The following is a 123,328-nucleotide window of genomic DNA, read 5'->3' as shown; positions in this document are numbered from 1 at the left end:
CGCTCTCAGTGACGCCGTGCTTCATAGCCTCCAAAGAAATTTGACCAACAGCCACCACTAGAGTTTTGAAAAGTAGGAAACGTGTGAAATTGTGAGCTCCCAGGTGCTAGTACAGGAATAATCTATAATGTCCATGAAAGCATCATTAGGAGACAGCGCAGGTTTGTCTTTCATTTCCATATAGTCGCAGGGCAGGCCTTTCAACTATTCCTCTGGCAGAGGGTAACACCCAGAACAGAGAATATTTCAGTTGTACTATATAAATTGTAAGTAATAAATAATAAATAAATTAATAGAATGATTAAAGAAATGGCTAATTAATTAATATCAATAAAATAATCAATTGTAAGTGTTTTCGGTCACCCAATCTTACCAATGGTGCCCGGACCTCTGCGAGCGATTTAAGTGCCTCGAAGTTGAGGGTAGCAGCGAGTCAAATGGTATGTCTGGTCTCTGATGCCACAGTCAATGGACTCGGTACTTGCCCAATCTTCCTTCAGTGGGGTGCTGCCCTCTCCCCCACCTAAGGTGTCATTACCAGAGTTTTGTCATCCACATCATTTGAGGTTTCTTTTTACTTGCTCACATCTTTTCACCTAAAATATTATTGGGGCTAATGTCTCATTGAACCATTGTTAACTCGAACGTGCCGCGACTTTTAACTGATAATTTCGCTTTATTTCTTCAAATCCTGACAATAGAGTGACAAGCTCATTAGAAGCATCAGTGGCAGCTGGCTCATCCATATTTACCCACCTCAACATTGTTTTAAATTTCCGCTGTAAACACCTAGCACATATACAATATATTTTAAATAGATACACAGGACAAATATTATATTTTTGAAGGATGAGGAGGTAGCCATTTAATAATTATTTCTAAAGGTATGGATAGCCTATGCCTAGAGAGTGAATATGTTGCTGTATGTTCACCTCGTTTCAAATTGCTTTGTGTGCTCTTTTAACTCTGAAAAAAAAACCTGCAGACTTCAGTGACCCCTCTGACAGAGTCCTTTATCAATAGCATGTGAAATCTACGTGAGTGATATGTGTTTCAGTATTGCTTCTCTTTCCAGTAAGCAATGCTAACAACTCGTGAAGAAAAAAAAAAGGAGAAACTCGTCCAATAAGTTACAACATTAGGGATAGAAGCATAACTTGCATGCTGGGGTCATAAATATATACAGGATGTCCCAATTAACTATGATGCACTCAGATTTTAATAAAGTGCAATTGCACTACTTGAAGAAAACCTTGTGCATATTATTTCCAGTACAGTAGAGTAGCTGCCAGTAATTTTTTTCATTGCTGGGGTTTATTTAGGTAACTAAATAATTATCCAACACGAGAGGTACTCTCCTGATTATAAAAGTGTCAGTGAGGAATTTGTAGGCACAGCCAAGGGAAGTCTAACTGCAATATATTTAGCGATATACTAATTGCATACTAATTGCACACTTATTTTCTCCAACTGATAAATAAACCCCACGAAATATGAAAAATACCATGTTACTGTGCTCCCACCTGCGCCATAAAGCAGCGCCCTCGAACAAGCTCCCTCTGAGTTAGCCAGAACGAAATAACGAACAACGCCAATAATGAACAGTTAGCCAGAACGAACAAGCTCCCTCGAACAAGCTCCCTCTCAAATGCAGGAATCACTGGCCTGCAATGCGTTCATTGTACAGATTCTGAAACGCATCGGTTTCTGCCTGCAATGGCACGTTAGCATGATTCCGCCAGAGGGCCAAATTTCCCGCAGATATTCTTTAGTTTGTTGCCATTGCCATGGCGCGGTACACTGCGTACAGCATTGCATGCGCGTTCATTTCACGAACTTTAGTTCCTCCTGTCCCACCTGGCCTCAGCAACATTCGGGAGAGCACGGCCCAGATAACGCAGTGCAACAAAACACGCAGATCAATGCAAACCTGCCCACACGGCGCCTTTGCCACGGTACGAAACCTACGAAGCAACACATGTGAGCGCACAGAACCATAACAAAGCCGCCATTGTGGCCCGAAAGGCGTGGCCGCTACAGCAAAGAAATAAAAAAACAGCAAGAAAAAGGAGAACCTACTACGTTATTTCCTCCACACTTTTCTCCTAGCACGCGGAGGGGGTAGGGCCTCTCCTCAGTTTCCTTCCTCCGTGGTTCGGAGAAGGCGTGCCTACTTTTTCGCACTCGCAAGGGAGGTGGGAGCGGGGAGATGTTGCGTGCTGGGGGAAGGGGGGGGGGGGGGGAGGAGGACAGAGTGCTGCAGGTCTTCACGTCTACTCCAGCCGTGGCTATGCATTGCACGGCTGAGCCCAGCCGCGTGTCCTATCTGGAGGTAGTTTGCGGTGCCCTATGTTCTCGAGCACCTAGTTCGCATTAAAGCGAGAGGCAGCACGAAAGGGAATTCGCTCGCCACTGTTCATTGCGCCAGCGTTCCGACAGCTAGTGTACGCAGTCAATGAGTAAGATGTCTTCATGTTTGCCTGTGCGTGTATGACACCATGTTTGTTAATTTAGTTTAAGCGAATGTTTACAGTAGTTTATAAAGCTGCTACACTTACTGTGTGTAGTTGTCCAATAATTTGCTATCGCAATCAGTGCTTTCCCTTTCAGACAAAACCGCAATTTTTGTGAGCACAAAAGATCCTGTGAGGAAGCGCAAGCATCAGTTTCTAAGTATTTCAACATTGTTGGCACTGTCTGTGTTCTGATACCCTTACTACATCGTGCATGCATGAATAGTCACAATTTCTACTCCGAGCCAACTTTCTTGTGGCCCTATGTGGATGTGTCTCTCTGCTCACTCAATAGAGTATGCAGTTGAAAGAGTAGCTGCACGCGAACGGATATCAGTATAAGTACAGTAAAACATTTGCTATAATGAAGTTGAAAGGCTGCCCAAGAACAATTTTTGGAAGTTGAAAGGGGAGCCACTCTTTTATACACAGTAGACTGGTCTCCAGGAAAGGCGGGTTTGTGCTGTTAGTTACCATTACCTGGGTATCCTGAAGATAAAGCATGCTAAGAGCCATCAAAAATAGTTTTCTGCCTCATCGTCATCAGTGAAGCGTCCGATGTTTCTTGTCAATGCTGATCCATCTTGGCGTGCCTTCTTAGCTACTGCTGCCCGATTCATGGCTGATCCCTCGTAGTGGGTTGAGCCATATCCTTAGGCACCAAACCGGCAGGACGCTGCAGTTAAGCCTCTAATTTCTTACAGTGCTTATCGCCGTAGGTAAGCGCATGCTTATGAACAATGAACAAACCTGCTAGGGGATAGTGGCAGGCCTTACACTGAGTCTGAGCCTCACAGCGCTTCGCCAGCACATTCGAAAAACCCTGGTAAGTCGAGTGATGGCCAAGAATATGTACCTCTTACCTCAGCTTCAGCATTTTATTATTTTCTGTCACGCAAGTGTGCCTTGTGGCATAATTTAAATGAAAATATAAAGACCCGTTTCCTGGATAAAATATAGAAGAGGCCGATACTAAGGAACATGTGTCGGGCCATTGGCAAAGGTCAAACGAACGGCTGGGGTGTTCGCCCAGGCTTCATAGACGGCGGGCATGGGACGTCTGAAGAGTCTGCAGTAGAGTCACTGTGCATGCCTTTAGTAGCATATACAGTAACTCTAGCCTGAAGGCCCGGACAGCTGTCGATCAAAAGTCTTCATCTCTGCCAGTGCAAAGGGCATGTGCTCAGAGACGTGCATGCTGTCACGCGAGACCTTGTGTTTTCTGAAGGTTTGGATCAGTTTAGATGCTGTGGTCGGCGGTAGCGCTATGTCACGTTTCTCCGCCGCCCTGGGTGGTGCTTTACAAGGCATGTTCGTTTGCTGCATATCCCTTCTCTATAAGCCATTTCGTCTTGCCGATTCACCACAGCATTGCTTACACACTCTTACTCTGCGCGAGATTGGCACGCGTTTAAAGTGAAAGAAAAAGCATGGGTCCACAGCCATTAATTGTCTTAGACATGCGGCAGTCATCATCGTCATCACTGACATGCCATCTACCAAACACTGTTATCAATGCTAGCAGCAAGTAGTGCTTTTGTGTCCATTTGATTTATGCAGTCTGCAGAAGCTATTCGCTTACTTTGACAATCATGTTCAGTAGTTTCTACGACAATTTTTTCCTGTATGACTTTGCTTTGTATCTATCAATAATTATGTGTGCGGACGTTCCCTTTTGAAGCTGTAGATACAGATACGTACTCCGCCGCTACATTACGGGTGGACGCACCGTGGCTTTCCCAATTAACTAATGTAGAGCCATAACCTCTAAATGAGTATGCGCAAGATTCCATATAATGGTCCATATGTTTCACGGGGCCACCCCAAGAGTTAAATCTATCCGAGCCAATGAGGGCCAAATGAACTATCCTTATATAGCGTTCCATACATTATTTTCTTGCACTCTAACATAGCTGTTGAAGATGAGGCTGTATGGAGTTATGTGAGTCACCCATTAGGCAACTAGTAGACATTCTGGCTGATACGCAGACGACACTATTTTCTGCATCACATTTTTTATTGTAGCCATGCACTGTACAAAGTCATAAAGAATTACCCCAGGACCCTATGCAAGGTTTCCGACCATAAGATTTTGTGAGAAGTCATTCAAGTAAAAACATCTGACATAAAACTCTAAAATGCCATGGGAGCTCTAAAAAAGATTACTTTCAGCAGTGATTCATTCAAAATATTGCCCTTCTATATCAGGCTGCTCTCCCATGGTGGACTGGTACCTGTGATGCCACAAAAGGGGAAAAAAAAACAAAAAACAAAGAAGATAGATATGTACATACAGAATTTCAGATTAACAAATACTCTAAAAAAGCTCCTGTACAAGTCCAATAAAATTATACAATTACAAGCTAGGTTCCATGTTCTTGATGACCCAAGGGTGCGTCATTACTTCTTCGATGGCAGGCCTCTGTTTTGGATCCTTTCGCAGTAGCTGGAAAAAAAGAAGAAAAACAAAAACAAAAAACGCTGAAGCAGGCTCAAGGGAAGAAGCAGTGTGCACTTGAAAGAAGGTGAAGTGAAGTGTGCTGCAAAAAAATTCACCGACGATTACGATACTCCCTAATGCGAAATATGAGCGCAGCTGTATACGTGCTTTCATTTCGCTATATATTTGCTGATGCAGACAGTCTGTCTCATGCAGCACGCTGTAAACGGAGCGATGTGTGGCACGACCGTCCCGCTAATCGTAAGATAGCGAGATGCGGCAAGTAGGCGACACATGGCCGTGATTCACAGCAGCTGTTGCAGACAGACCTCCGCTGATGCAGCGCTTCGTTTCCATACAGATAATGTGTGCTACTATGGCACTATCTTGTAGCCATTGTCACCGCAAGGCCTGTCTTGTGTGGCGCACTACGCTTTTATTCTCACGCTTTCAATGTACCCTCCTCCTCCGCTTTCCACCTCATGGTTCCGCTGCATCCTCCTCATCGCCCTCTCTTCGCTATCATTGTCTTTCATGTCCCGCTGCACTTTGCATTTGCTATCATCCTACACTGTGTTTGTTCACTCAGTTACAAAGGACAACACCAACGCACTCCGTAAGAATGGGTACCCGAGAGCTGCACTCTAAAACAAAAGACTTCTTTAAGGGTTCTGTATTACTAGACACCCTGAACACCCCTTCCGACATTCATAGTGGCGATGCCCAAGACACTCCTATTTAAAGGACCCCTCACCAGGTCTAGCCATTTTGAGCTGACAAGCACAGTGCATACAAGCAACAATAATGATGGTGTCTGCTAAATATTACATCGCTATGTGCCGCAGAAAAAGCTGAAGTTTCAAACCGAATGCCATTTGCCTTCCTCCTTGCGGGTGCCACACTCCCAGCCAGAGTCGACGCATATCGCACAATTGTGCCTATGTGCATGGCAGTGCTACGACGTTGCTCATAGTGGCGTGTGATTTAGGGAATTATTCAAGGCAACGTCTGTTATTTGTGTTATCTGTTGCTTCAATAGACAAATTAAGGTTTGGAGGAATAACAAGACACACAAACTTAATGTCTGCGTGTTTTTGTTTTACTTCGTATAGTAAGAGAGATGTACTTTCGTCTGCTTGTTCCCACGTCATTTAGTCGCGCGTGCAGGCAACAAAATTATGTCAGTTTCTACTGGGTCTCAGTGCACGATCATGCTCTGTGATCCGCTTGTGTCTAGCTCAGTGTTTGTGTAGAACCGACTTATACCGCTAGTCAGGTGTTCTCATGCACAGCTCGCACAATCGTGTGCTGTGTGAAACGAGACAAACGCAACAGCTCGCGCACGACACCGTCAACGAAAGTGCACCACACAGAAAAAAAAAAAAAAGAGGAAAAAAAATGGAAGGCATACGTCATAGGCCTCCTGTGACATATGCGTTATGCGATCCTCGAGCTCCAATATGGGAGAATGCAGAGAAATAATTTCGCTTGCAGAAGCTGGACTGGGCAAGTGGAGAGAGTGTTATGTTGGAGGTGATGCTTGCCTCCTGAAATCAATCTAGGCTATTAATGAACCAACTTGAAACATTCTTGAGGTAGATTGCTCCTTAGAGGGCACATAACTTCCAGGGTATAACTGACATTATTTACGTGGCTTGGTGAGGGGCCCTTCAAGGACCACTGACGCCAAATTTCAAACCCAAGGTATTTGTGATGTTTGATTCTCCGGCATGAATGTTAATATGGTTTTAAAGTTAATGCGAGCGGCTATTTCAAAACTGTAGCATCTTGGGCTCTCCAACGTTTCGCGAGCTCCATGAATATTGCAAACGACGTAGATCAGGATACTAGTGCAGAATACGATGGGACGCTGCTTCCTCATGTCCCTATCAGACTGGTTGTCTGGACGCCTCACAGTGATCGTCTGAACAAGGTGGCTCGCCTGGCTTACATGTTTGCCCTCCGAACATATCCGAACATTAATTATGCCTATAAAAATACTACTTATTTCGCGTGACGGATTTAAGAGAAACTTCAATGCAAACCACTAACATACTCTGCAGGGCTTGGAAACCCAAATTACCAAAAAAGTAAATGCGATAAGAATTAATGCTGCAGTACAGGTACCAGTCATGCTTTATTCAAACGAACCTTTACAGCACTCCGCTGCCCACTGCAGAGATTCCTGCCAGCCGGCTCAAACTTTAAAAGAATTCGGTAAGTTTCTACTGGACCTTGTTTGATCCGTGAACCAAGAGCTTTCGCATAAGTTGGGCAACGTCCAAAAGGAGGTCCTCTGCCGCGTCGCATGAACAGATGAAGTTCCGGATGCCGTCTATATGCCATAGCACCTCGGTGAATGTGGTAGACACAGGCGTGGTCGTTGTCCTTGTTTGATGTCGCAGCGGTGTTGGCACTAGGCAAAGTCCTCAAAGGCGTCATCCAGCGACACTTCGCCGCAGATCGCAACATTGTCGTCAGCCTCCACGTACTCAGCGAAGGTCGTGGCGAGGTTTAAACCCTCGAAATTGTCATCGGTGAAGCCTGCATCGGCCTCGAGCGGCATCGAGATTGTTGCGTCCCCAGCAGAGGAGGCAGCCTCTTGCTGAAAGCCACAGTGCTTGAATGAGTTAGCGATTGTGCTTCACGACACTGCATTCCACGAACTGGCAATGAAATGCATGGCATTGAGCACAGAGATCTTTTTTTCCCCGACTCGCTGCACTCGCGTTGCTCCACACAACTCAACACCTTCGCTGAACGCTGGTCGCTAGGATTACAACGAAGAACACTTGCGATAAACCTAGGCCTCTCTGCACTACCTTGTCGGCGATCTGCTGCTGGGAAACTGGAAGGAGAGAAACGCTTACCCAACACGACGAGAGGTGACGCCACCGAGAAGAGAGGGAGAAAATGATTGTGGAGAAGAAAAGGCGCTATTTCAGCACAGCGGGTGTCTGCTGGTGGGAAGGATAGGAACACTTCCCCAATGCGACTAGAGGCAACGCCACCGAAAAGAGAGGGAGAAAGCGATCATGGAGAAGAAACGTCGCGATTTCAGCACAGCGAGCATCGCGGGCTGCTGCTGGTGAGGAAGAAGAAAGCTGTACCAGAGCGAACCAATTGAGCGGTGTCAAGTGCTCCGCATGTGGAGAGACGGAGCGAGGAAAGAGACCCGCGGCACTTTTTATTCGTCCACCGTTCAGTCTCGCACTTCGCGAGGGTTGTCGTATAACGTGGGTCAGGCGCAAAATTGCGTCGAATAACTGGGGTCTTTAATGCATTGCTTCTATGGGGACTTCGCCGGGACTGTGCTAATCCATCATAAAACACGGGTCGTCGCAAAATCGGGGGACAAATAACCAGGGTTCCACTGTAATTTAATTTGTTTCCGAATGTGGGGCCTTGATAACAGTGGGTCAACTTCAATCGGAATGAATGGACACCAGGGAAAACAAGCCGAACTTGGTTGCTTCATGTTGAGGCAGCCTATGAACACGTTTTCATCTTCATCGCTGCTTGCAGCACTTTCAATTTCCGACCCGCTGCTTTGCAGGCGTCAAACTGAAAATGGTTCGCTACATCCACTATGGCAGTGATTCCGACTTGCAGAAAGTTGTAGACAACACTTTACGATGATGGTGACCATGATTCTGATGACAACGATGCTTGCAACTATACACCATCTCAAAAGTTGTTTGCACTGCTGCCCAAGATACAAGGCAATATCCTTGCTCAGCAAAATACAGTTCCAGGTGCAAGGACTGGAACTTGGGTTGTTATGGCGCAGCCAAAGTTCATGTTGTCTTTTAATTGTCTATGGCACTTTTAGGACGCAATGTAGTTCATACTTACCGATAAAGATTAACTAGGCTCGAGGAGGCACTATCAAAACCTACAATGCCATGACGAGCTGGTGCGGTAACTTCTAGGTGGTGCAGCCACTTGCTTTCAGTTTTTTTTATTTTTCTGGCTTACCAAGCCTCTTCTCACAGTAAGCGTGGCTTCTGTGGTACTGTAGCAGCCTATTTTATTAGAACTGAAAATACTGTTCTGTGTCCCTCACCAGGCTACTCACCAGGCCCCATAGCACTGGTTATAGTACACTGGAAGTTAGGTGCTGTGTAAAGAGCTTTTTAGCAAAATAATTTTTTAATTTTGTTCATTATTGCAGGAGATAAAAGAAATTGAACTGTGCTGTTACCATGCCTGCCAGGAGGCCAGTCGATGTCAACAGAGACACTTTCACCCTTTGCATCGTCTAGCATCAGCAAATGGCATCCCTTCCCTGCCCTCTTCTACACAGGTGCCGAGGGATTGGTCACATTCATTTGATGAGCTCGGCTCACTTTCTTTTTTCTTTTATTGTACAGTGCATTTCCAATGGCAGCATTGCACATTCCAAATTAGTTAATCATCCAAAGTCGCACACCATAAGCAATGACGTTGCGAGCAGTCCGTCTTGCATAGAGACACTTCGAGTTTCTAACTTGAAGCACGGCTTCTTTGACAGGAATAGGCGTGCAGCCTTCTGTTTGAAAAGTGACAGTTTTCACACCACGCAGCCATTTCATACTTTGCAGACACGAGTGCCACTGCGTGATCTATGCTAGAATAGCAGCTTAGGCTTGTTGGTTTTCCATCTTGATGTTAACAGTGCAAAACGTTGAAGGGACACAAGACGAGAAGATGACACCACAAGCGCTTTTGACAGCTCTTGTAGTGTCATCTTCTTGTCTCGTGTCCCTTCTAATTTTTCACGGTTAACACCGTAATCTATGTGCCACACTTGTTTGCTTGCAATGCCCAAATCTGGTGAGTGGCCCGTTTGTCACGTGCATTAATCTGCTTAGCGATGCCAATGTGTTGGCAAAACAAATACATAACTAATTAACATAAATTAAATTCTGGGGCTTTATGCGACAGAACCATGATCTCATTATGAGGCACACCATAGTGAGGGGATCTGAATTAATTTTGACCACAAGGTTCTTTAACATGCACCCAATGCAGAGAAGAGCACTGCACGGGCCAGATGTTACGGCCTGGGCGAGGCCTGCTTTATAAAGCCCGAGCCCAGCCTGGGCCCGTGTTACCAAGCCTGAGTCTGGTCCAGACCCAGGCGTTCGTTACTAAGCTTAGCTAGGGCCCCCATGTGCATGACCAGGCCAAGCGTGTAAGTAAAAAAATATATTTTTTTTTACTTACAGGTTTTTATTTACAGATGTCAGCCTCACCTTTTCGCAGTCTAATCAGCTGCAGTGTATTATCAGTAAAAGGCCGAAATCTGTTTCTCTCATGAAAGCATCAGTGATCTGGCCCATTGCCTGAGTTGTTACATTTCCACTGGTGTGCGTGCATTTACCTTGATCGTACGATTTGGTCCTATGAGGTCATTTAGCATGCCAGTATATACAGTCGATTCTCATTACAATGGACCCTGATAATCCGAAAAAAAAAGAAAAAAGAACCGTCCGTGTTATCTGAAGTCCGTAATATCCGAGACACTTCACTTCCGAAACTTTCGTCAAGCTAACAACTTTATTGCAGAGAGTGAGTGACGAACGTCCAAAGTAAAGAACAAAAAAAGCCGCAGCTTCGCCTGAAAGGCAAAGCATCGATTGCGATAGCAGATTAAGCAAGATAAGTGCGTCAGCAGCAGCGAGCGAATTGACATTCATGCATTCTCTTGCTTCAACATGAACGAAACATTGAAGGCACAGCACATATGAAGCTACTGGCACTGGGCACACTTTGTCTGCATAGCAGATCGCTTTCAAGATACGGCGCCCGTGCTGTTAACAGCAGCCTCCGGAGTAAAACCTCTCCCCCCCCCCCCCCCCCGCCTCGCGTTTGAAAGACGTCGCACTTTCGTCCCACTTTCCACCCTCACCCGCAAGATTGATCCACGATCGTCAGCGGACCCTTGCAAGTCAGTTGCCAGCCCGTGTCGACACGGCAAAAGTCCGTTGGAGCGTGGTCCACTAAAAGCGAACTTCTTTGCATTATTAAAATAGGTAGAACAAACTAAGGCTGAAATATGGTCCGTCATATCCGAAAGTATTGTACGCGGGTCCGTTGTAATGAGCGCAGACTGTGTATTATATACAAACAGATGAATTCAAGAGCATACGGTGTTAGATACGGGACCGTTTCCTGAGGCTACTTCGAGTTCCCCAGACCACATCGAATCGCACCACAGCTAATTAAGGAGCGCAGAAACACAGATACCACATTCCTGAGGCACGGCACGTGCAAACAAGTTGGCGGACCCCACGTCGTGTGCAGCCGGTGGAGCTATTCACTGCTTGAATCTTCCCGAAAGTGAAGCGAGAGCCTGGCACTGTGGCACTGGCGGGTAAAGTGGGTCCCGAAGCAAGACTGCTGTAATGCGGCGTGAAAACCTGGCGCCGTCGCCCCCCCCATCCGCCTATTGTGACGGCGCCTTGCAAGTCAGCAAGGCAAGACCGCAGGGAGAAGAAAGCCCTCAGACAAACACACGAGCAGCAACTCTCTTCGCCGGGTGTGACTCCATCGCACGGGCGCCTACCATTAGCCGAAAATGACGACACCCGAGCGGGCTCGCCGATTGGCCGAAAATGGTGTCACCTGAGCGGGCTCTCCCATTGGCCGAACGTGACAAGTCTTCAAGACACCAAATGGCTTAAAAGACGCAGACCGGGAGCAGCAAGAGAGCATACCTAGACGATTCCTTGATTCATCTCTTTCGAGCTTCTTGCCACGGGCCGCAGCGTCCGAGTTGCTGCCGGCCCGTAATGACTTTTAAGACTTAATTGACTCTCACTGTAAATAATGTAATTAAACCTCCTCCAGTTTCCATCCCGAAGTCCTCCTCAACTCCTACAACGGTTTAAAATAAATGCACAAGTAGAAAGAGACATCCCTTGCATTCGCACTAAAATGTAATAGTATCAATGAGAGTTGTAATAGTGCTTAGTGTGTAATAGTGTAATTATCTTTGCTTACATGGAAACAAGGTTCAATTTTATTGAAAAAAAGAAAAAAAATTAGAATATCATCTGTTGTTCTATTTTCCTTGCTAAGGTATGCTAAGAGCCACCTCTTTGCTCGTGTCACTTCAGCTTGGCACAGAATGCCTTGTACCATGCACTATGTGATACATAATGTTCGCGTGTGTGCTCGAAGGCATGACTTAGGCCCTTTAATGAGCGGGCCTGAGTCTGGCCTGGCTCTGTAGTTTCAAGCCTGTGCCCGGCCTGAGCCCGCTGAAAATTGCTTCGGAGGGCCCGGCCCAGGCTTTCAGCTTGACCCGGGCCCGTGCAGGGCTCTAATGCAGAGTACACAAGCATTTTTTGCATTCCACTCTAATCGAAATGCGGAATCAAACGCAAAGCTATCAACCATACAGCTAGGAGGAGAGCAAAATTTGTGTTAAATTGGGCTTTAATAAATGCATTGTAACTGGAGTGACATATATACGTATGTTGTATTACACACACACACTGTGCACGCACGCACGCACGCACACACACACACACACACACACACACACACAGTGACATATACATGTATTGTTTTTTCACTTTAGCGGTATACTCGGCTGGTATGTTATCGCAGTTTGTAGCTTTGTTTTGCATTGTCTCGTTACAAACACATTTAGTACATGGATCTACTGATTGTGGGGACCATTATGCTAGCAATAAAATAAAGAAAGGGGGGGAAAGGTATGTGGCATGAATGCTTACCCTTGAAATGAGATCCTTTGCATCGTCTGACACGTGAGCGGGGAAACGCAGGTCCACACGGCGGATTCGGTCATAGGTGGCTGAGGGAGTGCTTGCTTCGAAAGGAGGCCTCCCGACAAGGAATTCGTAGATCAAAATGCCCACTGCCCAGAGGTCCACCTTTTCATCGTAGACATTGTTCTCAATCATCTCGGGTGGCAGGTAGTCCATGGTGCCACACATGGTGGCGCGCCTGTGCAGTGAAGAATGTGCATTGCACTGTTCAGTTTAAAAGCTGGCTTGCCACAGTGACTCGGCGGCTATGGTGTTCTGCTGCTCAGCATGAGGTCACGGATTCTATTCTCTGCTACCGTACTCAGGTGGGTGCAGAATTATCTGCAACCTGACAATGGAAATTACTGCGTGCACTTCCTGCTAGCATGTTAGGACGGCAATTTCATCCGTTTCATGGCAGCGTGTGGCATCGGCACATGCATGCATTCCAAATGGCTGCAGTTGGTGCCAAGCTTAGTTTTACACCTTAGTTTACAGCACTGGCAGTGGCAAAAGAAGGCTACCGACATTTAAGGATGGCTTGCATATTAGAATATTGTGGTTGATAAACCACATTTCTGTGCATAGACTAAATGGGTCTTGTTTCAGCCGTCTTCCAAGACACAGAAACAGACTCTGGCACAACTAGCACAGCTAGAACACTATTGTAGAAGGCTTTTGAACAGGTTGTTTCCAGCAATTGCAAGTTCCCTAGAGTACCTTTGCCAGACAACTGGGAAGTTGCTGGTAAACAATTGGGCACATTATGCAAGTCAAGGTTAGGGCCCAAAGTGAAACGAAAAAACATACCTTGATGAGGGGGCATGGACAGACCAACCAAAGTCTGCAATCTTCAGCTTGCCATTGGCGCCAATAAGAATGTTTTCTGGTTTTATATCTCGGTGTATGACCTTCTTGCTGTGGCAGTACTTGAGGGCATCACAGACTTGGTAAATGTACTGTTCCAGAAAAAAACAAAACAAAGGAAGAAGAGAATCACTGCACAAAAGATTAGGGCTACAGAGAAGCTTAGTTACAGCACCGTGAGCTTAAACAACTCAAAGCATTAATCAGAAGCTTTACTTCAGGTCCAACTGTGATTTTCCTGTTCAAATACATGTGAGACATAGTTCAGCAGTTCTCTAAAGAGCATTTCTGAGCTGAATGAAGTTTTTATTTTATTTATTTGCAATACTGCCAGTCGCAGTGAGACCAAAGCAGGGGGGCACAGTTTTACAAAAAGAAACAAACAGGTCATGGTACAGTAAAAGAAAGAAAGAAAAGAGGAAAAGCTTCCTTAACTACTGTAGAAATCACCAATGACGATGTGAAATACAATACATTTGGTTGGTACAACAATATGGCCATAACAATATAACAATATAGTTGGTATAACAATATAATAGTGTAGTATTACTAGAATTTATATAAAAATAGCAAATAAATGACCCATGTAAGATTAGAGAAGTTATAAAGCTAACAAATAACCCCGCAGAAGCGGCCAGTTTGGGGGTTGAAATGCAGACATTCCACGCGCAGAAATAAGTATTACAGTTTATTATATGTGGATGTGTTAAGTGGCGTCTTCTCTGTTGGATGTGTCTAGTAGGTTGATAAATGATGAAAGTGACAAGAGGAAACTATGTCTGAGTGGAGGGGATTCCATTCTTTGATCGCACGTGGGAAAAGTGAAAACTTGAACGTGTCATTGCGAACACTGTACTGGTTTAGTGTAAATGAATGATTTTTTCGCGACAGACGTGATGTAGACAAAGTAATGTACTTAGCTCGGTCTATTCTATAATTTCCGTGCATTAGTTTGTAGATGAATTTTAAGCGGGCTTCTCTGGCCCTAACAGATAGTGTATTAAGACCTGCATTAGCTAGTAGGTTTGTTGGGGAGTCATAGGGCCTGTATTTGTTAAAAATGAACCTCACAGCTTTTCTTTGCACCTTCTCTAGTTTTGATATGTTAGTTGATGTGTGCGGGAACCAGACGATGTTAGCGTAGTGTTATATTATAGGGCGAACAAAAGTTGTATAGGCTAGTAGTCTGGTGTGCTTCGGCGCAAGGCGTAAACATCGTCTAGGAAAAAAAAGCTTGCGTAATGCGACTGAGCTAATATCAATATGCAAGTTCAATGAAAGGTCAGAAGAAAATGTCAAACCTAGGTATTTGTGGTTATTTTCTTTATTCAGGCAAGTGCCACCGAGGGCGTAAGTAAATTCCGAAGTTTTTTTTTTTGTTGTTGTTGTAAAGGACATGCATACAGATTTAGTGGTGTTAATTGACATTTGCCATTCTTTACACCAATTGGACACCAAATCGAAAGCTCTGTTTAATAATAAGTGGTCTGCGTAACTGACAATTTCTTTGTAAATAATACAATCATCTGCGAAGAGCTTAATGTCACATTCAATGTTAGCAGCAATGTTGTTACTAAAGGTCAAAAATAGCAATGGGCCCAGTACTGACCCTTGGGGAACACCGGAGGTGACAGCTACAAACCTGGAAGGGGTGCTATCTACAATAACGTACTGTGTTCGATGTGATAAGAAGTTCTTTATCTATGCAGTAATCTGACCATCCCCGATCGTAGCCTCTAGTTTTACATGGCTTACACAATCAAATGCTTTACTGAAGTCGAGGAGGATCATGTCTGTCTGGCTTCGGTTGTTTAAGTTGAGCGCAAGGTCATGCACCACTTCGGTTAGTTGTGTGACCGTTGAGAGGCCACTTCTAAAGCCGTGTTGTTGAGTTATTAATATATGTTCTTGCTCGAGAAATATAGTGACGTGTTTGAAGATAATATGTTCCAATATTTTACAAGATGTGCTGATAAGTGAGATTGGCCTGTAGTTAGAAGGTTCGTTGCTGTCGCCAGATTTATGTATAGGAAGCACCTTCGCTTTTTTCCAGTCATCTGGTAGCTGTGCGGACGCGAGTGATTTGCGGTTTATAATGGCAAGGTCTTGGCTACACCATTCTGCATACATTTTTAAAAACTTATTCAGGATATTATCTGGGCCGTTAGCTTTCTTGATGTCGAGATTAAGCAATAGATTAAGAACTCCGGCATTGGTAATGCTTAAGGGACACTAAAGCGAAACAATCAATCAGTTTAGACTAATGAAGAATTGTTTGAGAACCCTGCAGGCAGTCATATAAAAAAAAATAGTTTGATTATTAGATGAGAAAATGATGGTCCAAGTATCAGTATTTGAATTTCGGGCTGAAACCCCATCGCCGGTACGTCAGCGCGACGTCAGGGATTCCAAAGTATGTTTTCCCATTTGGGCCGTGTTGGCTGAGTAAAGGTTCCCGAAATTTGCCATGTTTAATATTTGTTTCCTTTAGAACACAAGATAGTCAATCGGTACCGCTATATATATTTAGTAGGCCCTAGAAAATGCCATCAAAATCCAAGACGTCACAGCCACCAGGTGCAGGAACTTAAGTAGGCGTCGCCACCCGTATTTCGTTCTTGCGCTTTTTCTGGCTTACCAAACGTCTTATCCTAGTAAGAGTGGTGTTTTTGGTGTTGTAGAAAAGTAATTTACTGACTCGGAAGAAATCATTTTTCACTTTAGTGTCCCTTTAATGAATAGATGGTTTTAGGTGGAGGGGGTAGGGAGGGAATTAAGCCATTATCTGAAGTGAAAACCGAAAAGAAAAAGTTATTGAATGTGTTTGCTTGAGCTGTTGTCTCTTCTACAGACCGTTCAGGTGACACGCCTGAACACGGGCGAAAGTATTTCCAAAATCTGTGTGGATTGTTGGTAATGAATTCGGGGAATGTTATGCTAAAATAGTGATGCTTTGCATTTTTTAACTTTCCTCTGAAGTCAGCTAGAGCGGAGGTCAGTTTGTCTTTCAGAGATTGATTCGGCCCTTTTCTTTTAATAGTATGTCCAAGTCTTTTTACTTTATGCTTCGCTTGAAAGACCTCATGCAATATCCATGGGTTTTTCTTTTGTGGTTTGCAACGTTTTATCGGGATGAAGTTTGTTGTGCAGTGTAGCACGATTGACTTAAATTGATGCCACGAATTGTTGACGTCACAACACATTTCTGAAGCTGCTTGGAGAAAAACATCAAACTCGTGTGCCAGGTGAGTGAGAATACGGTCATCAGCTGCTCTACGAAAATCAAGTACAGCACGCTCCAGGTTTAGCTTCTTTATGTTGCCTTCAAGCGAGAGCTTACATTTAGGTATGTCGTGGTCCGATATACCACCGACGATTGCCATCTCAATTGCGTGAAATGGGAAATGGTTACTTATGAGTATGAGATCAAGTATGCTATTCGTAGAGCCTTGTGAGCGAGTTGGTTGGTCGACTACTTGGTAAAGGTTGAAATTTAGTATTAGATCCGTAAGTGCTGAGGATGTGGCTGTAGTGTAGTGCATGGTACTCCAGTTCAGGTCTGGTAAATTGAAGTCCCCCATGAGGATCACTCTGCTGGTACGAACGTGGAACTGCATATACTCCTGCAAGGGAAGCACGCCCTCGGATCCACTAGTAGGGCTTCGATAGACGCAACCAGCATATATACCGGTGTCATTGTATGATATTTTACAAAATACAGCCTCCGCGTTGGAGACCTCAGGGAGTGGAACGAATGGAATATCATTCTTAAGGAGCGGGGTCATGCCGCCACCACGAGGCAGCCTATCCTTACGAATAACAGAGTAACCTTAACCTGGTGGAGATATCTCATGAATGAAGATATCTGGGGATAGCCAGGTTTCAGTGATGGCCACTATGTCGGGATTGTGTTCTTGTAACAGTCCTTCCAGGAGTTCCTCTTTGTTTACTATGCTTCTCGCATTTATATTAAGCACTGTTAGGGTCTCACGCCTGTTTGACTTCGGGTTGATGGACGATTTCTTTCTATGTTTTTTTTTTTTTTTTGTAGTGAAACCCTTTCATTTTTTTCGTGATCCCAAACAAATACGCGATCATTAATGTAGAGCTTGTCATATGATAAAGAGACTTTTTCGTGTTTTTTCCCGATTGGGTTTTGCGCTTTCCCAGAGTTTTTTTCTAGTCTCCTGCATTTTGAGGCTGAAATCCTCTCCGATAGACAAGTTGGAGCCTTTGAGCTTGTAGCCTTTTCGTAATATACAAGTCTTCTGTCTAGTGTCGAGAAGCCTGAATATTACTGGTCTGGTCTTATTTCTTGAGTAGAAGGATCGACATTTGGGCGAGTTGGTACTGGTTGAACATCTTGAAGGGGGCAGTGTAATAAGACGATGACAGAAGGCAGGAAACACACAGGACAGCGAGCGCAATAAGACGATGACAGAAGGCAGGAAACACACAGGACAGCGCTGTCCTGTGTGTTTCCTGCCTTCTGTCATCGTCTTATTGCGCTGCCCCCTTCAAGATGTTTATTTCTTGAGTATCTACCTGAACGGTGGATGCGCTCAATACCGACGGGTTCCAGACCAAGAGTGTTCTTAATTATGTTGTCGTTCACAGCCGCTTCTAGGCTTTCACTGCTTTCTCCCTCTGTTTCAGGGAGGCCATATACTAATAGATTTGCTCGTCTGCTCTGATTTTTTAGGTCTTCGGCTCTCCAAGCCTTCGCAACCGCACCTTCATATCTGTTATTTCACTTTCAAAGAATGACACCTTTCCTCGATTTCTGTTAACACGTCTAACTTTTGATCCATCTGAACGAGGCATCCTTCTTTAATATTTTTAATATCAGCGGCTATGTCCTTAAGCTGTTTGGCGATCTGGTTTATGTCAGGTCCCGGGTTAGATTCTACATCACTGCACAACAATAGCAGTTCTCTCAAATACAATGTGATGTCGATGCAAATCAATATACAACCGACTGAATCAACGGAAAGGCAAGACCGTGGGCACGGCAGCAATAGCAGAAATGGGTCGTTTGACCGAAAGCATAAACCAAGTTGATTGCATTGAAGAAAGGAGGCCAAATTCTAGAAACAGTAGAAAGCAGAACTTCGATTTAGGACCTCATTTTGTGCAAAAGTTGCAGAAAATCTAAGTTAAACAATCAAAGCACAAAGTTTACAAATCTGCAACTCTCCACTATAAAACAGATATTACAGTTCTGCAAACTGCACTTGTTAGAGCATCAGAAGTGAAAAAAATTGATATGAATTGTGATATGTGGCATAAGGGCCAAGTGTGACCAAAGTGCACAGGGCTAGGGTTAAAGGGACTGACAACCGATCTTTAAGCACCTAGTTTTCTTTTTAAGGTGCAACACAAAGCTCGCTCTCAGTAGTGTTTAGAAGTACACAGCGGTTACTTCTAAAAGCGCATGGATATTTTAAAAGAATTTTTCAATATGAGCAGCCTCTAAAGAAGAAAGTTTCTCTACCAGCAACACTGAGAAGCAAGAGTGATGCCGATAGCCTGCCTCGCAAATTGTGAAAGCCGCCCATCACTCAACTTTCAGAGGAATTAGTGCAACTGTGTTTAACCACCTACATTTTGACCTTTTCAACCACTTTTGAAAATGAAGAGCTGGTATAATAATTTTGCACTGTTGCAGAGACCTTACGTTTGTACCGTGTTTTCCCCCCCAAGTACACTCCTACATCATGGCTGGCTGGCCTCTGTAGTCATTCTGTCGATTTACTCAATACCCCATGTAGGGCCTTTGTAAGGCATCTTACAAAAAAAGGAAGAAGAAATAGATGAGCCAAGCCAACTCAGCGAAAATGACGCAGCACCACTTTTCTACTCACTACAAACAGAAGGCCTATCTGCGCATTGTAAATTAGAGAAAACTTACAACAGAAAAGAAGTGTGCTGCATTTGAACACTAATACACCACACACCACACGAACCATGTATACTAATAGAAGGTCACGTGATAGGCCTCTTATGCCTTTTCGTGTTTTTGCAATGTGCGGCACTAAAGGTCATTTTTCACGACTTTTAGTGAAGCATTAAAAATATAAGTCCACGTTTAATGAGAAAAAACATAACTCGTTTTAACCAATACGATGGGCAATCTTTCCATCAATGGTGTTATATCTTTCCACCAACAGTATTAATTGGATTCATGATCCGCGCATTTGTCTCTCTTTAATGAGTTGTCAATGGAGCCATGAATTAAGAGAGGTAGATGTGACATGGCTATAAAGAGGCCTTAAAACAGTCCTTGTACTTGTAAAGTGCATGAAATGTATATGTAATAAGATTATGGCAATGACTAATGAAGCGTACTATGAACAGGAAAGAGACATTGTGGAAGGATGATACAATATATTAAACTACATCAGTGGTAAAAATTTGCAAGAAGCACTAGTGCATTAAGAGAGCCCTCGAAACTCAAGGGGCTGGAGGCATGTGCCACACACACACACACACACACACACACACGCACGCACGCACACACGCACGCACACACGCACGATCGCCCAAACACTGCCTTTATTCTTAGTTTTCCTCTTTCTTCACTATTGCACCATACTGTCCTATTGTGTGGTTCGTCGCACACTTCACCCTCCCGCTGAGAGATTCGTAGGTACAAGGGTGGATGATACTGTCAATGTCCTCACATATGGACGATGTCACTCTGGCAGTCCAGTGACGTCCAGCAGTACTCAGGTGGCCGAGGCTGGCTGTTGTGCTCCGGACGACATCTAAATGCGCCGAAGCACATGAACACCGATCGTAGTACATATTGAGCTCTTGATACAACTGAGTCAGATTGAAGTGCCTTGCAGGAGAGGGAACTGTGGTTGCACTTGAAGCTAGTGTATGTGGAATGAAGAATGCATTGACTTCGGTTGATTGTTATCACTGGAGAGTTACCGTTGACATGAAGTTGGCTTGCTTATGGTGGTTGGACATGTGTGTTGTCTGAAACGAGTGCGCATTGTACGAGGTTTTTGATGTGGCATTTGTGCTGCTTTAGTCTGCCAGAAAAGTGCAGCTGTCCTATTCGTCGTTGCTTGCGCTCTTGTCGCATTTGTCATTTCGGGCAAGGTGTTGATTGGTGGCATTGAAAAAGTTCTTGCCGACGGTCATTTGTAGGAAAACAACATAATTGCCGAGTTCTTCGGTTCAGCCGATTTGTGTGTACATGTCTTCCTTTGTATTACATCTCTTTTGATGGCACTCTTTTTCGACATCGCCATCATCTGTGTCGGACTCGTCCTTGTATTAGCCGAACTTGTTCTTGGAGTTGCTGGGAAAATGCTTTCTGCTGTGGCTTGTCTGATGGCGAGGTCCATGTGCGAGGTTCTTCAGAAGCCACATGTAAGGCTGCTATCCATGTGCCATCGTGCCAAGAGGACACTTCTGTTAGTTGGCAGTGTGTGATATCTGGTGCCTTCGATTCCTCTGTAATGTCAGCAGTTTGTTGACATCTGGTGTGCGCGAAAGCACTCAAAATATTCAAAGCAGCTAGAACGCCATATGTCAGCTGTTCATCCACTGCTGATCGAGGTAAATGCTTTATGTTGCGAAGTGAACTTACGCAGTTGGTGGTTTGATTGTGGTGTCCCGGTGGAAAATAAGATCGCTTAATTTGACTTGTTCTATTCATTGCATCCATGCAACCTGAAATTCCAGGTGGTCGATTATTGAACGACAACGCAGTGGATGTGACTGCACCACATGCTTCTAGGGATACACCTGCCTCTAGAGAAGTTGGTTTCATTTGTGAACAAAATGATACTGTGAAGCAGGTGCTACGGAATCAGCTTCATAGAAGAGTTGCGCGACTTGAAACCGGGAGGTGGGTCCCATGTGCAAGACGCAGTGAACACATCCGTTTCATTGGCGCTCGCAAGAGTACAATAACGGGATGAAGATGCACATATTAGCGATTCCTGCAAGGAAGTAAAACCTGATGGAAAGTTTGGCCTTGAAGGAAAGCGACTTGGATATCGCTCAGAGAACGGAGCATTTACTTTTTCCATTGTGCCTGGTGAAATAATAGTAGGCGTGCAATTTTGTTTAGTCTTTTTGGGAGGATCACTACAAGAGATAGTTGTCAACGGTCTAGTAATACATGGCTTTGGTTGGCTCTGATGAAGATAACTACATGGAGACTGTGGATGAATGCAGCAACTCAGTTGATATGTTCCCAGCTGGCAGATAATAGAGGGATCTGCAACGTATACTTGAAATCAACTGATCATCTTTTCTTTGATTTTCTCCCACGATTTGTAGTTTTCAAAGATGTGTGTGAGGTAGAACCGAAATGCCTCACCGGTGACGTAGTCATTGAAACTGGCGACCATGTCCTGTTCTGACCATGATGCGGCAGATGCGTGGAGCTCGAAGAAGCGAAACCAGTCTTCCACAAGCCCATCGTCCGCTGATCCAGTGTACTTGGGTATGTCCTAGGCTTGCGGTAATGCGGTCATGATGCTGGTCGGCGTCGGAGCTATGCGCTCTGGGTTCACGTCATGGTGTTAAGTACTTGCCCGATGATGCGAGGCCGATGAGGTCGCTGCGAGGTCTTTATCCTGTAGACTTGTGTGACGCGAGCAGGAGGTTCCGGACGTAGAACAACATTGTCGCCTTAACACTGCCTTTATTCTTTGTCTTCCTCTTTCACCACTATTGCACCGTATCATCCTATTGTGCGGTTGATCACATTATATTATATATGTATATAAAAAACCTACTATCGCAGCGGCATCCTCTGGCAAGAGGATGTGATAGAAGTTTCTTGGGCTAATAATAACATGTAATACAACATGTTCAAGAAACCCAGAACTTCTTTGGTGTCAAAAAACAGTTGTCCACCAAGAATCATTACCAGATGGAGAGGGATATGCTGGCACTATGCTGTAGGAAAGTATTTCTCTCAGCATCTGCTTCCCGACACTCCAGAAAGATGTGGAGGATGGTCAGCCTCTCACCACATCTACCACATGTTGGAGGTTCATTACCAATCAGCCTAAAATTTTGCGTGTCATATGTGTGTCCTATCCGAACTTGACAGTATAAGACATCAGTTCGTTGTGCTTTTGTTGTGGAGGGCCAGAAACTTATCTCTGGCTTAATTATGTGAAGCTTATTCGCTCCAGTGTCCCACAAGCATTGCCAGTAGCCTTTTTTTTTTTCGTAGGAAAGGCTTCATATCTGTGGCCTGGAACAGCAGCGGTAGTATTAATAGCTTGCAATGCATTTGATGTGGCAATTTGGTCTGCTAGCATTAGCCTCGATGTCTCTATGGCCAGGCTCCCAGCATATTACAACATGTCGCCTAGATACACTGTGGACAGAATGCAATAGAGTTCACGAAGTACAGGATTTTTGTGTTTACATAGCGACATCAAGGCTTGTACGACATTTAGGGAGTCTTTAAATATAATTAATTTTGGCATTTTGATTTTCTTATGTTTCACAGCCTACAATAGTACATAGGCCTCAGCCCCAAAGATACTTGTTTCCGGGTTATACATTACGCTTTGCTTTTGTTTCTTCCAGGGTGGGAAGGACTGCGAACATGTGGCATGCTTGCAATCACAGTTCATGCAATGTTCTCGCACATTTCGGATGAATGTTCATTGACACAACATTTAGCACATTTCTGATGGCCTCAGCAGTTCTATGAACTATGGCCAAAACACTGGCATTTAAAGAATTGAAGAGGATTTGGGACATATGATCCGATCCCAATGTACTCTGCCTCAATTGCCTCAAGCAGCAAGCTTGAGTGAAAAGTGGGTGCTTTGGTTAAATCTCTTTGCAGTCGCCCCTCATTTTAATTTGCTTCACATTGATTACATCCTGGTCACCCCAACTCTCCAACACTTCAGTCTCAGTCAATTCCATTAAATCATCTTCCGAAACAAGATGGTGTTCACGGTTCCATCCTGTGTCACTGTCACATCCCTGAATAACACTAGATTACAGAGCCTGTCTTGTTGATTTTTATCGTGGAGTTCCAAAAGATCACCACTAACCATCTTATATGCTTTATGATCAAGGCCAATAGCTTCAGTCGGAAATATTGGAATGAGAAAAGGCAAGATTAATATTAGTCTTTTCTGGTTTCTCAGAGTGGATCACATGGAGAGGAAAGTTCAGTGTGCTGGCCAAAAAATTTTAATACTTGTTTGGTGCACCCCCTCACCTGGGGGCAGTCAGGAAGGGCGGGAAATGAACTAGGCAAAAATTGTTTTTGTGTTGGCAGTAATGCCATCCACCCATGATGGCACCCAACAAGGGTACACCACAGGACTTGCAAGAAAGACACCCTCTGGATGCCAACCATATGGTCGGTTTATCCACACAAGGTCAACTCTTGTGACCTGAAAACTTGGAATTAAGTGAATAGAGGACAGGAAAAGAGAAAGGTCAGGGAGAGGGACAGGACAGAGGGACTGCCAATTTCTCCCGGGTGTGTCGGTCTGGGGGTGCCGTCTATGTGAAGCCAAGGCCAAAACGGCGTGGTGCCTCTACCGAGGGGCCAACAGCCAGAATCAGCTCAACCACTAGGATCCCCTTGTCCCCCGGACAAGCTGCAAACCGCTGCATCCAAGACCTCATTAAAGTTAGTGCAGTGAATGCTAACAAAACAACTTCACCATTCTGATGTATTGAGATCAGAGCTCTTGAGGTAAAGCTTCCTTTTAAGCAAACAGCAATGCATAAAGAAGGGCGATGACAAAGTAGGCTTCCAGCTGACCAGTGCTAATAACAAGTCCTTTTCAAAATGGTAAGGTGTTTTTCCTGCAGTGGCCAATAACCACAGCTGCAAACATAATGTCAAGGTGCTGATTACACCTGTAGCTCATGTCTTTTTGTCCGAGTACAATTCAACTTAGCAGGACATGCATTGTATTCATGACTGCTCTGTTATGTGCTAGATACCTCAATATTTTATGCTGTATATATATATCCATCACAAGTACACTACAGAATATTTATGCTAGAAATTAAACTGCGCTACACCGAAGAATGTTTATAGACCTTTAGCAGAAAACGCCTTCAATTATATGCACACTCCAAACGAATTTTTGTCATCGTCAGGCTCTGCATATATTTAGGTACAGTATATACATGCTAAACGCTAGGCTATTGAATCACTAAATTTGGATATATCAGGTCTTGCATTCTTGACTAAATTATTCCTCAGAATTTTGATAATGGCAACCCATGAACAAATGCCATTCAACACAACATTCACAGCGCATGGCTTTCATCTTCTCAGACTATCAAATATTAAAAGTGCAAAACAATACCAATACTTAAACCCGAAAGCGATGTCATTTTACTGGCACAGTTCTTTACGGGCAGTGTAGTGGCACCTGTGCGATGTCACTGCAGGCCTTACATGGCGTGCTTGAGGTCACCGCCACTACTAACGCCCATGCGCTTCCCGCATGTCCCGTTGACCTTCTCGGTCACAACTGCAGTTTGTTTGCGAGCCTCACCGCCAGACGTGGGAAGTGTAGTCGCGGAAAGTAGGAGACACAACACATGCCCATCCGGTTTGAGCATCATTGTTTAGCATCCTCGTGCGGCTTTTGAGAATGCCTTGTGAAAACGGCGGTATTTTTACGACCACTTAGCTGGCTACGACCGATGAATGCTTTTGTGTGCGATCGCCATCAGGTCCCAATTATGGTGTTTCGAGCGTTCAAGCGAACCAGCCCACAGTCGCACGGGGGACCAAGTTTCCTTAGTACTGGGAGGGCAGCCCACCATCCGGCAGACATGCCGTCAATAAGCCGTGATTTTGTGGAAACATTCGCGCAGCTTGCGTGGCAGCCAGTTGCAGGAGAAAAGAGGAGGACATCAAGGCCAACTTGGAGCCTAACGTAGGGGAGAGGGAGATGACATGTGTCTTTAAGCAAAACTATCCCCTTGCGTGTTGTTAAGTGTGCCACCGTTTCCACCAATACAGTGTGCGTCATGAAGGTTGTTCTGCTATTGGTTTTAAAATTATGGGGTTTTACGTGCCAAAACCACTTTCTGATTATGAGGCACGCCGTAGTGGAGGAGGACCCCAGAAATTTGGACCACCTGGGGTTCTTTAACGTGCACCTAAATCGAAGTACACGGGTGTTTTCGCATTTTGCCCCCATCGAAATGCGGCCGCCGGGACCGGGATTCGATCCCGCGACCTCGTGCTCAGCAGCACAACACCATAGCCACTGAGCAACCACGGCGGGTCGTGTGTTATTGGTTGCAAAGGTGTGAACCCACATGTGCGATTGGCTGGTTTGCAACTCTTGTGCAACTGAGGGTTTCAAAAGTCATGTTTGGTTGTGTGGGAGAGAGCGGAGATTCGGGCTTGGACCCAGAGAGACACCTTGAAAGAGTCTCTTTATCGGACAATGGCTCTTCCTTCATGCTGCCATCATGCACTCTAATCATCGAGGGGCACCGACTTTGGACCTTAAAACACCTTCCCTCCTTAGCCAGCGTTGAAGCTAGCAGAGAATAAAGTGAAAGAAAATTAACTCTGATGCTAAAGATAAGCCAGAAATAAGTAAACAGAGTCCTAGGTTGCCCTTTCAATTTGATAGTGGTTTGTGCAATAATAGCATTAAGCAAGTGCTTTCAGCACTGGAATACATAGCAAGTGCAGTGATGTCCATGCAAGCCATCAATTATAGAGTTTGTGGTGGTAGTTAGTATTGAGAAATATATTGCAATGAGAGGACTTACGGTTGCAGACTGCTTGTCATCAAACATCTTCGCCTTTGTGAGCTCTTTGTAAAGTTCTCCTCTGGGAGCATACTCCAGGATAAGGTAAACCCTAGTGTCATCATGGAAGTAGCCATACAGTCTCAGGATGTGAGGATGCCTGTGCAAAGAGATGGTATCTTTCAGTCCTACTACATGTCAATTATACAGCAGATAACACTAGACTAAAACAAGAGCAACATGAAAGCCAAACCGTAAATGTGACTGGATCTCAATTTCTCTCTGAAGCTGGTGTTCGACATTGTTGCTCTGCAATTGGGACTTGAACATCACCTGCCAAAATGCAATAAGTTGAACAACCATCAGAAATACAGTTGCTGGAATTTTACAATGCAATCCTTCACTCTCTTCAGTAACCAGAGAAAGTTGTCTCATCACTTGTGCATACAGTGAAACAGTTCAGTTTAAAGTAGTGCAGGCTTTATTCATGACTCTGCAGGGTTAGGGGCTCGCTTTTCATGTGAAACTTTTTTACCTTTATGTATGATATCAAAAGGACAAAACTGAATTTCTACCGAAATGTTAGGAACAGTCATCAATGGCAAGTCTAAGGAGAACAATAAAAGGCTGTAAATTCTAATGGTAACATGTCGAAGCAAGAGTTAATTTCCATACAAGTAAAAAGGAAAGGTTTTTTATAGAGCTACCCAGTAACGACAAAAGCTTTGATGCAGAGAAAAAAAAAAAAAAAAAAATCACCGACAATTACGACGCTTCCCAATGTGGAATTTGAGGACAGCTTATACATGTCTTCATTCCGCGATATATTGAGGAAAGGAATTTGAGAGACATGTAGCAGAGCGGCCATAGCATGTGCATAGCATGTGCTGCGTGGTTTCTAGAAAGAACTACACAATTCGTGTCACACATACAATCAGATTACAAAACAATCGCAAATCGTGACGATCAAAACAAGCGCGAACGAAACAAAACCAAGGAAACCAAACAAGCGCGAGCGAGAGCTGATGCGAGCAGATGGTAGTACGAAACAAGCGGTGCAGCCGAGGCCAGATACGAGTGCGCATCGAGCGGTCATGCAGGTCTGCATTACACCAGTTTCCCGCGTACATGTCACTGAAGCGGCCAATCTCATTGGTCTCCGTCATTTGTAGTTCACTCTTTCATCTTTCGTTATGCTCATTTGTTCAGTTACGCCGATGACACAGGAACGGGCGCCTAAAAGCTGTGCTCCAAAGAAAACCTTACCCAATATATGGGTGGCAAAAAAAAATTTATATCTGGTTATTGGCTGCTACAACGTAATTTTACCGAATGAATTGTGAAAAGAAGTAAAAAAGAAAGGGCTTTATTTGCAACTATGTACATGAACAGTACTCTTGAGACTCCCACATGTGAAAGTGTTATGGCAAGACTTACTAGAACAGCTAAATGGATTTATTCTAACCTGCCACCAGTCAAGTGCGGGAACCAGCAGGGGGAAAAGGTCTCGAACTGCATACATTTACCTGATCGAACTGCATACATTTACCCGAGCCAATTCATACTGAAACAATTTTTTTTTCTATACTTTGCTAATACTGTGCACTGATAACCTCAGGTTCAAAAATTAGTGCGGTGGTTATCTACTTCTCCATGTCCGATTTTTGTTCCATTTAACTCGGTAGTATTACATTATATGCAATGCACAAATAAATACCCTCAAGGGTTAAATAAAGGGTGACACAGTCCTGCTGCATATTAATTGTTTCTCCGCATATAGTAGATGTTATGCACTGTTTAGCAAACTATTACTGTGCAGTATTACAAGATTAAACTGCACCTTACTGCAGGCACCTAGATGGTTTGATGCACACTTATTTTCCTTGTCTGCTCAAATTAAAAAAAAGAAAAGGCGATTCACGGGTGCTGTAAAAATCAGCTTCCGACTTATTGTTTTCGCAACTTGAATATCCCACTCCACTGCCTGGCATGGTTGCAGCGCGATGAGATAAGCATGGCGCGGTAAAGCCGCTACTTTTTCGTCGTAAAGGAAACGGTTGCGATAATGCTGCCTACCTTAAGGGCAATAACGAACTTGCTCTTCTTCTCACGAGCTAGGTACACATTTCCGAACTTTCCCTTGCCCAGCGGCCTTCCGATTTCGAAATCCTGGAGCCGCCACTCCATGCTCGTCCTGTAAAGAATGTCATTTAGTCTAGTCAAGAATATGTCAGTAAAGTCGCGCAATATATATCGCAATGGTCGCGGTTTAAGCGCATAAGTTACACTTTTCAAGAGTTTAAAGAACTTGCCTTTTCTTTTGTGAGGCATGATCTGTCCTTGCTTCCGTCTTCCCGTCAACAGCAGTTGAGTTTTGAGGCTGGAAGGGAATACGCCGTCGTGAGGAACCGTCCCAACCGCTCTTCCCGGATAGACGGGACGTCAACGATTAGTAGCAAAACATGGCACGCACGCAAGAAATATCACGTTGAAGTCGCAACAAATGTGCTTGATGGAGTGCTTGATTACCTGATTTTCTTTGTCACCCATATTCGGGCAAGAAACTGGAATGGTAAGAAGTAAATAAAAAAATGAGGACGATTCGCACGTACGCTGTGCCGTGTAATTGAGCGTGCAATGTCAGTAAGTGGGAAAAATCATACAAGTAGCCAAAAAACACGCTGGTATATTATGCGCCAGTAAAAGAATTGTCTCTTCCGAGTTACAGAGTAGCAAAAAACACGCTGGTATATTATGCGCTAGTAAAAGAACTCTTATCTTCCGAGTTACAGAACAGACTCACCACAGGCCGTTGTAAATAGCTCAGTAGGAGAACACAAGCTGGTGGGAGGCTTCAGGTGGAGTGATTACAGAAGATCAGCAATGACTGATAATGCCAGTGGTACAGTACTAACGGACACTAGCAGTGCATTGGCGCAAATCGCGCACTGCGATCACGAGCGTTGAGCACATTTAAATTCTTGCACGGAACATTCCATTGGACGGCTAGTTTGCGGAGCAGCACTCCCCCTGGAATACAAATAAAATGTTATTTTTGCGTTGCTCATAAACCTACAAAGATTTATGCACAAATGTTTGTGAATTTAATATGCCCTGTTAATTTTTTAAATAATTGTGATATGCTTTATAACAAAACAGTTAAGCCAGTTAGGCAGAGAGCAGTCGGAAGAGGTAAGCAGTCGTTCACAGACTAGCCAAGAAACAGCCACATATCAAAAATCATGGCGCTATGTGTGAGGTGGCATGTGCGTGTCTTAATACTCTGCCTTGTAAGTTTATACGTTTTATTGTTTCTATGATGCTGGAAACAGAAGGTGCTTTGCGCGCTTTTCTAACTGGTCAACGCGGCCTTTTTTTATGAAACTTGGTGAATGTGCCGTGGTGCTAATTGCCGGCAGCTCGCAAGCGGATGGATGCCGGTTATCAGCTTGTCAGCTGCGCAAAGTCTAATGTTTCTGGGGCTTGCTAATGTACCGCTGTCGTTAACTCAACACATTTTAGTGTTCAGATATGAAAATTACTGCTCTATTTGCAATATTGGCACCATTTCCGAGAAGTTTCGCCCTCTGCATTGTGGTATAAGTTTAACCATATAGGGTTGCTTTCGTCCTGCCACGTAAACTTGTATAGAAAATTCTCGACGCGATAAACATTGCATATCTTTTTTTTTATTATTATTTTGACGTTGCTATATCTAGCGGCTGTAACTCGAAAATAGAAGCGACTTTCTTTGACGCGGTGGTCAAACTGTGCAACCGTTTCTGTTTAGATACTAACCTGCTGTCTCCAAATTGAAACTAAGAAAGTAAGCGGACGAGACCTCATCGAGGACGTTGTCGACATAAAGCAGCACAAGAAGCTTCTTCGCACAAAAAAGAATGTTCTTATCCTGTACACGAAAAACGGTAAGTTCAAAGCGGATAGTCGCATTGCGTGAGAGCTTGCTGGAGTGTGGTGGCACATGTGACTGGCCTGTTTCCGAGGGAAATATTGGGTATCATCATATGGTGTTAATTTGTTGAAGCCGGGCTTAAAATGTGTTTTCGCTGAACGTAAAAGATAGTACAGGACCGGCACTTTTAAAGGCTGTATTTCGAAGTTGTTAAATTGATGGCAACAAGCAACTTTCAACAACATTAACAGGAGGCACTGTCATGGATAGTTTTGTGTCAACTTGGTTTACGAGTTCATTCGCTGCTTGCCAAAATAGTCTGGCGCAGTGGCTATGGCGTTCTGCTGCTGAGCGTGATGTCATTCGTTTGGTTCGCGGCGGCCGCATTTCGATGGGAGCGAAAACACCCGTGCACTTAAATTTAGGTGCACGTTAAAGAGCCCCAGGCGGCCCAGATTTCTGGAGTCCCCCACTACGGCGTGCCTCATAATCAGAAAGGGGTTTTGGCACGTAAAGCTCCATAATTTAATTTGATTCGCGGTCGCATTCTGGTAGGGGTAGAATACAAAAGCACTCGTGTAGAGGTTTATACCCCCCCCCCTTCTCTGAGGAGGATCCCGACACGCCCCCCCAGAAATTATTCCAGACCAACTCCCACTCTCCTCTTACACACAGTTGTGCCCTGCGGGGGATGCCACCCAGAAGTGGGGGGGATGCCACCCCAGTGACATACAGTTGTCACGCCTCATGCAACGATTCTTCACGCCTGTCAGCAGCCCAAATCGGCCTGTGTAAGCCGGAGTGGAGGTCCGTGCAAGGCTGCGCTTCTTCACACCTGTTAGCTGCACAAATTGTATAACCACACGGGAATCGGAGTCGGCGGATGTTCCCCATCTTCCCCTGTTTGTGCCAAGTGAGGTGCATGCGTTTCCAACCAGGCTCCCTTCGGAGGAAAAGGGCAACCGACCTCCTCACACCATCAGTGGCCCGACGCATTCGGTGTCCCGACGCCGGATTGGTAGAAACCATGAACAATGACGACACAGGCATAAAAAGTGTATCCAGACGGCTGTGACAGAGGAGGATGCTCGGGAAACACTGAGACTCTGACATGCTCGGACAACTATCGGAGCACACTACCATAGTGTGCTCCGATAGTTGGAGCTGTTTTGTAAATCTCAACCGTGTACCTTTTTGAATGTATTCCTTTTTCTGTATTCTCTTAAACGTCGCTCGGAATTCTTTCTCCCGGCACCTGGCACGGCACCATCGATGGAAACTTCATTCGCCGCACGGACTCCCGACTTCACAACAACACTCATCCTGGGAAAAAAAAAACTGTGCTGATCCCATGAACTGTGGTAATTGCTTTAAGAAATCCTTACTCTGTTTGCTACATGGCCCTAATTTTTGAGGCCCAAATTTGATGTTCCGTGCCTAGACCACAGTGCGCAGGCCACAGTGCTACACTTTGTCTTGCAGGGAGCGAAGAAACCTTGACGTCGTGGTAAGCGCGAGACAGCTGTGTGCGTTTTCATCTATGCAACTGCCACCGCTCGAAGTTCCGCACCGTACTATATATATATGTTCGGCCATACACAGCCTGTCGCTCTGGAGCTGCCTCTATTTGTCGCTATCAACACTAGATCTCTTGTGCCATGTTAGGAATGGCCGTACAGGGTGACAACGTGCCAGCTTTCAGCCTGCTGCACGTGTTCCAATCCGGCCGGACGGGGCGCACTTCGGAGAACTGCGAATGGCCGGCAGCCACATGGCGCGCGGTCAGCTCAGGAATGTGGTACTCGGCCGCGCCACCCGGGACAAAGCAGAGTTCTACGAAGTCCTCTGACGTCGGCTCCGGCCCTTTACACCTGTGTGTATGTGCGGCACGTGTATGTGAGTCATCATCCTCCTCCAACAGCCCTCACCCTCCTCCAAAAGGGCAGGTCATCTACGGTGACATCGAATGGTGACGTCGAACGATGACTGGACGAACATTTCCGCCCACTGGGACTCAAGTGGGGGACCAAGGGCTTATAAGCAGCGATTGCCGGCTGCTAGAGTGTGCTCGTTGTCGGGAGCCGAGTGCTCGTTGTCATGCTAGAAATGTACTAGTGAGCTGTGTGCTCGTAAGCTGTGTGCTGTATGCGTCGTCATGCGGGCTCCATTTGGGAGTCACGCTAGACTGCCAATGTATCTTGTTTTAAATGTAAATCCTGGAAATAAATCCTGCTTGCCTAGCCCTGTCGTCCCAAGGTCCTCCCTACAACTACGACCGCTCCAATCCCAATAACTGAATGGCAGCGGTGAGATCGGCCTACGGCTTCTAGATCGGCCTACGACTTGGAGAAAGTAACGGCAGCTGATGGACGTTGGCACATGGTGACCGACCGGTATCCTGATCAAGTTGGAGGCGACTTGGGATTGACCACCTCTTGCAACTGACTGGGTACGGCGGAGGAGGACTGGTGAGATGGTGCTGCTTCAGTGCGTAAGCATTTGGTTTTGGCTGTAAGATTTACCAGGCTTCAATTTCGCTGTGTTTGTTGATTTGATTCGCTGGGGATCTTTTACTTGTATTCTGATTTGCGTGGGTATCGCAACAAGTATTGTGTGACAGCAGAGCCAAAGCTTAAAGTAGCGACCATGGTCCTAATGTGTTTGACGAGAGCTGACCTGTTGTGGTTGTGTGAGGAGATGGAGGTAGACGTAGAGGAGGACTTGAAGGAGTCAGATTCGTAAAACCATTCTAGAAAGTAACAATGATTTGAAATTCATCGAACAAATGGGTAACCGAATTCTAAGCAAAAAACGGGAACAGGAAGCAATTAGGCATGAACAGGAAGAATTTAAGCAAGAACAGGAAAAAGCTAGGCAGGAACTAAAAGGAATTTCTCGGGAAGAAGGCCTAACAGAAGTAACGAGGCAGTACATTGATGCATTGAACGAAGAGATTCAAGGTTTAGAGAAGGCAATCGAACTAAGTCAACAGCGGCTGGAGAAATCTGTAGGCCGGACGCAGCGAAAGTGGCAGAAAGTAGACAGCAGATTTCAGTCGAAAGCCGAGAGAAGTAGCAGTACCTGCGAGACTAGCAGCACGTTCACAGGTGAACTCGAAGTGCTAGCAGCTAACGATGCCTTAGTGGCAACAGAGGCCGTTAAAGGCCAGAGTGAGAGCGACGAGGTGCTGTGCCAACAGATGACTGTAGAGACAGCTAGGCCAGCTGCGAACAAATTGGCACAGTTACCGCGCGTGTGAGTCGCATCTCATGGTAGCGAGGTCGTTAGCGAGGTCGTTAGCGAGGTACAGAATACTGCGGACTTGACAGATGCGAGCACCCATGTCGAGTCAGATCTGCGTGCCGAAGTGATATGCCAGCTGGACGGTGCAGTTGAGAGTAGTTCTCGGGATGGCGAGCTCCGTAGCTCACGAGAGAACAACTGCATTGTTCGGGGATCGGTGTGGCTCTCCGCCAGTCTAGGTAGCCTAGAGATGGATGATTTAATTAGGAATCATTCAGACTGTGCGCGTGAGACAGCGATCGAGACCGACGGGCTCTGTGTCGATGCACAGCGTGAGCTGGGCAATGCAGTAGAGGGCAGTTCGCAAGAGTGCGAGTTGCCTAACTTGAGTAAAGCCTGCAGCATTGTGCCAGAGTCGGTTGAGCTGTCCGCCAGTCGAGGCAAAGATAGAGTCGATTTAAATGATAATCACTCAGACTGTGCGGGTAAGAGACCGATCCGGGCAGATGAGATGTGTAACGGCCAGCACGAGGCGCCAGAAGGCGACATGCAAGAGAATGCAAAGAGAAAGCGCCCTAAAGATAGGAATGCGGTGACTAATGTAGCGCCGCCAAAGACGGCGAGAGACCCAAAAGGGCAGGGCGCGAGGAAAAGAAAGGTGCGGTCGTCACTGACGATGTTGACGCATCAAACACGTTCGAGCCACCGGTCAAAGGGGGACCGCGAAGCATGTTCTGCACAGACGCGGACAAAGGGCACAGGGCAGTTAAATTCCTCGTGGTTCCGTCGTTCTCTTCGAAGCTCAGCGTGCAGTACGAAGAAGCACAAGGTGGCAAGACGAGACCAGGTGGGGAGTAGCGACGCGGTCAATCGAGGTCATGATGAAAGCGGGGCGCCAGGACGCAAACTGGCAGGGGACTGTAATGTCTTGGGGGAGCTGATAGTGAGTCGGCCCTTTTGTTGTGCCGCGGTAGCCAGAATAGCTTTCAAACCGCGAACACCTCGAGTACGGCTCAAAAGTGAGTCAGTCAAAAACGTTTGGAACAAGAGGTAAACAGAGCTTCCGTAGAAGTAAAACATTCTGTTTTGTTTTATTTTTTGAGCATCGGAAAGTTTTCGCGATTTGAGACTAGGATTTCTTTCATTATGTAAAGGTATGAGCTTTGTTTGTGTCTTGTTTGAGAAGCTCGGAGATTTGAAAGACGCGTTTTTTGTAAACATGTAGTATCGCGAGGTGTTCATTAATAAGTATATAGGTTTTCTTTTTTGTGTGTGCGAGTAACCTGAGTGTCAAGGTTATCTGTGAGAGGCCTATGGTAACGCGCGTGTGTATTAGTTAACCTTCTATTCTTTTGTGTTTTTTTATTTTCTAAGGTTAACCGCGTAGGGTTTCAGTAAGTGCGTGATTTGCACTAAGAGCTCTCAGGTCCATTAGCGCGTGTCCTGTGCGGACAGAAGGAAGCAGAAGGTTTATGACTGGGTTGCTCGTGTGTGTTAAGGGCAGCCATATTCTGACTTCTCTAGTACGCGTGCATAGAGCTAGTTAGTAAAAGACACATTTGTTCAAAGGTTCCTCTGTGTTGCGTAAGTTACGCAAGTTTGGTTGTTTGTTTAAGGAACGTGTCCTGTGTGGATTAAAGGAACAAATGTAAGCGTCGCAAGTACGCGTTCGGAATAGGGACCACAAAGCTAGCGCGTTTGTGATGACGTACCTGTGGAGTTGGCCAGACGGTTCAGTGGCAGCAGTACATGAGATAAGTACGCCACTGTGATAGGGTAAGAACAGGCTGTTCGTGAAGTTAGGCTGCTTAAGTTATGGTCGGGTATTGGTAGTTGAGAGCCTTCGGTTCAGTTCTGCGTAAACCTTTACTCTTGTGCAGCGCAACGGTCAGGTTTGGTCGAACTCAAGAGGAACGTGAACGCTCGCTTTGGCGGCATGAAATTTTGGGGCAAAGTTTGGGATTTCCAGTTGAGTGACTTGCATGGAAATTGTGATAGGAAGCCTGGCAGGTTAACAGCTAATTCCGGGCGTTCGAACGCTGAGCGGTATTGTGTTGCCGAGTCAACTCTTCTGTGCCAGTTGTTGTAAGATGGTTGAAGGCATTCCAAGTACGCAGGGGTTGCAGAGAGCAAAGCCATCGTCTTGCTCGCCAGCCATTCTCTTCCTGCCCAGCGGTTGCCAGCACTGGCCAGGCGAGATTTTCCGGGCCATGGAGGAGCTGTTAGGAATGGCCGTACGGGGTGACGTGCCAGCTTTCAGCCCGCTGCACGTGTTCCAATCCGGCTGTACGGGGCGCACTTCGAAGAACTGCGAATGGCCGGCAGCCACGTGGCACACGGTCAGCTCAGGAATGTGGTACTCGGCCGCTCCACCCGGGACAAAGCAGAGTTCTACGAAGTCCTCTAACGTCGGCTCCGGCCCTTTTCACCTGTGTGTATGTGCGGCACGTGTATGTGAGTCATCATCCTCCTCCAACAGCCTTCGCCCTCCTCCAAAAGGGTGGGTCATCTACGGTGACGTCGAACGATGACTGGACGAACGTTTCCGTCCATTGGGACTCAAGGGGGGACCAAGGGCTTATAAGCAGCGATTGCCGGCTGCTAGAGTGGGCTCGTTGTCGGGAGTTGAGAGCTCGTTGTCATGCTAGAAATGTACTAGTGAGCTGTGTGCTCGTAAGCTGTGTGCTGTATGCGTCGTCTTGCGGGCTCCATTTGGGAGTCACGCTAGACTGCCAATGTATCTTGTTTTAAATGTAAATCCTGGAAATAAATCCTGCTCGCCTAGCCCTGTCGTCCCAAGGTCCTCCCTACAACTACGACCGCTCCAACTCCTATAGCCAATACCGGTTTCACTAGCACTCGCGAACTTCTTTGTTCTACATAGAAAAAAAATTTTTTGTGCAGTCAAATGAACTCCAAATGCAGTCCCTTATGTTCTTGCAATTTGCAAACATAGTGACAGAATGCCATAGGTGTTTAAATATGGTATTGAATTTATGATCCCGCGAAATGAGGCGCACATTTTGCCGTTCTATACAGCATCCGTTCGTGCCCGCCTGTCTTCACCTTTGTTGTACTAGTATTTTTTGCACATCAGCTCGATATGCTACAAGGACAAACTTCCTTGTAACATGTGGTTTGATTTGCTTGCTTGAAATGTTAGTGTACTTCTGCTAATTAGCAGCTTTTCCATCATCGTTAGTTTAAAATAGCGTTCAGCCTGAATTAATATGTAAAAGAGCGCTGGCCCCTTGAACCACTCCCCCCCCCACACACAGACGCACACCTTTTGCTCAAAAGCGATAAAACCAATAAGTTCGTATCCACACACCCCACGTTTTGGTAACACTCCCCCCCCCCCCCCCCCCCCTCTATATCGAAATTCTGAATAAACCCCTGCGCTCGTGCACCGTACTTTCGGTGCCTGTTAAAAAAAAAACCCTGTTGGCTAAAGTTAAGCAGGAGCACTTTATATGGCGTCGGCCCACTATGCAGCTTTGCGGTGTTAACCCATTGAAATGTTATGCAGTGCCCATTTTGCAAGACGGACTCGTATAAAGTTGGCCATTTTGTGGGCAAGCAAGTAATACGGTTCTCATCTAATGAAAGAGTCAATAATCTGAAGTGCTGGGTGTCCACGTAACAGACATTTTCATCTTGTCTGCTGTTGAAATTCGATTGGCTGGGCTAGGATACTTAGCAGAAGACAGGTGCCCCCAGCCAATGAGCACTTGAACACCAGACCGAATGTACATGTCCACAAGGTGGACACAAGAGCTGTCTATGCTCCCAATTAGAATGTGTGCCTAAGGGGACTGTGCAACACCTTTAAGTGTGGAATGTCTTCGATATTAAAAGAAAACTTACAGTGAATATTTTCAGCAAGAAGTCTTTTAATGCACCTTGGTAATGTTGTTGGTAACCAAATGTTGCTTTAAAAACTTTTTGGGCGCAAACAAACGGGGATGAAGAATAGAAGCAACACAAGGACGAGCGCTCGTTCTTGTGTTGCTTCTATTCTTCGTCCCTGTTTGTTTGCGCACAAAAAGTTTGAAGATGATTCTGTTCCAACTAGGCCGACTCGCAGTTATGCTTCAAATGTTGCTGCTGCCAAACCCTCAGTCTTCTCTTAATTTTCATTGTGTGAAATGTGTGCAAACTGTTCTCCCATGAGCACACAGTGATGCCCACCATTGTTCTAAGCTTTTGTATCACCATCAGCTCAAGATTGTGTGATGCAACCACTTTTCATGCCGCTAGATGTTAGAAGTGATTGTATCAATGCAGTGGTGTCATTCTCTGTCACCAGAGGCACTGCGTTGTTACCATTTCTAAAGAAATCTGGCCAATAAGCATTGTTCACTCCTGTGTAGGAGCATATAAAATTCCAGGTGTATTAAGAAGGTGAAGGAAAGTGCAGGCATCCTTTCAAGATAATTGTGGGCTCCTACCTGCATGTGCAGAGTAATATTTGGCTCAGACGTTAGTGAAAGTTTCATCTGATGACATGGAAAGCAGCACAGCATAGAAAGATGGGACTGGTAGTGATGATGGTGACAATTGCTTTTACAGCTAAGGAGGCAGCTGAGCCACTACGGATATCCAGTGATGTTGCGTTGCAACTCAAAGGCCAAGCTACTTTGGCACATGTTGATTGCGCAGGGTACGTTTTACGACCTTCTATACCTGGCCTTGCCATCACTTTTCGTCCTCTCACTGGGTATTTCTTTTTCTGCAGGGAGGGAAAGAAGCTTTGTAAGAAGCTTAAGATAGCACCAGAAACTGCAATTTTGAAACACTACAAGTAAGGCAACATTGTCCTTGTTTGGCGTTGTTGCACAGCCGCCTTTGATTATTGCTTAATGCCTCATTGTGTGTTAGATATGGTTCTCAGTTTTGTTGCAGAATTCGCCTTTCTACATTTTTATGATGTATGGCAGATCCTGAGTAGATCTGTAGCTCTGCTTAGTTTTTTTGCATGGTATTCACTTTTGGAACTTGCGAGTTGATTGCCCTAAAGGCCCAAGAGAGCATTACAAGGGGCAGGGACAAGTACTGTGTTATAAGTACACAATTTATAGCGCAATCAGTGTGTAACTTTTTACGTTTGTTTCCATGAAGTTGTGCACTTTTTTTACATAACAAAAAAGTGCTTACTTTGTTGTTTGATAAGGTATACTTTTGCATGGCCAGTAGCCACACTAACAAACATTTTATAAGTCACTTCAATGCCTTGTCTTTTGGATGTGGGACTTTCTTAATTAGTATTATGGGTGTTTCCTTCTCCTAAGCACTCCTTTTTTTGTTATCACAACCTCTTGTTGCCCTTTCTGTAACTTGATCTGTCTGTTCTCACTGATCTCAATTATCTGATTTTTCATGCTTGGATTTGTTTTCCAGAGATGGGGAGTTCCACAAGGACTATGACCGGAAGTTGGCAGTGACGGTAAGCTCAAGATAACCAAGCACTAGCAAAACACAAAAGGCTATTTGAAGACAACCCAGAACTTGGCCTCATAACAGCTGTTTAGTGTTATTTTCCTCTGAAGTGTTACACCGGCTGAACATTGGTTTATTGCCTGCGTGGTAAGTCATTAAAAGCAAAATGTGCACAAAAATGTTAAGCAAGAAAGATTAGCCAAGGGGCATTTGTAGCAAGTGTTAAACATAAACTATGCTTAGTGCGTTAACCATGCTGCTTGAATAGAAGGGTTACGTTAACTTCGTGGCGATCATGCTGGTAGACCACTAGCAAGGTGGAAAGGGCCATTCCACTTATTCCAGGCTTATCTCTAAAGATGCTATATATGCCACGAGTGGTGCCTCAGTATGATTCTAAAGTTGTAAGCATGCTCCCTTTCCATAACATAGTCCTGACCTCTGGCCAGAGCTAAAATTAAACATGACACTTGGGAGGCACTTGCAAAGGAATCTGAAGTGAACTAATACTAAACTCTTCAGTAGCCTTTCTGTGGCTGCTGTCTGCATTATGTAGCACAACTTTACAAGCCTGTCTTAAAGGGGTACTAAACCAGCCCTTGGACTTGGTAAAAAAGCAGTCTACAGATATCGGACGCTGCTGGGAACATCTCAGCCAAATTTCGCAGTCGCAGCTTGCAAGTGGAGCGCAGTTGCCTTTCTCTCAAATGCTCTTTTCAACAAAAGCCTGCTCCTCACTCTTTTCTGGACGCTTTATTTCATAATATAGTAGATTCTCATCTGCTGCTGCGATTAGTCAATAGCTGACATCAATCAAGAAGGGTGTTTGGATCAGTGCACTTCCGTTGCTGTGTATATTTTTTGGCGCAGTTTAATAAACAGGCTGAAGTGAGTGAAAGTGTGATTTTTAATTTCAATAAAAGTTATGTACTTCTAGAAGGAACCGACTATCGTCTGCTCATGCTCGGCCGTGGCCATCTGCATAGGAATTAAGCATTGGCCACCCTGCTTATTGGTGTCGTAGCCGTCAGGTCTTGCTAATTTCTACTAGTTTTGAACATTCGGCTAGCCTCAAACTACACGTAACCTAAGGTTAGACCATACACATGCTTGCAAGAGCACTGACTCGTCGCCGCTCCTGGTTAGACTTCTTGACAGACTTCGCTTCATATTTAGCTATTGATAGTGCTTCAAAACGGGCAAGTTGCATGTGGCTACTATCCCTCGTTCAAGCTGGTGCAGGAAATCCACACCATATAGCACAGCCAGGCAGGAGCATATAAGTGCGAGCGAGCACTCAAACCCTGTTAAGCACAAAGCAAACGCTGTGCATACGAACTGCAATTGCATGTAGCTGTGGTCTGCTTCATAGCGTAGATACCGCCGCTGGGATTTGCTGCAATGAGTCCGCTGGCTGAGCGCACTGCGACTAACTGAGGACAATCACGTTTGGCGTGTTGTAGGCACCAAATTTGATAATAGTAGTGTCTTCGTCAGCATCCAAAATCAAATTTGAACTGTGCGCTACGGTGATGTTCTGTAGGTGGATCATTGCGGGCATGCGCCTCTCCACTGTAGCCTTCGCAGTGCGAGGCAATGAAAAAGCACCGCGAAAGGGGCATTTGATGGCCACTAACTCTGCTTCTGCTGAATGCGTTGAAGTACTTTTTGTGGCAAAGTATTTAATAAATGGTCCAATTTAACTTCAAATGCATTTCTCGACTTCAATAAAACGTGGTTCAGGGCTCCTTTAAGTCTTAAAGAATCATTAATGTGATTGTTTGTTTCAGTCCATGTCTAACTTCCTAAAGGACCCCACAGGCGACATACCTTGGGAAGAGGAAGAAGACAGTGCCGACGTCTACCACATTGCTACAATTGAGGTAACCATACTATCCACTTTCAGTATTTCAAGCTTCATGTAACATTCGAAAGCCAAAATATTTTTACATTCCTCTGTGCTCTGTGTGCAGACATGTGCTAGTTGTTATTCAACCATACTTTTTCTCCAGGAACTGAAGAGGCTATTCCAGAAAGAAACTTCACCTGTTCTCATCATGTTCTATGCTCCTTGTATGTATTTCATATCTTTGTTCTCGGTGTTGGGCTTTTACATTGTTATTGAGACTGCGTGACAACGTTAGGGAACAGGTGCTGAGCTTTAAAACAGTGCTTTGTGGTGAGATTAAAGAAAAAAAAGAATTCCTAAATTCAGTTTGGTTGTCTGCCAGGGGTGCTGCACTGGGTTAAGTACCGCTGTGCAACGGTGAACACGCTTTATAATTCTGTTTTTGCTGTTCACAGCAGTACAGAAAATTCTCTGGTATAAGAGTTCTTGTAGCTTTTTGCTGCTGATCACTGCCTTAAGATATAAAATTGTGTTGGTGGTTACATTGTGAAGTTTTCCACTGGTTAGGGGCCTTAGGCAGCCTTTGTTTACTTTTCATTGTGTGTCTGAGGCGTCTTACATACCTCTACTTCTTTTTCACTTCACATGTGAATACTTCAATCACTTTGCTTGTTCCTTTTGTTTCCAAGGGTGTACATTCTGCAAGAGACTGAAACCAGACTATGCTAACGCTGCTACAGAGCTCAAGGGTCACTCGGTGAGCTGCCTGCACACCTCCTGTTTGTTTTATACTTCTGTGTGTAATGATGCTTTACATGCCATGTGACAGCTGTTCTGGTTGAGTGAAAAAAAAAAAAAGAAGAGTTGGGAGAGTTAAGTTTGGCATAATGTAAGTTAAGTGATGTGAAAGCATGCCAGACAACGCAGGCTAATGCTAATATTGGTCACAACAACTGGCAGAACTCATATCTAGTATGGGACCTGTGCTGTATGGGTTGAATATATGGCACCTATTTTGAGCATATGTTTCTAGACAGGCCACTACTTACTAGTGCTTCGTACTGCGCGTAGCATAACAAAGCAATGAGAAAGGACAGAGTTGACTAGTATTGATCAATACAACTTCCAACACTTGTCTAGAGTGTGATTTATGCACTCCAGGTTGCGTATATGCCACCTGCTCCGAGTACAGGCATGTGTACATATAGGCTGCCTCTTATCGGTGATTCGTGCTGTGAAGTGGCTTGCATGGAGGGTTGTCTATGTCCCCACCTTGGCATTGTGATGAATCAAGCGCTATTTTGTCTACCATGTCAACTGCCTTCAAAGTTCACCTAAACACTTGAGTAACAATGGCCTGTAAATTAGGCAGTGGACCCTGAGAACCAAGTTTTCTTGAACCATCGGCCCCCTATAGACAGGAAAAATGCTATCTGGAGTGTGCTGTTCTGGCTTTCTAGGCAAGTTCTAAGGGCCTTGATCTGCAATTTTTTAAAGTGATAGCTTTCTTTGGCTACTTCAGCCACAATCTCGCACAATAAACAGTGGCACATACTAAGTGGCCCAAGTTGTTTTCTAACTTGGGCCACTATGTACGTGTTCGCTACTGTCATTCTGAGAAAACATGGGCCAGTAGGTATGTGCCTGAAAAGACAGCTTAACGCTGTCTGGCCTGGTACATACAACTTAGTTCACTGGGTATGTGCCACTGGGTATTGCCAGAAACAGACAACTGTTGCACTACGTATGTGATATTGGTATGTACCCATTCTTGGCCAATCCTTGAGAATAGATGTGCTAAGGTGACACAAGGGACATGTAGCCTTAAAAATAATAGAGCAGGAGCTCTGAAACTGGGTTCTGTGAATGGAATCTTAGGGTTTCATGAGTGGTCAGAACAAGTTCAATCCCATTCACTTCCACAATTTATACTTGGGGAAGAAATATTGCGTTGCATTTTGGATTTAACAAAGTCCTTGCACACCACATCTACACTTCGGTAGTCTGCGAGCCGTGAAAGACCCACAGGGCAGTGGTGTGAAAGACTAATCTTGTGGGCTGACAGTGGTTGCCGGACTGAGTGCTTTCAATTCACGCTCACGAGCGAAGCTTGTAACGTGAGCGGGAATAAACTTGGAAGTTCCGCAAGCTGAGAGCCACTTCCGAATTAAGTAGCGGTATATTGAAAACCATACTGCAACATGGGTGACTTGTGACATTAATTTGCAAAAGATAAAATAACCTTTGTGTGTCCGACACTTCTCTTGAAGATGCCGTTTATGGCACGCAGTGCCTAGAGCGGTATCCATCTATTCAGCTACTGCTCAATTTGGTGCTCAGAGCCGTGTAGGAAATAAAATTGCTGGTCTATGTATTATCACAATTTCTCATCAATAGCAAGATTAACGATTACATGTCAAACTGTAATAATGGAGGCGACATGCAGGAGCAGTGTTGGTGCTGTACTTGATATAGGTGCTATGCTCCAGTGTCTGCCTACATAATTTTCTACTTCATTCCTGTCTGTAGGTACTGGCTGCTATGGACTTGAACAGGCCTGAAAACGCAGCTATTCGCCGACACTACAACATCACGGGTTTCCCAACGCTCCTGTATTTTGCGTAAGGTTTTCATTAGCCTACAACAGAATCTTCGAAGTGGTAGTTCTTTTATATGTTAATCTTCTTCACTTATGTGTGTTTTCAGGTCTGGAACATTAAAGCATCGCTATGAAGGTGAAAACAACAAGGATGCCATCGTCAAGTTTATGAAAAAGTAAGTTATGTGCATTCATTTGCTACGGGGCCCCTCGCCAGGCCCCATAGCAAATTTTGGTTATACGCTGGAAGTTGTTACATGTCCTCTAGGAAGCATTCTGCCAAAAGAATTTTTCAAATCGGCTAAATAATTACGGAGGTATAAATATTTTAGTGTTGTGAACCCATGATTTCAGGAAGCAAGCTCCACTGCCATACAAGACACTCTCCACTCGCCCTGTCTAGCCTTCACAAGCGAAATTCCTTCCCTGCGTTCTGCCATACCGGACCTCGAGGATCACATGACGCATACATAATGGGCCCCACCATTTTTTTTCTCCTAGCTTTTTTGCAGCGAAGCGCACTTCCCCTGATGGCGTCGCGTGCAAGCTGTTGTGATTGTCTTCTTTCGCGCAGCGCACGATTTTGCGCACCGTGCATGAGGACACTTGAGTAACGGTATAATTCAGTGCTACACGAATACTGAGGCAGACACAAGCAGATCACGGAACCTGATCCCGCCGCTGGAACATGTTAGAAAATAAGTTTTGGTGTCTGCAACTGCACGACGTGGGAACAAGCAGATGAAACGAAAGTACATCTGTCTTGCGGTGGTGCGAAGTAAAACAAAAACATGCAGACATTCGGTTTGTATGTTTTATTTCTGAAAGCTTTAAGTCGTCTGTTCAAGCAACATATTACATAAATAAAAAATGTTGCCCTGAATAATTTTCTAGGTCACGTGTCACCATGAGCGATGTCGCAGTGCGAACACATGTACGTAGGCACACTACCACATGTATGTCATCCTCCGGCTTGGAGCGTGGTGGCCGCAAGGAGAAAGGAAAATGTGTTCGATTTGAAATTTCAGATCTTTCCGCGGTGCATAGTGATGTAATACTTTGCAGACACAATCGTATTTGCACAACGTTTGCTCTGCACTTGTCAGCTCAACATGGCCAGGCCTGGTGGGGGCCCTTTAATCAGTGAGCCTCAAGAAGACTAGTTTGCAATATTGTTGCTGATATGTACTGAAAAAAATAAACTTTGCAGTGGGTAAGTAAACACTGCCTAGAAAAAATGAATTGCTAAATTTTTTGTGGAAATGCCCAGAATATACTAAGAATGAAACTGCCTTTCAGATATGTTTCCTATGCATGCCTGCTCTCTTGTAACTATTGATGTTATGAGAAGCATCTCCATGGGTTGCTCAATCCAGTTTCTATTACAGTGTGGTATTTTTTGCTTATTTGAAGTTATTTTCCGAGTTTTTGCATACAATAAACTATCTCACACACAGCAGAAGGTTGCCTTCTTAAATAAAACCTCCATATTTTTATGGCAATGTGCTTTCCATGGAACGCAAACCACCTGCTATTTCCAGCCACTTTTTAGTTTGCACGCTTCCTGGTAATGCCTGGTACAGTTTAATAATCTACTAATTGGATTTACGTGTGTGTTGATTACATTAATGTAATTTGTGGTCTAATGAACTATTTAGTTTTGTAAACAAATACTCCATGCTAAAGTAAGGTTCGTAGCAACCTTGCATTTAGGAAGGTTCTAATTTTTATTTGATTTGCTTTTAATGGCATTCATGGGTAACAGAAGACAGTAGCAAGACCTTGTCTAGTAAACTTCCATGTTAGCGTGGTTTTGCGTGTTCTCTCTGCAATTGTACAAGCTATGCAATGCCAAATTCCAAAACACAACTTCATTCCTGATTTCTTGTTGTCCAGCCCACAGCAGCAAAACAAGAAGCCCAAGGAGCAAGCTTGGTCAGATGAGCCAAGTGATGTTGTTCACTTGACTGAAGAGACATTTGAGCCAACGCTGCAAAAAAATCCTTCAGTTCTTGTCATGTTCTATGCACCCTGTGAGTAAATGAGCGTGCTTGGTGTTTCACATGATGTTGCCAAAGTTCGAGTGTTTACTGGAGGGCTGTGTTAGTATTTATTTATTAGGAATAAAATTTGTATCATATTCTATGTTAGCCCTAGAGTGCAGCCTCCTTACAGGCTGCTTTCCTTGAGTGTTTGGTTGGCTCAGAGCAGGTTTATTTTATCTACATTTAAATTTCTATGATGCTTTGCTCTGTGTAGATTTATTGCAGTTTAAGTAAAGACTCTGGCTGGCATGTGTTGAAAATAAGTTCTGAAACTTTGAAGGCATTGCAGTATTTGCATGACCAAGTTTATGATTGTGGGTAAAAGTTTTGAGTGAATGTGTCGCTATTTCCGCTTCTGGCAATGCTATGGGGGATTTTGTGGAGTTTATCAGTATGAAGCTGTGCATGCTCTACAGTAAAATATCATAGCAAATTACGTTTTGCGACAGCTGCTTAAGAGCTTAAAAGGACATCTGTATGATCTTTAGGGTGCGGCCACTGCAAGAAGATGAAGCCAGAATATGTATCTGCTGCTGCTACAATTAAAAGCGAAGGGGTGAGCATAGCTTTTCATTCATTCAAAGTGACTTGAAGTGTTATTTCAACTTAAAATAAATTGTTTTGCAAGGCATTATGCTAACATATTGATGGCATAGCCACTTTTTATGCTAGTAATGTGCACAAACTTGTGTCATTACACTGTCTTTATGCCATGTGCAGCTATCAAGCATCTGTATCATGTGCGTCGCTCCTTCTTTATTTGAATAACTATTTCGGCCCTATTTGACTAAATATGTTCTGAAAAAGTGAACCTTAAAATTAAATAAAAGAATAGCAGGCTTGTGACACCTTGAAGAATTGTGACCCTATTTCTGGGAAAGCTGTTTCTGTGACCACCCACCCCCAAAGCTTCTTGAACAACAAGCAATGGCTTAAGAACGCAACTAGTGAAAGTTGAATAATTTTCTGCAACTTGCCCAATTACTCCCCACTTGTAACTTTGCCCACACATCATGCTCATTATCCTCAACATCTCCTAAAATTTTTGCACACTAGGACTTTTGGTTCCTTGGTAGTGCACACAATTTCAAGATGTTGCATTTTCATTAGTGACACTTTCAACATTTGTTCACACTTTTGTGTGCTTTTAGTCAAAATAATCTTTGCTGTAATAATGCTCATATGTCGGCATTCCTTCAATGTAACTAAAGGAACTTTGTTGGATCTAATTTTCTTCTTTTTTATTTGCTAGGTGGCAGGTATCCTGGCTGCTGTTGATGCAACCAAAGAAAAATCACTCGGCTCCCAATTCAATGTTAGTGGCTACCCAACCGTCAAGTACTTTGAGTAAGACATATATTTGTTCCTCCAAACAGTGCTAGTCGCACCACTTGTCATATTGCACCATCACTGTCACTGCTTTACAGCTTGCAACTTTCTTGCAACTTCTCTTGTTGTCAGCCTTAAGTACTGGTGAAGTGTTGGCAGAATGATTTGTCAGCGGGAGTAAGTTGTACTGAGTGTTGCTCAAATAGGAGCACCAGGTGCACGCGAATCTTGCTGCAAAATTGCTGGCTGATCTCCACTCAAATTTTGCACACAGATACAATTTTACATGAAGTTTAGTTTAATACCATGTTTATGGGCATTACTTTCCATTTCTGTCAACGGTAAATACGCAGTGAGTCGCCTGCGGCAATGCCACTCAAAATTTTGTCTCTCTGCAATAGGATGGTGGCATCATCTTTTATGGCTGCAGGAACACATGCTCTTGCCTTAGCTATGACCATGCCATGGCAGATGGCGTCACCATTTCATTGCAGCGAAATAGAAAATTTTTTAGTGGCATTTCAGCAGATGACACGCACTTTCATTTTATTGTGGACGGGACTGGTAAGTAATGCCCATAAACTTGGTATTGAACTGAACTTCATGCAAACTAATACCTTTGTGTGAAATTTCAGCGGAGATCAGCCAGCAGTATTGCAGGAAGGGTCTTGTGTACACCTAGCGCTCCTATTTAGTATGCAACACTCACTATATATTTCCAAACTGGTGGTGCCTCTCCTTTGTCACATTCTTGTTTGCTGGGACTCTGTTCTCAGCAAGTGTGGCTTGTTTGTATGTTTTTTTATGCTTAACATGACATGAGCAATGACAATTTTTACCATGAGTCTACAGGGCTACATAAGAAAAGCACAAGAATGTTTGATGCAGTATGCAGGCATTATGTATAGTATTTCATTGTGTGACAACATTGTGCTAAAGCTTTCAAGAGCAACAGTGCTGCCTGGTATATGGTGCACTTCTATGCAAAGCTAATGTCAGGTGCTTGAATTTTTCATGGGTGCTGGCATTATTTAACTGGAACTGCATAATTTTGAGACAGTGACGTGTGGCGATTATTACAGCTTAAGGGGCCCTGAAACGATTTTGACAATTGTGTGCAAGTGGACTTATTTTGTAGGGTAGGTTCTCCTGATTATTAGGAGACATTAAGCACTCTGAGTAAAGGGTTTAATTTATTATAAGATTTTAAAAATGTGCATTGCTACCAATCGCAACAGCGCTGCTCCCCTGAGTTTTCAGCCACCCCTGCACGTGTTATGTAGCGTGCGTGAGTGATCTAATTGGCTACCGATGTAACACCCTCAGAAATGCTAAAACCATATCACTTTGAAACCTGCAGTTCTGAAAAAACAGGTGCTTTTTGCAGGAACCGTAGGTTCTGCATTTGTCAGAGCCAGGTCTTGTGTATAATTTGCCAAGTAGAATGGTAGCAGAAAAATGTCCTAACTTTCTGAGATCTGAGAAAAAAAGGGTTGTGTAGGCAGTTTTACATGGCCTTACAATGTATAAAAATGCCCTTCAGAAAGCCGCCATCTTGAGTTAGACTTTAGTGTAGCGGTACCATCTCTGCGTCCCACTGAGAAAGTGTGGGTTCAATTCCCAATGTCCATGTGCTATTTCTTTCCCAATATAATAAATTATAGAGTAGAGGAAACATTATAAATAGCCCATTTCACCACATTCCAAGTTGGCAGGTGCTCTAGTTTAGCTGTGGCAGTGCTTATTACCGCTGACAGCTACAAAGAAATCTTGGGAGCGTGATATAGAGACAGCCGTAAATTTATGTGTTGGATATTCACATCTTATCGGGCTATCATCAAACTGAAATAATACCACAAAGAGCTGCATTGTAGTTTGTACATTGCATATACACTTGCAGCAACACTGGAAATGCCCAATGGTGTCCACCTTTTTTTGCATCACCTCATTACTGCACTGTGCTGTTGCATTTAAATTTGCTGCACAAAGTTCGTTGTGAAAGTTCTCCATATAGCCCAGGCTTAATGAAAAAAACTACCTGAAAAAGGTGCAAGAACACACTCTCCTCAAGTAAAAAGTTGCGTCACCGCATGACATTATGGTCAAGGAGGCGCGACATAACGATGGCTGCACTGTTGAAAGGTTGAGAAGGAATACTGCGGCTTGAGAGGAGGGTAATGTTTAAACATTCGTACCTTCTTTTTTTATAATGCACTGACACAAAACTTGTGGGAAAGCATTCCTTGAGAGATACCCTCTTCTAGATGTGTGACAAAAACTGTTTCAGGGACCCTTTAAAGAAATGTGCTTATTGCCACTTTTTCACTGAATTTCACAAGAGTGCATATTTTGGTCCGCATCATTCTACAAAACATTGGACGTTGTTATTTACATGGTTGGTCTGTACATTTAAATTCCAACTGCAGGGAAATTTCACTTTGATTATAAATGAGTGATATGTTTAATGTACTATTGAAGCAATACAGTCGAACCCGGATATATCAAACCCGCATATTTAGAATTATTGGCTACATTGAACACGCAGATTATCCCCTTGAAAATACTATGTAAAAGTATAGGACAATTGCGTAGTATATCGAATTCCATTTTCGCCGGACATTCCATATATCGAACGCCGCACCGCGCCCCTGGAAGGTGCGCTTTTCCCAAAGACATTCATGTCCAATCCTCAGGGGAGAACATTTCCGCAGAGTCAGTCAGCAGGCTCTTCCTCTGCGCATGCGCGACCTTCGCCTAGCGACGGAGACGCAGAGCCTTTCCCCCGTTTTTGTGCCCCACCAGCGCAAGCTCTCTCGCTCCTCCTGTACCGCTGGCATGTGCATTGGGCGAGGTCATTGGAGCTCAGCGAAGAGAGTGCGCGGCATGGAGATGCGCGGAGACGTTTCCGAGCCACGCTTCCTGAGGAAAGGAAGAGAGAGAAAACCGGTTGTAAGTGAGGGGTCTGGCATGGTCGCTTGTGGGCCAGGGGAGACGAGAGAGCCAGAGGGGGCTCAAAAAACTAAGCATAGCGAATGATTGCGCCCACAGCACCTTCGACGGCATATTCTATTCCGCCGATCTTTATCCCCGCTCTCTTCTTTCTTCTCCCTTTGTCGTTCCTTCGCAGCCCCATTGACTGCCGGTCGGCTAGGCTTTGCACGGACCGCTCCATCTGCGCCTCGTGCGTTTTTCTTGTGTGTGCCTGTGTTTCAACGTGCCGTGTGTAGCGTGTATGACTGCGGTCATCTGGTGAGTTATGGCATCTGCAAACGTAAAGAAGAGGAAGAATCTGGACTTTGCAAGAAAGCTTGAGGTAATCCGTAATCCGGTGTGTCGAGAACTGAGAAAAGAAGTCCTCCATGGCAGACACATTCGGCATTCCGCGGAGTGCTTTAAGTGCGTTGTTAAAAAACAAGCAGGATATCAAGCTTAATGCAGGTGAGGAAAGTCGCTCGGGAGCATGTCGTGTTTGCCGTACTGCTTTTGGCAAAGTGGAGAAGGCACTCTATACGTGGTTTCTTGAAATTCGAGCGAAACATATTCCTGTGGATGGCCCGATGTTAATTGAAAAGGCCAAATGGTTTGCTATGGCTCTTGGCGAAGAAAACTTTTGCGGTGGCACTGGGTAGCAGCAACAGTTTAAAAATCGCAACGGCATTGTAGGAACAGCCATTTAAGGCGAAAGTGGGGCTGTCAGCAGCCAGGAGATGCAGCAGTGGGTTTGGCCGAAGATCACTACGAAGTTTTCGCCTTCAGAAATCTTCAATGCAGACAAAACTGGTCTTTTTGGGCAAATGTTGCCAAATAAGATGCTCGCTCTTCGTGGAACCTCATGTTACGGCGGTAAAATGAGCAAAGTGCGTGTGTCGGTGCTGCTTACGGCCAACATAGACAGCTCATGCAAGCTACGGCCATTTGTGATCGGGAAGAGCAAGTCACCGCGCTGCTTCAAGAACTGCAAACAGCTTCCCGTCCGCTACGGCTGTAATAGGAAGGCCTGGATGACACTTCAACTTTTTGTTGAATGGCTGCAGGCTTGGGGCGCTGAGTTGGGCAAGTTGGGCCGCCGAGTTTGCCTTCTGGTAGCCAACTGTTCGGCCCATCAAACGACTTGCAAGCTGCAGCACATCGAACTGAGGTTTCTCCTGCCGAACACCACAGCGAGACTGCAGCCCCTCGACCAGGGTATCATAAAGGCATTCAAGGTAGGCTATAGGAAGCGACTTATTCAACGGCTCCTCGTAACCCTCCGCATGGGAACCAATCTCAAGATTAACCTGCTCGTTGTGATCCAGATGATTACCGGCGCCTGGGGCGACGTGAAGCAGGTCATATTAGCCAACTGTTTCGGCAAGGCAGGCCTTTAAGTGGCTGGAGATGAATGTCTGGAAGCTTTAGATGACGATGAGTGCTTGGAGGACGCGTTTTGCAACTTGTCCAATTTTCCCGGCGCCATCCCGTCCGAAGTGACTGTTGAGGACTTCATTAACGCTGACAGCGAAGTTTAAGTGGTAGCTAACTTCGCTGATGAGGACATTGTGGCCGGAATAGCTGGCGTTCAAGATGGCGATTCCAGTGACGACGAGGGCAACCGTGTTGTCGATGAAACGCGTCCGTGCACAGCCACTGAACTGGCGTCAGCGTTAAGCCTGATTCGGCGCTGCTGCTTTGAAATGGAAGGCACTGGGCTCTTGCACCTGGACATTCTCGAGAAGATTAAGACTAGTGTTTTCAACTTCATTTCCCAGAAGAAAAAGCAGCCCAAAATTAGTGATTTTTTCTTTTTTTTTGTGAAATGAAGCGCTTTCATATTGCGTGCACAAGCTATGCGATTCGCGGCTGTTCCAATCGGTAAGCCACAATTTGTTACGATCGCGAGTGCTGTTTTAGCCTATATCTGTATGTCGAATTTTCGCTATATCGAACTATTTTCCGATCCCCTTCGAATTCGATATATCCAGGTTCGACTGTATTGACAAAGCTGTAGGGCTGGGGATTGACAACTTTTTTTACTTAACAGCCTTTAAATACTAGCATGTAAGCAGGTGATGCATGCATCTGGTGGTTCGCCGATATGATACCAATCCCAGCACATCACTTCCAGCATTTTCAGTGCGCTGCTCAATCTCTGAGGTCCCATGCCCAATCACTATGCTGGTTCTCAGCACTCTGGTATAGTGTACTAGAATACTGGGAAGTGTGCCATGCGCTGGCCATTTCTGCAATGACACCATGAGGCAACGCTGTCTGCTGCAGGTGGGCTCAGAATATATAATTGGGAACACAACCTGCATGCCAGCAATGCGTTGCACATTATTTAAAAACCGTATAAATAAATGTTTGTTTGGTAGATCCAGATGTCCTTGGAAATTTTTTTTGCTCGACATACATCTGCTTGGTACTTTGTAAATAAGCGATCTTGCATGTTTTTGCATTACGTGCTGCTCTTGCATCGTTTAATGCTCAACCCATGCGCGAAATGCAGATGGTAAAGTGTCTGAAACCTTTCTAAAAATGAATGTCAGTGTCTCGATAATTGAGAAATTCAAGAATTAGTAGCATGCAGAAATAAATGAGTTTGCAGACATATATTTACACAACTTGCACAAGGTTCAAGTGATAAGTATCTGCAGCAGCCAAATAAGAAAAGAAAAATTGCCAAAGTTAACGTAGAAAAAATGTTCTTCGCATGCAAAGATACACATAATGAAGAAAGAAGGTAGTGAGCAAGAGTATGAAGAAAACTAGGTGCAAGCAGAAGGGTACATCAGAATGCCTTTCACCAACTCGTTTTTCTTTTAGTTCCTTATCGCTTTTCCTTTTCTTTTAAATAAGCTCCATATGAGGCCAGAAGCACATGTGATTAGAAGCGAATGTCGTACACGGCCTGTCATGTGCAGCCGTGTCGCTATGCAACTTGTTCAACAGACATTTCAGTTGTGCCTGAGAGAATTATAGGTGCTGTCATCAAAGTATTGGCGCTAAATAAACGTAGCAAAATTATTTAGGCCTGAAACCAAGGCGGGATTTCAAAGTAATTTCTCGTTGAACAAAGCACAGTTGTCAACTAAAGGATCTATGCCCTCTCCAGAGCACAGAAACAGTTTGCTCGTGCTCTCAATCAGTATATCCGCATTGCAACTTCTTCCTCGAATGACATTTTCCGCCACAAATGTACTTTTGCAATTGCAGTCCTCTCGTCCCTTTGTACTTCAGTCATGCTTCAATACTGACAAGCTTGCTTACTGCTAGTTTGCTCTTGGCCCCTGCAGCATCAATATGGCACTCCCTATACATAAATACACCTTTGCTGCCTGCGGGAGCAATTTCTGACCAAGATAAGAAACTTTGTCTACAAAAAGATTGTGTTGGATTATTTACATCCGCATTCTCATCGTTGAGGCTGTGTGCATTCATGCTACACCTCCCAGGCACTCCTTTTTGAGCCGAACTTTATTGTCTTCGCTTTGGGATGGGAAATATGTGGTCAAAAATATTGCATTCTTTCTGCTTCTTTGGCAGCACGTACATTGGAGCTTCTGGAAAGCCAATATAACTGGCATTATGTTTGAGAATAGGCCGATTACAGGGTTCCCAAGAACCTCGCCATTGATATTTGGAATGCACACTGTACAAATCGAGCTTCGAACTGACGTTCATTGACAAAGCTTCCTTCATTGATGGTTCTGTCTTTTCTTTGAATTTTACAAGACTGTTTGCGGTGATGACTCGGCTGCGGTACGAAAAGTTCATAGGGATCTTTGACACGAATGGCAGCCACTCTTGTACCCTGGTGCGAAGCAGGCCCCGTCTCCCTTGTTCCGCCACCTTTCTGCAATTTTGTTGGCATTGTGCTGTATCACAGTAGTACTATCTCTTAACCACATAATAAAAGAAAATACCATACCCTGGCGAGACTGGACTAGCTCTCTCAACATAGGAATGCGTGTATGGGTGAGCGAACGTGTCGTAGCATGCCTGCTGTTGACAGCACTGCAGTGCGGCTTCATGGCAGTGGCGGCCCCTCTCGTCTCCATTCACTTGTGCCGCGGACGGCACACTTCGCAATATTGTAGGACACTATAGTTCTAGCTTCTGTGTTTAAGCTGAGTGGTAATTGTGGCATGTTTCTTTTCCTACCAGTTTCGGTGTCAGTAGTCTATTTTTGCTAGCTTTTTATGGCGCATCTACTTGTATTTAAAACATAAAATTATGCACGGAGGCTGTGCTATCTGAAACTAGGTATTTTATGGGGTCCAGTCGTTGCTGTGGGTTTTTAATTGTAATCAGGCAGCAAAAACAAGTCCATATCGCTGCATCGCCTCACTTCTCTGATGGCGAGGTATGCACTATATGTTGCAGCAACAACTTGATTTGAGCTAGTTGGTTCATTAGTCCTGTTGTGTTTTTTGTCCTCATCCCATCGTGCTGCTTCAGTATACTCTATGTTGGTTTCTCATTCTTCAGGATGAGCCAGGCAAGCAAACATGTCAAGTACTTTGTATAATGATGTAGTTCAAGAAAGGTGATCCTGTTGCAGGAATCTAAAATGTAGCAGTTGCACATGTTAAATGTTATTTTCATGTTGCAATTATTGAGATTCAAGACGCTGTGTAGGAACATGTGTATACTTTCTTTTTTTTTTTCGTTTGCAAGCTTTGTTTCTGCAAAGCAATAATAAAAGCCTCATTCTAAACATATGTATATTGCAGGAACGGCGCCTTTGCCTATGATGTGAATGTTAGGGTGGCTTCAAAGATAGTGGAATTCATGAAAGAGTGAGTATTCTTTTGATAACTAAAATTTTTGCATTTGACTGAAATGCAAGCAAGGTAGTATAGTCGATGATAGTGCACTATACCACCACCTCGCTCAATTCACTCAGAGGGAGGGACAAACACTTTCAAATTCAGCTATAGCCTTTTGTACTACTTTTAAAAACTATCCTGTGTGGTGTATTTGCTGCAAATGCTGTGTTCTTTCTTTTTGTGCACACTTTGTTGCACGCAACTCTTTCTTATCAATTGTTGTGCTGTAGATGATCTTGTTCACTAAATGCTCTAGTGGACAATAAAACAGCCAGAATGTGTTTATGAACTTTCGGTATCATACAGTTTTTCTTAAGTTTGACACTGAATGTGCTCAAGAACCTCCTTATTGTAAATAACTTTCTTGCTGAAATGTACATCAGCGATATTTCAGATATAAATTGGCAGTTAGTCTACAGTTCTGAGAATATGGTTGCTAAAATGTTTGTTCTTCAAGAATTATAGATGCAAAGATTTCACATGTATTTGAAGGTTTTGTTGGGATGTTCAGACAATATGTAAAATGTATTTTTTGTACAAGATTACAAAACTGATGGATTCTGCCTATTATAGTAAAATGTGTTGTCTCTGACAAAATCTATTGGAGTCGGGAGTCCATGAAGTGGTGTCCAGTGCCCATATTTACAGCTGGCAGGTGTGCAATTGCAACCAAATTTACAGCTTTTCAAATGTTTACAATTTTAAGGTATTCCTATTCAAATGTTTTGTTAGTCTTTATCACGAAAGATGGATACTTATATCTTGTGTAACATGCATCAGTCTGTGTAAGAAAAATTGTAAATATGCTTTCTTTAAAATATTTTTTGACCTATCACCCCTTAATCTTTCAGGTATGTTTCTTGTTTAACATAGCTGAAGTGTAAAGGGAGTTCTTGCTAGGTAACTTGCACATTGTGACTGCTGAGTGGGCAACAAAAGCGGTGATGTGTTTTGAACAGCTGTATGAAACTGTGGTGTCCCAACTGTGCATGCAAGAATAATACACTTAGCTCAAATGTTCATGACATTGCCTGGTGACTAAGCAAGCTTTATTACCGTGTTGAGTGTTTCAGGGCGCCTTGAATGAGCTACGTGTGACGTTGCCAGCTTGCATGTTAGCTGACATCAGTGGTAGTCTATTTTCAGTAGAGATACCTTTATTGTTCACACTTGTTTTTCAAATGCAGTCCCAAGGAACCCCCTCCACCTCCACCCCCCGAGCAGCCATGGAGCCAGGTGAAGAGCGAGGTGGTCCACCTTGATGAGGAGACATTCAAGCCATTCTTAAAGCGCAAGAAGCATGCCCTGGTTATGTTTTACGCACCATGTAAGTTATATTGCACAGTGCAGAGTTAGGCAAGGGCACAGCAAACTTCAGAGCTGAATGCTTTTAAATCATGTTCCGATCTTTATCTATAAAAAGATAGCTCTTGCTTCTCTCTTTTCTTTTTCTGTTTTTACTTGGAGAAAGACATTTGAATTGCACCTAAATGTAATTCAGGGAAAGGACAAGCATTGAAAAAGACAAGTCCATTTGTCGAAACGTTGGCTTCCACTTTTAACTTGTTCTCGTTTTGCTCATCGACTTTAATGTAATAGTAGTATGAGAGTTCAGGACATCTAAAATTAGCAAATGGCAATGTGGTAAGTAGCGTGAAAGGAGTAAAGTTTGGGGCGTGTTATGAAAAACTGAAATGGACATGTTGCTGAAAACTTCGTTGAATTGCAAATTTAGTTAGTTTGTTACTTCAAAACTGTAAAGTTTCAGCAGTAAAAACAACTTCACGAATTCCCAGGGCACTCTTGGTAGATAATATCTTGTTACTAAGCACTTATAACCAAATCACAAGAAGGTTGGCTTATAATTGCGCGGTTATGAGTGCCAGCGCATGCGGTGCAGATCAGGCTGAGAGAAATCCAATGATCTAGCTCATGGCATCCGCGATTTGCATGTGTTGCATCGCGCTGTGCCGTAAATCTTGGATGCCATGACTGACCGCGCTATAGTGCCCACTGCCAATGCCCACAAATTAAAAACAGAATATATGTGAAAAGATACAGCTATTCGTCCTGAGTGAAAAAAAGTCGGTTTTGCCAGAAAGACAAAGCAGTGATAGCAGTCGCAAAGAGACAACTGTACGGAGTAAGGTTCACAGTTTTGCCTGTGTCATGTGCACTCGGGCAAATGTGAACATATGTCTCGATGACTACGAATTTTCTGTCACAAAGCGAGCAAACGCTTTGCACTGGATTTCGGAAACTTGACATCACTTGACCACCAACACTAGACGCGCAGGAACCAAATGTGAATCAAAGCAACGACCCTCTCGGCTATACCTTTGCGCTTGCGACGGGAATATTACCTCCAAGATACAGCATGTGGCCTGCATATGGACACGCGTGAGGAGAAGGCCTTCCTCATGCGTGCCTGATAACGTTTGCATCTTCACTCCCTCCCTTGCGCAGGGAGGGAGTCGTCTGCAATCCCCCTTGTGCAGAAGCCTTGCACAGAAGGAATTGTCAGCTCTCGTGTTTCTCTGAGCACTGCGAGCTGCCGCGTGTGCCACTTGCACAAGTTGTTTACCAATTCGACAAATAGTGCAGTGGTGTTTCCTTCCCACCGCATCCTGGAGCACATGCTTTGACAATGTCATTGCCGGTCAAACTTTTCATACGGAAGGAAGCTTGAAGTAGCGTTTGCGTCGGCTGACATTTTTATGGTCTTCTGCTTGTTTTACTAGCCATACAGGCTCCAGGGACATGGTTGAAATGGTCAAAAACTTTGTTAAATCGAAACCGTGTACCGAAATGACTTTGTTAAATCAAGAGAGACAATACATGGCTTTCAATAGAACTAAGATTGGGAATCAAAAATAGTTTGTTACATTGCGAATTTCATTAAATTAAGTTGTTATATCGAAGATTAAATGCATCTGCATATTTTTTTATTGTACATCTCTTCACTTGGGAAGGGAACTGTTTCGCATTCCATGGAAGCCTACAAAACAGTCCGCATTGCAGACATAACTACAGTGTGTGTCCGAGTTAGTGCAACTACAAGAGTTTTCTTAAGGTGTTCAGCTTTCTTGGAAACTCTGTGTGCCGAGCTTTGTTTTCTGAGTAACGGACAGGGACACGCAGACATGTTTTTTGACAGCTACATATGACATCTAAATAGAGCTTTCTCTTGTTTTGATTTAGATTAGCATTGGTACATTGCAAAATCATGACAACCTCCTAAGTCTAGTTTAAAGAAAGTTTTAACCTTTGCTACCATCGTTGTTCATTCTCTTGATTACCCACCATAGTTGCTTAGTGGCTATAGTGTTGGACTGCTGTAGTTGTGGAATCGAATCCTGGCCACGGCGGCTGCATTTCGATGGGGGCAAAATGCGAAACTACCCGTGTACTTACTTAGATTTACGTACACATTAAAAAACCCCAGGTAGTCCAAATTTCGGGAGCCCCCACTGCGGCATGCCTCATAGTCAGATCTTGGTTTTCAAATCAAATCAAATTTATTTCAATATACAACTGATGCTGAGGATCGTGGACAAAAAGCCAGCAAGGCTTGACGTGGTCCATGGCCCCGTTTTACAGGCAGCAAAAAATACAACAAAGGATGAGCACAGTTAAATACAAGAAAAATTGGAAAAATAGGATTTCCACACTAATAACTGCGAAACATCTTTCATGATAACTATGAAAAAGTATTAGAAAAAAGTAAAGCATACATGAGTAACTCTCATAAATACAGCTAGTCATGAATACATCACAAAATACACAATAAATGATTTTAAAAAAATGCAGCACTATGTACATCTCTATTATAAGACACAATATATAAAAATATTTCATACGGTAACATATACAGAAGGATTTGATACCCACTGTACAAAAAATCATTATACAAGAATTGAACCTTTTCAAACAACCTTCAAGCGTCTATATACATGTTTGCATCTAGATATATGTTTATTCTAACACAGAAATAAGCATTACTTTACGTTTGCCTTGTTTAAATGGTAGGGTAATGGAAAACGTAGCATTTGATAAGTATAATTTGTTCTAGGCCTCAGTAGTCTCCATATTTCAGAACTTCTTGTACTGACTGCCTTATGTTTTGCTATTAAGTTGGAAATACGTTTTAGGGTGTCGTTGTTTCTTTTAATACTGGTCACATAATTTCATAGTAACATATTTTCATAAATGTTAGGTATTGACAGCAAATTGAGCTTTTCAAATAGAGGACTAGTATGCGTTAGTAACGGACATATAGTATACAACGTACAGCCTTTTTCTGTATTCTATGCAGTACATTGATGTTGGAAAGCATTGTAGTGCCCCAGACAAGATGACAATAGTTTATATATGGTAATAACAGTGATTTGTACAAAAGAAGTTTAATACTTTCTGGAAGAAAAAAACGCAACTTGCATAGTATTTCAGTCACTCGAGGGAGCTTACCCATTGCCATTTCCACGTGAGCATTCCATGACAAATGTTGCTCAAATATAACTCCAAGACTTAATGGAAGATACAATAGCCAAAAGGGAGTTAAGCTGTAAAAGGGTACAAGTATCGATATTTCGATTTTTTGGCCTAAAAAGTACAACCTTTGTTTTCTTAAAATTTATTGTTAACGAGTTCGCGATACTCCAAGATGATAATTTCAACAGCACCTCGTTGGCTTTAATCATGACATCTTCAGCATTTTTTTCGGTTGCAAGAATTGTAATGTCAACTGCATATGCAATAAATTTTACGTCTTTATCAATACTCACTAGATCATTAATATATATTCAAAAAAGCAAGGGGCCCAAAATGCTTCCCTGTGGTACTTCTGCAATAAGTGGTTTCAAATCGGACGTGTGAATGTTTATAACTACGTGTTGCATGTGGTGCTGGAGGTATGATTCTATTAACTTAAAAAAAAAGGGCCTTGAAAACCATAAATGTAGTTACTTTTCTAGTAGGGTAGCATGATTTATGCAGTCGAACGCCTTTGAGTAGTCGACAAAAATACCCAATGTACATAGCTGATGTTCGAAAGAATCTAATTTCCTTTTGTGTTAGAAGGGCAGTTTCAGTAGATTGACCTCTCGTAAATCCAAACTGCATGTTTGTTATTAACTTATGCTTAGTTGTAAAGGATGTAATGTGGCGGCGAATTAATTTTTCCAGGGGTTTTGAAAAAATGGGCAAGACAGATATTGGTCTATAATTAATGAAATCGTTTTTATCGCTGCCCTTGTGTAACACTATAACTTTAGCAACCTGGAGGCTTTTTGGAAAAGTACCATCAGATTGGCACATAAAACACCATGATTGAATTTTTTTCTCATTCTCTTGATTAGAAATATTGATTAGTTATTGAGAAGCAACTTGTGTGTTCAATAATACCACATAATTGCTTTTTTTTTTCTGATATGTTGCAAAGAAATGCACACAGCACCGTTTTGTTGCCTAAGGTTATCAGCTGTATTGTAGAGAGAATGATTGTGCTACATTTTAGTATTTCTCTTTTTCTTGATACTGTCAACCTTTGGCAGTGTTATTAGAGGAGTGATGTTTTGAAAATAGCATACACATAAACAATTAGCAGGAGCTAGAAAACAGTTGGATAAAATGCAAACAAAAAAGAGACGGCATGCACAAAGCATAGTAGCTTGCATAATATAGACATAAAGAACTTCATAAGTTATAGAATAAGTACAACAGTCATCACAACTACAATAATGAGAAGCGTGTCATTAGGGAAGAAAAATCATATAGGTGTAAACCAAGGTGTAGGCACTGAAAGATAAGCAGGGTAATATCATCAGCAATTTAAAAGATACAGTAAAAGCAGTGGAAGCATTCTATACTGATTTGTACAATACCCAGAGCAGCCAGGATACCTCCATTGAAAGTAGTAATGAAAAGGTTACAGAGGCTCCTTCTGTAACTTGCAATGAAGTTAGTAGGGCCTTAGAAGACATGAAATGAGGAAAGGCGGCAGGAGAAGATGGAATAACAGTCGATTTAATCAAAGATGGAGGAGACATCATGCTTGAAAAGTTTGCGGCCCTTTATACAAAATGTCTCATGACTTCAAGGGCCCCAGAGAACTGGAAAAATGCCAACATGATACTAATCCACGAAAAGGGAAACATTAAAGAATTGAAAAGTTACAGGCCCATTAACTTACTTCAAGTATTGTATAAAATATTCACCAAGATAACTTCCAATAGAATAAGGGCAACACTTGACTTCAGTCAACCAAGGGAACAGGCTGGTTTCAGGATGGGATACTGTACAATGGATCACATACATGTAATCAGTCAGGTAATTAAGAAATCTGCAGAGTACAGTCAGCCTCTCTACATGGCTTTCATAGATTACAAAAATGCATTTGATTCAGTAGAGATACCAGCAGTCACAGAGGCATTACATAATCAAGGAGTACAGGAGGCTTACGTAAATATCTTTGAAAATATCTACAAAGATTCCACAGCTACCCTAATTCTCCACAAGGAGAGCAGGAAGGTACGTATAAAGAAAGGGATGAGACAGGAGACACAATCTCTCCAACGTTATTTGCTGCATGCTTGGAAGAAGTATTCAAGCTATTACATTGGGACGGCTTAGGAGTAAGGATCAACAGCGAATATCTCGGCAACCTTCAGTTTGCAGATGACATTGTCCTGTTCAGCAACACTGGGGACGAGTTACAACAAATGATTGAGCACCTTAACAGAGAGAATGTTAGTGGGGCTTAAGATTAATTTGCAGAAAACAAAGATAATGATCAATAGCCTAGCAAAGGAACAAGAGTTCAGGATTGCCAGTCAGCCTCTAAAGTCTGCGAAGGAATACATTTACCTAGGTCATTTACTCACAGGGGACCCTGATCATGAGAAGGAAATTTACAGAAGAACGAAATTGGGTTGGAGTGCATATGTCAGACATACTCAGATCCATACTGGAAGCTTATCATAATCACTAAAAAGAAAGGTGTACAATCAGTGCATTCTACCGGTGCTAACATATGGGGCAGAAACACGGAGACTGACAAAGAAGCTCTAAAATAAGTTAAGGACTGCATAAAGTGCAATGGAACGAAGAATGATGGGCGTAACGTTAGGAGATGGGAAGAGAGTGGTGTGGATCAGGCATAGCCGATATTCTAATTGACATTGAGAGAAAGAAATAGAGCTCGGCAGGTCATGTAATGCGTAGGTTAGCTAACTGGTAGACCATTAGGGTTACAGAATGGGTGCCAAGAGGAGGGAAATGCAGTCGAGGACGGCAAAAGACTAGGTGGGGTGATGAAATTAAGAAATTCGCAGGCGCAAGTTGGAACTGGTTGACGCAGCACAGAGGTAATTGGAGATCGGAGGGAGAGGCCTTGGTACTGCAGTGGACTTAAAATAGGAGGAGGAGAGGAGGAGGAGGAGGAGGAGGAGGAGGAGGAGGATTAAACTTTTTGCACTATTGGGACCAAGTTTTTGATACAATGCATGATGCGTGCTTTCAGTTGCAAGCATAAATGCTCTGTGGTTAAGCTTTTATTCAAACAAAGATAAGAAAAATGAAATTTGTGAGTGAGGTCAGTGATAATTGCTGCATTGTCTGCTCTATTGAATGCAAGAACACATTTTACAGGGCCATGGTGTCAGACAAGACCAGGTAGAAGCAGTGTGCATAGAAATAATTTATGATCGGATATGCCGTCTAAGATTTTAGTGTGCATATGATCATTTGGGAAATGGTCACTGACAAACACTACATCCTAAATAGAACTGGACCCGCCGTGGACATGAGCGGGGATGTGTACCAGTTGCATGAAGTTAAAGCTAAGTAACATATCTAAGATGACATCATTTGCAGTGCCTCACACTTTCATGGACGACTATTCCATTTCAGGCAGATTAAGATCGCCAACCATAATAACTATGCCACCTGCCATGTGGTCGTGTATATAATCCAGAAGTTCCAGATACCTTACTTCAGCATTAGGTGGTCTGTAGACTGCTTGAACAAATGCACAGCTTTGTCTAAATCTAGCTTGCACCACACTGCCTCAATTTCTGGGTTACCTGGCATAACAGAGTAGCGCAGTTCTCTTGAAAAGCAGTGCAATGCTCCCGCCTCTTGATCACCTATCTCTGCACACGATCTCATAACCCAGTGGCAAGATCTAAGATGTCTGGATAAAACCATGTTTCTGTGACAGCAACAATGTCTCGTATCAAATCCAAAAGAAGAGCTTCGAAATGATCTATTTGCAAGACATGAGCGTTGACATTCAGCAGGGTTACTTCTGCTGACTTCGAGTGAGTCGTTTTTCTTAACATTGCTTGCTCTTCGTTTTTTGGACTCTTCATAGTCACTGCCCCAAGCAAAAAAAGGCACCAATTTAGGCGCACTTTATTGTAGGTTAGTATCACCCTTACTTGCTTATTCCGAATGTCTTTTGTTCTGTTCCATAGCTTCTTTCTAATCCCATGAATATTACAAAAGAAGTATTCACTAACAGAGAAGCCTTTGCCCTTAAGCATAGCACAGTGCTTAATGATTGTAACTTTGTCTTGATAGTTGAGCAGTTTCAGAATTCTGGGTCGGGCCCTGGAAGCATCAATTTGCTTCTGTCTACCAAGGCAATGGATTCTTTCGATTCCGTTGGTTTTTATCTCAAGTATACCCTCAAAGATCTTTCTTTCAACCAACTTAAGAAGCATGTCTGTTTATTTGTTGTGCTGTTCTTTAACACTGCAGATAACAAGGTTGGACCGGTGGGTCCTGTTTTCTAGATCCTCCACTTTTCTTTCCATCGCCATTAGGTGTTTTTCCAAATGAGATATCTGTTTATTGCACTCTGAAACATGTTTTTCAATGCTGGTGATCTTTTTGAGCTTCTTGTCGGTTGCATTAAGCCTAGTGTTTAAGAGTTTTCTTCCTTTATTTCTTGAATGTCCCCTACAATTGGTTTTAACTGTTCTGTTACACCGTCTAGGGTAGAGCCTGAGTTTAACATCTCCACTCAGAAGTAACAAGTGCAAGGAAACAATCAGCTTGCAAAGAGCTTTGCAAAGTGACCATGGGCGTGGCAGCAAAATTAAGTAGACATCATTACTTCGAAAGGGACTCATACCATCTGCTCACCTGAAGAATAAACAGGAACGAGTTTGAAGGCTGCATCTTGGTGATGCTGCCATGCCCACTGCCAACTGTGCTGTATACATTCCGTTTTGTGTAGTCGCTCCTCATTGCCATCACCGATGTTCCAAATGCCTTTGCCAACAAACACCAGTGCCATCATGGAAGAATGGGTAGCTTTTGATTGACGAAAGCTACCAGTCTTGTCAGTAAACTGTGTTAACAGATATAAGCATCTCTTTGCAGGATTTAACTTCAAAGTTGAAGTGAACAGTTCAGGTGCTGCTTTCCTGTACTCTAGTGAGAACACAAGCATTCCAGAGACCTCCAGAGCAGAATCCAGTTGTTTCAGTATTGAGCTAGATTCCTTCATGATTAGTTTTAAAAACTCTAGCTTGACTTATACTATCTTGTTTTCATTCTGCATTTCATTTTTATTCTCTCAATATTTAAATGCAGGGTGTGTTCACTGCAAGAGAGCCAAGCCTGAATTCCAGTCTGCAGCAGAAGTGCTTAAAGATGACCCCAAGGTATGTGTCTGGCTTCAGCTGGTTTCGTGACTGTCTCCTTTAATGCAAGAGCATTTTATGCACACATCTGCAGCAACTTCTTGCCAAACAAGCCTAGTGAAATTGTTGTTGGCACACATATGAATCAGTGAGGAAGATGAACTCTATTATGGCACTGTTTTAAGTTGGGTACCACTTGTACCTGTACTTAGTGCAACCAATTAACCATCTGTTGCATAATTTCATCCACTTCTAATTCACCTCGTGTTTTGGTGCTGCTTGATTCTTTTGTTGTCACTGTTCTCTCTTGTGTGGTCTTGTATCACCACTTGAGTAGATTTTAATCATGCTTGCTTTTATAGCCTTGAGTTAGTTTAGGCATCGTGAAAAGGGCTACCAGGTAGACAGCGTGTCAAAAATTTGCTTTCAGTAAACGGCTTGCCCTTCTCTCAGCTTCTGCCTTCACTTACTTTGGTTCTGGAACCAAGTAACCACTAGTTTTGTCCCTCTAATTTTCATGCCTATGGTCGCAACAAGGATGTTGATGTGGTACCAAAATTGTGTGAGTGAATTAGCAAATAATCATTCTATGGGAGCCGTACTATCAAAATCTAACTTTCATTTACTTTAAGTGGTACAAGAGCTTTTGGGAATTGTAAGTTGCCATTTTAAGAGTTTAGCATGGCATGTTCATTTTTTAAATATGTGAAGAAAAAATTCTGCCATGCATGCATGTACGGATGCTGCTGCGACTTGAGGTGGCATTTGGGCCAGGAATCTACCAAGCCCATTGACGAGTGCATCCGATAGTAGAAATGAAGGAAAAGGGGTTTATTCTACATTATTACACTGGCTCCAGATAAGGAAGCCCACTCCATGTAGGAGCATATTAAATGTCTGAGTTCACATCAAGACCCGTCGGCACCACCCCACTGCACCAGAAGTCTCTGCTTTTCATACGGTCATTTTTCCTAGGTAACTAAACTAGGGAATCTGACGACTGTATAGTGGCCAATCACAGTCATTGAATAAGTCGCAATATCCCACCCATGAAAACGCACCATTCCACCCTGATGTTATACCTTCGCCCCCGCATATTTTGCAACCAGGAAATCCGAGGTCGAAGCCGTTCCCGCGGTAGCATTCAACATTGACCCTTTTCATCAATTAGTCCAAGTTGTCAGGTTCAGGTAGAGGGGTCTTTTGTTGACCTGTCAACAGTCGGCATCAACATTGCATTGACTTCTGGATAGGCACTGATGAATGGGTGGGGTTGCGTTGTGGTAAATGTCTAATGAATGCCTTTGGCCATGTGGAAACGTAACAGTGCTTGTAGACCTTGAATAGAAAATTTCTCAATGCTGACTGTTCACTCCAGGTGGCTCTTGCTGCCGTCGACTGCACAGAGCACAGTGGTGTCTGCAATGCCTATGATGTGGCTGGCTATCCCACGTTCAAGTACTTCAGCTATCTCAAAGCAGTATCTGAATACACCAGGGGAAAGATGGTGAGTCATTTACAATTGGCCAGTGTTTCTTTTAGCCTAAATAAATGGTGTGCACTTGAAGGCACTGTATACATTCTGCAGTGTAGGTAATCCTGCGTTACAAAATGTGAAATGTGGTTTGTTATGAGGTGACTGCGTAGGGCAGGATGGGGACAAGCTCTTCAATTCAAAGCGTTCTTTGCCTTATTTCAGGCACTCTTCACACTTTGAACCACTTTTATAAAAAGAAATTCACATCCAACTGTGTAATCGAACCTCTGCCTTCGAGCACAGCAACCCTATGCTCTAACCACTAGGTTAGAGCATTGGGTTCGCCTCCCATGCCAAAATCGAGTAGCTCTTCAAGATGTTTAGCGTATGCTCAAGTGCCAGTTTCTCGTATTCTTTCCTTGTGAAAGCTTGCGCTTGGGCTAGGCTGAACCCTCTCCAGGGTCGGCACGCATTCCCCGGCACTTTCATCATGCTAGCAGCTAACACTGCGTAGAAGCTGTGTGCTACTGTACCACTTTCATGATCGGTTTAGGTTGAACAGGTTTTGTTTCATTGCCGGAGTGCAAATGCCATTGGCGTTCTAGCATACACCGCATGACATAGCCATAGGTGTAGGTACAGTCAAATCTCATTAATTCGAACACGCTTAATTTAAACTTTTGGTTTATTCGAACTGACGCTGGGTTCCCGTCAAAGTTATATGTATTCCAATGGGCGAAAATACCTGGTAATTCAAAAGCGCTAGCATTTGCGATGGTTAATGCGAACATACCGCGTTCCGTCAATTGCCTTGGTAGCGCGCCAAATCACGCGGCGGCTCCTCCGACCAGCATATCCGCTGGCAGCCTTAGCCACACTGTGGCAACGCTAGGCCTAGCTACTTCGACGTCCGTTACCAAGCTTCTTGCTGTTCGGTGCTGTTTTTTTCATTGAAACAATTCGCCGTTGTCAGCAATGGCACTGACTCTGTCTTTGTAATAATCCTCGCCAATGGCTTCGAAGCACGGAAAGCATGACCCGTTGCATAACGCCCGTTTCCGAAAGTCAGCTTCGCCCCAATACAGCAGATGTGTGCGGTGAAGCATACCAAAAGTGAAAAGGGGCAATTGTCACTGGTCATGGTATGCTTCCTTTAATTATACACGCGTGCACCCATGGTCTCCTATCACAGTACTATCACGATCCACCCGGATTCGTGAGCAAGGGAGCGCTCGAGGCAGCCTCTGATAGACGGACGCTCCGCAGCGTGGTGGTGCTGAACGATGACTGACTTCGAGCAGCCGTGCTCGTTCGTGTTTATTGCGGTGTGGTGACCAATGTTGCCTGCCGAGCTTGGCAGGCCACCGAGCCTGGCGGCGAACGAACATTATGCCTGAGGGGGCGTCACATGCTTGCTACAAGTACGAGCACCGATACGCCTAATAAGTATACTGGCAGGCCTTTAGAGCTATTTCGGACGTGCCTGTGGTGATTTGAGTCCTTGGAGGCAGTAAAAGGCATGCATCTTATTTTTTCGGACTGCCTGATTTTTCTAACGTTATCGTGGCCCCTAGCGAGTCCGAAAAATCGGACGTTGACTGTAACTTGTGAATATGTGTGAGTAAATCTTATGAAACTTCCCACTCATGTGTTAGATCAGTCCGCATGCACCACTGCAGGTAAGTCCTGCATTCAGTTAGCTTCTTCTAATTCAAACTCCTTTTAATTCGAACAAATTTTCGGGCCCCTTTGAGTTCGAATTATAGAGATTCGACTGTATGATAGTATAACACATAGTTGGTGATGTCGCAAGTGTGTTTCTCATGTGTACGCTCATCCAGTACATATGTACTAGAACCCCACAGTTGGCATATAAGCTCACATCAAATGGCCAGAGTAGAAATCCTGCTGTCAGCGTCGCACAATCATCATCTTGCTGCTGTAGCGACACACACGCTCATGTCAGGCACGTAGCTTTTCTTCTTGCACAAACACAATAGTTTACCTGGTAACAGTTTGCATAATTCCAAGTGGTGCTGGGTATCCAGCTACCAGCAAAATACTTCGCATAACAGATTCCCACAGTGCATGGGATCTTCAATTTTTATGTTATAAAAAGAAAAATGTTTTGTGTAATTGAACGAAGATGTTACATAAAGCTGTTGGAAACATGTTAGAAACTCCTACTTCGTTCTCACAAACAATTGCAAAAAGCCAAAAAAAATCTGTTTGCACTTCTGCTATTCTTCAACATTACTGTTATACAAATATGATCAATTGCTCCCTCCACATTTTAGACAAATCATAGCTCAAATTATTAGTTACTGAATTGTGGGTCCCAAGTGAAAGTAATTGCAGTGGAGGACGGCAGCGAAATTGGGGCTGTGATGAAATTGGGAAATTCGCAGGCATATAGCATGGTGCCAGCTGTTGCAAGACAGGGGCGATTGAAGATTGACAGAGAGGCTTTCGTCCTGCAGTAAATCTAGCCACATGTTTGCTTGAGGAACAATACAGCTGTCATGAAAACCTCAAGTAATGCATGTTGCTATACTCAGGCACCACACTAGACATTGCATAATGTGAAAATGGTTTGCATAAGATATTCAAGGATGCAGCATTTTTCACAAGAAATCTAAAAAAAACATGGGCCCTGCTGTGAAGTGGTGATGGAGTATCCGTCCGCTGTCATGCATAAAACTTCTTCAGTGAATATATAACTTCACTGAATGTTTGTAGTAAGGTAGCATGGAATCGGTGTGTGGATTAGCTATTCCTACAAACTGTTTGTAATGCTGCTGTAACAATGTCGGTGGTTCTTCCTCAAAACATTTTAGGAAGTTATGAGAAATGTAAGGCATGCACAGCGCTCACAACGCATTTACTTTACAGCATCGTTTAGTTTAATTTTGCTTATTATGAGAAACCAGATACTGCCTAGCTGCCCTTGCTGGCATCCACAAAAAGCTACATTGATCGTGATGGGACGCAAAAGCCTGTGCCAATAGATACTCTGCATATAACGAATAGCCTCTCTCTAAAATCATTCAGCGTAAAATTCATGGGTGAACTCCACACTTGCATTTACGATGTTCACCCCCTAGGCAAAAGCCTTGGGGTGAATATGAGCCAAATGTTGCATACAGACACAAAAAAAGAAGCTAAATTACTTTGTAGCCTTGGCCTGCAGTCCAGAATTGAGAACTGCAGCCTGAAAATGCCTTTAACAACACAACAGTGCAATTGCCAGATTTCAAATGTGTGCATTGATTTCTAAGAAGTTCGGATTTTTCACAACAACTATGGTCCGCACATTATCGCTCATAGGTAGACACAGCACAGCTCTTCAGGTCAAGGCTGTTTGCAACAAATTCAGGCTGTTCACGGTTGTTTCAGGAATTTTAACGAGCAGTTATGCTGTTGGACTGCCTGATTGCTGGCGTTGTGGATCATGTTAACAAGTGCAAAAATTGACAGGACAGAGGAAAGCATAGCTTGGGTCAGCCTTTTCTCTGTCCTATCATTGATCAGTATTCGTGCTGATAAACATGATACCATGAGCAGGTGTTAATTACTGAGCCAGAAAACTTGTTCAATTGGTTACATTACCTAGCTCATAAAGAAGGCTGGCTTTTCTATTTTATGCATGCTTTATTCTGTGTGTGATTCAACTGGATATCTGTAACATCAGTTGGTTGGTAGTGTGATGCACTGACTGACATAATGCTTTTTTTTTTTTTCTAAATATACTTAGACAGCAGATTTTGTCAGCTTTATTCGAGACCAGAGTGGTACAACGGCTGAACCTACACCTGTGGCCACACCATCTAAAGCACCAAAACCAAAGCCAAAATCTTGGTGGGATGACTCACCCGGCGGCAACCATGTGCACTTGCTAAAGTCTGGGGACTTTCAGTCATACCTTGATGGCCAGGAATCTGTACTGGTGATGTTTTATGCCCCATGTAAGTAGCTAATCAATCAATGCTCATTGTTTTGCTGTCATGCAGTTGAACCTCACAATAACGAAATCGGCGGAGAATGTGAGAAAATTCACTTTCGTGAGAATTTCGTTGTTACAAAATCAGACGGCACAGACACGTAATGAGTTGCAGCATGAAACTTTACTGTTAAAATTCCGTTAGCCTACTTCGGCAAGCTTTGCTCGAAGATATAGAACTGCATTGCCGACAGTGCAGGCTGCATCGCATGCGTCAATCAGCAGTGGCAGCACTGCTGTGGAGCAGTATTATCGTTCAATTGCTTTCGGAGATACGATCGCTTTTGTGAGATTTAGCATAACTCGGCATCAGACGCAGATTAACAGCTCTCCACAAGTGTAGTAGCATTTCTCCAACACACGCTGTCACCCGTAGGCGCCGATGTGTCTGGTGCTGAGCACAAAAGTGATCGTATCTTGTATATCTGTAGGCAATCGATTGCGGTTTATGGCCCCTTTGCACAGATCTGTCATGCGATGCCTGTCGGGTGGCACCAAAACCAACATTCTTGAAGCATGAGATGCATATTACCAGATAATCGCTGAATCACAGCTCCAGGTGTGGTGGCACTTCAGGCTGCGACTGCCAACTCAAGCACCATAAACAATTCCACATCGGTGGGACGTGGATTTCCCTGTTTTTGCTTCAGTTTTCTCACCGAGGTGCATATTACTAGGTGTGCAAAAACCATTATCACATGTCGGTAGCAACATGCGTGCTGCTTCAAACGGGCGAACAACAAACAAGGTGGCGGCCATAACGTGTTTTCAACACACGCAATCGCTTCTGGTGCTTGCTTGTTTTTGTAAACAAAATGGGGGCGCCCACGCAAGTGTAATATGGTGGTATTTTACACAATTTTAGTGCATAGCAATTGCATTTGAGAATTTTGGAGCCTGCTAGCCTTGTGCGAATAGGTAATATGCAAGGTTATGTTCTGGTGAATTTCGTTGGTGTGGGATTGTAGTGCAGCAGCATTTCGTTTTCGAGAGGTAAAAAATGCGTTGAATCCTATGGACGTTTACCAGGGATACAAATATATTTCGTTGTCTTGGGATTGCCTTATTGCAGGTTTCGACTGTACATCAGTGTAAAACTCGCATTTTCACAGTTGAGCTTTCCAACCAACTTCTAATAGCAAGAAGCATTCTACAACTGACAACACAGACTCGTAGATCACTTCTTTGCTTCACTGAACATAACATATAAGTGTGCAGCCAAAGTAAAAAGTTTAGGTACCACGGCATCAGTAAAAAAAAATCTTCTAGCACATCTCCACAATATGGAATTTCTTCAGTACATTGCATTGGTCGAAAACTTGCAGAAGAGGCTGTGCCGCTTGAATTCAGCCAGGATACCCAGGCTGTGAACAAAAGAAAGTGCTTGCAATTATACATGTAGCATTCTTCATGCGTTTTAAGCTGCATGACTAACTTTCTATTAAAAGAAAGACTGTTGAGAAAATTTCTAACCTTGTGCATGGAACAGTTCACTCAGATGGTATAATTGCGCAGCTGTAGTCTCATTGACATGTTGCATTGAAGAAAAGCAGGCAGCTGTAGCAGTAGGAAAATTAAAGAAAGCGCCGCACAAAAAGAATGTGCCTCACCACATTGCACTTTTTCGCCTTAATGAAGTAATAAACCTGATAGCTTCGTTTTGTAACACCTTGTACATGTATTCTCTACAAGGTGTCAAGTATTGCTTCTCAAAGTGTGGTGTTTAGAGCAAATATTACACTATATAGTGTAATAACACTAACAAGTGCAATTTCCTATGAAGACCAGCAGTCATTCTCTTCCAGTATCGCAAATAAGTGGTTACGTGCACCAGGGACTTTAGTTGGGAAAGGAATTTGCATGGCATCTGATCTTGTGACTTTTGCCATTTCTCCATTAACACCATGATGCACCATGAATTGAGACAGCCCACCAGGCATACAGCATGCAGTTTTTCAGCCTTGTACACATAGTTAAGATGTCACCTCACTTTAAAAATTTTTTTTGAAAGTCCATTCTAAAGGTATGCTATGGAAATCAGCCCAAGCAAACAGTGCACAGTGGTTGGGAAGTTTCAAAATGGCCAGGAAATGTAAACAGAATTATTTCCTATACATATCTTGGTTACGCACATGAAGGACCAGCAAACTTTCTTATTCATGTACCCTAAAGGCCCTATGGAATGGATTAGAAGAAAAAGAAGCAATGAATGAACATTCTACTTATCACTGCAAGTAAAAAGTAAGAAAACATTCACGAAATATAAGATGCAAGATTACAAATATGAGATTGAGATATGCAAACACAAGATTTAAAAAATTCAAATACAAGATTGAAATGCAAGATAAAAATACATGTAGTCAAAACCCTATCACGTAGTAGTATACATCCAGCGCTTCAATCAACAAAATATACATGGTATGCTCTGTTTATGAACCGGTCAAAATGTGCAGTTTAGCTCTGAGCTGTGCCTTGTCAGTGCTTTGAGAAACTTCCATTATTTTAGGGTGCAAGTTTAGCCAAGAACTGAAGCCAACTTTTGCTGCAGCTGCTTTACAGTTGCACTCTGAGCAAGTAAGTATTCGGGGCTATGCTTCTGTTTCTCTCTTTTGTGTTCCAGAAATGGAGTGTTCTGTTAGCAGTCGAATGTTTTTTCTTTTCTTCTTCTTTTTACTTTGTGCGAAGGGCAGATGTTTAGCCTTTGGTTTTTCTGGGAGGGGAAACTAGCTAAATTGACATGATGAAATAATGACAACGACGACGCCAACTGGCCTAGCTGTTCTTGCTTTTATAATGAAATTTATATGCAAATGAAGAAAAGTATGAATGAGGAAAGCTCTTATGTTTGGTTGCCTGAGTGCTCCACAGCTTGCTGCAAAACATGCTTCCAAAGTTTTCTAAATTCTGTGTCCAAGCATGAATCCTGATGCATACACCCTTAAAGTGCAACGAAACACCTTGGTTCGAGTTTCATTTCTTGTTTACATGTGTTGGCATGGTGGTGGGGCTATCTGTGCGTGGGGAAAATGTGAAAGGCTACAGATGTATTGCTGGATTGGTTAGTGTTCACCACTGAACAAAGAGTGCAGGAAAAGCCCACTGTTAGTACCTGCCTACCACCACTTTACAAACTGGTGAAGCAACAATGCTCAGTTAGTCCCGTTCATTACTCTGTCTTGTGCCTTTGGTACTTCAGTCAGTATTTCTGCTTTAAGTAATGAATGACCTTAACTACGAGATTTGTTGAATGTTGCACAGACAACATACCTTTACCTTCCTTTTTATCCTATCAAGGTATCGGGAAAGCTAGTAGCAGTTGATGCATCGGAAGAGAAGACCCTTGCTTCCAAGTGGAAAGTTAACAGCCTTCCCACGCTGAAGTATTTCAGGTAATAGATACGTTAATGCTGCAACAGTCTTGCTACACACATAACCCTTAACCCCTTAATGCCTTTTTGACCACTCCTACTGCACTAGACATTGTTTGTTCTAGTTTCATCACACCCACTGGGGTGGCATAGTGGCTTTGATGTTGCGCTGCTAAGTCCGAGGGTGCAGCATCGAATCCTGGGCACTGCAGCTGCATTTCGATGGGGGAAAAGTGCAAAAATGCCAGTGTATCTTGCATTGGGTGCACAATGAGCCTCAGATGGTTAAAACTTATCTGGAGTCTCCTACTAGGGTGTGCCTCATAATAATAACGTGGTTTGGGCAAGTAAAACCCCAGAATTTAATTTTTTGTCTAGTTTGTTAAGAGAAACATAATTTTCAATGTGTACTGAGATAAAAAAAATTGTAGATAATGTGTTCATTTCTAGACTTTAGGAATTGTAAAAGTAACAAGCACAGAAACATTTTGAAGGTTTAATTGTGAAATTTGGATCTGGTGAAGGTACATAAGCAAAGCAAATCAGTTGCAGTTTTACTGGCTGTGTACCATGCTTTGGGTGCACGTTAGAGAATCCCAGGTGGCAAAGATTAGTCTGGAGTCCCCCACCACTATGGAGTGCCTCATAATATTATAATTTTGGCACATAAAACCCTAGAATATAATGTTTCAGTTTTACTGGTATATGTAGTAATAGTAAAGTTTTTTTTAAAACTTCAAGTGCACTCAAACCATACAGTGTCTGAAAACATGCAGTCACCATAACTAAAACTTATAAAGCTGGAACTGTGCTGAAAGTTACTGCATTTCTTTCAGTGCAATGAACTTATGCACTATACAGTTTGGAGAGGCAGTTTCTCCATAATAGCGGGGAGCAGGTAGTTAATGCCATTGCGTTGCTCGACTAGTGAGTTCCTTTTTTTCTTTCTGCATATTTTAAGCTCGTCACATAACGAATGAGAATTCGAAATGTGTACACCTTATCTTCTGATTGAAGATCTGCTGAATCACCTTCCGTCTAAAAGCATGCTGGTATAGCTAGGCATTTTAAGCTATCTCTAGGCTATCACTGTCTTCTAGGTGATGTGCTTGGCACATCCAGAAACAGCCTAAAATCCAAACAGCCAAACGCAATGTTGATGTAATAGGTGGTGTTCAAAATGTGCCGTGACATGTTTTCGGTTCCTGCAATCGCTCCTGGCACTTGCAGTACACAAAATATGGTCTTCAAAATCAGTTTGTTACTCTGAGGAAGCTGTTGCTGAGAGAGGAGGTTTGGACACGACCTATAACAAAACTAATCACTATGCAAGTTGTCCAGAGTGGTTTGTACACTGCTGTTTCATTAATATTCTTTAATGTGTACAAATTTACCATGTGTAATTGTCTTCCATGTTCACGTTTATCGATGTTTTCTTTTTAACAAGGCGAGGAAAGTTTGTTGCCGACTATGACAAGGGAAAGAACACAGTTGAGAACTTGGTCGCATATCTTAAGAGCCCTCCAGCTGCAGCCAAGAAAACAGAGTTATGAGATGACTTCCTGTCGACGACATCCATCACGATCCTGGCCAGGCTGTATGAAGGTAACCCTCTGCTTGTACTGAATTCGTTCCAAGTTGTTGTTCTGTTGTTAAGGTTAAATTGGGGATACTTTAGGGCCATGGTGTTATCATCTTTACGTTATCATAGTTGTGATCAGATTTGTCTTTCATCTGTTTTGTACTGCTGTCTTCCCTTAGCATGAGCATGATGCGCCATGGCTTCTTTGCTGTTTCACTGTCACGCTAACTAATCTGTTTGCTCCAGGTGTGCTGAAAATGTTATAGGTGCCATAAATTAGTCACACTCCTCGGAATAAATGAAATAGAACAGTTTCTGTCCCTTTGAGTCACGAAAACTCATGTCAGTTCTATTTGGATGAAATGTTTGAAGGCTGAAAGTAGCCAAGAACTGGTGTTTCTTGCAGGCTTTTTATTGGCAGATTCTTAAGTGTTTATAGAGCCGTTTCCAGCAGAAAGCACTGACAAGGACAGAAGGGAAGACTTGTCAGTGCTTTCTGCTGGAAATTCTTTTTGCTATGTTCAACCAATGAGCTCACGCAAACTCTTCTTTGATGTTCTTGTTCTTTTTTCATTTTTCTATTGGAGCCAAAAAAGCTAAAAGCCTTTTATACACGAGGCAGTTCTATCATGTGACAGCTGCTGTTCATTGTTGAGACATGCACATCATAATTCTGCATCACTTTTTTTTTTCTTTTTACAGGAACATAATATCCTCCCATTTCTCTTGGCCATTCAGCTCAATGCTGCAGCAACACTTTCTCCTGTCATCTGCACCTTGTATCATCCAGGAGGCCATATTTGTCACATATAGAAGGTACTTCAGAGGGCCACGCAACATGTAAGGGAATTCCAGCGAGAATGCAGTCTCATACTGCAAACCCAGTGAACGCCTTCATTTTATTCATCTTTTGTAGGCTTGTTCTGACAGGTTTTCGGCACTATGGGGATCTGAAGCCCACGACAGCCATTTTGGCTTTGTTACCACAGCAGTTGTTTATCACGGTTATGGTTCAGCATTGGCTGTATAGATACCAGATAACGAGCAACTCACTCCCAAAATTTTGCACTTTTTGAGCAGTACTTTTGTCTGACAGTAACAACCATCACTGCCCTGGAATATACACTTATCTGTACAGAGCCACAGCTTTTTTATCAGCTGCGCACTAATGAAAGTGCTAGTGGCGGAATCTGTAACTCGGAAAGCCCTAGAATGATACACACTACAAAGGGTGTGAAATTTTCTATAAATGTGAGGTGCTCATCAACCATTCAGGAGGTTTGTAATGGTGTCATGAAGCATTAAACTGGCTGTATGTTTGAGGCCCCTCATTCAGCTGATCAGTCAACAGCTATTACAGTCAGATCTCGATAATTCGAACTCAAAAGGGCCCAAAAATTTTTTCGAATTAAAGGAAGCTAGTTGAATGGAGGACTTACCTGCAGTGGTGCATGCGCATGGATCTAACACATGAGTGGGAAGTGCCATAAGAATTATTCACACATATTTATAAATTACAGTCAACGTTCGATTTTTCGGACTCCCTAGAGGCTGCAAAAACGTTTGAAAAATCGGACCCCCAAGGGCTCAAATAGCCACAGGCACGTCCGAAATGGCTCTAAAGGCCTGTTAGTGCACTTATTAGACGTATCGGTGCTCTTACTGTGATAGGAGACGACGGGAGCACGTGTGTATAATTAAAAAAAACATACCATGACCAGTGACAATTGCCCCTTCTAACTTTTGGTATGCTTCACCGCATAAATTTATTGTATTGGGGCGAAGCAGACTTTCGGAAACCGGCGTTATGCAACGAGTCATGCTTTCCGCGCTTCGAAGCCATTGGCGAGGATTATTACAAAGACGGAGTCAGTGCCATTGCTAACAGCGGCGAATTGTTTCAATGAAGAACACAGCACCCAAAAGCAAGAAGCTTGGTAATGGACGCCAAAGTAGCTAGGCCTAGTTTTGCCACAGTGTGGCTATGGCTTCCAGCGGTTCTGCTGGTCAGAGGCGCCACCGCGTGATTTACCGGGCGTTTTCGCCCGTTGGAATACATATAACTTTGACGGGACCACAGCATCAGCTCGAATTAAGCATGTTCCAATTAACGAGATTCGACTGTATTTCATTTTTTCTTGCATCTGTGGTCATCATTCTTTCTTAGAATCATTCAAAGTAAAGTAAAATTGTAATGATGCAGCTGAGCATGTTGTTCTACTAGGGCTACAAAACTTTTCCTTTGTACTCTGGTTCATTTGCAGCTACTGCGAATGGGCTGCTTATGTATTGCTTGATGAACTGCCCTAGTATGGTTGCTGGAAGCATTTCCTATGCCTCTGCTGAACTTACTATCCATCAGGGAAGCAAATTGAGCGTGGGTACTCTACAGCATCTTTTTATGGTGTGTCATAGCTGTTGATCTGCACTATTCGCATCCTGTCAAACTTCCAGTGCATTTCAAATAATGCTGGCTTACAGCAAATATATTCACATAGGGTTTGATAACCTGTAATTTAATGGTGCGTTAACTGAGCAGAATCGCACAACTGCACTGGAAGCACAAATGCTTTTTTACCTGGAGGAAAGCATACAACTTCTGTGAACAGTCTGCCAGATCTTGGCAAGTATCAGAGAGCCTGTAGTGCAGATTGCAAGTTCTTGTGAAACTAAAGCTGCAAAATATTATGGAGCAGCCTTGTAACAATCGGCCAAATGCTGCTGGTGTGTACTATTGAAGTTTCAAACCATGCAGTCCACCAAATTTAAGTCCATATGTCATGCCTACATCCGGTTATAAATTAAATTATTTCACAGTAGTTGGGAGGTCACCACCAGTGAGATTTAATGTAACTAGATTTTTCATGCAAGGATAGTAACAGGTTGAAGTGCCAAATCTTGATTAGCTGTGCTAGTACTAGTAAAATCAATGACAAGTGTTCCTAGCCCTCTCTATGTAACCAATCCCATCATATCTTTCTTGTTCATGCGGGTCTGCCTAGGTTGCAGGCATGCAGAAATTCAGTTCGATTGTGAAGTTGATGTGATTCAGACATACCAATCATTATAAGGTGCTCTCGCCATGATGTTTGTTATTGCTGCTCATGGTTCATTAATGTAGCTGTGATGTTTTGTGGTTGAAGCTTGCACAGCGTGTCTTAGAAATTATTTTCTTTGTGCATGTTCCTGTCTTTGCATTTCAGTGTGCATTCCAGTAATATAGTCTTCCTTTCCACCTTGTCTTTACCTTTCTTGGTGTTGGGCAGCTTGCTCGTGTCTTACCACCTTTAATTCACTGCAGTACCAGGCACACAATGGCACCAGTTTTTGATTGCACATGTTTCTAAGAATGTTGCTCTTTCACTGCTGTAAGTCTAAACACTGTTTAAGATGATCAAAATATTTGATTTTTATAAGATGTTTCTTTGTTACTTTTCTGCAATATTTCTTCATGTTCATTCTTTCATAATATATGTGCTTCAACAGTGTCTATTATGCATGTAGTGCAGTCCTTTGCAAACCTTTTGTTCTTGCTCAAGGTTAACTGCTTTTCTTTGGATAACACTGTAAATGTCAAAGTAAAAATGTGTTTTGTGTCATTTCCACTCTGAATTAAGAGAAAATAACAAAATAACTATCCTGTGGATTCAATTGTGTGTGAAAGACCGTGAACCTTCTGTGTGAAGCAGTGATGTTTTCTTGTATGTCAGACTGGCTGGCAGACTGTGGAAGTTATTAGCATTGGCTGATGCTCCATTTTTACGCAAATGTTGCTGCTGCAAACAGGGCACCACTCATTTTGTAGATGAATGTTAGATGTGAACATGTAGTGCTGAAAAGGTAGCTTGAAAAATAGTTAGGTGGCCTTGTTAGTCTTCCAAATCAATAGTGCAAATCAGCCTGCTGTTTTCTTTCTGAAAATTGTTTTTTAATCTTTAATTTTTATGAAACAATACTCTTTTTGCCTGATATCCTTATGGATATTGTTTTCTGAAACTTGCTTTCTTGTAAAACTAGCTTGAGGTATGGCACAACTTGTAGATGTTCTGTGCCCATTTGTTACTACTGTTGTAGGGAGAGTGTGGTTGCTTATGATACTGTGAAACCTGTGTAAGTGGGCATTGTTATATGCGAAGCGTGCCTCATGTGCGAGGTACTTGTGATGTTGTGGAACCAGTGCCTTCTACTCAATCATTTTGGTAGATGCAAGTGTAATGTGAATAAGGAATGGCAATGTAAGAGAACTCCTAGGGCAGCCATTTGCAATATTTTCTGGATATTCTTGTGGTTTGCCCAGTGAATATAGTGTGGAATGTGTGCCAACTGCCAAGTTTTCATGGAAGCTAGCTTATTGAGCATTGATCCTCACCCAATTGCTTCCTGTGCGTTCTACATAGCATGTGTAGGTGGCTGCTGTGAAGAAAACAGTGAAGCTTTTAAATAATTTTGCTCACCTGCTGGTAACCAATGTCTTGAGAGCATTTTGATATCATTTCTAGGTTTCTTTACTTTGTTGTTGTACACTATATTGTGTGACCAAACCTAGTGTTGGTTGGTCACCATTGCTGCATGAGACCTGTTTAGAGATCAACTTATTCTTTACAGAATGCTTCATTGTCGGTAGCCTTGTATGTTCCCACCAAACTAGACATTCATGAAGTGCCCAAGAATTTACTGTTGTTAGGATGACTTGACATGTGCTTTATATTTAAATTTTGCCAAGCAGGAAAATTTGTTCCTCATTGTCCTACTGCTCATATTGATGCCTTGGTATTTCTGTGTGCTTTGCAGAATACTTGTTGGGTGCCTTTTATTTCTTACTAAATCTACACTCCTAATTTTCTAATCACTTTGGGTCGTTTTTTGCTTCAAATTCTGTTTGCAAGTTTTTCAAGTAGCGCATTTGTGTGTTGTCACTGAACCTGTTAGGATGCTGTTCTTACACTGTATTTTGCCACTTCAGTGCTCTAAAAAATGAGGCCTGTAATAAAGGTTACAAATTTATGACTCTTTGTGCATGTTCATTGCCCGACTTCATCTGGGTATGTTTACATCAAAATTTGATTGATACTGATGCAGTGCTAGTTTCTATGCTGAAAGTTATGGACCATACTTACACCTCTGGCATGACTTGTGCTCACAGAATTGCTTTGATGCAGATTACTAGCAATACCAGTGGAGTTTGTAGGCCACTGGTACTGGTAGATGAGTGATGGCTGCCATGAGGGATCAAACAAAGTACCTCAGGCTTCGTTACATTGTTGTGCTCGTGCTGATGCCATGTGAATAAAGTTTTCATTGCTGGTCGATGTCAATTGCCATAAATAGGGTGAACCGCAGTTGCGAGTTCAGTGCCTGTCCTGTCGTTGTTTTACACCGCATGTTGAGTCTCTTGTGATGCTTCCTCCATGATGCGAGTGCACCAACTCGCCCAGGTGTCAGTCCTTCTGCAGTGTTAACTCTGCTGCATTTTCAGCATGGCCTGTTTTACAGCATTTCATGTGCACTGTTTTTTTTTTATTTAGAAACGATACACTGCACATGGCACTGGACCTGTTTCATAACTGTAAATAAAGCGCGAGGCAGTTTGCCAAGCTAGTGGCAGTGTTGATATTTGTGTAGTCAGCATGTACAAGCAATTTGCTTGTGTTCTAGAAAAACGTCAGTTTTGCCTGAAAGGCAGTGCATTGATTACGACAGTCTAGCAGTAACTACACTCCTGTACAAAGTAAGGTTTGTAGTTTTATTGGTTGTATAATTGCAGTAAACATTCACTCATTAATTAAATTTGCAAGTACAGTGTCTCGCACGTACAGGCAAACATGAACCAATCTCACCCGACTGTGAACACATGCTGTCACAACCAGAGTTGTGGAGTGAGGCCCTTCATTCCATTCCTACTCCATTCGGGAGAGTGGGAATTCTACTCCTTATAACTCCAGAATGGCGAGAGCTGGGCCATTTCAACTCCATAGAGTGGCTAAGTTGATCCATTCCGTTCCTCTAATTCGAGTAAATGAAAATCTTTAATTGTTTACTACTTGAGCTAGCATGCCTAGTAAGTAAAACATAACCTTGGAGTCTCCACAGCATTACGAAAAATGTTACACTTTCTAACACAAACACTGTTTTTGGTCTCAATTTAGCAGTGCATTTTTTTCCTGTAATCTCTAATATCCATATGTTCTAAAATAAATTTTCTCAATTTTTGTTTTGGTAAAAATAAATCTCACCATGTGCAGTAAGAACTTCGCCTTGAGCATTCGCAGGTGAAAAAAAAAAGAATGCGAACACTTGGATGGTTGAGCAGATGCCTACTCCTGGTAGGCACATGTCTGGTCAATACAGCAGGAGCTTTATTTACCCAACACATATGAGGTATGTGCTTTACATTTATTTAATGTTAATTATAATACTATTACGTTAATTTTCCCTAAAAAATGCTGTTCTCTTGTTCATTAAATAGCAACCACAAACTCATCTTAACTAGCTGCCTTGATTAGAAGTCTTAAATATGACTTGGTTGAAAAATGTATTCAGTTGATTCAGAAGGGTTTTGGTGTGAGCTAGTTGGTACGGATCATTCATACTTAAAACAGCACCAAAAAAAAAAAAAACACTGACAAGGGAGGACACAGGACGCAACGTTCGTCCTGTGTCCTCCCTTGTCGGTGTCTTTTTGGCGCTGTTTTAAATATGAATGATTCAGTTATCAGCCTACGAGGGGGAATCGGAAAGTATTTGCCCATTTTTTTATTGGCCAAAATAAGGCACATACAGGCAATTGCAAATATATGTACTGTTATACGTGCCTTACACTATTTTCCAGCATAGTCCCCACACTGGTTCAGACAATTCTCCTAACGTAGCACTAAATTTGAGATGTCCCTGTGGTAGAATTCGTCCAGCCGACTATGGAACTATCATCGGACTGCTGTCTTGCGCTTCATCGTTGCACGTGAATCGCTGTCCTGCCGGGAACTTCTTCAGTGGACCGAAAACTTTCCCCATACGTGGACTGTATTTCCGTGTGGATTTCGATGGACGTTCGTCCCTTGCTCCATAGAAAACGAATCACACTTCATTGCTTGTACGCCATGGACCTGTGAAGCACAATTGCCATCTTCAACAATTCAGTAACTGACAGCAGCACCGTGCTGCGAAGGTACTGGCACATAAGGCCAGGCCAGGCCGGTCGAAGAATGTTCCGCAGCTGTTTCTTGCCGAACTCGCCGTGCATCGCAGCCCCGATGCCGTAGAAGAAATATTCCATGAGGAAATGCTTGTGCACGCCCGAATTGTAGCCAATGGCTGCTTGCCGGTTTTAAGTTTTGCGATCCAAGCTGCACGCAGCTGCTTTTCCTGCAGTTACATGCGAAGGGTGACACCGGGCTCCGTTGCGTACGTCCAGCACTGCGGCACCGAGCTGTAGCCTACCATGTTGGATGCCTTCAAAGGCAGCCACTACCTATTATAGTACTTTGAAGTGTTTTCAAGCACACACCCGAAGCGGGAAAACCTCCCCACTTAATCAGAACCACAGTGAAGGTGGGACTTCAAACTTTCGTATTCAGTATAAAATATGAAGACGCCAAATAAACAGACACACACAAGAGAAGAGAACGGGACGGGGCGCCACTCGCAACTGTTTTACTTACAGAACGCAGGCACATATATACTGTCAGTCAACACATGCGCACAGAGCAAACATTCATTCACGCATCTAATCAAACATTCATGACGCAACACGCTCAAGAAACCTCGTCTCGGCCTTATATAGTGTTATCGAAGTATTGCTAACGCACAAGCTGCCTTTCTTGCCTATGTGATAGGCTTCAACCAGTTCCCTTGCTCTAGTATCTTTACTTCGGGCAAGAATTCGCACGTCTGAAAAACGTGGTTCACAAGAGCGTGAGGGACAGGTCCCGATGTGCTTAGGCAAATTTGGGCCCTCTTTCATTTGCTCAACATTTCTTTCATGCTCCCTGACACACTCATTAACACAGCGCCCGGTCTGACCTATATAGGAACGACCGCACGAAAGGGGATCTCGTAGACAACCCCTTCGGCACACTTCATGAAAGGTCGCCCATGTTTGGTTCCACAGCCTTTTTTACTTCTTTTTTCTTTTCTTTTAGTGATTTAGGAGCAAAGGCTTCTGAGCTTCCTTGGGGCTGAAAACACTAGCGGGACGCCATGTCTGCTCGCTACCTTCTTCAGATTGTGGGCCACCTTGTGCACATACGGCACAGCCACCGGTCTCACCTCTTGCCGAGGGGCCTCTGCTCCAGCTCTCATCGCCTTTCTCTTCATTTTCTGTAAGAGGCTTTCGGCTACTCCTGTTAGGAGCGAACCAGGGAACACAGCTGAAGCCAGCCTAGCCAATTGATTGTCGAAACTCAATGCCATCTTGTGAACACACTACTTCCTGAGCGCGGACTCAAGGCAGAGTGACGCAATTCCTCCACCAATTTCGAATGCGCTGAGTCAAATGGCAGAAGTCCTTTCTTTGCACGTGGTGCATAGCACGAACATGCATGATCCTTACCGAACTCAACGCTAAGATCTAAAAACTAACACGTTTCCTTGCGGCAGTTAATGTGTAAAATCCAAGCCTTTTCCATGTTGTCTAAAAACGGATAAAACATTAGCCACAACCTCTGCGGAGTTTAGACTCCCGTCCTTAGTTAAAATAATTAAAAAATTATGTACATACCTAAACACTTTTGAAACTTTGTTAGCTGATAACACATGGTGCAATACTTGGTCCATTTGTGAAAGAAAAATGTTACACAACACAGGGGCGACACAGGATCCTATGCCTATACCAGCCTTCTGCAGAAAAAACCGCTGGTCAAACATTATAAAAGTAGACTCCAGGTAAAACTTTAAAAGGCTTAAGTCGTAAATAGAAACACCGGCAGAGTTCTGAAAAGAAATAGGATCATTCCTTTCAATGCACTCCCTAACCGCAAAGAACAGAGCATCATGGGGAACAGAATAAAATAAATCAACAATATCCACAGAAAAGGCAAACCCACACTAGCTTCAGTTCTCAGGAATTCAAATACTTCATCAGATCTTTTCGTTAAAAACGGATCTTGTACATCTAGTTCACGCAAATTTTTTAACAGGTAAGAGCTAAGTTGCTTCTGCTATGCCCCTTTTTCCGTCACTATTGTTCTGAAAGGCAGGTCTTGCTTATGCGTTTTTACTGAAAAGAACACCTTCAGCGCATTACTTTTGCTTTTGTTAATTTCTTTCGCAAGACTGGCCAACCCCAGCCGCTCACACATTGCCACAGCGTTGGCTTTGACTTTTGTCGATTTTACTGGAATAGGTGAAAAATTCTTTTTAATCGGCTGAGCTGCCCTTATCGAGAAGTTATCATCCGACATGACTACAAATCCGCCTTCCTTATCGGCTTGAAGAAGCGTTCGGCCATTCTTGCTAAAGAAAGACACAATGGCTCCGGTTGACAAGTCCTTTCGCCGTGTATGCCCCGGGTAGCTAGATTTGAGCAAGCAGTCAACTCCCTCAAGGAAGCACTTTTCTTGCTCTTCTGGATCGGCCTTCCTTGCAATTCGACGATTAACGGCAATGAGCTCATGCGGCGGCACTTTCGGTTCTATACCAAACTTGGGTCCTTTCCGGAGAACAGACGTAACTTTCTGTGGTAGATCGATATCCCCCACAACTACATCACTCCCACATTTCTTCTTGTCCTTTCTCGTTTCCCTGAGCAGACTGTTCAGCCTACACATCCAGAGTTGCTCTGTCATCCGAGAAGCCAAGTTCTTGATATACCGAATGTTCCTATCAGCCAGCCAGGCAGGATATTGCATATGACAGGCGGTGCAGAGAAGATCGTTAAGCATGCGAACTTGGCGCCACAGCTCGGACCTGAGGATCTTGCCAATTCGTTTCGTGTGCCCCCAGGACGGTAGCGCCTGGCGGAAAAGAGCACTTACTTCGATGGGTACCAATCCATTCTTGATGCAGAAAGCGATGCTTCTTGCCTAAGCACATCGGGACCTGTCCCTCACGCTCTTGTGAACCACGTTTTTCAGACGTACGGATTCTTGCCCGAAGTAAAGATACTAGAGCAAGGGAACTGGTTGAAGCCTATCACATAGGCAAGAAAGGCAGCTTGTGCCTTAGCAATACTTCGATAACATTATATAAGGCCGAGACGAGGTTTCTTGAGCGTGTTGCGTCATGAATGTATGATTAGATGCGTGAATGAATGTTTGCTCTGTGCACATGTGTTGACTGACAGTATATATGTGCCTGCATTCTGTAAATAAAACAGTTGCGAGTGGCGCCCTGTCCCGTTCTCTTCTCTTGTGTGCGTCTGTTTATTTGGAGTCTTCATATTTTATAATGAATAGCTACCAACTAGCCCAACAAGAAGTGCTTTCGTATTCAGCTTGTTTGGGCGTTTCCGAAGCAGCCAATGTGGCCGCTGTGTCCACGTGATCCCTCATACCACATCACGCCAACAGCGGCGCCAGCTTTTCCAGTGGTGGAGCTCGCCCTCAATAGCAGCTCTGAGCATAATGTGCCTCCGCTAATTTTCGGAATTAAGCGGGAGACACTAAGGCTCTCAAAGCACGGAGGCTAAGAAATGTCAAACATGACAGCATCCACGGCTCCCACTTCACCGTGAAATCTCGCGATGGCTACGCTTCACTCTCGTACGTTGATCGCCAGTAACTACTGAAATGAACTTTCGCTTCCCCTGCCGATCTACCGCTGCACAGGTAGTTGCCTAAAGGCAGATACTGAAAGAGCTGCTACTTGGCCCTATTTTTTCCTCAATTTTTACTCAATATTGAGTTGAAATTGAGGCCAAGTATACTTTGTTATAATTGGCAAGTTTGCATTGTATTCTCGCCTAAAATTATTATTTAGCGCTCCAGGACTATCTGCCCATTTCATTCCAATTCCATTCCGGAATCTCGGGCTCTAATTCCATCCCCATTGCATATAACCGACTGGTTCCACTGCCATTCAATTCCGGGTGATTGAAGTTGCGGAATGATTCCGGAATCATTCCAACTCGGGAGTCTCCACTCCACAACCCTGCTGGCCACACCGCTGGCATGATGAAAAGCGCGAACTGCGGGGAGCAAACGTTTCTGCTGCCTCTCCCTTCAACGCGTTTCCGAAAGTTGAGGTTACGTGACTATCCACACAGGCGTTCGCGAAGACGGCGGACATGCAGCCACCAGCCATCTCTGCTCCCCAAGCTTAGCTCCCACCGGCGATTACCCCCAAAATGGGATGCGGTGGCGCGCGGCTGGGCTAGACGAGACGCGCACTTGCATTCCCCCCGCCCCCCGCGCGCACCTGATTGCGCGCGATACCCAAGGAGGTTTAAAAATTTTACACTTCATAGGCAGTGCCGCGTGCTCGCCTCATCTCCACCCCGATCTATCTAGCGCGTGCAAAGACGGTGCACGTGGGGAAGTGCTGTTCTATTTTGCTATTCCGATTTTTCCTAATATTGAGATTGCAATTATATGGACATTTGAGGCGAATTTTCCCCTTCGGCGTAGGCGTGATATGTTCAGTATAATTACATCACCTGCCCAGCGCCATTCTTTTCTCTTAATGTCAATTAGAATATCGTCTATACCCGTTTGCTCTCTGATCCAAACCGCTCTCTTTCTGTCTCTTAAAGTTATGCCTAGCATTCTTTGTTCCATCGCTCTTTGCGCGGTCCTTGTCCTCAAGCTTCTTTGTCAGACTCAGTCTCTGCCCCATATGTTAGCACCGTTAAAATGCACTTATTGTGTGTCTTCCTTTTCAATGATAACGGTAAGCTTCCAGTCAGGAGCTCACGATGTCTGCCGTATGCGATTCAACCCATTTTTATTCTGTGAATGACCTTCTCGTGGTCAGGGTTCCCTGTGATTAGTTGACCTACGTAAACATACTCCTTCACAGACTCTACAGGCTGACTTGCGACCCTGAACTCTTGTTCCCTTGCCCGGTTATTCATCATTATCTTTGTCTTCTGCATATTAATCTTCAACCCCACTCTTACACTCTCCCTGTTAAGGTCCTCAATCATTTGTTTTAACTCGTCTGCAGTGTTGCTGAGTAGAACAATGTCATCGGCAAACCGAAGGTTGCTGAGGTGTTCGCCGTCGATCCTTACTCTTAAACCTTCCCAGTTTAATAGCTTGAATACTTCTTCCAAGCACGCAGTGAATAGCAGTGGAGATAATTGTATGTCCTTGTCTGACCCCTTCCTTTGCTGCGGCGCCATCTGCTAACTAGAAATCAAACCCGTTTTAATTACGGCTCGGTGCCGTGCCTGTAGTCTTAGCAGCGTGCAACAAACAGCTGGTCTCAATATTTACGACAAAACATACTTAATTATTACCTATAATAATTAGGTATGTTTTGTTGTAAGTATTGAGATCAGCTGTGTGTTGCACACTGTGAATTACTACAGGAAGTGCACCCAGCTGTAAAACTGGTTTGATTTCTAGTTGTAGATGGCGCCGCAGGATTAGCTTTTCTTTCTTTTTTTTTAAAACATAGGTAGGACATTAGGAAGTATAGTAACAAGAGCTTGGTCGGGCAACCCACCACCCCGTTCCAAAGGGGATGCTTATAGCATCCATCAATCCATCCATCGGTCCATCCATCCATGGGGATGCATTGACGTTGCACATGGAGGAAGTTTCCTTCCTCCATGATGTTGCAGAATGCTTTAAAAGCCTAATTGTTCACTGCATAATTAATTTACTACACCCTGCTCTAGCACGGTATGTGATGACTGTAGTGAGCAAACGCCAAGTAGACGCCGAGAAGACGCTGTGGCGCAGGTGAACATTTGTAAGGGCATTCGCCTGTATACTGCTTGCTAAGGACTGCAAGGGAACTGCAGGGAAAGCGTACGGGTAAAGCGAAGACCTGTTGTCGCATGCATGTAAATGCAGCTTATGGTTACGGAGTCAAAGCATTTGTTTTCGTCAATCCATGAACCATGAAGGATGTAATAGGATGGCAAGCAGATGCTGAGCAGACGACGCAGCGCGGATGAAAATACCTCGAGGGGCATTCAGCCCTCCTATTGGCTAAGGATTCATCTAGCTTCCACACATGGAAGAAGGTAAAATTAGGCGGTTGGTAGCATTACGTCACACAGCCAGCCTTGGCAAGCAAACGCTGCATGAAGCCGCAGTGGTGACCCTAATGGGGCTTTAGGTGACCCTAGAGTTACTGTATATGGCTCCCCCTGCGGGAGCCATATACAGTAACTCTAGGTGGCCCAGCATATAAGTGACCTGTTGCGTCGAGATCACGGAGCAAGAATCGAGATTTGCTGAGACGTTTGGTTCCCAGTAGCTACACCAGTAGCTTTTATTCGGTGCGCGCTTGTTCAGCTGCTCTGCCGTGGCTCCATGGTGGCTCTGCCTGTGCACTGCCTGCAGAGCCACGTGGTTGCAACCACCGTTTATAAAGGATAACAGTGGTCGCTATAGCACTGGAAGAGGGAACGTCAGCCGTCAGTGCGCAGGCGAGAGAGAAAATCTGGGGTCTGCCTAGGCACTATGGAGGAGGTTTCTCAGAGCGCACTGAATGCGTTTGTCCCCTAAACATGCATGGTATTCCGGAGTGGGGTCGAGTTTGCACTCCGGCCCTGGCTGCCCGCGCGGTGAGGTAGTGGGTACGAACGCCCCATTTGGTGATCGCTTTGTCTGAAGGTCATTAAGAGCTTCGTACTGAATTCCAAGGGAAGGGAAGTGTAGCAGGGGGCGGCAGAAAGTTAGGTGGGCAGATGAGATTAAGAAGTTTGCAGGGACAACATGGCCACAATTAGCGCATGACTTGGGTAGTCGGAGAAGTATAGGAGAAGCCTTTGCCCTGCAGTGGGCGTAACTAGGCTGCTGATGATAATGTGTCTGGAGGTACGTCGGACAGGCCTTATCGCGCCTGCGGCGCTGGTGCCGATTCAGTCAAGCCGTGTTAAACCTTTCTTGCCCCTTACGGCGCTCTACCATAGAATAAAGGGCCCTACCTCCGAAAAAAAAAAAACTGATTTTTCCGGGAGAGCAGTAGGGGGCATAGTAGAGACCCGGCCTGCTCTTCTGGGGCACTATCTTGGCAGGCTTTTCAGGAGCGTTTTCGAGTGGTCCTCTTTGAAATAAGCGCACAGCACCTTGGCAACCGCGGTTGAACGCCACTGCGTAATGTCACACCGTGAGGCTTTGCATCTCGCCCACGTTAGGTTAGGTTAGCCTATAGGTTTCGGTTAGGTTTAAAATACCTTATGTTAGTTTACGTTAGCATAAAAGGCGTCAGTGTGGCGCGGCGTATTCTCACAGCGGTTACGCCCTGAGGATTATTAGAGACTTTTAGCCTGTCCGCTGTTGCGGCAAAAGGTGGTAGTTTTGGCGGATTGCCTGGTGGTCGGGGGCGTAACGTTAGCGGTCGGAGCGGTGTAGCCGCCTGGTTTCGTAGAGCTCAACCAGCTAAACACAGAGCTAAAATTGCAGTAACCTACTATATACTGCCTCGCTGCTGGTGCAGACGTTAGGTTAGGTTAACGTTACGTTAGGTTAGAATAACGTAAAAGGCGTTAGGGTGGCGCGGCGTACGTATTCTCACAGCGGTTACGCCCTGAGGATAATTAGAGACTTTTAGCGTGTCCGCTATTGCGGCAAAAGGTGGTGGTTTGGGCGGTGTTGTGCCATTACCACAAGCCCGGATTCCGAATCTGCAAGATGCAGAATTTATCCTGCGAGCGCCCTTTGGACAAACCCGGGGCTGCGCCGAAAGGCACAGCGCCCTAATTCTCCCTTGACAAGTCAAGATGCTGAGCCGTCAGGCAGTGGTGTCCTCCGGAGAAGCATCGGTGGGCAACATGTTCAAACGTGTCGCCAAGTGCCAGACAGCCCGGCGCCGTACCTCCCCTTGCCTGGAGGTCACCGCACCCGCCAACTTTGAACGGTGTGGCCAGCGCGGTCGCTGGTTGGACCTCTCGGACGACCGTCGAGTGCTCACTTTGTATTGGGCCGTTTGAGTGACAATGGTTTCTCGGGGATTATAAAGCCGCGAGGCGGCCGCCTGAAAAACCGGATCCGCCGACCCACCGCCGCTCTCGACTGGAGTGAGATGTGTCACGCGTTTTCGCCGGACGTCGCCGTGCGGGAACAGTCGCGTTTACTGTGAGCTCTCGGCCCCAGTGCCGATCCCTTCATGTCCTGTATAATGACCTGTATATAGAGTATAAAGTCCCTTTTGTTATTCTCACCGACGCCTGACTCGGAGTCTTCGCTACCAACGCTCTGTCACGAAACGGGTGACGAGCGCTACGGGACCACCTCAAAGTCGGAATAGTGGTGGCACCGGTGCAAAGTCGTAACAGCGGATTGCCGGGTGGTCGGGGGCGTAACGTTAGCGGTCGGAGCGGTGCAGCCGCGTGGTGGCGTAGAGCTCAACCTGCGCGCGCGCGCCAAACACAGAGCTAAAATTGCAGTAACCTACTATATACTGCCTTGCTGGTGCAAATTAGGCTGCTGCCTCGCTGCTGGTGCAGACGTTAAGTTAACGTTGCGTTAAGTTAGGTTAGCGTAAAAGGCGTTAGGGTGGCGCGGCTTATTCTCACAGCGGTTACGCCCTGAGGATTATTGCCTTTCCGTCTCTGCCACGTTTCCTCAGGTTAACGTTAGGTTAGGTTAGGTTAGCGTAAGAGGCGTTAGGGTAGCGCGACCTATTCTCATAGCGGTTGCAGGGGCGTCGAGCGTCAATGGCGGCCTTTCAGCCACTTGCGTTCAAACGCGGTTGCTAAGGCGCTCTGACTTCTGGCCCGGCCTCTACTGTATGCGGTCCCTACTGCACCTACAGAGACCTCTGTGATGTTTACATTGCCGTAACGCGAGAGAAAGCTATGGTCCGGCACGACTGACTTAGCTCGAGCGCCGCAGGTGCGAGACAGTAGAGAGCTTTAGATTCGTCTCCTAACCTAAATCTTTCTGACACGGCGGTCGCCAAATGGGGCGTCAGTGCCCGCTGCTTCACCTACTTCACCGCACCGGCAGCCAGGTTACCGTATCCGCTCTTTCCTTCTTTGTTCCTTCTTCTTTCCGCATAAATCACTTATGCGCAATGTGCATCGCCGGGCCAGTTTGCACTATTGCTAATGCTGTTACCATGATATCAGTACTAGTATGCAATGCAACCCCATCACATTGCATTGCCAGCGATAAGACGAACTAGGCCATATATTGAACAACTCTTAAAGACTCTGCGAGTGTTGTCAGCGTTGTCAGTATATCACAGTGATTTGGAACCGTATTTTCTACCGTCTCATTTCATCTTCAATTCCTTCTGTCATTGACTTGCATTTCTTCGAGCTGCTTTCACCTCCAGGGTCGGCCGCTCTGCGCAACAAATGATAAGAAAAGAAGTTTGGATAAGTTATGTCGATCGTATCAAAGTATACGGGCCCTGCGCGCGTGAAGGTTTTCTGTATCGAAGTTGAAGCTCCTCTAAAAGGAGTGTCTGCTCTTGTCCCTTTCTATGTGGGGGATTTTTGCAATCAAAGCTGAATGAGAAGAATGCGCAGTTGCAGTGCCAGCGACTCCTGAGCAGAATTGTGTTGAATGCGCGCTAGGCGACATCGCCGGCACTGTGGTACAAAGGAGGTAGGAGAGCTAGCCCATGCTCTTCTAGCTCTACTAATCCTTCCGCAAAACTTTCGGTCAGTCGGCATCGCACGAGGGGGGATCAGAGGCGTACTGTGGAGAAGCCCTCCCCGTGGTTCTCTTTTCAACAAAAATATTGCATGCGTTCCATAATGGCTGCACCGCAATATAACTTAATAATGCAGTGAAACATACACAATGTATTTTGGTGAACGGAAGCGAGAAGCGGTGAAGGAAGTGAGACTGTAACAAACGTTTCTACTTTGGCCGCACCCTGGGGATCCTGCGCTGCCCGCTTTATTATGCTATCCTGAGGCCTAGTACCCAGGGGTCCAACGAAAATTTGTCTGGTCATGTAGCATGATGATAAAAAAGTTGCAGTCACTGACCAAGTCAAGATGAAAAACATACGCATACGAAGTACCGAGTGTGATCAAACAACCCGTACGGGCTCCTAAACGTTTTTCACCTTCGCTTGGTCCGTGACAGGCACTTTTTCATCCTCATGAGGCCTCCGTTTGCCGGTATTATATTTGTTTTCGCATTGTTACGTTCGACCTGCGGAGGCTGGCGATCTTCGGGGAAGCGACAGTCCCCAACTGAACGGTGCCACCATGTCTACTGTGGCGACTCGCTTTGAAAGGACGACAATACGTCAGTCTCAAGCCTGTCGGCGCCACGATGTCTAAGACGGTGGCTCGGTTTGTAAGGACGACAATACGACATTCCCCAACCGAATAGCGCCGGAATGTATACACGCAGTCGGCGGTCCACGTATTGTTAGTAGATGCGCCGTCGCCGTCACGGTCTGTTTGAAGCGGTGGAACTCCTGGAAGAAGGTTTTTTGCGGCGCCGTCTCACGGGTCTTAGAAGTCGTCAGTCAATGGACAGACGCGGCGGCCACTGTCTGCGGAGTCAACTCTGGGACCAAGAGGCGCCTGCTCAGGGCAAGACCCGTGTCTGCGAAAACCATCTCACCTCGGTGTGGTTAGTGAAACCTGTGCGGAAATGGGTGTGTAAACCCTCCCCCTCGAAGGCGGGTCGGCTACGATGACTTTGGACGCTCCGAATTGGTCGACGGTTGAACGGCCGTTTTCCCTCACCTAGGGATCTAGGGAGGACAGAGTGTTTATAAGCAGCTGTTGCGCGGCTGCTGAGTGTGCATTCCTCTTTCAGTCATGCTATACTGATGAACTGTAACGTTCTCATGTAGATACTGAAAATAAATCCCATGTTCCCCGTTCTAGATGAGAGCAAGTCTCTCCCTTCAACAACGTCCTCATCGTGGATAAGTTGGACGACGGCATGGGCCAGCTACCATCTATTTCATGCTCGACCCCAACCATTATAGCATCCTAATGATCTCACCGCAATATATATCTGTATTGCCGTGAAGCTTATTAAAGCACATGCGTCATTATGGAACGCATATAAGTACCCTCAATTGCCTTCCTTTCTCGTTGACTGACGAGACCCATAGCTTTCTCTGTGCTGCATGTAATGGACGATATAAGGTGAATAGGTGAGGCTTTCGTTTAATAATGCATCTCAATATTAATAGAACTGGCACAGTTTTGTTGTTCAAGTTAGAGTTAGATATGGTATATATTGAGCTAACGGATATGCCGAACGACCGTTGCGCTCTCTGTAGTTCTTTTTTGTGCATGGGCTCGGCTGAGTTGGCGCAAAGGACCACAACCTCCTCTAGACGCGCCTGCACTCGCTTTTATTTGAGCACGTGCCGTGCGCGTTGCCTCACATGTGGGCGGTTTCCGGTTGCCTTCGCACGGGACAGGGGCTTTTCTAAATACAGACCGCGCCCGGGTTGCTCGCGTCGCTAGTGCAGTCCGCGGAGCACAAAGCTGTCGCGCTCGGGCATAGAAGCGCCGACGCGCGACCGGAATTTGTCGAGAAGTCAGGGCAGTCGTTGACTCGTGGCAGACGCAGAAGGCGTGTACTGGTAAATAATTTGAAAAAGAATCGCAGTTGCGTCCGAAAGGCGCAGCACCGACTGCGATAGCAAATTAGTAGATAGCTGTACGAAGTAAGGATATTAGTTTTATCGGCCATGTAAACTTGTAAACATTCGCTTACTAGCTAAATTAACAATGATAGAATGTAAGCGGGGCTCAACGAGGACGTAGAAACAGACACGCAGAGACAGCACTGTCTTTGTGTGTCTGCTTCTTTCTACGTCCTTGTTCATTCGCGCTTACGCATTCTATCATGTATTCAAACCAGCTAGCCCGTAAACGTGTTTTAAATAATTTAACCAGCACAGTGTCATGCGCGCACAGGTGAACATGAACACATCTCGTTCGATGAGCGCGGAAACTCTCTGTGAGAATTCTGGAATGAGGAATCGCGGCAGCAGCAAGCGAATTGACCTCCATGCATATGTCTCGCTCCAGCGCGAACGAAACGCCGAAAGCACAGCGCGTACGAAGCTGCCTGCGCTGTACCTTTTGTGACGGTTCTTCAAACGAACGACACCGCCCAGCAAGTCCCTCTGCCTGTGTCGTCCATTCACAGTCCTGTTGTAACAAACAAGGGCGTCTATAGCATTTGAACTAGAGGCCCAGGTTGAGGCTCGAATCTCTTTCACTTGCTTAAAAGCTGTGCTGTATGATGCCTTCAGGAAAGGCGGCGCGGGATACCTTGCATATAGTGACAAGAATCTGGAGGGCACTGGACCTGCGCGGCTGAGCAGCTGCTGTCAGGTGAGTGCGCATGGGGCAGCGTGCGCGGCTGTCAACGCGCTGTCAACGTAGAGCAGGTGTTCTGACATTTCTGGCGACGACGCCAAGTAGGGCGTCTCATCGCGCCCTCAAACATATCTCGCCAAGGCCGCAACGCCTTCTGCTCATCGTCGCGACGACGCTCTGTTCATATATGACGAAACCAAAAACGTGTCTTTCGACAATTGGCTTCCCCGACAGACAGGCGAACAAAGCCGCCAAGGGCGCGTTTTAATTGGCATTCGCAAAGGTATACTTTTTGTTTGGACGGTCCTTAAAGCATAAAAAATGTGCCTATTGCCTCTGTATGCTTAACTATTTTGCTGCTTGTTCAATACTCCTTGTTAATTTTCTTTCTATTTCATTCGATCTTCTCCGTTATTTTTCTATTTCTTTCGTCAATCGTTTCGTTTTTCCGTTAGCTCGTTTTGCTGGTTTAAAACCATTATTATGAACGTATAGACTCCTAGGCCAGTCGTGACAACTAGAACGATAGTGTGCTATAGCTACTATAGGCTATTTGTATACCAAGAAGTTAGCACGACGTAAGGTTCGTCGGCATGACGTTTAGACACATTCTCAAGACTGCACATTGCATTCTGAAGCGTACACCTCGGCCGATTTCAGTATCTTTTCTGAGGACCTGACACCACGCAGGTGTTCTTGTGTCATCAAACAAGTGAGACTTCTCATATCATCGGTTAGTTGGTTATTTATCTTCAGGCGGGAACAGCGCTAAGGACACGGAAAAAGATGAAGGCACATAGCAAACGACACTTCGCGCTATATCGTTGCAAAACGCCCGTGTCCCGTGCATTGGGGGCACGTTAAAGATCCTATGGTGGTCAAAATTAATACGGAGTCCTCCACTACGGCGTGCCTCATAATCAAATAGCGATTATGGCGCCTAATACCCCAGAATTCAATCCAATTCAAAATAAACTCCACCGCAAAGTGCGTTAACATGGAATGGTCAATAAAACGACCTGGTCACAACGGCCACGAATATATGCCACGATCAACGCACGCGACACGTTGAAAGAATATGCGCACTCTTAGGTCTCGAGTGGTGCCTGTGCGTGCAAAGGCACTTCGTCGACTCGAGAGAGCTGAAAAATGAACAACGACTCCCTGCGGCAGCAACCTTATTTTCGGAAATTATGTAGCGCGCGATGGCGTGGCGTCGGGCAGACAGCCAGCCGGCGAGATTACGCGTGACCCCACGTGAACTATAGGGGCGGCCGGCACACTGTAGGCATGGCTTTGGTTAAAGAAAGAAACAGAACACACCTTCACTTTCTTATTTGGCACGTACTGTACGTTGTCACAAAACGTCTCCGGTCAACGTGTACCAGAATGTTGGTTGCCAAGCATGATAATCTTAGAATAAATATGAACAGGATAACTGTAATGTGCGTGCGCGAATGAGTACTGGATTTCGTCCATTCGTACTAGTTTATCAACTCGAACATGCACTCGAAAATATCCCAGTTCAATCACGGATGACGAGCTCGTCGCCGTGCACTCACGGGAAGCAAAATCTTTTGAACATGTACGAGACGAAGCCGATGGCGTTAACTCCTTTCTGTTTATGCTGGTATCTTGTATGGTATGACTGGTATTAGAGTTACTCCATAGGCTACTGTATATGCTACTGTATAGGCAAATGAATAGGCTCCACAATAACTCCAGCTGGTATGGTATGGGGGTGGTAGGATGTCCACCATAATGCTGGCAATCCAAAGGCCGACGCTTGTCTGCGACCGCAGCGGCGGAGCCCACGGAGTCGCCGCGGCTGAAGATGCACTTCACGTTCGCTTCCGAAAGTTATTTTTGCAGCCGAACACAGCACAGTGATAGCCCGTTGACCTTGAGCCATCCGACAGTGCAGCAATCCCAGCAAACACGTTAAAATCGCACTAATTCGCAACGACACCGCTACTGTTCTAAGCTGCGGCTGGGAGAAACGGCCAGCCGCACATCCATACCAGTGCGAGGAGGAAAGCACAGAGAAAGACATTAGGAAAGCGGCGCGGCGCGCTGGTTCGAGGCTAGCCATGGTTCTCGCCCATAAATGGTATATACGTCACATGCATGTACTGTCTTTGAAAGCACGGCAAGATTATCGTAGCGGCCCAGGCAGAAGTGTTGTGTCCAACGTCATCACTCATATACAATTTTGATACTAACTGCGTGTAAGGACGCCTAAACGCAGATTTTAGTAGGGAACATTGGGTTAAACGTGACCCAATGTGCATAATAATGATTTCACTGCAGTAATTATAATTTTTGTTAGATGATATCAACACTTGAAAGTTTTACGAGAACATAAATGCTAATATTGCATTTTTTTTAACTGACATATGTTCAACATAGAACCTGCATAACCGCAGCTAAATAATTTGTCAAGATAAAGGTAAGATAAATTTCTTGAACAAATGGGTAATTATAACTCTCTTTTGCCAGGGCGAATGTGCCCATGTCCGGCTCTTTTGTGTTTTAGCGCGCTGTTTCAGGATGTGCTGGTCGCGACATGGAGCGTGAAACGTAAAATTATAGCTAACTCGTCGGTGTTTCGGATGAATGCAATGCATTTCAGAATTTTTGTCTGAAATCTTTGAAAAGCACCACAGCAAGCATGAACGAAGAGAGGAATTGCAATATTACTGAGATTATCTCCAACGATGATCACAGGGATGGTGTCGTCACGGTCAACCCATCCGAAGTGCGTTGTCATGGAGTTCTCGATTTCAAACTTTTGTGTGCCTATACAGGTTGTCCCACATAACTTGAGCCAGAGTTTTAAAAATTAAAGGCACTCCGGACGCGAGTTGAACCGAATGCATAATGTTCGCACTAGCCTAGAGTTACTCAGGCAATTTTTTTTTATTTTCCCCTTAACTAATGCATTATAGTTATGTTTAAATAATCAACTTTTTAAATATTGGCTTCAGACCCCAAGTGTGATACGCAAAGTTGTAGAGCACCTCGAGAAACCTCTCAATAAATTATTTGCGACACGATATATCTCACGTGGTCCTTTCTTCCGCGTTCCAAAGAAAGCCCACGAAATATGAAAAAATACCACGTGACAGGGCGATTGCGAACAGTTATTGTGCTGCTCTCAAGCGTGCGATGGATGAACAAGCTCGGCTGCAGCGAGACTGGCCCGCGACAGGGCGTTATATCTGGTGTAGGTATCTGGGCATGCGGCTTTTATCGCATGACGGTGCAAATGCATGCTGCTGGCCGAGCGGTGCCGAAGCGATAAAGCGTTTTGTTCATCCATAGCACCGTTGAGAGAAGCACAATAACAGTGCGCAAGCGCCTCGTCACGTGGTACTTTTTCATATTTCGCGAGCTTTCTTTGGAACGCGGAATAAAGGACCACGTGACATATATCGTGTTGGAAACAATTTATTGAGAGGCTTCTCAAGGTGCTCTACAACTTTGCGCATCACACTTAAGAGGAAGCTTTAGCTCGGGCCCAACTCCGACGCGGTCTATTCAAATACATGTAAAAACGCAAAAACGTTTTTCTGAGATAACCCCTGGACCGACTTTAATGAAATTTGTTGGATTTGAGAGAGAAAGTTAACTTCTAGTGACTGTTGGAAGCGGAATTTCGATTTAGGGCTTGAATTTTGTTAAAGGATTTTCAAAAATTCAGACGTTTGAAAAAAATAGAAGCACGAAGTTTACAAGCTAATAGCTCTGCATCAAGAACAGATATCGCGATTCTCTAAACGGCATCCATTAGACCATTCAAAGCGGACGAAGTTGATATGTCAGTTTACATCTTACGTGAATTTCTTACGTTGTTTACGAGGGTTCTGCAAAAGTTATTACACATTACTCAATTTCTTGAGGTTCATGTGTAACACATCAATTTTCTCCGCTTTAGATGTGCTATCAGGTACAATTCATAGAATTGCGATATCATTTTTTCCTGCCGAGTTACGGAGATGTAAAACTTGATAGTTTCGTTTTCTGAAAATGTGCGATTTTTGCTAAATTTTTATAAAAATTTGACGACCTAAATCGAAAATTCGAAACCAACAGTCACTAGGTTTTAAGCTTTTCTTTTAAATGCAGCAAACCTCGTCAAATTTGGTGCAGTGGTTATCTCATAAAAACGTTTTTGCGTTTTACATGTATTTCAATAGGCCGCGTCGGAGTTGGGCCCGAGCTAAAGCTTCCTCTTAAGGTCTGCAGCCAATACTTAAACAGTTGATTAATTAAATAGAACTAACCCGTTAGTTAAGGGGGAAATAAAAAATATAGCCTGAAAAACTCAAGGCCAGTGCCAACATTACGCATCCGGTTCAACTCGCGTCCGGAGTGCCTCTCACTTTAAAACAGTGGCTCAAGTTATGGGGGACAACCTGCGTATACACAGTGTATATATGACCAATTCCGTCTTTATTTTGTACGTCACAGTAATCCCCACGGTCGGTGGCATTGTCCTCTTGCGAGGCAGAGGTGTATACGAAACCGAGCGAAGAACACTTAAGTCTGGTGTTAACTGCTTGGACTCCCGCCCCCTTTCAGAAAAAAAAAATATATTTTAGGCGCGTGAAGAAGAGTTGACCATGCGCAACGCACCATAAGGTCACTCTTGAACTTTCTACGTGAAACACTTAGACGATCGCCTCTAGAACCTGCGAGACGTGCAGACAGTGTGAAATGTGTTTGCGCGATCACGTCTTGTATGGACAAGATTATTCCTGCGTGTATTGTGTCTACAGCGCGCACCCGCATATTGAACAACGTGCATATAGTAGCTCACTGTACCATAACACAATCACCTGCCACCTACCTTTCCCTATATCTGCCACTTCCCTTTACCTTGTCCTTAGCGTATGAAGCAAGACCTCCTGCTCGTGAGTCCATGGGCTGTTCAGAAACGATTCCAATTCACCCATGGTCTAATGCATCTTGATTTATTATTATTATTATTATTATTATTATTATTATTATTATTATTATTATTATTATTATTATTATTATTATTATTATTATTATTATTATTATTATTATTATTATTATTATTATTCCATTATTCGAAACTCTTTTTTTCCTTCTATATGCCGATGATATCAAAATTTTAGAGAAAATTAACACTTGATGACTGTCACATCCTGCAGTCGGACCTACTTTCCTTTTCTAAATGGTGCAAAGATAATTTCTTCTTGATACGAAAGGTTTTTAAGAGGGCGGTCGGCGTTCCACTCAACGCGAGCACCGACAAGTTTCTGGAGCTCGGGCTTCACAACTCACTTGACGAGTTAATCGAGGCGCACGACATTGCGCAGTACGAACGATTATCTCATTCAAAGACAGGTCGATGCATCCTCGAGGCACTCGGCATCGCGTACCACACTCAGCATGGAGAAAAGATGGCGGTTCAGGCCTCGGTCCGCGACCGCCTGATCATCCCGCCGCTTCCCAAAAACATGCACCCGACGCACCACGCCGCGAGACGCAACAAACGAGCAAGAGACCTTCAGAAGAAGTTTGGCAACAGCAACGAGGCGGTGTACGTAGACGCTGCGCGATATGAAGGAGAGAAAAACGCACACGCGATCGCGGTTGTAGACCGCACGGGAAAGTGCCTCGCGAGCGCTACAGTGACCACGGGACACACGGAGGCGGCCGAAGAAGCCGCAATAGCCCTAGCACTGGCCACGGTGCCTAGTGCTGCGATCGTGATCAGCGACTCGCAGGCAGCAATCCGCGGCTTCGCGCGCGGTCGCGTCTCGCGGGAAGCGGTCCGCATACTCCAAATTTATGACGACGGCGACTCGTCATCGCCCTCGCAACCCCAAAATTCTACAGTCTTCCTCCTCTGGACCCCGGCACACACCGATGTCCCGCTCGCGGGCAACGAGGCGGCCCACGCCACGGCTCGAGGTCTCACACGCCGAGCCGCCGCAGATTATGTGGCCGCCGCCCCCGCCCCCGAGAGCGGGGCATCGGATCTGCCTGATCGGGACACTACAACAGAAATGCGGCAACAAGAATCACAATGGGCGTGGGGCGATCGCCTGACCACGTTCAGAGATCTCACCCAACACTACAGACTCCAAAGACGCACATTCCCGCCACCACACGACAGGTTAAATAGGAATGAGGCCGTAACATTACGCTTGCTCCAGACAGGCAGCTACCCTAGCCCCGCGGTCCTACATCACATCTACCCAGGTTTATATCCAACAGATGCCTGTAAAGCTTGCGGACAGCGAGCAACGCTGCGACATATGCTGTGGGAATGTGCCGGCAACCACGGTAATGGGACCACATCCGTTCGCGACGCGTCCGTAATCGCGGCCGTTACCACAGTACGGGAAGCCTCGAGCTCGCTTCTCCCCGACGCCGCCCCAGCTGCGGGGCCCGCCGGGGACCTTCTCCATCGGCGTCGCCACCGCTGGGAGGCGGCTCTGAAAAGTTCAGAGTTGGCAGACCAGCTCTGGGCCGTCCGGCAAGCCAAAGATGCCGCCCGAGTCCAAGGACTTGGAGCCGCCACCTGAGGCCACCACAACGAAACTGCCGGCCATTCATTAATAAAGTTTCTTCTCTCTCTCTCTCTCTCTCTTGAATGCAGCTAAGACCAAGGTCATGGCTTTCACACGCAAAACGGCAAGCATTTCTTTTTTTTATTCTGTAGATCTGTACCGTTGTGTAAGGTCTGTGAGGTCAATGATCTTAGTGCACTTTTTGATGCAGACTCACACTCTTCTGCGCACACTAAACGCGTTGCTATGCGCGGTATGCGCGCCCTTGGCTGTGTTTGCAGGCTATCGAGAGAATTCAAGTCTCTCACATCGTTCCGCAAGTTACACACAACTATCTGTCTTCCTCAACTGGAGTATGCGTCGATCGTCTGGAATGGCTTTTCCACATCCAACTCGGGTCCAGAAAAAGTATTTAAGCATATATCATCACCGCTTTGCAAACACTGACATTGGACCTTGTTCTAACACTGTCGGGTTATTGTCATTGCTTTTACTTCGCTCCCAACGTAATCGCGCTGGCCTTCTGTTTCTCTTTAAACTCCTTCACGGTGTTACGTTTCGCCTACAACGCGCGGTAATGCCGGCGCGGATGCAACGGACGCCGGGGCTTCGTTCAAAGCGGCGGACATTTTGGCCCGTTCGACGCCGCCGCGACGCCTCCCCGCCAAGCGTGTCCAGGCGTGTTTCAGTGCCACGTGTCTTCGTGTGTGCGTGTGTGTGTGTGTGCCCACGCTTGTCAAAGCGCGGCAGCCGGGGAGCGGAGCTCCCCAAGTGAGGGTTGGCGATGCGTCACTACACTCGGTTCAGCAGGTCTCTCGGCTCGACCGTGCGCGCCGTCGTGGGCTCATGCTCCGCCGTCCCGTGACCTTCATCCCGTGACCTTCATCCCGTGACCTTCCCTTTTGGACCGCGACGCCGAGAGTATAAGAGCAGCTGCCCCCGGACGCCAGGAGAGAGGCTCCGATTTGTACTGTTGAGTTACGTCTCTCCACTTCGGTCGACCTGACCGGCCGCTCTTTTGCTATGTTAGAATAAACAAGTTGTTCTGTTACCAGTCTTCTCTTGCTTTGCCGGGACCTTCAGATGCTTCCAGTGCCCCAGGCCGCCAGGCCAACGCTACCCTTGGGGCTTGCGACCCATTGGCAATAACGGGCGTCAGCACCGAGACCCCAACAACTCGTGCCAGCGGTGCGATTCCAACATCTGGTTGCCAGCGGTGAGATCGCGACAACGGAGGCCAGCAGCGAAGAGATGCGGTTGACTGTATGCTGAGCAGCACAACGACCATCCGGGAGCAGCGCAACGAGCCCTGTGTGATGACTGGTTGCCTGCAGCGGAACGACTGCGCTGAAGTCTTGGCTGCGAGGTTTGGTGAGTGCGGGACTTTCTTCTTCTGAGTTTTGCCAGGCTTTTGTTAGTGTTAGAAACAGAGCTGGTAATTGTGGTTGTCGTTGCTACCGGGTTAGTTTGCGGCAAGACAATAGTAGGCAGTAGAGAAAGCAGCATTCAGAGCAGCCATTGATTTGAAGTCGTTGCGCAAACCGAAATTGCTGGAGCTTGCGAGAGAGTTGGGTCTGGATGTCTCAGACAAACTCAGAAAACCAGAACTGCTAAGGGCTATTCTTGAGTTAGAAGCTGAGGATGACGAGCTGTCGGAATGCCTTGAGACCATTGAGGAGAGGGAGACGGCAAAAAGACAGGAGCGCGAACTTAAAGAACAGAAAGAGAAAGATGAGCGCGAACGTAAAGAACAGAAAGAGAAAGATGAGCGCGAACTTAAAGAACAAAAAGAGAAAGAAAAAGAAGAGCGCGACCGTCAACACGCTTTGGAAATGAAGCGTCTCGAGTTAGAGATGGAACGCGCTCGTAATGGAAGTCAGGCACACGGTGCAGGAGAACGAGTATTGTTCAAAATGACTGACCTGATGCGGCCGTTTAAGCTTGGAGAGGACATTGGTTTGTTCCTGGTTAACTTTGAGCGAACGTGCGAGAAGCAGGGGTTCTCTCGGGAAACGTGGCCACAGCGCTTGCTCACTTTGCTACCCGGCGAGGCGGCCGACGTAGTCGCTCGCTTGGAGAGAGAGGAGGCAGAGGATTTCGACAAAGTGAAATCGAGTCTGCTAAAAAAGTACCGGCTGTCAGCGGAGGCGTTCCGTCGGAAGTTTCGGGAAAATGAGAAAGGCAGAAGTGAGTCATATACAGAGTTTGCGTACAGGCTTATGTCAAACATGCAGGAGTGGCTCAAAGAAGAGAAAGCGTTTGGTGACCACGAGAAAGTTCTGCAGTGTTTCGGGCTAGAACAGTTTTATAGTCGGTTACCTGAGAACGTGCGGTACTGGGTCTTGGATAGGCCAGACGTTAGTACGGTGGCTAGAGCCGCTGAGTTAGCCGAGGAGTTTGTGACGCGTCGGGCTCGTGGAGCTAAGGACGGTCAAAAGGGTGAATTTGGCTCCAAGTTTGAGAGGCCAAAGTTCACGCCCATGAGAGCAAAGGGGGACACACGTAGTTCGGATGCGAGTGAAAGCAGTCCGACCGAACGTAAGGAGACGGCGGCAACCGAAGCCGAACGCAGAAAGCGGTTCGAGATGAGGCAAGCGCGCGTTTGTTATACGTGCCAGAAGCCGGGTCACTTTTCGGCGCAGTGTCCGACCGAACGTAAGGAGACGGCGGCAGCCGAAGCCGAACGCAGAAAGCGGTTCGAGGCGAGGCAAGCGCGCCTGTGTTATACGTGCCAGAAGCCGGGTCACTTTTCGGCGCAGTGCCCAGAAACAAAACCAAAAGTCGTGTTTTTTTCATTAGGCAGCACTGACGAGAACATCAAGCTTCTCGAGCCTTACATGCGAGACCTCCTCGTGAACGGGAAAGAGTGCCGAGTGCTTCGCGATTCCGCAGCTACAATGGATGTAGTTCACCCCTCTTACGTAGAACCCGATATGTTCACGGGCGAGTGCGCATGGATCAAGCAAGCAGTGGAAGCTCATAGCGTGTGTCTGCCGGTAGCAAAAGTGCTTATTGAAGGACCTTTCGGAGCACTTGAGACGGAGGCCGCAGTGTCATCTATGCTGCCCCCCCAGTACCCGTACCTATTTTCGAACAGGTCCGATCACCTCCTGCGCGAGAAGGGGCTTTTGTTTGGTGAGGCTAGCGTTCAGGCCTTAACCAGATCGAAGGTTCGGGAGCTCGCTGCAAAGGCGGTAGTTGCGGGGCCGACGTTGTTGAACGATGAAAAAGGGTCAGAGGCGCAGCAAGCTAGTATTCAGAGCACGCCCGAACGGGATAAAATTGAGCCTGTAGCGTTAAAGGCACCAGATACTGGAGAGGAAATTCCCGATGCGGGAAAGTTAGAAGAGCTTCCGGTCGAGCTTCCGGGACTAGGCTCAGTGACGAACAGGAAAGACACCGATCAAGTCATTAGTGACTTAATAAGTAAAGCATCGCTGTCGCCTGAGCAGAAAACCGAACTACACCAGCTCTTACAAGAGTTTCAAGGTCTGTTCTCTGAGAGGCCTGGTAGGACTTCTGTCCTTACTCATGACATAGAACTTACCTCCCCAGAGCCAGTACGATCCAAGGCGTACCGGGTGTCACCCCGCCAGAGCGATATTATGGAGGCTGAGGTAAAGAAAATGCTACAGCTCGGTGTTATTGAAGCGGGTGAGAGTGATTATACCTCCCCTTTGATTTTAGTTGAGGTACCGGGCAAGGAACCTCGTCCTTGCGTCGACTACCGCAGGCTTAATTCCATCACTAAGGATCAAATTTATCCGATCCCTAACATCGAGGAGCGCCTTGAGAGAGTGAGTAGCGCTCAGTTTATTTCCACCCTAGATCTTGTCAGGGGTTATTGGCAGGTTCCACTTACAGAAGAGGCTAGTAGGTATGCGGCGTTCATTTCACCAATGGGGACATTCCGTCCTAAAGTTTTGAGTTTTGGTTTGAAGAACGCGCCATACTGCTTTTCAAGCCTCATGGATAAAGTGTTGCGGGGACAGCAAGAATTCGCTTTACCGTATCTAGACGACGTAGCGATATTCTCCGCATCCTGGCCTGAGCATATGGCGCACTTGCGGGCAGTGCTAACCCGCCTGCGCGATGCGGGCTTGACAGTCAAGGCTCCCAAGTGCCAGTTAGCACAGGCCGAGGTTGTCTACCTCGGACACGTGATTGGTCGGGGTCGTCGCCGCCCCTCTGAAATAAAGGTGGCCGCTGTGCGAGACTTCCCGCAACCGCGCACGAAGACCGATATTCGGTCGTTCTTAGGTGTCGCCGGCTACTATCAGAGGTACATCCCCAGGTACTCTGATATCGCGGCTCCCTTGACGGATGCTCTAAGAAAGACAGAGCCGCAAACAGTCGTCTGGGATGAGACGAAGGAAAGAGCTTTTAGCGCCCTAAAGAGCGCCCTAACAAGCCAGCCTGTGCTACGATCGCCCGACTACACAAAAGGGTTCGTTGTTCAGTGTGATGCTAGTGAGCGAGGCATGGGCGTTGTACTGTGCCAACGGGAAAATGGAGAAGTAGAACACCCCGTCCTGTATGCTAGTCGTAAGCTGACGAGTCGTGAGCAGGCGTATAGCGCCACCGAGAAAGAGTGTGCGTGTATCGTGTGGGCCGTTCAGAAATTGTCATGTTACCTAGCTGGCTCGAGGTTTATCATTGAGACGGATCACTTCCCTCTCCAATGGCTGCAGACCATCTCTCCCAAAAAATGGCCGCCTCCTGCGCTGGAGCCTCGCTTTGCAACAATATTCCTTTGAGGTGCGTTACAAAAAGGGGAGTCTCAACGGTAACGCCGATGGCTTAAGTCGAAGCCCCTAACGTGGGAATCAGCCTCAAAATTGCTTGTTACTGATGTTTTTCTTCCTGAGGCAGGATTTTTTTTAACCTATTGCTTTTGTATAGTGTTTCAAAGTGATGATGTGCTTTCTAGTGCAATTTTCCGATTTGTGGACGCGTTCTGAGTGCTGCTAAACTACTGTAAGGAACTAGGCAGCAGTATAAAAGGGGAAAGAGCCTGGCAGGGCTTAGTGAGGTTTGTGCCGTGCTTGCTGACTGAGCGGTTGACTTTCAGGCGTGGTTCTAACGCTTGCCGGAAACGAGAACAAAAATGTCAACTCTCCCGAAGTCACTTTGCAGTGTCCTGTGTGCACCTGAACGTGAGAACGAGGCCTTCTCTGTGCGCTGCGCTCAAGAAACGCCAAAGGACGCCCGACTTCGGTTATGAGCATCATCGAGCGACATCCCTCCGGACAGCGGATGCAGTCCCCTGACCATCGGGATCTCCTTCCCCCGGCGGGGCGGTCTGTTACGTTTCGCCTACAACGCGCGGTAATGCCGGCGCGGATGCAACGGACGCCGGGGCTTCGTTCAAAGCGGCGGACATTTTGGCCCGTTCGACGCCGCCGCGACGCCTCCCCGCCAAGCGTGTCCAGGCGTGTTTCAGTGCCACGTGTCTTCGTGTGTGCGTGTGTGTGTGTGTGCCCACGCTTGTCAAAGCGCGGCAGCCGGGGAGCGGAGCTCCCCAAGTGAGGGTTGGCGATGCGTCACTACACTCGGTTCAGCAGGTCTCTCGGCTCGACCGTGCGCGCCGTCGTGGGCTCATGCTCCGCCGTCCCGTGACCTTCATCCCGTGACCTTCATCCCGTGACCTTCCCTTTTGGACCGCGACGCCGAGAGTATAAGAGCAGCTGCCCCCGGACGCCAGGAGAGAGGCTCCGATTTGTACTGTTGAGTTACGTCTCTCCACTTCGGTCGACCTGACCGGCCGCTCTTTTGCTATGTTAGAATAAACAAGTTGTTCTGTTACCAGTCTTCTCTTGCTTTGCCGGGACCTTCAGATGCTTCCAGTGCCCCAGGCCGCCAGGCCAACGCTACCCTTGGGGCTTGCGACCCATTGGCAATAACGGGCGTCAGCACCGAGACCCCAACAACTCGTGCCAGCGGTGCGATTCCAACAACGGTATACTTACCTGTCCCAAACTCCTCAGTTGTATCATGCTTCGTATTCCGCGCAAGATCACCAGAGAACGTAGACATTTTCATGTCCATGTCTGTCATCAACAAAACGCAACCCTCTACAGAATACAGTGTCTTTATAACGCTTATTTTCATGATCTTGATATTTTTCATAACTCGCTGTTATCGTTCCTTCCCGAGCTTTGCCTTGTTATGTCATAGTTTCATGCATTGTTAAACTGCCCTTCTCCTCCTTTTCCTTCTGTATTTACATTGCGATTTGCTGTATCTACCCTCTTCTTTTCACAATTGTTCATTTTATTCATTGCTTTTTTCGAAGTAATATTCCCCTGCCGTGTTTTTCTAAATCTTAATGTGCGTGCGGCAGTACTTAAACCTTAGGGTTGTTTCTAGGCACGTTAAATAAGATTGATTGATTGATTGATTGATTGATTGATTGATTGATTGATTGATTGATTGATTGATTGATTGATTGTGGGCGGAGGGCTTGCGCTTGTCGGCCCGGAATTTCGCTATCTCCGGGATCGGCCTACGCTCACCTTTTTTTTTATTGTTGACGCACAAGAACGAAAAATACATGGAACCGTAGCCATATACAGCATCGCTGTAAAGAGATTCTGTTACCGTTGCTGATGGAATGCGGCACGTCGAACATCAAACATGGTAGTAGTGCTTTTAGTGAAGTGATAGCATGTGGCAATACTGTGCAGGCTGAAGTGAAATGGAGTCACGTTGAATAAGTTTACGGCTCAATAGGCCCGTAGTTTAATATCCGTGGTTCTTTTCTTGTTGCTGCTAGACTAAACTGACAAGAACAAGCCGCGTACACAAATGTGTGTACCGTAGGCTCCAGCAAGAAATTTGGAATCGCTCTCGTAGGACCATCGTGACATTCTTAGTGTTGCCATGAGCGCTAATCATGGGGTAAACTAGTTCTTCAGAAGCCCACGAGGTGGAGGATATGTTCACGATAGTGTACCTGTATGTGCTACCTGGCTCCTGTAGGGAGTCGCTGTATAAGTGTCCCTGTATATGACTCGAGTAGGAGGCTGTATACTGTTAGGATTGGGGGCTCAATCCCATCGCTCGTGATCCGTTGTCAAGATTGGAGTCGGGCATGAATTAAAAGGTAGCTGGCCCATGCCGTCGTCCAACTTATCCACGCTGAGGACGTTGATGAAGGGAAGGACTGCTTCTCATCGCGAACGAGGAATAATGGTTTATTTACAGTATTTACATGCAGTTCATCAGTCTAGCATGACTGCGAGAGAAAGTACGTCAGTCTAACACGACCGCTTGAGAGAGTGTCTCATTTTAACATGACTGCTTAAGAAAGTGTATCGAGCATCCGCACAACAGCCGTTTACAAACACTCGGTCCTCCCTCGATTCCAAGGTGGCGGAAACGTTCGTCCAGTCATCGTAAACACGCCGCCTCTGCGCGGGACGGTTTACACACACACACACACACACACACACACACACACACACACACACACACACACACACACACACACACACACACACACACACACACACACACACACACACGCGCGCGCGCGCGCGCGCACGCACACACACGCACACACGCACGCACACACACACACACACACACACAACACAGGTTCTCGGTCCGAAACCGACATCACACGAATTTACGAAATCGGAGCGGGCCCTCGCAGCGTGCCCGGGTAGCCATTGTCTTGCGTCTTGGTCGGCGCGTGGGAAGAGGTCTCCGACGACGTTCCCTCGGCAACTCCCCCACTCATCGCAGATCAGGTCCGCGTTGGTGGGTTTGGTAACAATAGTCGGCCCGCCGAACTCATTCAGTCACAACGGCGACTAGGCTAGAGCGTAACGGTGGCGGTTTCAGCACAAAGCCTGCTTCGTCAAACGCATCCTAGCTGAAGCGGCGGAGAGTGGAGGACGCGCGTATTGTTCCCGACACAAAGTCGACTTAGTCACGCCGTGGCTGGAGGTTGGCGGCGGCGCTCCAGGAAAGGATGACGCCCGCGGTCGCAACTGGTTGGCAAAACTTGCACTACAGCTGGCCGTTCTTAACAATACAGGGACACCAGTACACGAAATATAATATTGTCATCTATGCGACTGTAGCATGAAGCTACGAAAAAAAAAAAAAAACCTCATACTGGTTTCTTAGAAAGAAAGCTTTCCTGTTGAAGAAAAAATGGTCCTAGTCCGGGGATCGAAACCGGTAGCAACGCCTTTTCGAGGTGGCCGCTGTGCTTTATCTGAGGTAAACAAGGGACAGCCGGATCGCAGCGCGAGACCGAATTAATCGACAGCTTGATTCTGCGTCATGTGCTTCGAGTCCTCGATTATTTTGGCCTCGCTCTGGCTACTGCTAACCTCCTGATTAGCTCGGATGGTAGAGCGACCGCTTCGGAAAGACGTTGACGCCATGTTCGATCCTCGGACCAGGACCATTTTTTTCCCCTTCAACTGCGAAGTTACTTCTTTCCGAGAGAATCGTATGGGTTTCCTTTGTAGCTTCGTGCTACAATCGCATAGATGACACTTTTTTCCTTTCGTATGTGCTCAGCAGCAGCAGCAGCATGAGGCTCCGGCGTCGCGGGGAAAGTGGTCGGCACGTATAATACCCGCAGGTGGGAGACCGACCTTGCCCCAGGGCCTGCGTCGGCCTCTGCCGTCGGCTGAACCGGCTGACGCCGGCGTTTTGATTTACCGTCCCACAGCCGGCCGTACAGTTTCCTGCGGCGGCATAATCGCGCGCCCCTCCGGGGGTGGGGAAACGACTAATGGTAAGTGCACGGGCTGTGCGGCGTTTCAGTGACGTGCGAAGTTCGCTCGGACCATCTTCTGCCTAACATTTATGTTTTTCTCAAAGCGCGAGTCAAGACATGCTATATGCTGGTTTGGCGATATGCAGGGTGCCAATTACTAAATTCTGCTTTTGAATCGGCCCACCCTCCATTATCTAAAGTGAATTTATACAGGAGAGAAATGGGAGCACGAAACAGGCTGACGTTTGTCGCCTAGGCGTTGCTGCTTAGGGATTGGCACTTGCATATTTATGTGTCTTTATATATTACACGTTACGTGACGTTTCGTCGACGCCACAAATCTTGGGCCTTTGAGCGTTCTTGGAGGTTGTGACGAGCCTCGAATGCCTCTTAATACTGTCAATTCTATGTAAACAAAATAAACGATATATATAGTACTGGCCAGTGGCGTTGCCAGGGGGTGGCAGACCGGTCACGTCCTCCCACCTCAGTAAACTAAGCCGCTCATGTCTTTTGCGGATTCAGCTGGATGAAGCAACCGGACGTAACCGTACGTTAACACCAATCTGCGAGGAAATCACGTACGTGTACGTGGCAAGTGTACGTGATGTCACTTACACTTGCCATGCCTATAATAGCCTCTGTATTTTATTCAACCTGAGTTGTCTTTCCCTTCCACAACCACCACCAAACAAATGTTTATGTCGTTTCTGGATTATATAGTTTCTTTTTATATTTTTGCTTACCGGCTCCCAGACAAGATCTTAAATATTCATTAAATATTATATTAAATAGTAAACAGCAGAACACCTGCATTATTTTATATAAAAAAATTCAGCTTCAACAAAGAGCGCAGGTATATATTAAAAAAAAATAGATGTCTTCACTTTCGCATTTGGCGCCTTGCGCTTTCTATCGGCTAAGAGCTGAGAGCCTCGAGGCCAACGCAGCCAAGGTCTGAATTCGTCTGAATGATTGCGCACATACCTCCTTTCTTCATAAGCACTTCCCATATTTGCCGTAACTGCTCACATAACAATAAACTCTTTGTTTTTCAATATATACGGCCTATAACGAACTGTGCACCGGCAACAGATAATTTTTTTCCGCGCTGTGTCCGCGTCTTGCCTCTGTCTCTCGTCCCTTCTCGTGCACTAAAAACATCAATTTTTTTTAGTTAACCTTTCCTTTCCTGTTTCTTATTTATTTATTTATTTGTCTTTCTTCCTTTCCCTTTTTTTTTTTTTTTTCGGACAGAGACGTTTCTTGAGCTCCAGCCACTCTAGCTAGGCGTTGCTCTAGCAGACGACGCGCGCCGCCATGGTGCGCGAGAGCCGCATCGAGATTCCACGGTATGTTGCGAGAGTTGTTCCCCTCAAGCCTCCTCGCTCTCCTGCCTCCTTGCTCACTCGCTTCTTGCCGGAGGAGGCCAGTGTCGGTCGGCCGCATGTGTTCCTTGTTTGTGTGGCTCGCTCGCGCGTAGGATATTTTTTCAGTGTGCGTTCGTCGTGCTTTTTGGCTGCGTCTGCCTTTGAAGCGTTTGATGCTGCATTGCATGAGTGTGCGTGTGTGTTCCTATTTCCTTTGTGCCTGTGTTGCGGCAGAAACAGCAGCGCCGAAGCGCCCGGATACTCCGAGCCGCTCGTGCCCGTACTCACCGCAAGACCTCGCGTTCTGCCGTTTTCTACCGTCGTACCTACGACTTCTGCAGTATTAGGTACCCACCTTCTATGGAATAGCTCGTATCAACGCCTGGATGCACAATTAAGGTGGGTGGAAATCATGTGTACCGTTATCTCGGTGTACGCAGTAACAGACGCGCCAGAAACGCTTCGCGCCGCACCATGTGATTTTCCTGCGGTTCGTTTATGCTTTATCGAGCATGATACGGTGACGAATCGCAGGTGCTGAAAGAAATATATGTCTGCCTGCTGGCGCACACAAAATAACGATTAGTAGCCCTCCGAGCAAGCTCTACCGGCAGAGTGGTGCTGCGCTATATCGTGCGGAACGATGCGTCCATGCGATCGCTCAGAAGCGCCGACCCGGCTTGAAAGCGATAGCATCCCGTGACATAAGCTGCTTCCGAGGCGCGCCTTTGGCGGTTACACGCTTACTGCTTGCCAAGAGGCGTTTTGATAACTCTGGTTTGGCGGAGGGAGAGATCGTTGCTGAACAGCTCATGGGGATTTAAAGCTCTATCCGAATCATGACGTCATGGCTAGACGCGCCTGTAATTACAGCTCAATACCGGTCCTTGTTTATTAGTCGTGATTACTGCTCATTTGGCGGCTTGTTCAAGCATCGTGCTGCGTGTTCTGTCGGATATTTATCTCCTCGAGTGCAAGTGCGGAAATTCGTACGCTTGCTTGCCGCAACACTGCCGTTCTTCTCCGTGGTTTATACCTTTTTCATTTGACATCTCTTCTTTATTTGGTTGCGTTCAGCGTAAAAAATTGTGGTCGGGGTTACCAAAACCTGCTGGGAAAACTGCACAGCGAGTGCGATATCGCTCCGCATTCGCTGACTCTTCGTGTGTACTACGTGCCAGTCCGCGACCCACTGCGGACGCCAGCTGCTCGCCACAGCTGTTCTCAGCGAAGTTCAAGGCGCTCCGATCGCCGGTGCAGCGTTTGCTATATGACCAGTTGCAAATTAGCTCCATTGTCAAGCCGTGCGCGTGTTTGCGGCGCGCATTCATAGACCCGGACTTGCTTGAGTGATGCTGACTTTGCTGCGAGTTATTTGACAGCGGGCTCCTCTTGTTTCAAAAGGATGCGGAGCCCTTGGAGGGCCGGGCTTGTCGGCTGATTGATGATGGCGAATAATCGTTCATTCCTGGCAAACGGCTCGCTGTCTGAGCGCTGCTCTTTCGAACTCATCTTGTATGCTGGATGAATTCTTATCGGTCCGAGAGTGTTATGAATTCACACTGCCTGGAAGTCAGCTGCTTCGCGTCATCCAGTGTCTGCTACCGCCGCCAAACCTACTTTTCTTTTCTCCCCCCTCGCCCCCCCCCCTTCTGTTTTGTTTTTGCTTGCGATGTAAAAGTGTACAAAACTGACCGCACGATATTTCTCGTCAGCGTTTGTGTATTTCAGACAGTGCTGTGCGCACGTTGTTTTAGTGCTGTGCGCACGTCGATGTTTAATATATGTGACCCCGTCACAATGCACTAAACGAACGTACTACGCGGGTTTGCCTAACGCTAGCCAGGATCGTGATATTGCCGCGTCTCTTCTATGTCGATGACAAAGACAACGATGGGAGCTTTAGCGGGCTTCGTCTTGTGTGTCGGCCTAGCGGAGATTAGAAGACGAAGAAGTAATCTCTAGGCTCGACCACTAAAACAAACCGTTTTTGTGTCCTCGTCTCCTGTCTTCATTGCACCGCGACACTGGTGGAGGTGCTGGGTACGACAACCCGATGCTCCGGACCCCTCCTGGGAGCCGTTCATCCAGCCCGCAGCCCGGACACTTTGTCGCCCATTGCAACGCATGCGCGTCGTTTCAGTCGTCGGTTGCAAGGCCTTGCTCCAGAGCTCACCCCCCTGCAGGAACCTTCGTCCAGACGCTGCCCATCGCCGTCCATGGCCGACGCTAGCCAAAGCCTTTGCGCCAGCCCGCCACAGGTAACCCTTCTTCAACCACGGATTCCGGATCGCTTTCACGGCGGCGCCTTTGAAGACGTTGAAGGCTGGCTTGACCTATTTGAGCGCGTCGCCATGATCAATGAGTGGAGTTCTAAACAAAAGCTCAGCAATGTCTATTTTGCTCTTGGCGATAGCGCTCAGACGTCTGAAGAAAACCAAGAAGGCAGTCTGTCGACATAAAGTGGCTTCCGCCAGCAGCTGCTTGACACCTTTGCGAGTGTCGACCGACGGGACCGTGCCCAGCAGCTAATTGAGTTATGAGTTCATAAACCCAACGAAACTGTCGCAATGTTCGCCGAGCACATGGCCCGTCTGTGTCGTAGGGCCGACCCAAACATGACAGATAAGAAGTTACGCTACTTCATGCGCGGCGTGATAGAGCAGTTGTTCGCCGGACTCATGCGCAATCCACCAAGTACCGTGGCTTATTCTATAAAGGAAGCTACTGCTATTGAGCGAGCGCTTCATCAACGATGCAGGCAGTATGATCGCTTGTCCAGCAGCAACGAGGTCAACACCGCCGCCATAACTTGACACTCAGAGCTCTCTGCGTGATCTGATTTGGAAGATTGTTCTCGAAGAAATCCAAAAGCTCGCGACTTCAACAGTGGAACCGCCACTGGCGTCTGTCGCCGAAGTCATACGTGACGAAATCAGGCAAGCGTTCTCGTCTCCGAACCTTAGTCCTGAGCCGCATTCCATGAACTACGCCGCCGCGGTCCGACGTTCACCACCTGTTATGTCGATACCGCCGTACCACCAGCCGTCGACTGCCGCGCCTTGGTCATCCCAGGAAGAGCCTCCAAGAAGGCCGCAGTTTCGGAAGCCGGATGTACGGCTGACTGCAGAGTGGCGCCCACTGTTTCAACTGCGGTGCTGTCGGCCACATTTCCCGCCATTGCTGGCATCACGACGTACCGTTTCGCGCTCTCCGCCCATGGTTTGACGGTCGACATGCCAACGACGACTACTCGCTACGTCGCCAAGCTCCTTTTCAAGGGCCTCCAGCCACCCGCTCTCATTTTGACGATCGCTAAGCCAATGACAGAGGAGTCGCTGCCGAATGACCAGGCCGACATGGACCATCGGTCGCGTCTCCTACACATTCGTCTGCACCAATACGCCGCACTTTCACTGACCTCAGGGAGAGGAGGTCACCTAGCCCACGCTGGGGAAACTAAAGGCGGCGACCTCCGGGGGTAAGGTTGCAAGCCGTCACGAAAAAGCGCCCGTTGCTTCCACCGCAGGACGCTACGAAGCCCAACGAGCCGTAACAGCGACGAAGTTGTGAGCGCAGACCTTTTTGTCTTATTGACGGGTAGTATAATCAAGGGTTCAAAGAAAGTTCGTGTGGTCAGGCATGGAAATAAAGGTCGCCAGCTACGATGAACCGGACGCCAGGGACTATGCCTGCCATTTACGCACGTTCGTTACGTCATGTGCTGGCTATAAAAGTGACGACGATTTCCTGTCCAACTCAGTGAGCAAGGAACTCGTACGCGGTTCCGAAACGTCGGATTATTCATCAAACTTGATCAGTGACCGTGATCCCCTTCATGACGGGTAGCAAGTGACAGATTTTGTCGACACTGGTGCTGATTTCTCCATAATAAGTCAAGACCTCGCAGTTCGGCTCAAGAAAGTAAAGACGCCGTGCACAGGGCCCCATATAAGGACTGCAGCAGGCCAGTTACTGATACCTGCCGGACGATTTACGGCGAGAGTCAACATAGGAGGTGCATATTTCGTCGCCACTTTTGTCATTCTCGTCGCGTGCTGTAAAGACTAGATTATCGGAATGGACTTTCTGAGGGAGTATGGTGTGGTCATCAACATCCCAGACCGTTCGGTAGCATTTTATCATAACATTGATCCAGTTGATTGCTTAGAACCACCACGCGACTCATTACGCCTCAATGATGACGACGTTGTCATCCCGCCTGGATCCTGCACCCCTGTTTCTGTGGCATGCGATCCGCCGTTCGACGGGGAAGGAGTTGCAGACCAAAGTTATTTACTCAAGGTATTTCAGTCGCTCGAGGTATTGTCAGCGTCGTTAATGGGCACACAGATTTGTTGCTGACAAATTTCAGCACGGAGCGTCGGCACCTTCCAAGGGGCACGGCTGTGGCCTATTTCGACGGTGTTGCAGATGTTCAGGGCTGCTTTTCAATGCTTGAAGAAGCAAGTTTCAGGACTGCTTTGCGTCGACATCAGGAGTCGGTCGCACGCTTTAACCAAGCGCCGAATAATCACTGAAGACATGGCCAGACCAATTCACCAGAACCGTTATCGTGTGGCTCTAAAAGAACGTGAAGCGATACAGGAGCAAGTAACTAGAATGCTCTAGTTAGAATTCAGAATTCTAGTTAGAATTCAGAACCAGAATTCAACCGTCCAAGAGCCCCTGGGCATCGCCTGTAGTTTTAGTCAACAAGAAGGACGGTAACCTGCGTTTTTGTGTCGACTACCGCAAGCTAAATCAGGTTACAAAGACAGATGTCTACCCACTCCCGCGTATAGATCACTCCCTCGACTGGCTTCGGCACTCTCGTTACTTTTCCTCAATGGATTTGAAAAGTGGACATTGGCAAATCGAGGTAGACCTGAGAGACCGCGAGAAAACGTTTTTGTGACGCCATACGGACTGTCCGAATTTAAAGTTTTGCCCTTCGGTTTCTGCTCTGTGCCCGCAACTTTCCAAAGGCTCGTGGATACTGTTCTATCGGGGCTGAAGTGGAAAACCTGCTTGGTCTATCTCGACGATAAATAAAAATAATAAATACAAATACAAATAAATACAAATAATAAATAGATCCGCACCGCTGCAGCATCACACCATCTGCTGGTTCCCGGCACACCTCGGAGAGATCGAGGACGCCCCTCGCAATCTTAATGAGATGGCTCACAGGAGCGCGCGAGACCTAACCCTCCGCGACGCCACCTATTCTGGTCGTGACCATCCCAGCGAGAATCGGGACCCTCCCTCCACATATAACGAGATCATAAAGCACTTTTATCTAGACCGCAGAATATTCAGCACACCTCACAATAAGCTCACCAGGCCTCAAGCCCTGACGTTCAGAATGCTTCAAACAAACACGTACCCCACGCAGAACAGACTACATCACTACATGCCTGACCTATACAAAACATCATATTGCGAAAATTGCCATAGCACACTAGACGTACATCACTTTCTCTGGCCGTGTGGTCGGACCCACGCAAACAAGGATCAAGAGTCCGCCAGGCTACAAGACGCATTACGCAGCACGGACCTGGCGGAGCAGCTCTGGGCTGTCCAGCGAGCCCACGATGCGTCCAGGGAGTTACAACTCCCGGTACCAACGTGGGAGTAGCCCGCTCTATGGGACCTTGCGCCCCGTAGCTCGCAGGACCTTTCAATAAAGTTACTCCATCCATCTCGACGACGTCATTGTGTTTTCTGCAACGACTGAAAGTGGTTCTGCAAGCCATCAGGTCGGCAGGCCTCACGCTGAAGACAGAGAAATGCCACTTTTGCTCTGGGGAACTGCAGTTTCTTGGTCACGTCGTCAGTAATGCTGGTGTTCGTCCCGATCCTGAGAAAATTGCCGCCGTCGCATAGTTCCCGATACCGTCCGACAAGAAAGCTGTCAGGTGCTTTATGGGCCTCCGCGCGTATTATCGTAGGTTTATAGCAGATTTTGCACGCATCGCATCGCCACTAACTCGCCTCGCGAGAGACGACGTGGCATTTGTGTGGGGCGACGCACGTAAAACTCCATTTAATGAGCCGAGGCAACGGCTACAAACACCTCCAGTACTTGCCCACTTTGACGAAGCAACCCCTACGACGCTTCACACTGATGCCAGCAATGTTGGTCTGGGAGCAGGGCTCATGCAGCTGCAGGACGACGGCGAAAGGGTGATTGCATATGCAAGCAGAACGTTCTCGCGCACGGAAGCCAATTACTGGACAACTGAGAAGGAATGCCTTGCCGTGGTATGGGCGATTATGAAATTTCGCCCATATTTGTACGGCTGCCCTTTCAAAGTTATCACTGATCATCATTCACTATGCTGGCAGACAAACCTGAAAGATCCTTCTGGGCGACTAGCGCGCTGGAGTCTTTTAGTAACACATAAATGCCCCAGAAAGTGGATGGGAAGACGGCGCCGCTGTCGCTCAATTGGTGTAGAGCATCGCTCGCGTAATGCGAATACGTGGAATCGTTCCCCACCTGCGGTAAGTTGTTTCTTCATCCACTTTCAATTCCATTTAATTTATTATTTCCTTATTTCAATTAGTAAGCACAAGTAATTTCCCCTGCGTTGTCCTTGGTGTCATTGTTTGTTCGCTTCGTATGATATCGTTGAAGTAATGAAAGTTGTCAAATGCATCAAAACCGCGATCACGTAAGGCAGCTGTAACGCTGTTGCTGGTCGTGCTTGCTCCGTCTGCCGCTCTCTTCCACTTGAGGAAAATTTTTAAAATGAGAGCGGTGTCCTCCAAGAACGCATTCCTCAATATAATTTCTTTTTTTCAGGTATGTTTGATACCAGCTGAACAACATTGGAACGCAATGTTTACGTCCCCTGTTCGTCCTCAACTTTTCATTCCCCTCACCTGGGCGACGGTCCTATCTACCTGCCATTTAATACCTGCCAACACTGTGATGGATGGTATCTATTGTGCATCGCGTTTTCGGAAGATTTCGATTTCTCGTATGCTAGTTTGCTCTACGGGTCGTTTATTTCGATCGAGCAGCGGCATGTGCACACATCTGGCGCTTGACGTCGGCTAACGTCGGTGTCTTCAAATGTTCCCGCAGGTCTTGTGACCATTTGCGTCGTGCGGTAGAAAGACTGATCCAACTTTGCCCGCTGTTTAAACAGCGCTTTGGTACCGAGAGTTGCGTAATGCATTTAGTAATTCAGATTTTGGGGTTCACGTATAGGCACAATAGGAAATTCGGCACAGCCCATTTCACGATTGCTGTCGACGGTAATGCGTTAGCATCGAATCAATTTCCACACAACGTATTTCCACCGCCGAAACGAATTTTGTATTAGGCGTGTACTGTAGCGGGACTCCTTTTTCGCGCTTCCCTAAGAACACAAGGTGCCATCTAGCGCCACTGCGAAGCATGGGGTATCATCCGAAATGCATAGCGCACCAACGCGTGCAAACGCTGAGAAACGCAGCGACCGGGGTCCTCTCTCGCCCTTCTTTTCTTTATTCTTTTTGAACACGCTGTGCCATCTATAGTGATGCTGCCGAGAAGTCTGCGCGTGGTCTCCCAGAGGAGAAACGTGGCGCGCCGGTCCCTGTGAGCGCTGACAATTGTTCCCTCGTTTACCGCACACTCAGTGGCACATACTCAGTGACACAAGTTGGCGAGGCGTTTATTGAAGAGCGGCACATGCCCTGAGTGCGTTCATGGCGCAGCTCGCTAAAGCGTTGGCTTGAAAGGCGTTCATTGAAAAGCGTCACCTATGCCCAGCCTGCTAATGCGTCAGGTTGCTCTCTTTTAAGATCCCTTATGAGGTAGGTTAGATTCTCCTCCGCATCGGAGAAACTTAAGGGATCTTTTCGTCATTGTAGGACGGTACATTCCCAGTGGCACATGCTTAGTTACATAAGTTGGCGTCAAAGACGTTCGTTGAAGAGCGGCACATACGTACTGGCACATACCCAGTAACCCAAGTGGGCATCAAAGAGGTTCATTGAAGACCAGCACAGACCGAGTGGCACGTACCCAGCGCTCCAAGTCGGCGTCAAAAGAGTTTCTTCGAGCAGCGGTTCAATACCTAGTCCCGCATCTACCGCGACCAATGTCGGCATGAAAGAGCTTCGTTGAAGAGGGGCACGTACGTGTGTACGCATTGGCTCATGCTCAGTGACCGAAGTTGATCCGATGGTTGGTTTCGAGCTCTTTTACCTCAGCACGGCAGCCCGTTGCGCTAACCATTCCATCAAGAGTTACTCAGTGACCCAGGCAGGCGGGAAAATAGATACAAACATACGTAGACACAAAGACCGACCGACGGACGGACGGACGGATAAACCCCCAGAAAGTGCGTTAAGTACCCTAAGAATGCGAACGCATTCAAAGAACCCGCATTGCTTGATATTCATCCACTCTGCCTTTGCGCATCGGCGCGGCGCTTCGCGGAAGTGATGTCCCATTCGCCTAAAAGAAAGAGGTAAGACCACATCCTTTACTGCAGCGTTTCGTGCAATCTTCGATGGATGTAACAGGATCTTCACGCCTTCGTCACAGCTGGGCTTCGCCGCGGTCGCTGTTTGCATAACTGGTCTACCGGCGCCCGACTCGACGCTGCGCATCAAGCAGTCAGCGGTGCGTGGGCGTTTCACCGAGCGGACGTTTGACGCAGCCTTCAAGGGGCACGCTCTGTATAAAATACAATCCCAGGAAGTGCGATGACCTCCACTCGGATCGTACCCAGCTGTGGTCAATGTCGCGCTTAATGGTGCGAGCCGGTGTGCCGCACTATGCCTGGTTTGCCGGGTTAAAGAGGCAACCCTTCTTTCCTCCTATGCATCCGTGTCCAAAATTTCGTCGTCCCTTTTCATAATCACCCGTTGCTTTGCAAGGACAGCGTATGAAACTCGCCGCTGAAAATAATCGCGACAACAGTTAAGTTATCACAAGCAGCACGGTGACAAGACATCCCTTCCAAGCGCGGTCAGGGAAAAGCTGCAGGTGGCCAATATACCTAAGAACATGAGCCCCGAATTCAATCAGGGTCGAAGAGAGAGTAGAGCCAAGGCTTTACTCCAAGCCTTCGGTAGGGACAAGGAAGCGCCGTACGTAGACGCGGCAGAATACGAGGATCGACGTGCTTTTGCAGTGGCCGTTCTCAATACCGAGAAACAATTGGTCAGTTCTTGTAGCATACGTGTAAAAAACTCCGAGGTAGCGGAAGAGGTGGCGATAGCCCTAGCCATCGTTAACCCCAGTTGTAGATACATACTCAGTGACTCGCAGACGGCGGTCAGAAACTATGCACAAGGCAGAATTTCGACGAAGGCTGAGGCTATACTCAAAGCCAACGCGAACTATGGCACCTCCGAGGAGACGAAGGAACGACACATTATATGGTTCCTGGCTCACACGTCCCCCGACACCCCCGTACCCAACCTCAACGAGGAGGTCCACCGCGTAGCGCGAGGTCTCACATTCCGCGCCCGCGAAGAAGGATCCTCTCTTGGGGTTGGAAATCCAACGGAGGCATGGACAGAGAGGGACAGAATGACCAGATACTGTGACATCACAAAATTTTATCAAAACTCAAGGCGGGTTTATCCGCCCCCTAACCCCAAACTCGACAGGGCCCAAGCGGTAGACTGGAGGCAGCTACAAACAAAGACCTTCCCCAACCCCGTCCATCTCAGGAGGATATATCCGGACATCTACTCAGATGATAACTGCAAACTATGCGGCAGGGCTCACGCATCTCTTAGACACATTCTCTGGGAATGTGAGGTTATATGCAGAGAAAATGCAGTTTCCCCAGATGAAGCTGCGGCGCGATGGACGGCCGCGTTGCGCAGCTCAAACCTCGAAAATCAACTATGGGCCATCCAGCAAGCCCGTGAGACGGCGAGGAGACAGGATCTCCGGACCTCCTCGGGGGCGGCCTAGGCCCAGGCCACGAATTTGCCGGATTGTTAATAAAGTTTTCACCACCACCACCACCAGTTCCTCCTGTCACTGCAGCCATGAATGCACCTCCTTTCTGTCACCGCCTTTTGTTCTCGTGTGCGGGATATAATATGCACCTTGCAGCCGACGTTCAACAAGAACAGCTGCTGCGTGTGTTTCGCAGTGTACGTGTGTTCAATCGTCTCTTTCGCACAACTCTTCTTTTGTCAGCCGGTGCTTCGTTTCTGAATAGGGGCTACCGTGCAGCTGCACGCCCTGCGCTCGTCGGTTTGCCAGAGTTGCGTATTAAATGTCATAAATGTGACGACCCGTGCAGTCGCTGTCAGTAAATGTGAAATATGAAGAGCATGTATGTGCGCCATTCATCTATCTGCACATAGGAAAGAGAATAAAAGAAGCACTTGTGTTTTACGATAACCTTGTTTTCTGTGTTATCCAGAGGCCGTTAGGAATAAACATTAACGCTTATATTTTGAGCCGTTGTTTTAGCACGGGAGGTGTTGAGTTGTCACGCGCCACAAACAACCGCAAGTTAGTCGTAGCTTTGAAGGGTAGGCTTCACCCAGATTTCGTTCGGTCAGTCGCAGATGTCACGATCATGTTTGTTGCCTTTACCACGGCGCGAGAACTATCCAGAAAAGGAAAGTCTGCTGCCACACAATAGCATTTGATGACAATGATGCCCTTAAAGGCGGTGGCACTTGCCCGCTTAAGCGAACCGATCACGACTGGTTGCCTTTGTAGGAAATAGCGGGATTAATACGCACCGAGTCTCCAGACTGTGAGCTGTGCAATGGGAATTTGTCTATAGGTCACGGGCTGTGTGACTTCCCTCAGTACGTGGAAGAACGTCGAACGTTCAACAATGTCCTTACGCTCCTCGACAGCCCGCCGCTGTCGGAGGACGTTATTTTAGGCCCTTGGCCAGACGTTAAATTTAATGCCAATCAGGCTTTACTCGAGTTTATGGAAAGCATGGGCCTGGACTGTAGGCTTTAAATAGTCCAAATTGCTTGCTATATACATTACATTTTTCCTCATCATCGTCACCCATCATACGCCTTTTTCTTCCCTATTTCTTTCCCTCTTCCCCTCCCTCAACGCAGAGTAGCTGGCTAGAGGAATGTACCTCAGGCCGACCTCTCTGCATTTCATATTATTAAACCTTTCTCTCAGAAGAATTAATAAAAAGCATTATATATGAGTAAATTGAATCACGCAGAATAGATATCTCTTGCTTGATCAACCATCTTGAATTGAAAACAGTATGTCTAAAAGAGAGAGATATATATATTTATTTACAGAAAGGCAGAGAGGTCGGCCTGAGCTATAACTTGCTCTGGCCTGCTACTCTACACTGAGGAAAAGGGTCGGGGAGGAAAGGGCTCATGAATGATGATGATGGTGGTGGTGGTAGGAGGAAGTGATGCGTATATACAAGTTCACAGAGTTGTGGCATCTCTAAAGCCGTGCGTCCAGCCCAGTGGCTTGGAGAAACGCTATAGCGACACTTGTTATCAGGGCTGCGCTGTTTGCATTAGGCCAAGAACCTAAAAGAAAGTCGTCTGATAGCGGCCTCTTATCGACATTTGCAATGGAAGAGACCAGTTGCTGTAGTTCTTGCTCGTACGCGGGACACGCGTAAAATATATGATCAAGTGTTTCTGGTACATCACAGTATTCATAGTTTCTCGCCTGTGTCGTCGACCTGGTTGGGTCTAGTGTTCCAACGTACGGCTGCGTATTACGCGACGGAGTAGGTCGTTTGTGTCTGTTCGTGAGAACGGAATGCGTACTTCACAAGCATTATTAAAAGCGGTTTTCGCTTCAGCGTCTGCCTGTTCGTTTCCTATCATGCCACAGTGTGAAGGTATCCACTGAAATGTGACATTGTGGCCATTTCTATTTGCGTAGGCGAGATGCTCTGCAATTTCTATAGCCTTTGAATAATACGGGCCCCGTCTGAGGACACAGTCAATCGTTTGAAGAGCTGGCTTGGAATCGCAGAATATCGTCCATGCATGAGGAGGCTCCTCGGAGAGAAATCGAAGTGCCTTCCGGATAGCAGCAAGTTCTGCAGCAGTTGATATTGATATATGGCCTAGTTTAAACCGCCGAGCGAAGATCATATGTGGGATGACGAAGGCTGCAGTGGAGGCATATGGTGTGACAGAGCTATCGGTATACACGTGTACAGAATCTCCATACTCTGCAGAAATGTGAAACAGGGTAAGTTGCTTGAGGCCAATAGATGCAACGGATGATTTTTTTTTATTCCAGAGATCTGCAATATAACGAAATGTTTAAGCAGAACCCACGGGGGTGCTCTCGGAATACAGGCGGGAGAAAATCTTGATGGCAGAACACTCTGATGACGCGGTAGAGTCCTTGAAGAGCTGGAACCTGGGTGGGTGGCAGGGAGCGATGACAGAGGGTGGTGCCCGTGTTGGGTTAACACGCGAAGGTACATTCAAAGGGGCTCGCAGAGCAAGTATACACGCACAGGCACGAGCTTCCGCTATTGTTTCATTGGTTGACGTGCATCGTGGGAGGCCCAAACATGTGCGCAATGCTGGAGCTTGAATGCTCTCCAGTGTGAGCATACAGCTAAGTCCCATGCTTGAGAGCTCCGGCATGCTGTGCTGTATATACCCTACGAATAGTGCTTGGTACAACAGGAGTAATGACTCCGAGGGGCCCCATCTTGTGCCTGCAAC

General features: G+C 45.6%; 3 protein-coding genes across 7 annotated transcripts in view; 2 read left to right on the top strand and 1 right to left on the bottom strand.

The window, feature by feature from the left end:
- Positions 1-4,511: 4,511 nt before the first annotated feature.
- LOC126532332 (aurora kinase A-like) lies at positions 4,512-29,330 on the bottom strand. Of its 2 annotated transcripts, none has more exons than XM_050180042.3 (9): positions 29,128-29,330; positions 28,854-28,888; positions 28,637-28,704; positions 28,401-28,518; positions 26,578-26,657; positions 26,346-26,484; positions 13,524-13,672; positions 12,681-12,912; positions 4,512-4,959 (listed from the first exon to the last, which is right to left on the bottom strand). In XM_050180042.3, the coding sequence occupies exons 2-9, from the start codon at positions 28,872-28,874 to the stop codon at positions 4,870-4,872; spliced, it is 897 nt and encodes a 298-aa protein (XP_050035999.1). In that variant the 5' UTR covers positions 28,875-28,888; positions 29,128-29,330; the 3' UTR covers positions 4,512-4,869. The 2 variants fall into 2 exon arrangements, with proteins under 2 accessions (XP_050035999.1, XP_054927410.1); XM_055071435.1 differs by having other exon boundaries at positions 28,798-28,888; positions 29,128-29,329.
- A 190-nt stretch (positions 29,331-29,520) lies between these two features.
- LOC126532327 (protein disulfide-isomerase A5) lies at positions 29,521-79,935 on the top strand. 2 transcript variants are annotated; one of them, XM_050180037.2, is made up of 22 exons: positions 29,521-29,614; positions 30,115-30,250; positions 38,053-38,143; positions 38,219-38,284; positions 38,881-38,926; positions 40,710-40,802; positions 40,932-40,992; positions 41,458-41,525; positions 43,298-43,389; positions 43,475-43,543; positions 45,264-45,400; positions 45,901-45,968; positions 46,665-46,759; positions 54,454-54,519; positions 55,737-55,876; positions 64,150-64,220; positions 65,578-65,706; positions 69,431-69,641; positions 72,183-72,250; positions 72,971-73,065; positions 74,492-74,649; positions 75,329-79,935. In XM_050180037.2, the coding sequence occupies exons 1-21, from the start codon at positions 29,567-29,569 to the stop codon at positions 74,595-74,597; spliced, it is 1,956 nt and encodes a 651-aa protein (XP_050035994.1). In that variant the 5' UTR covers positions 29,521-29,566; the 3' UTR covers positions 74,598-74,649; positions 75,329-79,935. The 2 variants fall into 2 exon arrangements, with proteins under 2 accessions (XP_050035994.1, XP_054927409.1); XM_055071434.1 differs by lacking the exons at positions 72,183-72,250; positions 75,329-79,935 and having other exon boundaries at positions 74,492-74,580.
- A 29,963-nt stretch (positions 79,936-109,898) lies between these two features.
- LOC126532320 (uncharacterized) overlaps positions 109,899-123,328 on the top strand; it is a 559,184-nt gene continuing 545,754 nt past the window's right edge. For 2 of the 3 annotated variants that reach the window (XM_050180012.3, XM_055071432.2), the window contains exon 1: positions 109,900-111,055. The gene's annotated coding sequence lies outside the window, so the exon portion shown is untranslated. Of the gene's footprint in view, positions 111,056-123,328 lie in introns of all 3 variants that reach the window. The other variant, XM_055071431.2, reaches the window with a different exon arrangement.

This window comes from Dermacentor andersoni, chromosome 5 (genome assembly GCF_023375885.2).
Source record: "Dermacentor andersoni chromosome 5, qqDerAnde1_hic_scaffold, whole genome shotgun sequence".
In the NCBI taxonomy this organism is placed as follows: domain Eukaryota; kingdom Metazoa; phylum Arthropoda; class Arachnida; order Ixodida; family Ixodidae; genus Dermacentor; species Dermacentor andersoni.
The sequence above is the reverse complement of the archived record's forward strand: the minus strand, read 5'-3'. Positions and strand labels throughout refer to the sequence as shown.

Coding starts and splice junctions, on each gene's coding strand:
- LOC126532332 (XM_050180042.3), bottom strand. CDS start 28,874: ATGGGTGACAAAGAAAATCAG. Junction 26,485..26,577: donor GAGATCCAGTCACATTTACG/GTTTGGCTTTCA, acceptor CTCTTTGCACAG/GCATCCTCACATCCTGAGAC. Junction 13,673..26,345: donor ATGACAAGCAGTCTGCAACC/GTAAGTCCTCTC, acceptor TTTCTGGAACAG/TACATTTACCAAGTCTGTGA.
- LOC126532327 (XM_050180037.2), top strand. CDS start 29,567: ATGGCGCTATGTGTGAGGTGGCATGTGCGTGTCTTAATACTCTGCCTT. Junction 43,544..45,263: donor ATCGTCAAGTTTATGAAAAA/GTAAGTTATGTG, acceptor CTTGTTGTCCAG/CCCACAGCAGCAAAACAAGA. Junction 46,760..54,453: donor CCAACCGTCAAGTACTTTGA/GTAAGACATATA, acceptor TGTATATTGCAG/GAACGGCGCCTTTGCCTATG.